Genomic DNA, 144,179 nt, shown 5'->3' on the forward strand with positions numbered 1-144,179 from the left:
AGAAACTCTGCAAGCCAGAAGGGAGTGGCAGGAAATACATAAAGTGATGAAGGAGAAAAACCTACAACCAAGATTACTCTATCCAGCAAGGATCTCATTCAGATTTGACAGAGAAATTAAAATCTTTACAGACAAGCAAAAGCTAAGAGAATTCAGAACCACCAAACCAGCTTTACAACAAATGCTAAAGGAACTTCTCTAGGCAAGAAACACAAGAGAAGGAAAAGATCTACAATAATAAACCCCAAACAATTAAGAAAATGGGAATAGGAACATACATATTGATAATTACCTTAAATGTAAATGGATTAAATGCTCCAACCAAAAGACAGACTGGCTAAATGGATACAAAACAAGACCCATATATATGCTGTCTACAACAAACCCACCTCAGACCTAGGAACACATACAGACTGAAAGTGATGGGATGGAAAAAGATATTCCATGCAAGTGGAAATCAAAAGAAAGCTGGAGTAGTAATTCTCATATCAGAGAAAATAGACGTTTATACAGAGACTATTACAAGAGACAAAGAAGGATACTACATAGTGATGAAGGGATCAATCCAAGAAGATATAACAATTGTAAATATTTATGCACCCAACATAGGGTTGCCTCAATACATGAGGCAAATACTAACAGCCATAAAAGGGGAAATCGACAGTAACACATTCATAGCAGGGGACTTTAACACCCCACTTTCACCAATGTACAGATCATCCAAAATGAAAATAAATAAAGAAACACAAGCTTTAAATGATACATTAAACAAGATGGGCTTAATTGATCTTTATAGGACATTCCATCCAAAAACAAAAGAATATAAATTCTTCTCAAGTGATCATGGAACATTCTCCAGGATAGAACATATCCTGGGTCACAAATCAAGCCTTGGTAAATTTAAGAAAATTGAAATTGTGTCAAGTACCTTTTCTGACCACAACACCATGAGACTAGATATCAATTACAGGAAGAAATATGTAAAATATTCAAACACATGGAGGCTAAACAATACACTACTTAATAACCAAGAGATCACTGCAGAAATCAAAGAGGAAATCAAAAAATACCTAGAAACAAATGACAATGGAAACACGATGACCCAAAACCTATGGGATGCAGCAAAAGCAGTTCTAAGAGGGAAGTTTATAGCAATACAATCCTACCTTAAGAAACAAGAAACACCTCAAAAAAACAACCTAACCTTACACCTAAAGCAATTAGAGAAAGAAGAACAAAAACCCCCAAAGTTAGCAGAAGCAAAGAAATCATAAAGATCAGATGAGAAATACATGAAAAAGAAAACAAAAGCAAAGATCAATAAAACTAAAAGCTGGTTCTTTGAGAAGATAAATAAAATTGATAAACCATTAGCCAGACTCATCAAGAAAAAAAGGGAGAAGACTCAAATCAATAGAATGAGAAATAAAAAAGGGGAAGTAACAATTGACAGTGCAGAAATACAAAGGATCATGAGAGATTACTACAAGCAACTCTATGCCAAAAAAAATGGACAGCTGGGAAGAAATGGACAAATTCTTAGAAAAGCACAACCTTCCGAGACTGAACCAGGAAGAAACAGAAAATATGAACAGACCAATCACAAGCACTGAAATTGAAACTGTGATTAAAAATCTTCCAACAAACAAAAGCCCAGGACCAGATGACTTCACAGGCGAGTTCTATCAAACATTTAGGGAAGAGCTAACACCTATCCTTCTCAAACTCTTCCAAAATATAGCCAAGGGAGGAATGCTCCAAAACTCATTTGAAGTGGGCACTGTCACCCTGATAACAAAACCAGACAAAGATGTCACAAAGAAAGAAAACTACAGGCCAATATCACTGCGGAACATAGATGCAAAAATCCTCAGCAAAATACTAGCAAACAGAATCCAACAACACATTAAAAGGATCATACACCATGATCAAGTAAGTGGGCTTTATCCCAGGAATGCAAGGATTCTTCCATATATGCAAATCAATCAATGTGATACACCATATTAACAAATTGAAGGAGAAAAAACATATGATAATCTCAATAGATGCAGAAACAGCTTTCAACAAAATTCAACACCAATTTATGGTAAAAACCCTCCACAAAGTAGGCAAAGAGGGAACTTTCTGCAACAGTATAAAGGCCGTATATGACAAGCCCACAGCCAACATCATCCTCAATGGTGAAAAACTAAAACCATTCCCCCTAAGATCAGGAACAAGACATGGTTGCCCATTCTCACCACTATTATTTAACATAGTTTTGGAAGTTTTAGAAACAGCAATAGCAGAAGAAAACAAATCGGAAACAAATCGGAAAAGAAGGAGTAAAGCTGTCACTGTTTGCAGATGACATGATACTATACATAGAGAATCCTAAAGAGGCTACCAGAAAACTACTAGAACTAATCAATGAATTTGGTAAAGTAGCAGGATTCAAAATTAATGCACAGAAATCTCTTGCATTCCTATACACTAATGATGAAAAAACTGAAATGAAATTAAGAAAACACTCCCAGTAACCACTGCAGCAAAAAGAATAAAATATCTAGGAAAAAATCTACCTAAGGAGACAAAAGATCTGTATGCATAAAACTATAAGACACTCATGAAAGAAATTAAAGATGATACAAATAGATGGAGAGATATACCATGTCCTTGGATTTTAAGAATCAACAGTATGAAAATGACTATACTACCCAAAGCAATCTACAGATTCAATGCAATCCCTACCAAACTACCACTGACATTTTTCCCAGAACTAGAACAAAAAAGTTCACAATTTGTATGGAAACACAAAGGACCCCAAATGCCAAAGCCATCTTGAGAAAGAAAAATGGAGCTGGAGGAATCAGGCTCCCTGACTTCAGACTATACTACAAAGTTACAGTAATCAAGATACTGTGGTACTGCCACAGAAACAGAAATATAGATCAATGGAACAGGACAGAAAGCCCAGTGATAAACCCATGCACATATGTTCAGCTTATCTTTGATAAAGGAGGCAGGAATATACAGTGGAGAAAAGACAGACTCTTCAATAAGTGGTGCTGGGAAAACTGGACAGCTACATGTAAAAGAATGAAATTAGAACACTCCCTAACACCATACCCAAAAATAAACTCAAAATGGATTACAGACATAAATATAAGGCCAGACACTATCAAACTCTTAGAGGAAAACATAGGCAGAACACTCTATGACATAAATCACAGCAAGATCCTTTTTGACCCACCTCCCAGAGAATGGAAATAAAAACAGAAATAAACAAATGGGACATAATGAAACTTAAAACCTTTTGCACAGCAAAGGAAACCATAAACAAGATGAAAAGACAACCCTCCGAATGGGAGATATTATTTGCAAATGAAGCAACTGACAAAGGATTAATCTCCAAAATTTACAAGCAGCTCATGCGACTCAATATCAAAAAAACAAACAACCCAATCCAAAACTGGGCAGAAGACCTAAAAAGACATTTCTCCAAAGAAGATATACAGATTTCCAGCAAACATATGAAAGAATGCTCAACATCATTAATCATTAGAGAAAGGCAAATCAAAACAACAATGAGATATCATCTCACACCAGTCAGAATGGCCATCATCAAAAAATCTAGAAACAATAAATGCTGGAGAGGATGTGGAGAAAAGGGAACCCTCTTGCACTGTTGGTGGGAATGTAAATTGATACAGCCACTGTGGAGAACAGTATGGAGGTTCCTTAAAAAACTACAAATAGAACTACCATATGACCCAGCAATCCCACTACTGGTCATATACCCTGAGAAAACCATAATTCAAAAAGAGTCATGTACCAAAATGTTCATTGCAGGTCTATTTCCAATAGCCTGGACATGATAGCAACCTAAGTGTCCATCATTGGATGAATGGATAAAGAAGATGTGGCACATATATACAATGGAATATTACTCAGCCATAAAAAGAAACAAAATTGAGTTATTTTTAGTGAGGTTAATGGACCTAGAGTCTGTCATACAGAGTGAAGTAAGTCAGAAAGAGAAAAACAAATACTGTATGCTAACACATATATATGGACTCTAAAAAACTAAAAGCAAAAAATGGTCATGAAGAACCAAGACGGGAATAAAGATGCAGACCCACTAGAGAATGGACTTGAGGACACGGGGAGGGGGAAGGTAAGCTGGAACAAAGTGAAACAGTGGCATGGACATATATACACTACCAAATGTAAAATAGATAGCTAGTGGGAAGCAGCTGCATAGCAAAGGGAGATGAGATCGGTGCTTTGTGACCACTTAGAGGGGTGGGATAGGGAGGTTGGTAGGGAGGGAGACGCAAGAGGGAAGAGATATGGAGATATATGTATATGTATAACTGATTCACTTTGTTATAAAGCAGAAACTAACACACCATTGTAAAGCAACTATACTCCAATAAAGATGTTTAAAAAAAAAAAAAAAAGAAAGAAAAGAAAAAAAAAATAAAAGTCCCAGGCTAAAAGTCAAACAGTGGTATTCACATGGATTCTCCCTTTCTTACAAAAATATATTCATTTGCATAGTTGCCATGAAGGGTAAACTAGCCTCCCAAAATAGTGTCCGGTAGTCGTGAGCTTGTGTCTCCCACTGGAGAGCCTGCTAGAGCTCTCCTCCTGCCCTTAGGTGGCAATTTTGATATTAAAGGCAGGTTGGAAGACCAGGCAAGAGCCATCCTCCATGTGGCCCAGTTCAGTCCCCGGCTCACCCAGGTATTGGTATGGTGTTATGTCTAAAGATCCAGAATGTCCAAGTCCTTCATTCCTCAAAGTGAGTTTACTAATGGTCCATATCTCATATTACCATTGGGTAGATGAAGTGGGATGACCCCTGTAAAGCACTCTGCCCAGGGCCTGGTATTCAGTAAGCACTCAATAAGCATTAGCTATCAGTGTTATCTTACCTAGCTCTCTGTAGTCCTTCAGGATTAAACCTGCCATCTGATTTTGGAGAGACCTCAAATATTAAATCAGATTTACTCAGCTGTCTTTCTTCATACAGACTTGGTACACACAGCCCAGTGGCACCTGCATCTTTGACACCTGCCATTTGGAGTGATTCTCCTCAGTGAAAAATGCTTACTTTTCATACCATCTGAGCCTGTTACTTGCCACAGAGTGTGGGAGTTGGACAGCTTCCACAATCATAGACTGGGGAGGCTTCCTGGCCCCTGAGAAATGGAAATGACCTCCTCTATGAGAAGCAAAGAAAATTCAGTGCCCACTCGAGGTGCATTTACAGGATTAGAGAGATGTGATTCATCGAGGCTGTCTTGTAGTTAGTGATGTAAATGCAGATAAACACTATAATTGAAGAGAAAGAGTACTGTTTTTCTTTTCTGCAATATTACAGGACTGAGGTCACGAAGGGCTGAAACTATATTCAGAGGGATGGGAACCAGGTCCAGAAAACTGTCTTAATTCATCCAGATAACCAAAAGTAACTCATTTGAAGTTAGGGAGATCATTATCTTTATACATAATTATCCCTTTTTCTCAGTATGTGTAGAAAATGGGGACCCACTATTCCTGAACAGAAGCTAATTGTCTCTTCTAAGACATTAAAATATGTGTGGGTGTAGATGTGTGGTGTGTACAATCCCTCACTCTCTCCCCATCTGTGAGCTTGAGGTGAGGAGACAGGAATGGAGGGAGTTGTTTCTCTTGAGTCCTGCCCTTCCTATGGGGCATCCATGGCACAGCACGTAAGGGGGTCACACCTACCAGCTTGTCATTTGCTGGTTGGAAACCCTTGGTATAAAGCCACATACTTTTAGAGCTGAAACCTCTTTATGAATTCAGTTTTGATTTCCTTCCATTTCCTGCCAGGTACTTTCATATATATCTGAGATTCCTAAACTGGGATATGCTTATCCCTGGGTTATGCCACCTGAGTCAGGAGACTCTTGAAGCCTCTGGATCTCTAGAAAGATTCCCCATGTCTAGCCAATAAGATTCTGTTAGCACATGGCAGTATGAGCACACCTAAAAGCTTCACTTTTGTTGGTTTTGTTTGCTTTTGCACTGAAATTAATCCAAGAGCCATTGGTTTAGTCTTAACAGTAGAGCCGTTAAGCAAGGTGAGGGCCAGGAACTGTTAGCTGCCATTGTATGGAGAGTAAAGTGTGTAGTGTCACCACCTCCAGCCCAGAACCCTCACAGAATAAGGCTTAACATGAAAACAGGGAAAATCTCTTGTACTTAGGAACCTAGAAAGTATATTTTTCTGAGTAAAAGAGACTAGTATGATTTGAATCTGGTGTTTCTTCCTCCTTTCATTCTTTTGTATACAAGTTGTTTACAGAACAAAGAAGCAGCTGGTGAAAACTTCTGTCTTGGAATTGGTAAAACGATGTGTTGGGTTTCATTATGCCCCATGTGTATCTAAAACAGTAGTCTGAACCCTGAATGCTAGCTGCCTAGATGACACCCCCACATGGATGTTTAATAAGCCCCTGAGACTCAACTTGCCCAAGGTAGAACTCTTGGTTACCACACATCCCAAAAATGGATCTCCCATCTACCTGGTTGTTCAAGAAAGGTTCCAAGAGTTATCTTCAATTCTTCGCTTTCTGTCTCCCCATGCCAGTCTGTCAGCATTCCTTTTGACATTACTTCTAAAATGTGTCCCTAATTCACCGACTTCTCCCCATCACTGTTGTTACCTCCCTGTCCAATCACCATCATATCTTATCTGCACAATTGCCCTGGTCTTCTAACCCATCTCCTTGCTCCCTTATGATCTATTTTCTATAAAGCAGCAAGAATCACCTTTAAAAAAGTCATTCTCCTGTTTAAAGTCATTCATTGGTTTTCCATAGCAGTTAGAATAAATTTTTACATCTTTATCCTGGCTTACAAAGCCCTTTGGGCATGGCCTCTACTACCTCTCTGACCTCGGCCCTTACCACTCTCCCCCAACACAGTTCTCTGGACTCTCTGACTTTCTTTTCTGTGAGTAAAGCCATCCATCTACTTTAGGGCCCCCTCCCAACAAGGAATGGGCTTTCCTCATCTTCCCATGGCTGGATCCTTCTAATATTTAGACCAAACTGTTCTGATGCATATTATCCCTCATAGAGGCCATTCCCGACCACCTGACAGTATTGAGCCCCTGCCCTCCAAACCCAGGCACCATTTATCACATAACCCTCTTTTATCCTACTTGAATTACCTGGATAGTATTTAGAGCTGTCACCACCACCAGAGCCTAAGGCCAAATATAAGACCCATGAGAGCAGTAGTCTCATCTGTTTTTTCACCATTGTGTCACCAAAACCACAGAGGAGGCGCTCAATAGTGGTGCTGCATGAACAACTGTTTCTTCATATGCTGTGTAATCTCAGCTTGGAAATCAATGGATTGTTTCTGCCTGCTCTGTTTTTACAGCCAACTGGACATTATAAGGCCTTTGGTGTTCTGGATGATTTCCCACCGGATCTACTTGCAGATGTCTCTATGGCCTTCAACTATAGAAAAGAGTGGGACGAATTTGTTAAAGGTGAGTGACACCTACAATTTTTAAAATCAGTTATAGAGTAGAATCTATTGGCATTTACTCTAGCCAATAGAAAGCAATAGGCTTAATTTCTACAGTGTTACATTTCATTTTAAATTTTGGCTTAAATATCTGGAGTTTTGGGCTGAAATGTGACTTGCTCCTTGCATATTCTTAGATTTACTCGCCAGTTTGCTCTGAGGGCTACTTAGCTCTTACTGTAAATTCATTGTCATCGCATGCACCTGGGTGGCCATGGAAGTCTTCTTGGAGGAGGTGGTGTCCAAACTTTGTTTTAGAAGTTGAATCAGAATTTTACAGACTTGACACATGTGGGGAGGTGAGAGGGTGAGGCGGTGAGTGGTATAAGGACATTCCAGACCCAGGGAACAATATGACTAAAGTGTGGAAGGCATGAAACAACATGGAATGTTAAAAAACTGTGATCAGGGGCTTCCCTGGTGGTGCAGGGTTGAGAGTCCGCCTGCCCATGCAGGGGACACGGGTTCGTGCCCCGGTCTGGGATGATCCCACATGCTGCAGAGTGGCTAGGCCTGTAAGCCGTGGCCACTGAGCCTGCGCATCCGGAGCCTGTGCTCCGCAACGGGAGAGGCCACAACAGTGAGAGGCCCGCATACCGCAAAAAAAAAAAAAAAAAAAAAAAAAGAAACAAAAAACTGTGATCAGTTTGGTGCTGTTGAGTTGCTGGGGTAGCAGAATCTGGAACTAGAGTGGGAGGAGGGTCCAGAGCCCCAAGGGCCTAGGCTAGCCACTCAGCTACACTTAGATTTTCCCTAGAAGTGATGGAGCGTTATGAGAGGCATTAGATAGGGGCTCTTCCTGCCACTTAGAGTGGGGAGTGGCCTCTGCCATCCCAGTCACAGCGAGATAGATACGCAGCAGCTAGCCCAGGGGCACAGAAACCCTGACAGACCCTTGCTGCGGTCGGGACTCTTGGTTGCAAGTAACCAAGCACTAACAAATGCCAGTGTAAGAAAAGGAAAAAGTGTTTTTGGTTCATGACACTGAAAATCCATGGGTGTCTGGCTTCCAGGACAGCTGCATCCAATACTTCATTTCCAGCTTGACTCTTGTTTTCTTCTGTGTTGACCTCATTCTCAGGCAGATTCTTGTGTCATGGCAGAGATGCCATGCAGGCTTACATTCTAACGATGTACATAACCCCAGAGGAATAGGAACTTTCCTACTGATGCAGCCAGAGTCCTAAGGTTGGCTTTCGTAGCCTCAACATGGATCATATATTTACTTCCTGGGGATGCTTATCATGGTTTTGGGTCACTTAGTGTTTTCAAATACCCTTCCTATCTAGAGGGAATTGTGATGCCACCTATTCAAGGGAGAAGCCAGACATTCTCTGTCCACCTCCCTAGCAGCCAGGTTCAGATTCTCTGTCCACCTCCCTAGCAGCCAGGTTCAGTCGTGTGCTACAGACATTGGCAGAGTCTCTGATGTGTGGTACTTGGCATCAGCAGTCCACACTCTGGAGTACAGTCCAGAGACAGCGGTAGTTTGGCTTCTCTGGAGCCATCCTGAGGTTCTAACCTAACTCTGGTCCTCCTAGATCTTCTGCAAGCTACCTGAGAGCCTTTACTAAACCACTTTTTGGGCTAAACTTGCTAGAGTGGCAAGCCAAGAGTGTCTACAACTGCCTTCCCTAAACTAATCACTGTGGCCATGTCTGGCTCAATTTCCCAGCCCTGAAATTAATGCTGAGTCAGTCCTGCATAAACCACATAGTGGAGAAGTAGGTGAAGGGTGATGCCTTGGAGAAGAATGAGATGCTGGTCCAAGAAGGGGAGAGTCAAAGCTGAGCAGGAGAAAGCAACAGATGTCCACTCCTTCCCTTCCTTTCAAGGGCATCTTCAGCCTCTTGTACCAATGGGCTGGCAAGCTCTTTACCCCGTGGTCTGCTTCTAATAGACTTTTTTTTCAAAAGCTAAATTAATTAACACATTTCCACAGCCAACATCTCCTTAAGGGACTCTCTTGGTTACTTCAGCAGCCTTAGCTTGGCTCCTTCCCTAAATGGTTAGTTATAAGCTTCCCACACAGCTTGGGGGGCAGAGGCTGCGCACTTCTTAGAATTTCTTTGCTATCACCCTTTGAGAGCTAATGCTATTTGCATTCAATAGGATGGTGGATATTAAGGAGATTTGGTCCCTATAGCTGTGATATAATGTAACATGGGAGAAAGGCAAGAAACTTAGGGTTAGCATGGTTAAGCCACTTTCTAGCTGTTTAGGAAGGACACTGCCTTCTCTGGAACATTTTTTTCCCAACTGAACACACTAGGCTGGGTGGCTCAGTCTCAGGACACCTGTAATATATAGAGAAGTCTAAAGAGGGGCATAAGGACGCAACAATAGTAATATATAGAGGAGAAGTCTAAAGAGGGGCATAAGGACACAACAGTAAAACTATTGGTACTCTAGTGACATCTGGTGGTTTCTCTGATTTTTAAACCTGAAAATTTATTTTTTAATGCCTAATTTTATTTCACTGCAGTTTACTTGAGAGTGTTGTTTGTGCTATATGATGAACAACTTTTGTTGGGTTCTTTTATTTTTACTGTGTTTTTATATCTGCTAGACACTGTCCCTGGGCCACAAGTTTTCAGTGGTAATGAATCTGACTTTTTCTAGAATTCTGTGCCTTATAAGTCAGTGGTTTATCATTCTCTATGAGATCATCATATCAAAGCTTCTTGTTAATTGAAGCCACATAGGTTTCCAGATGCAGTAACTTCTTTTGTTCTCCTTAGAACTTTATGAAAGAGAATGCAGCAGAGAGACAGTGGTCTACTGGGAAGTGGAGAGCCCTTCTCCCAAGTTCAACAGAGATGTATCCTTTCCAGAGAGGCACCATTACTCAGCTTTCAAAGTGTTTCTGTGCCCTGTGACCGTCACCCAATGGTGGTATGTCCAGCAGGTGTGGACAATATCGTCTTTGACTCTTGCAGAGGCATCTGCTAACAGCTGTTGCTTCCTGTGTGGCTTTCAGAGACCTCAGAGTGTGATTTCCACGTGCAGCATCTGTAATTGTGGTCATGCGAAGGCAGATAATACCTTCCTGAGAAGTTTTCTAGGGATTGAAATTGTTGGGACACAGAATTGGGGACCTGAAAGCAACTTTTCATAAAGAGTATTCAATACACTCTCTCAATCTATAGTGGAGGAAGTAGGAACCCAGAGATGCAATGTGACAGAGGCTCACACTCAGGTGGTCAGCAGCAGACTGGGGGCTGGGACACAGGCTCCACATTTCCAGCTCCCTCCACCTTCCCTCCTCCTCAAATATTGGATCTGGACACTGTGTGTATGTTTCTTCCCCTCAGTTTCCTTGATTACGATATGAAGCAGTTGAATGGATGTAAGGAGTCTTAGCTGACACTCCAAGGCTCTATGAGGCCCCCTTAGGGCCAGCCTGGGGATGTTTGATGGACATTTGCTGGGGGGGCAGATGGGGTAGAATATAGGCGGGGACAGGTGAGATTTCCACTCCACTGTTCTCTTCAATCTTAGCGTCTGAATGTTCTACACACTGAATTTCCATAAAGGATCCTTTTAACAAAGGGTCTGTGGAATTAAAAAAGAAAAGCTTGGAAACCACTGAACTGGATGATCACCGGAATCTTTTCTAGCTCTAATATTCTGTAAGCCTGTATGTTCCTAAATAATTGTTCTTTAGATAGAGAAGGGGCATGGGGGTGGTTTGTGGGTATTACTTCTGTGTGTTTTGTGTGTATGTGTCTGCCCTGGCCCAGCTAGATTACAGACTCCATAAGGGATTATTTTTGGCCAAGTTCCCACAGACTGCTAGATACAGGTGGTAGGTAATTCAAGATTGTGGTAGATTTTATGTGGTTTTCTCTCCTCCTTCCAACAACTGTGCAGGGTAGGAGCCATCATCCCCATCAGTCAGGGAAGGAAACTGAGGCAAAGGGAAGTTCAGAGCCCTGCTCAGGTTCTCCTCAGGTTCTCACCACTAGTGGGCGGCAGAGGGAGGCCTGGGCCCAGGTCCAGCTGTGACCAGAGTAGGTGATATGGACCAGGGCAACACCCCTCTCTGACCTCACAGGGACACTCCTGGGGGGTGTTCTCAGTGGACACTTGGGTCTGCTCGAAGTCTATGTCATTGGCTTTCCAATGCCACACAATCCCATAATGAGTTTCTTAGTCTTTGTATGTACACACGTGTCACATACATGCGCAGTAGACTAGCTGCAGTGCCTGGGGGAGGGGCAGCCCACCGTGGGTGCTGTAGCGGCTCCGCGCTGGCCTGGGGCTGTGGTCGCGGCTATTGTAGTAAGTGTAACTGTGTTAAACTTAGAGTGAGTTTTTGGATTATTTTAGGCTTTAATTCCTTCTACTGTGAAATCTAAAATTCTGCCACTGAAAAGTTTAATGAACACATTAAAGAGTTGAGCCCTGTACAGCCGTGAAAGTCTCACCAGGTTTTGGAGCCTGATCTGAGTTCAAATTCAGGTTACATCACTTCAGCTGGGTTATGGGATCTTTGGCAAGTTTCTTTACTTCTCAGAGCCTCAATTTTGTCATCTGTAAGATGGAGATACTTAATGGAGGATTCACAGGGACTTTCTCAGGATCAATACTGATGCTGCATGTTAAACACATGAAGTATGTACATGGTAAGGGCTCGGTAAGTGGTGACTCCTGTCATTTCTCAGGATCAAATTATCTTCCCTATAATAGTACCATAGACATAGTGGTCATTCTGTGAGTATTTATTGAGATGAAATGGCTTTGTTATTCTTGGTGACCCAGAACAAGTGAGGATCTCTGCCTACTAAATATTCAGGTATTCATGTGTCTTCCTGTGATCTCCAGGTGTAAGTAACCTTGCCTGACCATCCTCTGTGCATAGAGGTCAGTGACTGGGGCTTAGGGGGAGGACAGAGAGAAATGGCCCCATTGGGGCAGTGTGACGCCCCCTTCCCTGGGTAAGGACTGAGTCTCAGAAGAGTTGAGTAACTTACCCAGGATCACACAGCTGATAAGTTACCAATCCTCTGAAATCTCATTGCCATCTTGGAGAAAGGAGAAGTGGGTTCCCCACATAATTAAAGCAGCAAGGAACCATTCACAGTTGGGTAACACATGCTCTCAAAAGAGAACACCAGGTGGGAGGAGCCACAGTTTTGCAGAGCAAGTAGGCAGACAGGGCAGGAAGTGAAGTAACAGTGCAAGGGAGCAAATGCCAAGTGGAGGAACAGAATCATTTCCCTTTGCTTCTGGCTTGTGGGCTTTCCTTCTGCCCATCTGAAATGCTGGCCTCAATGTCATGCCTTGACTGGCGGTGTGGTACGTTTATGTGCATCAGTGGCAGAAGCTGGACTTTAAGGGTAGAAGATCCATGTGATCCTGGCCCAGAGCACCTCCATGCCGCAGTTTTCAGAGAAGTTGTGTGTGATCCAGGTGAGGCAGTTCAAACAGAGGCTGGCGATCCAGAGCAATGGCAAGAGGGGAAGCAAAGGTAAAAAGGGGGCACGTGTTGGCGCACCAGCCAGGACCACCCATGTGAAGGCCAGGCTGACTGCAAGACACATAAAATGCAGGATGCTTTATTCCCTGGGGTCAGGGACTGGGCATGGGTGCAAAAAAGCAAGGGAGACTCAATTCACCCCAGAAACTTGGCTACAATGCAAGGTGGATGTTTAAATCTGATCAATTCATTCTTTACCGACTCTTGCATTGTTCAGATGAAATCAGAACATCCAAGTGAACTAGAAGGTTTAGAAGCTCACTTCAGTCTGGTCCTGTCCATGCACACACTGGCCAAGGCGGGGCAGGAGGGCTGGTGGGACCATCTCTGAGGAGGCAGCTCCTGCTCAGCAAAAACCCAGGGACTCAGAACCTGCCTGCCTTGAGTTCCAGCCTCTGGAGAGAGGCTGGGAGGGGTCCATGTGGCCACCTGCTGGACTGGAATCAGTGTGGCCTTAAGGCTGCAGCAAAATCTGAACTTAGTGGTGATGTGTGTTAGATCTGCCACCTTGGGCATGTCACCCCACTCTTCTGAGTCTCCATTTTATCATTTATAAACTGGGGTTCAATTTTATCAGCTCCTCAGGACTGAGATGATTAATGAGAGAAATAATTAAATGAGAGATATATCCAAGTGTCTAGTACTTGTCAGGCATTTAATAAATAGCAGTAGAATGTTCTTTGGCTGTTTTCCAAAATGTTTACATGTAAGTCTCCCATAAGGCAAGGCAGAGGGGCGAGTTCACTTGAATTCCGTGTTACCTCCCTCCTTACTTTCTGGGCCTGGATATAAAGATGGAAGGTTTGCAGTGTTTGTACTGTATCTTTCTAATATTTTTCTTCCTTCTGAATTGTCCTTCTTTTCCCTCTCTAGTTTTCATGTATTACCTTGATAACCTGGATTGCCCAGTTCCGAACTGGCTCTTTAAGTGGGCTGCCAAGGTGAGATCCCAGGAGGCAGGAGGGGAAGTGTGTTTGACCAATGTTGACTTAATCTGTGGGGCTGTCAGCCTGAAGAGATGCACTGTCTTAGCCTTCATGATGCTATTTTATGAAGCTACTCTGTTGAGTGACTATGGTTAGGACTGGGATTGCCAATACCCAGCACAGAGGCTGGGACAAAAGACAAATAATCTTTAGGAGGAATGCCAGCCCCTCCTTGCTTTGCCCAAAGACTCTACCAGGATCACTCTCTGGAACCTCCAGAGCAGTGGTACTCAGATCACTAGGGACTGCCTAGGACCTGGAATCATGGTGACCATTCCTTCTGCTTTCTAAGGTCCTACTTACTGGCTGGAAGGCTCACCAATTCCCTGGGAGAGTGGAAAAGCACATAGGCTTTGAGTCAAACATCATATATTGAATCCTGGCCCTGCTTCTAACTGGGTAATCTAGGGAAGCCATCAATTTTTTCCCTTTTAAAAATAGAGATGGATATTCTCACCCTGTAGAGAAGGAGTAAATAGAACTATGTTTGGGGAAAGTCTTGGGCAATGTTCAACACTGATTAAAGGATGACATATCCTGCCCCTTGCTCCCAGTCCTTACCATTTTCTAAATCTGTAAAGCAAGTCCTTTCTCTCATTTCTTTGGAAGAATCCCACAGCCCAAGCCAATCTCATTTCCTGTTTTTAATTTTTTCTTTTCCAAAAATGGTGTCTTAAAAATATCTTAGATTTTTACTAGCAAAAGCCAAAATATACAGCAAGGTCTTATAACAGTGGCCCCTACCATCCAGCCTTACCTGTGCCCTGCATCTTACCTTTTGTCACTATCTATAGCAACATTCTATTGAAATCTTGTCAGGGGCCCTATTGTCATATGTATTATTCCCAAAGCCATCTTCCTTTACCTTTGCCACATCCCAAAGAATCAGGAGTAATCACTGTGAGGACATAGAAGTGACAGTCTTCTTTCCGTGGCAGAAAGGAGTTCCTACCTACTTGAAAAACATGGTGAATACCTGTGATAACTATCCCAGGAGATCCTAAGAGAGAAAATTGGGAGCTCTGTGTCCATGGAGTGATGTCTCTGGAAGTGCCACAACTACTGATGCTCAGCCTGCCTTTCCCTTTTCAGTCCTCAGAGGTCTGCTTCACACTCTCCATCACCTTATCCCCAAGCATGTTTGCCTGACTCCTGCCTTCCTTTCCCACTCTCCCCACCCCAGGACCCACTGCCTTCTTCCAATGTTGAATGTGGCTCAAAATAGGGAAACTTTGCTTGTTTATTTTTTTAAAAGGGAGTCCTCAGTAGGGAAAAAAGTCATTTCATTGTGCCATTCTTGGGGGGTCATGTGTGGAGGACTGGCAACACCACCTAAGACTGACTGATCCCAGCAAGCTGGCTCCTTCCCACATGTGAGTTCTTGTAACCCAGGAGGGTGAGTCCCTGCTGAAGTTGCTTTGCCTTCAGAGCTGACTCTCAGTGCACCCAGACTTGGAAGACTCATGTCCATTTGCCTTATGCTTTGCTGACTCGATTTGCATGATTTGAGATGATAATCAACTGTCTCTCCCCATTCCTATTTGTGGAGGATCATGAGTTGTTTTGATATGAAACTATTTTGAAAAACATTGCAGGCCTGACCAAGCACACAGTGTGATAACATTTTTTTCTCATTATCCATGTCTGGGTTTTTCTCTTTCCTATATGCCCCTGGGGAAGTCTGTCCGTACCCCACTAGCTCAGCATTTTACTGGACACTGAGGCATCAAGACTGCTCTGGCAGTTACCAGAAGCAAATAAAATATTACTTTTTATTCAAAAGATAATAACTGAGTTTTACTTCAGTAACAGGTATGCGTGTATTTTTTTTTACTTGTTTAGTTCTCTCCTGTTAGAATCTTTGTCTACATAGGGTCTGGCAGTCATCATGGGCTTGTTCTAGGTTCTCCATGTTCAAATTATTGCTAATCATTCCTGGCTATTCTTACTCTAAAAAATGATTCAAGGAGGAAAATTGTTCACCAGTAGTCACCTCAGCTGACATGTTGATGCCTGTGCTCTCCTGTGGCTGCTTTGCTCCCACCAGCACCTGAGGTGGCCAAGTTTGGTGAGAGGCAGAGATGGGATTCAGCCCTAAACAGTGGAATCTCAAGGTCTTACTCATGGACGTGAACATAAAAAGGAATCTCAGGCTCACTTACATGCAAGGCCAGGTGTAGAGTAGTCGCAGGTAGAGAATGGTACAGGTGCTTAACTTGACATTAGGAATCAGCTCTGTTCTTCTTCAAGTTATCTTTGATATTAGGCTGTGTTTGATTGCAGGATGGCTGCTAAGAGAAGAAAGTAGGCCTGCATCTTCCCAGGTTCATGCCAAGTCAAAAAAAGGCAGCATTTCTTTCCAGTTGATCCCAAACTATCCCATGGTTCCCTCAAAACCATGTGGCAATCCCTGCCCCAGTCATTGTGATCACATGTATAGAATTATGCAAAAAAGTGAATACTTCATAAATTTATCATTAAAATATCACTATCAGTAATATAGCTGGAATTTTAGGTAAACTAAATCTAAATGTCTCATGTAATAAAGGTCATGTTGACATTTTATGTATGGAGTCATTGAAACACAAGCACTAGGATTACAGTCTTTGAGCAAAGAACCAACATAAAATAATGTCATGCAAACCATACCTTTAAACACTGTTTGATAATCTGCTAAGAACACTGAGAATAATAAGAATTCTGAGTTTTTAGCTAAGGCAGTTTACAAAGTCACGTAGCTTGCTATAATTAGTAGAGTTAAGACCCTTTCACATTCACGCTTGCTAATTTGGAGAAAATAGTCCTACATAGCATTGATATATGAGATTACCTGGGAAACTGAGAACCCATGAGTCAATAGTAAGTGTCAGAGGCCCAAAAAACATAGAACTGTTACTTTGGAGGTTGTGCTGAATTCTTCAAGGTCTGCCTCTCCACAGGGGCTGAAAGTATCATTGGAATTTGAAAGGTATAAATATATTCTCATTATTCTAGCACTTTGTTTCACTTATTTCCCCATGTCTGTCTCTCTGAATAGACAATAAAATCTTTGTGGATAGAAACCCTTCTTTCACTTTTATTACTGCCCCCTAAGGGAATGTATCTTAGGCACTCAAATGGTAACTAAATGAGTGCCTTTAATGATTTGGAGAAGATTGACCAAATGACACACACCCAGAAGACTCAACCCATCCAAATATAGAGGTTTGAATTCATTACATTAAATATTACTTTAATGTTTAATAACTTAATTCAATCCAAATTATTTCGCCAAGTCATTTTAGGGGTTCAAGATTCCTCAGGTTCCCATTGGTCTTTCCATGAGAGCACCAGGTCCTTTATTTGTTAAGGGGTGGCTTTGCTGGTGTGGCTATGGGTTATACTTCCCTGTTATGGAAATGGCACTGTCTGGACTGAGTTCCACTGTGATTAGTCAGGATTTCAGGATTTTCATGATGAAAGCAGTATTATTGTTAGTGCTAAATTTTTTCCACAGGCAAATTATTCACGCTGCATAACAGTTCAAAGTTAATGACCACCTTGGAACTGAGGAATTCCAGCAGAGGGTCACTTCCTTGAAAATGTTCCTATTTCACAATGAGGGTCCTGGCCTGGCTCCCTGGCTGAGATTCCTCACCCAGAATCCCCACCTCTACTGCCTGCCCTTCAATCCTCCTGCTTCCCAGCTGGGTTTGAAAGAGAAAGAAAGCAGGCAGAGCCCATTTGGTTCTCATGTTTCTGGTAGCACCACCCAGTCGGCTGAGAGAATTATCTTTAAAAGTTTTAAGATGTGTGTTCACTTCACAGATATTTCTTAATGGTCTGGTGTCCATCTGACAAGGGGACAGGCATGGCAGTTCCTGGGATGAGTGAGACAGACTTGGTGTTCGCTCTCATGGAGCTCATCCAGTGAAGAAGACACAATGGACAAGCTGTTGAAAGGTGATGAGTTGTGAGAAAGGGCAAGTAGAGGGGGCTAGAATCTAAACCTGGGGGCACTAACCAAATTTGAGGGATCAGGGGAGTGCATGTTGGATTTAGCTGGATGAAGGTTGGAGAAGAAAACTTCCGCATGGAAGCAACCATTTCCACAAAACGCCTCAGGCAGGAGAACCAGTCACATCTGAAGAACTACCAAAGGCCAGTAGGTCTGAGCAATGAAAATGAAGGAAGGCATCTCACATGTGGCTGAAGAAGGAGGCAGTGAGGCCGTGGGAGACCCTGAGAACTATGGCAAGGATTTTGAACTTCATACCCAGAAAACCAGTAAGCTTTGAAGGATTTTAGGCTGAACAGTGAGCTGGTAAGACATATTCATTCCTAACAGCAGCTCATTTCCCCCATGGTTCTTCACCATCTCTAACATCCCTCCAACATGGCATGGGGGTGCTCTCCAAGGTGCTCTAAGCCTTGTCACTTTGAATCCTCCTCACTCTGAGGCAGCGCTCTGAGTATCCCACACCCAAACCTAGTTTCCAAAGTGGAGCATCAGCCTCTGAAGTTTGACCAGAGACAAAGGGGAGCAGGGAACACCCATGGACACAACTTCTGATGCTCCTGGCCCACACTATTGTCAACATGCCCTTCAGTGTGACTGCATCATGCACCCTGTCAGAGCAGAGCCACTGCAGGAGCCAGAAGTGGCAGAGAGAAAGGAAGGGCATACAAAATGTAAGCAGGTCTGCCTCCCCAAAGTTTATGTTTCTACACTCCTCCCCAACTACAAGGAAGAATATATATATATATATATATATATATATATATATTTTGTTTTTCTTGAGAACACAGAAGCACATTGTGTTCTGAGGTTCTCAGAGTTTAGAACCAACAAAATAAGAGGGCTTCATAAAATTATTTATATTGCTAATCTATTTATATGTATTTTTGTGTATGTCTGCTTGGATACATATGATATATGCCCCATTTCATAAGATATAATAATGGAACAACAACTAGGCAGCATGTTATGTGAGTAACTTTGAAAGTTCTCTACATGATGTGCCAGGCTCAATGCTAGGCAGTGGAGTTCATAAAAGTGAACAAATTTTTCCCTTAGGGAATTAGCAGACTACAGAGGACATGGAATATGTGCCCAGTTTATAATGAGAGAATGAGATTACCACCTTTTATATGGAAAATATATAATATTTTAAGAGTCTGTGGCTAACTGCCCTTAAAAATAAGACCACAGGCCCCAGATGGAGTCACTTATGCTAAGCCCCACATCCAAAGCAAGACAGACTTACATACAGTTTCAGCTCTCCCAGAAATGGAATCTCAAACCAGTCAATCAGGAATTGTCTGATCAGCACTAGTTAATCTTCCTGATAGACCCCTGCCCTCTTCTAAAGGAAAGTAACTTTGCAATAACCAACCTACTTTTTTAAAATATAACTTTCTATTCTTGCTCCCTTCTGCCTATAAAGCTCTCTCATTTTGTACAGCTCCCTGAAGCTCCTTTCTATCTGACAGGTTGTGTGCTGCATGATTCAAATTGATTTTTAATATGTCTCCGTTTATCTTTTAACAGTTCTGGTGTCAGAAAAAGGAGCTGAAGGAGGCCCTTGAAGACCCCCTGGAGCAAAAGGAACCAGACTGTTCTTTGACACTTCTCAATCTTGAGGAGAACAGGTGCTGGTCAAGAGAAGGAATAATCGTTTGATCATAAACTTGGCAGACAAGCTGTTTTAGTGGGACTTGGATTCAAGCCCCACCCCTGTTTCAACCTTCCTCAAATCTTTCAGGGAACAACAGGCCAACTGCTGTGGCTACTTCCTGCTGAAACGGGGCATAATCCTGCCTCAGTTTGGAGAATGGACACCAAATTGAAAATATTCTTGACTTCCAGGTCCTGGGATCTTGTATGATCAGGATCTCAGTCCCTTGATCTGCCATTTTGGTGCAACAGGCCCAATAAGAAGTAGGAGGAATGACAACCTGAACGTTAATGGACAAAATAGATCTCATTACCATATGAATTCAAGAGAATAAGCCTGAAACCCAGTCTGGATCTATCACTTCAAGGAGACTTTTAGCCGGGTATCCAGTTGTCTAATTTTATCTAAGTAGGTCTAAACTTCTGATGTGGTATTACACGTAACAGGAACTATTGGCCACTACACATATATCTCTCTTTTTCTGCTAATCTAAAGCAATTATATTGTCTAAAATTTAATAGTTACAAGGGGAGACCTTGAAGCCATAAAGTTGCAGCTTCCACCTGCCAGCAGAAACTACCTTGAGAATGGTTAGTGGCATCCTGAATCTGTCACAGCTCAGAAAACTCTAAGTTCCCAGCAATATAGGAACATGTCTAAAATCACATCTGGGACTTCCCTGGCTGTCCAATGGTTAGGACTCTGCACTTCCACTGCAGGGGGCATGGGTTCGATCCTTGGTTAGGGAACTAAGATGCCACATGCCGTGTGGCGCTGCCAAAAATTTTTTTAAATAATTAATTAATTTAAAAATAACACTGGAACCAGCTCAACCACACCCAGGCCCCAGACACACTGAAATCCTGAGATAAGAAATGTTATTTTTAGCCAATAAGTTCTGGCGTAATTTGGTACAGCGTTAGGTGACTAATCCTCTACCTCACTTTACTCAGGTCTCTGCTCAAATGTCTCCCGTTTCACCTCCAAAACTAAGCAAATCAACAAAAGTGATCACACATTATTCTCTATCCCCTTACCCCCATCGGCATTATTCCTTACGGAAATTATCACTACTTACTTATATATTATGTATTTATTTATTAGCTAGCTTCCCTACTAGAATGAAAATTGAATGGAAACGATGTCTGTCATTTTGCTGGTAAATAATATGAATATATATTCGCCCTGATGGTGCTTAGGTCTATTTGACAAATACTTATTTTAGGGCTACTATATACCAGGTCCAGTGACCATAGGTTATTTCTTCCTGTTCCCTGGTGTCTGGGCTGTTTAATTTTAGTCTCTTGGCTAATTATTGTTTTTCCTTGTTATCGCTGTTAAATTGCTCTGTTTTGATAATGCACCTTTCTGTGCCTTTAACTGAGTATTTAAGTAAAATACAAACATTTTGTCAAGGCTAGAGCTTGTATGTGCTCGCTTGAAGTCCCATGATGGATGATCATAATTATTTGAAAATTTCTTACTTCACACTGTACTGAAATCTAACTTCCTATTACTTTCATCTATTGACCTTTCCTTTCCTTTCAGAAATAATAAAGAACATATCTATTCTGTTCCACAAACCTGGTTCTAATTATTGTACTAATATTAACTCTATTTCTTTGGGTATAAGGTCTGTTTATTGAATTTATTGTCTCTTTTTTATGCTATAGACTTTTCTTGGATGTTTGGTATTTCCTCATTTGGTGCTCACCTTTGCAATTGAGATTCCAATTCAACTTTCTGCTTCCTTAGAGGAGGTGTGGGAGCTACTCCTGAGGCTCACTGTTCCCCAGTTTCCACTGAGAGTGGGAGGGCCCATAGTGCCATTATCCAGGCAAAAAACATTCAAGGTGGGAAAAGTCACATGAATCAAGGTATCAAAAGAAAATGTCACATTCCTTTATTTTTCCCAAGAAGTTTTTACCATTTTGACCCCTTGTGTGAGTTCGAATGACAAATTCCAGGTCCTGCCAAGTGACTACAAGGTATTTCTCAGTCCCTCTCTTTATCCTCCCTCCTGTCCCTTCAGTGAAGTCCCTGGAGGGTAAACACTTTTATTAGTAATCTTACCACTAAAAACTGTGAAAAACCAATGTTTTCTGCCCTTTGGTTTTCAATCTTAATGACTCCTTACCCCACACAGACCACTCCTTGTGCTATACACTTTGCAGGTGAAACCAAAGCCTTGATTCAACTGTAGTCAAAGAAAAGGAATTCTACACAATTCCACACACGTACATACACTAACCCTCCACTTTCCACCAGCAATTGAAACTTAAAACTTAATGATCATGACATGAGATGTTTCTAAAGAGCTATCCCCTTTGTTTTCAATTTTATTAAAGGCACAAATGTGCAGTTGCGCTTAATGGTGTTTACTTGGAAGTGTGCATGTTTACCCTTGAAAACATATTATGCATCTTCTACCTTACAAATGGGCATTGTAATTTCATGTACTCTGACTGCTTACTTAAATTTAGGTCTGCACTCAAATGAGAAAATGCTTGAGTATCAGTCATCTTTGAATCCAAGGGACTTATTCATAGAGCATGTGGGGCTCTATTCATTAATGATTTATGTCTTTGCATAGAAGGGAGTGGGGGCTGTGTGTGTGTGTTGTTCAGGGAACCATTGACCGCCTCTCCTGAGTAATTTATACAAGATCAATATTTATCAAATTGAGTCAAGAATTGTGCCATAACTCTCTGAAAGCCAAATACTTCATTTCAGTTCCTTCATCCATGGAAAGGAGCACAACAGATTGAAATGTTAGTTTAAAAACTACTTAGTAGTTTCTCAATTGGTTCCTGTTGCTTAAGGTGCAGTGTGATGCTTTGCTTGAGAAGACAGATTTCTGTTATGTATGTGGCTCAATGAATAACACATAGTAGATATTCAAAAATGTATTTGTTGAATAAATGAGTAAAGAGAAATAAGCAAACACTGTTGACACTGTTCCTAAAGAAAAAAGAGGGTTGCCTATTGAATTTACTATTTTAACATACATTGATTGAGCCCCTGCTAGGCATTTTGTGTTGAGTGAGGACACAGTTGTTAAAGGGGATGCTCTCCCAGACATATGTATAACTAATAAAAAAACATAATAATGAAAAGTGCTATGTTCACTATTAAAGATTTTAAAAGTGTTCTGGAGATCCATAGAAACGATCAACTAATTCTGCTCAGAGAAATTTAGGAAAGAATAAGACTATAGGAGTTAAACAGGCTTGTAATGAATAGGGAAGATAATTTTAGGAAAAAATTATGGCATGAACAAAAGAAACATAAATTATTCCTTTATGACCCACCTCCTAGAGAAATGGAAATAAAAACAAACAAACAAAAAAAAACAAATGAGACCTAATGAAACTCGAAAGCTTTTGCACAACAAAGGAAACCATAAACAAGACCAAAAGACAACCCTCAGAATGGGAGAAAATATTTGCAGATGAAGCAACTGACAAAGGTTTAATCTCCAAAATTTACAAGCAGCTCATGCAGCTCAATATCAAAAAAACAAACAACACAATCCAAAAATGGGCAGAAGACCTAAATAGACATTTCTACAAAAAAGATATACAGATTGCCAACAAACACATGCAAGAATGCTCAACATCATTAATCATTAGAGAAATGCAAATGAAAACTACAATGAGATATCATCTCTCACCAGTCAGAATGACCATCATCAAAAAATCTACCAACAATAAATGCTGGAGAGGGTGTGGAGAAAAGGGAACCCTCTTGCACTGTTGGTGGGAATGTAAATGGATACAGCCGCTATGGAGAACAGTATGGAGGATCCTTAAAAAACTAAAAATAGAACTACCATACGACCCAGCAATCCCACTGCTGGGCATATACCCTGAGAAAACCATAATTCAAAAAGAGTCATGTACCAAAATGTTCATTGCAGGTCTATTTACAATAGCCAGGACATGGAAGCAACCTAAATGTCCATTGACAGATGACTGGATAAAGAAGATGTGGCACATATATACAATGGAATATTACTCAGCCATAAAAAGAAGTGAAAGTGAGTTATTTGTAGTGAGGTGGATGGACCTAGAGTCTGTCATGCAGAGTGAAGTAAGTCAGAAAAAGAAAAACAAATACCATATGCTAACACTTATATATGGAATCTAAATCAAACAAACAAAAAAATGGTCATGAAGAACCTAGGGGCAAGATGGGAATAAAGACACAGACTTACTAGAGAATGGACCTGAGGATACAGGGAGGGGGAAGGGTAAGCTGGGACAAAGTGAGAGAGTGGCATGTACGTATATACACTAGCAAACGTAAAATAGATAGCTAGTATGAAGCAGCCACATAGCACAGGGAGATCAGCTCAGTGCTTCATGACCACCTAGAAGGGTGGGATAGGGAGGGTGGGAGGGAGGGAGACGTAAGAGGGAAGAGATATGGGGACACATGTATATGTATAACTGATTCACTTTGTTATAAAGCAGAAACTAACACACCATTGTAAAGCAATTATACTCCAATAAAGATGTTAAAAAAAAGAAACATAAATGACCTCCAGATTACAGAAATGGGATGTGTTTCCATGAAAGTGTAGAATACTTGTGTCAGTAACAAGTAAGTCTGAACTTTTCCATTAGAATTGGATTGTAAATGACTTTATACACACAAACAGTGAGCTGTTACCTTCTTTTATAAGCAAGAGGAGACCCTCATTGATTTTTTAAACATGGAAGTGGCATGATCAGTTCTCCCTTAGTGATGTATCTCTGGTGGCACTAGCTATACTAGCTACATACCATCTGTATGTATGAGAAAGATAGAAAGATGATGACAAATGAGACTCCACTCTCTTATCAAGTCTACTAGTGTCTGTATGGAATGCTGCTTTGAGAAGGACTTCAGAACTGTACCTGGACTCAGCAGGAACATATCCAATAATAAGGAAGTGATGCTTGTCATTAATGTAAGAAGAGAAATAAGAGAGAGCGGCAGCAGGCACGACTTAAGCTTTTGCCATCCCTGAATTAGCAGGATGTTGGGAAAGCCTAGGTGGAAATCAAAATCCTAACTTAGGGCAATCTCAGTGTGTACGTGGTAGGTGAGGGGATCATATTTAAATATTTTATACTATATATACTAAATATGTTAAATATGCTATTATATCATATATCATATATACTCCTGCATATAGAGGACTTGATGAAACATGTGAGGCTTAATATAAAAGAATAGAGAATGACTTTATAAAGTTTGTAGTTTAAGATAAGATCCTGGGGAAACAACGATCATTAATTAAGACAGGAAATAGAAGAAGAAAGATACGTTGAGAGAATAAGGAGGTAGAAAGGAAGATGATGATTTCATTATTGGCCATATTGAGTTCTAGGAGCACAGAAGATATCCAGAGAGAGGTATTCCATGAAGTATTTGAAGTCTGGGGTTGAAGCCCTGACGAATGTTCTGGGATGGGTTTATAAACTTGAGATTCATCAGAATGTGGGCAGCATTTCATGCCTTGTATGTATAGTACCACTCAAGGAGAAAAGCTGAGGAACACCAACATTTAAATAATGGTCAGAAGAAAATGAAGATCCATGTGGATGATTTAAAACATCCACAAGAATATTTACAATTTGAAAAATGTGAAATTGTCTCTCAACCTGTTATTATCACACACATATAGAAAAACAGAAAGGATTTCCATTTCTGGCCATGATAGACTAGCTTTTTTCCACCAGCCATTCTTCAGGGAATAACTGGAAAAGGTAGATTAAATTTTTAAAAATCTGCTTGAAAGCATGGGAGAACTACAGAGAAAGTGGTGACTTAGGGGGGAAAAATCCAGGGAGAAGTACAGGTAGATGAACCTGATATTAAAGGTTTTCATATTCCCTGGTGTTCCAGTAGTTAAGACTCCCAGCTTCCACTGCAGGGGGCATGGGTTCCATCCCTGATTGGGGAACTAAGATTCCACATGCCCATGGCACAGCCACAGAAAAAAAAATTAAAAATAAAAAAAACTTTATATTTCCTCTTGAGGTTTTTGCTTATTTATAAGTCAAGGCAAAGAAATTGAGAAGCTAAGCAGAGCTTAGGAAGTCTTAAGGCATCTGAGAAGCTAAATCTGGAATTTAGAACATGTCAAGGAAAAAATGCTTGGTAAATGCCACAGATTTTCAGTTCGTACCAAAGCCAGGACTAGGATGAAGCAAATTTGGTGTGTATTGTGCAAAATTTTAGGAGGCACCCACTTATTAAATCATGGGCTTTACTTGCCTCATTTGGCTCACGCTACTCCTGACTCTTTTAGGACACTTGAAGAGTTATCTACAAACAGTAAAATAAATCTGGAACTAGATCATCCTTCACAAATTCCAGCTTTAAAATAGATCAATCCAGAATTGTATTGTGACCTACCTCTACTATAGATAGAAGCAAAATTTTATCCTCTCTGGAGTAAAAGCATATCATCCAGAAACTCATATTATCACTACATCTTTTTCTGACAAAATACCTTTCAAAATAATTTACCAGCTATGCAAGGATATAAGACTTAATGACTGAAAAAGAAGAATAAAATCAGATAAGAGTAGAAGGTCTGTATGATATTCAGATCTTCTATTTATAAGACTTAGACTTTTTTTTTAAATGGGGGTTTGTATGTTCAAAATATTAGATGAGATGAAAAATTTTAGCTGAGAACTAGAATATATTTTTAAAAATCAAATAAAATCATGGAAATTAAAAAATAAAACTGAAATTAAGGACTCAATATAGGAACATAACAACAGATTACACACAAGTAAGAGGAGAATTAAAGAATGTGAAAATATACAGAATCACTGAGATAACAGAAGAATGGGAAATACTGAATAGTCTAAGAAAGATATGGAACAAGAAGAAAACATCTAAAATACATGTAAGTGTGATACAATAAGGATGAAAAGAGATGGTAAGGCAGAGGCAATAGTTAAAGAGATAGTGGTGGAAAATCTTTTAAAATTGCTGAAGGACATCAAGCTATAGATTCGAAAAGTGTTACACACAGGAAAATAATACAAATAAAACCACATTTTAATTCATCACAGTATTAACTGATGAAATAAAATAAAGTATTAAAAGCTGTCAAAGGGAAAAAAGAAATACTTAACTGAAATTATGGAAGCCAGAGATAACTGATAGTCATTTTCAAAATATTATAAGAATAAAAATAAAAACCTGCCAATCTAGAACTTTGTACACTGAAAAATATTCTTCATAAATTTGTTATATTAAAAGCATTTTCAAAAGCACAATCCTAGGGAGTTCATCAAACTCATAGTAGATAGAATATTAAAAGGATATATTTGCATAGAGGTAAAATGATTGCAGATTAACAAAGGAAAATGCAGAAAAGAATGAACAGCAACAGAAAGATTAAATTTGTGTTTAAATTTCAGTGACTGTTGACTGGATAAAACAATAATAACAATGCCACATGGGATTTAAAATACGTGTATAATTAAAATAAATTATAAAACTAGCACAAAAGAGAGCAGGAGGTAAACTGTTTTAATTTTTTTGCATTGTCTTAAAGTGATAAAATGTTATATTTATATTAGACTAATAAATCAGGTATTCATGTTTTATTATAAAGGAAACACATTAAAGAATTTCTTAAAGAATGTATAATTAATAAGATAATAGATGGTAGAATTGGAATAATAATGAGTGAAATGAAAAAATACATAGATAATTAGTTAATCACAGGTATGTGTATAATCACTTGAAATATACATGGATTAAATATTCAAACTAATACATAAAGATTTTCAGAGTAGAAAAATAAAAACTAACAATATGCTGCTTACAAGAAACACAGTTTAAATATAGAAAGGTTGAAAATAAAAACCTAGATAAAGAGAGATGGCAAGGAATATCATACAAAATAGACCTTAAGGCAAAATCGCTAATTTTGATTTTTAAAAAACATTTCGTAGTGATAAAGGGGTCAATCCACCAGAAAGATAGCACAATCATAAATTTTCATGCACCCAGTAATATCACTTCAAAATTTATAATGAAAAAATTGACAGAAATAGAAGGAGACCTGGCATCATAGTGGGAAACTTTAATATACCTCTTTCAGGACGTGTAAAACAAGCAGACAGGGGCTCCCTGGTGGCGCAGTGGTTGAGAGTCCGCCTGCCGATGCAGGGGACGCAGGTTCGTGCCCTGGTCTGGGAGGATCCCACATGCCGCGGAGCGGCTGGGCCCGTGAGCCATGGCCACTGAGCCTGCGCGTCCGGAGCCTGTGCTGCGCAACGGGAGAGGCCACAGCAGTGAGAGGCCCGCGTACCGCAAAAAAAAAAACAAAAAAAAATCAAGCAGACATGTTCAAGAATAATATAGGTCTGCGCTCTACAATCAGGAAATTTGTGTTCTTTTGGTACCAGATTTGACTGTGTTTGATTTTGTTTTTGAGACAGGATAAGTCCAGGTGCATTTGTTGTTTCGTTCTCTCTCGGTGATTTTACAGAAATCTCTTTGGTCTTATTGGAGAGTAATACATCTGGAAGAATGAAAACATTTTTATTCTCCTCTAAATAAAGGCAAGCAGGCTACAGTGTTTCTAGGCAAGGGGTTCTCCTTTTCATTCTAGAAGGATAAATAAGAAACCAAGTGCTTGGATTCTTTTTCAAAGTGCCATTAACTTCTTTAAAATGGACCACTGAGTCCTATTATTAAAAATAGAAGCACAAAGAGAGATTTTGCATTCAGAAAGCCAAGTGAGAAAGGAGAAATAAGAGACTGGAACTCAAACATCTGGATACCTGGATGCCATACCTGAGAGGGGACCCCCTAAGGCGAGTGCAGATGTAGCATACCAGGAGAAGGATATTATCACAGGATTATGCTGGAGCTACTGGTTCATTCTGGCTCCCAAGAGCCTTTTGTGTGCATCTCTTCCCAACTCTAAGTTCAGTAACATCGCATTAGTAGGTTAAAATCACCTGTGTTAGGATTATTCACACCACAGAAATTGGCAAATGTTACAAATCAGGACTTTTTTGAGGGAAGCTATTTTATAGATACCACTATACCACTACCTGAGGAATACTGTCTGATGCCCAGGGACTACACAGGATCAGGAAAAAAACTCCATCCTCTCAGTCACATGACTGTTTGCCAAGGTAGATTGCCTATTGGAGACACAACCCACTGGGGAACCTGACTCCATTACTGGAATTCAGCCACTATTTTATTCAGTCATTGTGTAATTGTAAACATCATTCTACCTGTGCCCACAGTGGACCCCAATCTATTATTCTGTTCTGCAATAAGGTAGGAAGCAACACCCAACCCTATGGAGATAACTCCCTTTAGTACTTGAAAATTCTCTCATGTCTCAGGAGGATCACTGTACACCTACTGAGGGCAGTGGGGAATAAGAAAGCAAGGCTCCTACCTAAGCCTGAGGATGGACAGGAACCTGTGAAGATACTCTGAGGTTTATTTTTTTGTTTGTTTTTTGATGGGTGGGCAAATTCTTTAGAGCAGCCTCTTTCACACTTTTTTTTAAAGATTTTTTTTTTGATGTGGACCGTTTTAAAAGTCTTTACTGAATTTGTTACAATATTGCTACTGTTTTATGTTTTGGTTTTTTGACCATGAGGTATGCAGGATCTTAGTACCCTGACCAGGGATCGAACCCGCATTGCCTGCATTGGAAGGTGAAGTCTTAACCACTGGCCCTCCAGGGAAGTCCCAATACTCTAATATTGGGTTAAGTTTTGGATGGCAGTGTTAATATTCCGCTACAACGTTTTTGTTTGTAGAAATAATATAAATAATATAAATATATATATTTATATAAATAATATGAATAGTCCCTTCCATTTTGTATATTTTAAGGAACATGAAAATATTTTCATCTTCATCATAAAAAAATAGGTTTGTGGAAGAGACAGGGATTCCCAAGTTGAGTCCCAGAAGTAGTGACATTTGCAGAACGTATATTCTTACGTTCCATACAGGTCAGGGATGAATGTTACTCTGTTAATGACTCAGGAGGCATTTGGTACACTTTTCCCTGTGTTTAAAATTAAATTTACATACATGTATAGGAAAACAAGGTATATCAGAACATGTGAAGAACAGCCATGAGGGGGAGAGTGATTTTGATGATGGTAGTCTTTCATTCTTTTCCAGAAATTCCCTTTGATGTTCGAGTTAGGCCATAATGGAGTCTACAACAATGAGCTGTGAACAATAGTCAAAGCTTTAGGGCAATAAAATCATGCTGATGGGTTATGATGATTTTTTTAATCACCAGTATCATCATCACCATGACTGTTACTTGGAAACCACTAGGTTTACAGTAGCTGTGTTCATGAAGGGCTGAGCTTTCACATGTTCATAGAACTAATACAACTCAGAGATTTCTACTGGAAGAAACTAGTTATCAGCATTCTGGGGTGTCCTAGTCTCTCTATTCTTTTCTCACTTGGAGCCTGGAAGGACTGACATAAGTATCAGAACTGTATCTACAATTTTGGTTGAAGATGGGCTCTCTTCTTTTCCTTCCCATCTCCTCTGGACACAAAGAAAATCCTTGGATACTTATGACTTTTATCCCTATTTGTAAGTTTAAGAAAACCCTGTCTTGTATAAGATAGTAAATCTCCTCCTGCTACCCCATCCACGTTGATAAAATGCACTGTAGGAGATTGAACTAAGCTTCTGCATGAAGCCAGTGATTAACTGAGCAATAAGTATACAGCTGAACTTTATAAAGACAAATATTATGGCCTGGTGAGATTGGTGAAATGTCTTTGTTTTTTCACTTGAAATCATCTTTCAGCATTCTCAGGAGTTAAGACCCTGGAAGAGATGATTTTCAAGAAATTTGTGAAATGTACAATTACCTTAAATTCAATTTATTCCATTTAAAAATATATTTTTCAACTCATAGTAAAATAAATGTCAACACTTTTAAGCTATTTATAACTATTTTTTTTGGCAAGAATCATTCTCATATCCATTATCTTATTGCAAACTCTTAAAATGCTAATAGTAAATAAAGTAGATATTAGTGATAATGATACATACATTGTTGGTTAGAGTAATGGATTTATAATGATGATCCTGATAATGCTTCCTGGGTTCTAGGTTTTGTGATAGTTTCTTGACATATACTACATTATTTAATCCTTCCAACAACCTTACGAGGTGGAGAACTACAACTTAGACATGATCATGTCAGTTTTGTTTTTTCTTTTCTTGATGTGATTTATCACATTGATTGACTTGGATATGTTGGACCATTCTTGTGACACTTGATCCAATCCAGCTTGGTCGTGGTGTATGAACTTTTTAATGTATTGTTTGATTCAGTTTCCTAATATTTTGTTGAGAATTTCTGCATCTATATTCATCAAAGATATTGGCCTGTCATTTTCTTTTATGATAGTGTCTTTGTCTGGTTTTGGTATCAGGGTGATAGTGGCTTCATAGAATGTCTTTGGGAGTGTTCCCTCATCTTCAGTCTTTTGAAAGAGTTTGAGAAGAATTGGTATAAGTTCTTCTTTGTATGTTTGGTAGAATTCCCAAGTGAAGCCATCTAGTCCTGGACTTTCATTTGTAGGGATTATTATTATTATTACTTTTTTATTACAGATCCTATTTCACTTCTAGTGATCTGTCTATTCAAATTATCTCTTTATGCTTGATTCAGTTTTGGTGGGGTGTATGCTTCTAGAAACTTGTCCATTTCTTCTAGGTTGTCCAATTTGTTGGCATATAATTTTTCATAGTATTGTTTTATGGTTTTTATCTTTCTGCAGTATTGGTTATTATTCCTCTTCTCTTGTTTCTTATTTTGTTTATTTGGGTCCTCTCTCTCTTCTTCCTGGTGAGCCTGGTCAGATCTTTGTCAATATTTTTACCCCTTCAAAGAGCAAGCTCTTGGTTTTATTAATTTTTCTATTGTTTTAAAATCTCTATTTTATTAATTTCCTCTCTAATCCTTATTATTTCTTTCCTTCTGCTGACTTTAGGTTTTGTTTGTCGTTTTTTTTCTAATTCTTTTAGGTGTTAGGTTAGGTTGTTTATTTGAGATTTTTCTTGATTTTTGAGGAAGGCCTGTGTCTCCATGAACTTCCCTCTAAGAACTGCTTTTTTGCATCCCATAGATTTTGTATGTTTTCATTGTCATCTGTTTCAAAGTATTTTCTTAATTTCCTCTCTAATTTCATCACTGACCCATTGGTATTTTAGCAGCATGTTGTTTAGTCTCCATGTAATCATTTTTTTCTCATTTCTCTTTCAGTTGTTGATTTCTAGTTTCATGTCCTTGTGGTCAGAAAAGATGCTTAAAATAATTTTTATACTCTAAAATTTGTTGAGGCTTGTTTTGTATCCTAGTATGTGGTCAATCTTAGAGAATGTTCCATGTGTACTTCAAAAGAATGTGTATTCTGTTTTTTCTTGTTTTTTTGTATTTTTTGGATATAATATCCTGAAAATATCAACTAAACCTAACTGTTCTATTGCTTCATTTAGGATCTCTTTTGCCTTATTGATTTTCTTTCTGGAAGATCTGTCTGTTGATGTCAGTGTGGTGTTAAAATCTCTTACTATTATTGTATTCCCACCAATGTCTCCCTTTATGTCTCTTAGTATTTGTTTTACGTATTTGGGTGCTCCTATATTGGGTGCATATATGTTAACAAGTGTAATATCCTATTCTTGTATTGATCCTTTTCTCATTATATAGTCCTCTTCTTTATCTTTCTTTATGGACTTTGTTTTAAAGTTTATTTTGTCTGATATGAGTATTGCTACCCCCACTTTCTTGTCATTTGCATTTGCATGAAATATCTTTTTCCATCCCCTTTCAATCTATGGATGTCCTTCACCCTAACGTGAGTCTCTTGTAGAAGGCATATTGTAGGCTCTTGGTTTATTATCCAATCTGTCACTCTATGTCTTTTCATTGGAGCATTTAATCCACTGACATTTAAAGTAATTATCGACAGATACGTATTTATTGCCATTTTAAAGCTTGCTTTCCAGTTGATTTTGTATTTCTTCTTTGTTACTTTCTTTTTCTTTTTGTTTTTCCTTTTGTGGTTTTCTTTTGTATTATGCTGTGTTCTTTTCTTTTTGTTTCTTGTGAATCTATTGTATGTTTTTGATTTGTAGTTACCCTTTTTCCAAGCATATTAACTCCTTACTATATCTACTTGTTTTTGACTGATGGTCATATAGGTTCAAACACATTCTAAAAAAAAAAAATCTACATTTTCTTACTCTCCTCCCCCATACTTTATGATTTTGATGTCCTCTTTTACATCTTCATGTTTATCACTTTGCTATTCATGTGATTATCACTGCTTTCATGGAATTTTTTTTATTTTTAAAAAATCTGTGTACTGGCATATCTAAATGATTTAATTTCCAATTTTGATTTTCTCTTTCCTATAGATTCTTATTTCTTTTCTACTTAGAGAAGACCCTTTAATCTTTCTTTTAGGATAGATTTAGTATTGCTGTATTTTTTAGTTTTTGCTTGTCTGAAAAATTCTTTATCTCTCTTTTTAATCTAAATGATAATCTTGCTAGGTAAAGTATCCTAGCTTGCAGGTTTTTCCCTTTCAAGTATTTGAATATATCTTGCCACTCCCTTCTGACCTGCAACGTTTCTGTAGAGAAATTAGCTGAGAGCCTTATGGGGGTTCCCTTGTAATTAACCCTTTCTTTTTTTTCTCTTGCTGCCTTTAGAATCCTCTCTTTATCGTAACTTTTGACATTTTAATTATAATATGTCTTGGTGTAGGTCTGTTTGGGTTCTTGTTTGGGACTCTCTGTGAATCCTGTACCTGGATGTCTATTTCCTTTTATAGGTTTGGTAAACTTTCAGCCATAATTTTTTCAATTACACTTTCTATCCCCTTTTCTCTTTCTTCTCCTTCTGGGGTCTCTATTATGTATAGGTTGGCACACTTAATATTATCCCACAGGTTTCTTACGTTGCTTTCCTTTTCTTTCCATTTGGCCTTCTGTCTGCTGTTCTGATCAGGTGATGTCCATTATTCTAACTTCTAGATCCCTTATTCATTCTTCTGCATTATTCAATTTGCTATTTATTGGCTTCAGCTCAGTTTTCATACTGGCAAGTGAGTTTTCTAATTTTAATTGGCTCCACTTTATAGTTTCTAGTTACTTTTTATAGTAATTTGCATTTTTATCAGTAGCCTTTCTTAATTCCTTCAGTATTTACATTACTTCCTTTTTGAACTCAGTGTCTATTAGACTGAAGAGGTCTGTTTCATTGTTTGTTCTTTCAGGGGAATTCTATTGATCTTTTAATTGGGAGTGGTTACTCCGCTTCTTCATTTTACTTATATTTTTCTTACTTCATGTGTTTAGGAGAAACAGTTGTCTACTGTGGACTTGGAGGGCTATTTTTATGTGGGGACATCCCTGTCTAGCCTGTGTGAGTATAATATTTTTGGTGCGAGGACTGATTTTAGTATGGATGCCTGCCACATCTTTCCTCATGATTCTGGTCATTATTCCTTTGATGGGGATGTGACTGGTGTTGTGGTGACCAAAGACTGCACTGGATATTGAGCCGGGTCTCCTCTTTGCTCTGTGGTTGTCACAGCCCTGTCTGGGGCAGGATCTTCTCCTCAGTTGTTGGAGTAGAAGCCCCCAGATCTGTTTCTGAGCTGCGTTGTGAGTTAGGTTGTATTGGAGCACTCCCACTGGGAGAGGAGCCACCGAATATTCCTCTGCCAGAGTTGTCTACAGGAGAGTGAGCTCTGTGCTGTGACCTGTCGCTCACTGCGGGGGCTCACAAAGTACACTATTGTTGGCATCACAGTCGGCCCTGCCTCAACTGTGGGAATGCAGGCAAACAGCTCTGGTGTCCCTCAGGTGCTGCGCTAACAAAGCCACCAGCACAGATCAGCCAGCGCAGATCCACTGAAGTCAGGTACCAGGACCACAATAGTCATGGACCTTCACCTGCTGTGGGAACTATGGAAAGAGCCCAGGCTCTGTCCCATCCTCCATATGTGCATGCCCACACAGCCCACGGCTGCTAAGGCTGGACCCATCCCAGCCATGGGAGCACTTGTAGTCCACTCTGATGTCCCACAGGCACTGAGTTTACAAAGTCAGCAGCAGATTGCACAACCATGGGGAAAGGGCTCAGATTTCATTCCTGTTTCCGAAGTGGCATGGCCCCTGGGGATCAGCTCTATTTTCAGCCCCACCTCAGCATGTGAGCAGCGTGCTGGTTCTTGTGCACTCCCAGATATTGTGAAGTCATGCTGGGCCAGCTGAGAGCACACTGAGAAAGAGGCTGCTATGGCAGGCCCTGCCCCTCTGTTCACACCCTCTTTAATGATGGCACTTTACTTCTCTGGCAGGCCCAGGCTACTTCTGCTTCCCATCCCCACCCCTACCCACCACCTAGCTGCAGTCGCACCACACTCCAGCCCCTTCAAGCTGTCTCCTCACGGCCAACCCCAGTCCTCTCTCCAGATCTGTCCTACAGAGCCTGAGTTTCAGCACTCAGCCTCCATGTGTACCAGCAGACATTCATCTCAGCCTGAGGAGTGCTGGGCTGTGGCACGGACAGTCTGTGCAGGCCCCTCTCTGTTCTGCCTGCCACAAAACATCTGCTGCACTCTTCTCCAAGCCTCTGAAGCTCTCTTTCCATCTTGGCTGATCTCCCAGCTGGTGAGGGGGCTTCCCAGGGTGCAGGTGTATTTTCTCTTTCACAGCTCCCTCCCAGAGTCACAGGTTCTATCCCAATTCCCCCTGCTTTTTTTTCTTTTGTCCTACCCAGTTATGTGGAGATCTTACCTGCAAATTTGGGTGTCTGAGATATTCTGCCAACGTTCAGTAAGTATTCTGTGAGAATTGTTCCACATGTAGGTGTATTTGTGACATATTTGTGGAAGGAGGTGAGCTTCACATCCTCCTTTTCTGCCATCTTTATTGGAGCCCCCTTTAATGAACTTTTATTACCGCTACTGTCTTGATCACAGGAGTGAATTAGACCTATTCATTGTCCTTAAAACATGAGAGGGCCTAGGACAGCTTACCCCCATCTTGCTCATGAGACTTGTAGGGGCTCCCTGTGGATGTGATGTTGAAAAAGTGTTCTACTGGCCTGGATCAAACTTCTGGGATGCTTCCCCAAGAGTCAACTAAAGGAAACCATACTCTGGAGGGAAACTGGGATCAAAAACTTAAAGATGGAACTATGTGTTGATCTCATGGGGCAACTAGGACAAAATGATAGATATGCCAGGAGAACTGGTGGCCAAGAGGTTAGGAGAATGAAAACAAGTTCTGATTCATGAAGCAGAGGAAACCACGTGGCTTAAGCAAACACTGAAAATCTTGTGTGTGTGTGTGTGTGTAGTTGCAAAAAATTGGTCAGAATTCATCAGGGCAGCCTGGACATTTTTACCAAGTTATTCACCTTTCTTTCCCTCCTATGCTTTACTACAGTTTTTAAATTTCCTGCAAGGGTTGGTTCTAATTATTTTCTTCTGCAGAGAATTATTCCCAGCCACGCAGACTATAGGAAACTTGCTCAATTGTCATGTATTTTAAACAGCTCTGTATCTTCATTTCATTTGTTATGTACAAAGTCTTTTCTCCGAAAAGAATATAAAATTATTAAAGTAGAGGTAAGAATGTGATGCTTTTTGAAAGCCCCAAAGGCCTTAGTACAATAATCATTTTCATTATAGCAAAACACATTTCATTACATGTGCCATGCTCTCCTCAAGCACTTTTCACACATCTCATTTGGTCATGATAACAACAACCTATGTAGTATTTCCTATTATCTTCCTATTTTATGCACGAGGAAACTGAGTCCTAGAGTGTTTAAGTGATACTCCCAGGGTCTCCTTGATTAAAACACTGAGATGTTAACCCCTGATATCTCCCCAGGCCCAGAACAATTTTTCCTAAATGCTTTTGCCTTGCTTAGGTGTCAAGGAAGTAGATGTTAAGTGCAATCTGAATACAGCACCTGGATGGAGAATGTTGCTTGTCTGATGATTCACACTTTTAAATAAAATAATAAAAATCCTTATCTGGACAACTTCACTGCCCCAATCAAGCTGGGATGTGGCCACCGCAGTTCTAAAACATACTTGGATGATACTCCAGCTTGAATAGCATAATTTACACATTCTTTGGGAAGTTCTGCATGGTGGCCTTGTGATCACAGTCCTTGTTCCACACCTGCCAAAAGCTGGCTCCTGCTTTGGCTCCCTGTCCTGCTGCTCTTTGCTGGAAGGAGCATAGTGGACGGTGGGGTGACTTCTTCTTTAGTTGCAAATCTGAGCTAAAAAGAGACAAGCTGTGTGGGTGGCCCAAATCTATGTCCTGATTTAACCATTATTTACTGAGCACTTGGTATATATCAAGCATTTCTCTGCATCTTGGTACAGTGGATCTTCCCAGGGACCCAATGAGGTGAGCATTGCTATCCATGTTTTACAGATGGGTCAGTAGATTCAGATGTGCTAAGTACTTCTCAAAGTCATTCAGCTACTAGAACAGAAGGGATCTGATTCCAGGTTCCCTGCTCTTGTTGTCATATCAAAATGCTTCTAGCCCACTTTGTGATGATTAAAGTGAAGAATGGAGGGGAAATATAATAAAATTGGTGATCAAAATAACAAATATCACTACTAACATTTTTGAGTTCTCACCATGTTCTGGGCACTATGGGAACACGTTACAAGCATCATTTCATTTCATCCTCACTACATCCATGTGAAGTAGGCATCAGTACTTCCTTCGTGTTACAAAGGAGGGAAAAGATGCTCAGAGATGTTAAGTCATTAGTCCAAGATAACAAATGATAGCACCAAGATATGAGCCCAGGCATTTTGTCAGTATAGCTTGTTATAACAGCTATACATAAACATACAATGTGTCCATTCTGGATTCGATTCAGAACCCTGCCCTGGATCTTCAGGGTGAGAACCAAGAGGAAGGGGGAGACAGGCCTTTGAAAAATAGGTCCGACTGCCAACATTGCCAACAGAACTCAACCAATCCAAGTCACAATTCTCAACCTTTACCTCCATGTTCTAACACTGACTTAGGAAAACTGCCAGCAGACTCCGGGGCAGACGATGGATCTACTGAGATGCAGATTCACCTAGCGTAGAGGTCAGGATGCCCAGGCCAGTTACCTGTGTCAGAAAGACCATCTTATCCCATCTGATTGTGAGTCAGCTGGAGTGGAATTGTGGGTGCCTTGTCAAGCCTTTGAAAATACACCACCCTGTCACTGAGATATGAGAAGGACCCTTAGGTTAGTAGCGTTATGACACCACTTCTGGAAGAGAATCACTCACGTGTCTCTGCAGCCATGGGGGTTGTCACTCCCCCTGGTGAAGGCAGTGGAACCTCTTTGCAGAGTGATTGAGAACAGAGTCATTCCCGGCAAGGGAGAAAGGGAAAAAGAAAAGGAAAGTCAGATTGAAGATTAATGTTATATCTAGTTATTAATATAGCAAAGCTAAAAGGAGCAAGGCTGTTTTGTGTCAGTGCATTATTTGTTACACACTTTCCTTTTCCTCTTCATTAAAAAAAGACATAAGTTAAACAATATCATAACAACATTAGAAGAAATTAAAAAAATATTCACATTCTGCTTTAGTTCTTTATGATCCTTGTTAGTCTTTGCTCATATATTGTCCACTTTTACATGACTGTGATTATAGGCTACAGTCAGTGTTTTTCTTAAAAACAGTTGTCCCATATTCTTAAAAACAGTTCTTATCAGAAGATAACTTAATGTGTGGATTACCCAGGCCTATTACTTTTTCCTGTCTTCTCTTCATTAATATCTTTGATATCTGTATCTCCATTCTATTTTTTTTTTTCCTGTGGTACGCGGGTCTCTCACTGTTGTGGCCTCTCCCGTTGCGGAGCACAGGCTCCAGACGCGCAGGCTCAGAGGCCATGGCTCACGGGCCCAGCCGCTCTGTGGCATGTGGGATCCTCCCGGACCGGGTCACAAACCTGTGTCCTCTGCATCGGCAGGCAGACTCTCAACAACTGCGCCACCAGGGAAGCCCTGTATCTCCATTCTAGAGTGTAAGCTTAGTCATATCCATCCCAGAGGGTGCAGAAGGCCTGAAAATCCAGGGAAATGTAAATTTGGCTATTATGTCATGTATTCATGATTCCCATTAAAAATAAGATAGCTGTTAGAAAGGAGAAGGGAGAAGGGAAAAAAGGGTCAAAACAGGTTTTTAAGATGTACTTTCATTTTAGTTATTTTCAAGTTAGGGAAACCAAAGGTGAAGAAACTCACCAACAAGCTGAGGAGCAGCTCTGCACTCTGCAGCCTTGGAAGTGGCCCAGCAGCTACTCCCAGGGGAGGGCACCTCTGGCTGCACCAGCAGACATGCCAAGGCTAGCCAAGGGGAGGGAAAGAAATGCCTCACATACCTTTGTCTGTGTTTAGTCACTGACTCAGGAAGTATGTCTGTGTCACTCAGCTGGTAGCATCATTGCCTTTGTCTGAGAGGCCAAGGGTTCAGGTCCCACCCCAGAATCTTGGCAGCTTCCCAAAGGCAATGCTTGTCTTGTCATGGAAGGTGGATGGAGGCACGCACCGGAAAAGGAAGCTCTTTCTCCTTGGTTCTTCCAGGGAAATGGGAATCAGAGGAGCAAGAGTGACAACACATCACATTAGTTTGACCCACAAATTCCAAAGAACTCCAGTATGAGATTCGCACAACTATAACCCAGTTGCAGGCACTTCCAAGAGGAGAGGAAATATTGGGTTCCCTGCCCCACCATCTCCTTAACTCAACACTCAGCTCAGCCTTTCTTCCAACCACAAGATTGTAGAGACAAGAATAGCACAAAATGGTGGCAGGTCCTCATTGCCAGAGTGAAGAAGCAGAGGTCCATATGTACAGACGACACCAAACCTGGAACTCAGGGTCATATTCATGCAGAATAAACTCTTGATGAACTTTTTCTTTAAAATGCTTATGCACAGCACTGCTTGACAGTTTAATATTATTTATGAAAACAACTTATCATATTTCAATCAGTTTAAAAATTTTAAAGTATCACATTTGAAGTTATTTGGAATTATTTCTATTAAGTATAACTGTTACTTTTGCTTTTGACTAAATGCTGGAAATTCAGGGAAAAAACACAAAATGATGGCAGAGAGGGGGTATGGAGAAGGTGAAGATGGTGATGGATTTTCTTAAACAAAATAAACCCACTCCAATAAAATAATAATCTCTTAATCATGCAATAAAATTTCTTCTTTTGCCTGAAGTTTTTATGGCAGCCTGCAGAGCCTGAAATATAGTTTGTATTGTTTGTGTACAGGGTACTATTTAGACTTATAAATTGTGATAAGTATAGTTCTTGTTGATTAATTTTTTGGGCAGTCCTGATTCCAGAGCCCTTTGCCCAAGAGATTGGGAGGCTGAGTAGGAGTGGGGATGGTGGTCTTATGGAGAAATTTTCTTTGAAATAGAGAAGTCACTGTAAGAGGAGACACCTCTCAGCTGAAGGAATGTCACCCTCCCTTCTTTCCCCCTTTAAACAGACACTGTACTTTCAACCAGCTGTCCAGGAGGTAGCAGTTACTTTGGGACCCCACCAGGATGTTCAAGTCTGGTGTTTCTGCTCCCTGGACACCTTTCTCCATCTTCCCATGGGTTTCATTTCTAGTCAATTATTAGAAGCTCTCTTCCTGCTCCTGTAAGTCCATCTATCCCACCCTCCCAGGCCTAAACATGTGCCAAGAGAGAGGGTGACAGCTCCAGATGAAAGGAAAGCCCAAAGCCAGAAGGAAGCTGTGCTGTGTGGTACCTGATTTTAGTCCTTCCTGTTTCCATCTGAAAGTATTAACATGTTTCCTCTCTTTGTGAGGGCAAGGTTTTGTGGTTTTCAAAGAAGCTTTACTGAGGTATAATTCATATACCATACAATTTTCCCACTTAAATTGTACAGTTCAAGGGCTTTTAGTGTATCCACAGAGTTGTGCAACTCTCACCACAATTAATTTTAGAATATTTTATTACTCCCCAGAGAAACCCAACAGTCTTTAAGCCAGTACTCCCCAATCCCCCCATTCTCCCTGCTCTAGGAAACCACTAAGCTAAATTTTGTTATCTATGGACATTTAATAGAAATGGAATCATTGATCTGTTAAAGCATCCCACTATTCTTCCACAGAGCCTGGCAAAATACATTTAACCTGGTAGGTATTTGAGTAAGGTTCAATTAGTTACCTGTGTTGGGTATATTAGATTACCTAGTGTTAGGATTAATATAACTAATGGTGTGGGAAACTAGATAGTCTTAGATGAAAAGCCTCAAATGCCATTACTCAGAGTGTGCTAATGGTCTGGATATTACCAGAATGGAAGGACAACCTATGGTTCATAGCTCCCCTAGGTAAGCTCCCACAGACATGGCCCCTTGTGCTCTCTGCATACTCACCTTTAACAGGGATGCCGTAAGTCCAGGAATCAATTCCTTAGAAGACTGGCTTTCTCTCATGAGCTGGCACACCACTCTGCCTGTTAATAGGCAATAGCACTAAAGACCATATAATTTTTTCCCAACATGCTGTTATTCTTTCCCAAACATTAGCTTCGAAGCAGAACGTTTGCTAAATGTTGTCTTTATTTCCAAAACTTGGGATAAAGATCATATGCAACTAATGGCTGAAGAGACAATTGGCCACTTTACATTTTCAGCCTCAAATGAACTCCCCTGCTTGAGTAAATTTCCCATCTTATAGAATGTGAAAATTTCAAGAAGGATGGAGCTTACACATCATAGTATGGTCTGTTAGATAAATGACCAGGAGTAATCTTTCTTAAAACCACATTTTTGTAGACAGAGGTATCAGAAAACCCAGAAAAAAAATACCCGGTGGTTCAGCATTCATGCTTAAATGAAGGTAACATTTGTACCTTCAGCCCAAGATGTGCCAGGGCTTGGAGGGAAATTGGTGAGGACTAATACCAAGGGTCTTTTGGGGCTATTAAGCATTGGCTTCCTGGGTCTGACCTCCAGCATTCTCTTTGAGGAAAAAGCAAAAGGTGACTGCATTAAAGCTTTGTTCTCAGAGTTGTGATGAAGAGTCCAGAAAGCTCCTCTCTTGCAGCTGGCTTCTTTTCACTGAGCTGTCATTGAGTCAGAAGTAAAATGATCATTTTTGTTTAATAGCTGAAGACATAAACAGCTTGCACTTTTCAATCCAAACGTGGTCTCTGGCACTGACTCTGGATCCCTGGGTGTTGAGAAGTATCTAAGTAGGCTGAGTGCTCTTGCCCTGCATTTAAAGTGAGACCCTTGGTTCCTTCCTTTGGATCATCATCTTTCCTGAGATCTGCCTCATCTTGACCTGGTGACTCTGAGTTGTATTTTGTAGAGTAGAAAGGAGGTTTTACTCTTTTAAGCTTATATTTTTCACAAGCTTGAGCCCTTTGTTTTAGGATTCAGTTTCTTCACAGTGGAAGGAAACATGAAACTGTCCCAGCCCTTCATCTACTTGGGTATAGGTGTAGTTTATATATCCTACCAGAGAGGAACTCATCCTGAAGATTAAATTAGTAAATCAAGAAGTATTGGGTTAGGAATTATCCTGAGTCCTAGGAGACAGGGGAGAACTAACCATGACCACTGCCTTCAAGGTGCTTATGATTTATTGGTGATTGGTTGTAGGGGAGAAGGAGGAGAACATAAATGTGGTGAGCATTATGACATAGGTAGGTATGGGTTATGATGGAACACAGTCTGGAGTGGGTCAGAAAGATTTTCCAGGAGAAGTGATTCCTTTATTGGGTCTGAACTAGGAATAGGATTTAACCAGGCATCTAGAAGTTGGCAGTTGAGTAGAAGACAGGCAGAGATATAAGCCTATAAAAAAGCATAACAATAGAGATAGCCTAGCATGGTTCAGTATGACTTGGGTTGGTAGGTGTGTGTTTTTTGGAAGAGGGGCTGGATAAGTTGACAAAGGTCAGAGAAATAGAAACCTTGTATTTGAAATGAGACATAGGAATTTCCTAGCTCTTCATGGCTCTTGCATCATGGCAACTGATGTCTTGAATTCCATATTGGATTCTAATTTCAACTTTATGCATATCCCTCTCTTTTTCCCTAAACAGACAGATCTGTAACCAAATCTGCCACTTACTATGTATGTAACCTCAGACAAATTAGACGCGTGAAGCCTCTGTTTTCTCTTCTGAAAAATGGGAAACTGGAAAAAACATTGTGGGGTTATTGTGAGTATTACTAGGATAAAAAAAGCACCAGGCCTGGCATTAAAAAGTTTTCATAAAATATTGGTGGAATCAAACTGGGCATATGAGTGAAAAGGAAACTCTACCACCTGGAAAACAGCTTTTAGCTTTCCAAACACAGTAGCTGTCAAAGCAGCCTAGGACACCTGGAAAGAGGTAGAGACAGGATCTGAACCTTGGAGAAAAGTGACAGGAAGCCGAGGACCCAGGACCAGGAGACAATAGGCCAGAAAAGTCAAGTGGAGGGATGCAGCTTGTGCCAGAACAACAAGGTCACCACTCAGTCAGGAGTGCAGACAGGAGGGAGGGGGTGGCAGATACTTGCTCTAGGGCACTTCAGGGAATGGATGCACAGCAGCCCATGGCTTCCTCTTTCCTGATGTAGTCCTGATGTCCTGCCTAGACTCTGGAAAGAAATCAAAAAGGGGGGAAATAGAGAAATAAAGGGGGAAGAAGAGGAAAGAAAGGAAAAAATAGAATACCTGCATTTTTATATAATAACAACCAAATTCTTTCATGATAAATACACAACACACTAGGAATGGAAATGCACTTCCTCAATCTGTTAAAGACCATCCATGAACAGCCAACAGCTAACCTCATTCTTAATGATGAAACGTTCTTTCCCCCTAAGATCTAGAACAAGACAAGGTGGTCTGCTCTTACCATTTTTAATCAAAAATTGCACTGGAGGTTCTGACCAGGGCAATTAGGCAAGAAAAAGAAATAAAAGACATCCAGATTGGAAAGAAAGAAGTAAAATTATCTCTGTTTGCAGATTACAGGAACTTGTATATAGAAAAACATTCGTGAAAAAGGGTAAAAAAGAAGATTCAGAGATTCTGATTTCAAAACTTACTAAAAATATACATTAATCAGGACAGTGCAGTATTGGCATGAGGATAATCATAGATCAATTGATCAGAACTGAGAGTCAGAAATAAACTTTCACAGTTAAGATCAATTGACTTTCCACAGAAAGTGACAAAAATTCCAATGAGGAAAGTATAATCGTTTCGACAAACGGTGGGACAATTGGATATCCACGTACAAAAGAAGGAAGTTGGACTCCTACCTCACATCACATACAAAAATTAACTCAAAATGTATCAAAGACCTAAATATAAGTGCTAAAGCCATAAGATACTTAGAAGAAAATCGGGGGTGGGGTGGGACATCTTCATGACACTGGTTTTCACAATGATTTTTTAAATATGACAACAAAAATACAGGCAACAAAAAAATGGTAAATTGGGCTTCATCAAAATAAATTTTCTGCTTCAAAAGATATCATCAAGAAAGTGAAAACAACCCATAGAATGAGAGAAAAGTTTTTCAAATTATATATATATATAATATATATATAATTAGATGAAGTACTAATATATGTTACAACATGGTTGAACCTTGAAAATATTATGTCAAGTGAAAGAAGTCAGTCACAAAAGACCACATATTACATCATTCCATTTATATGAAATGTCCAGAATAGACAAATCCATAGAGACAAAAATTAGATTAGTGGTCACCTAGGATTAAGAGGTAATGGGGAGTGACTGCTATTGACTATGGAGTTTCCTTTGGGGTGATAAAATGCCCTAAAATAGATTGTGGTAATGGTTGAACAACTCTTTGAATATACCAAAGGCCACTGAAGTGTTCACGTTAAGCACATAAATTTTATGCTATGTGAATTATCTCAATAAAGTTGTTATAAAAAATAACAATAACGATACGCATAGCGGTCATTAACTGAGGGCTATCCAAATGCCAGGCACTGTGCTAAGCTCTATAATCTTACCTAAGTCTCACTATAAATATGTCAGGAGAGTTTTATTATATTTATTTACAAAGAAAAAACATAAGTTCAGAGACATTAATGAACTTGCCCAAGGTCACAAAACTAGTAAGTACCATAATAGTTAGGAGTTAGGACTCTGACCCATTTTTGTCTCACTCTGAGTGCCAGGGGCTTATTAAAAGGTCTTGGGTGGATCTTGTGAACCTTCTTGTGCTCCAAGTCCAGTGTTTACAATATGACCAACTACCAAAGAGCAGGAGTTAGTGAAACCTCTGCTTCCCAACTTCCCCACCAGGGAACTGTGGTGAGGTGTTGGGTCCCAGTTGCTGCTGGATACGGGATGGAGAGGACTCTGTGCTCAGTTAGCTGTGTTCTCTGGCTTTCTTAGGACACATTTGTTGTAGAGACTCCCTTAACTCCCCCTCAGATGTGTCACAGCTGTAATTCTGGAAGTGAGACTCCCAACCCCCAGCATCTGATTTTACAGATTATGTCTTGTGTTTAAAACTGAGTTCTGTTCCTTTTAGATCTGTCTGCTTCCTAGTTCCAAGAAATAAAACATGAGAAGGAAGGTGTTAGGCTCATGAAGACAAAGGCTTCAAATAGCTCTCACCAAGGAAAATCTGGGTGAGTTTCAGGGCAATGACTCTGAAGAAGATGGATTATATCTTCTGTTTGGGCTCAGCAATGAAGGGGAAGAGGGGGACCCGAGCCAAATGTGATTGAGATCTTGTCAAATTCCCAATGTTGGAAAACGTTTCAGGATGTTTGACTGAGCTTGACAAAATCAGCACCTGACTGTTCCCCTTCTTCCTTAGACAAAGGTGACCGAAAAACTTGCAATGATCCAAGTCCAAAAGAAGCCACAGGCATGATCACCCTTCTGTGGGAAATGGCACAATGGCACCCTCTGTCAATGGAAATTGCAATGGGGGTGTTAATTATGAACACGGTTATGATAACAGAGTTTTTGAGAAAGAGAGTGAAAATCAACTGAAGTAACAAAATTTAAGTCCCAAAGGGAAGCAATGTATTCTTTTACTCTCTTCTCTGTGATCAAGAGCAGAGGCCGGAAGGGGAATTGTCTTTCCATGACTATCCCCAATCTCTTACTCTGTGGATTGTAGAGTGTTCCCAGGAATTTTTGTGGCTTCATCTCATCCTTTGATTTTTTCCATTGGATTCTTTAGAATCAGAGCAGAAAAAAAATGGGATGCTTAGGATCAGAGAGCCATCCTCTAGTTGTCAGTAAACCCAAACTCTCCATGATAGGTTGAGTGGAAGGAAGGGGAGGGCAAGGATGATGTCATGGGAACAGCTGAGACCTTATTGAAACACTGAAACATGTGTAAGGCTGTCCATAGGCAGATATTAGTTTCAAATTGGTTTCTCTCATTTATTCGCAGTGTTTACTGAGTGTTCACTATGATCTATGCATTAGAAAAACAGCAGTAAATAAAACAGGCAAAATCCCCTGTCCTCCTGGAGTTTGCATTCAAATGGATATAAAACTATTGGCATTTGGGAGATACAATATTAAAGTACTAAAGTTTTTAAAAGTCAGTTGCTGAGTTGGTCAATGAAGGTTAAAACATAACTATTTCTCCTTTAAGAAGCTCTAATCCCCTGTCAGACTTTTTACCCTGTACTAAAAACAATTATTTTCTTTCGCTGATAAATTTTAACATTGACTTCCACTGTTACCCTGAATGGAATACATTGTCTTTACCATTAACATAACGTCTTATGCCCAAAGTTAAATTTTCAAAGAAGAGGAAGCAACCAGATGCATCCTTTAAAATGTTTTTCCCCCAAATAACTAAAACATACAGATTGGGAAGTGCTTACATCAATACGGAGCTAAAGCTTCCTCCATGGATATCTCCTTCCTTCTCCTTGTCTTCTCATCATCAGAAATTTTATGTTCACTGAGAAAGTAAGATTTGAAAGTAAAGATATAAAATAGAATCTTATGAGAGAAGTGACCAGCAGTCTTGTATTTTTGCTTCAAGGCAAAAGAATTGTTCCCAGTCTCTCCCTCCTTCCACTTCAGCATATCAATGTCATATATGAATTCTTCGTGGTAGGAAATGTTGTTTTTAGTGGATTCTAGTCCAGACAATTATCAAAAGAGCTGTTGTATGGTAATCACTGTGGACATGTTAGTAGGTCCAACTTTTTCAATGTTGCATTAGCCCCGGCCTTGCTTTCATTGCTTCTAAGTCCCCAGCTGCTCACAGATGGTTCTGCTGATTCTCCCCAGCTAGAGCCTCAGCCCCCTCACCTCCTGCAGATGGTGATGAATAATGCAGCATGACTCCCATTCCAGGTTGGTATTATATTATCCTAGACCCAAGATTCTTGACCCCGGATGACTGAGGGGCTCCCACACTGCTTGCCACTAATTAGATCTGAGATCTACTACCAGGATTGGTTGCCAGGAGAGATGGGAAAGACTTGGTTGTCACTCACTTCTTCTACCTTCTTCCCCTACATTCACCCAATCCAAAGACTAGAGCTGCAGCCTTGATGCCCTGTCCTTTGTCCAATCAGTTTACTTGCCTAGTTCACTAGTCCAGATTCTAGCTATAGTGACCCAGTTCCTGACCTGGATATTTTTGCTTTGAACAAGACCTTGTAGATTATGTCCACCTGATCTGTTAGACTCTCAGTGTCCACCAGTCTAATTCTAACTCCATTGACTGGATGAAAGTTTTTGGTACAGACATTTCCAAAGTGAATATGGAGACAGGTACAGCCCGAGCAGCACTGAACATGACTTGACTTCTCGCACCTTTAGATCTATCCCTTGTCTCACCTCAGTGTGCATGTCTCAGGCTAACTGCTGCCCCATTCCCAGCCCACCTGACAATACTGTAGACATCAGTGCAAAGTTTCTAAGGCCCAAATATCAAGCAGTGGTAATTTATTATTGGAACTACCTCATGGTAAGGAGGGAAGTTTTTGGTGCCAACATTTTTTAGCTGTTACATATTCTGTAGGTCACTTGGTTCCTGATCATAGAAATAGACAGACCTGGGTTTCATATTTATCCCAGTTCCCTGAAGGAGGTCAAGACTTTGGAAGCTGAGCATCCTGCAAGTTCTCTGGGACTAATTCAAGACCCCATGAAACTCTCTCATGGAACATCCTGGGATCCACAGCTCCAGATTCTTTGGTGTTCCTAGAGCATGGCATAGATTTCAATCGTCATCAGTTCTTTTTAATGTTTCCACATTTTTCTTTCACCCCGGCTCTAATAGTTCATTAACAAAACCTGACTATGGATGTACAAATGAATTTGCAAATGGGAAAGAGGAATTTGGGAGAGAAAGTGAAAGTGAAGTTAAGAAGAAGCTTGTCTAGAAAACCAGATGGCTATTAACTTAGGAAAGTTGGCTATATTCGCAGCAAATGTGTAAATATCTTTTTGTGTCTTTTTTTTTCTTATTTAAGAAAAAGAGCAGTTGGGCCAAGTATGTGACTTGTTAAGTACAGATGACACTAGATACTTATCTTTTCATCCATGTCCAAACAGGATTGAAAGTCTCTTAATTTGAGCTCTGAGAGCCCAGTGAGAAGCATTTTGCCCATAGCTTGAATAGTGGCCATTGCCTTCTTTTAAAAATTCTATGTTCATCCAAGTCAAATGCAAAATAAAGATGGGACAGACCTAGGGTTTTTTCTATTTTGTGTTGAATAAATGTTTGCTTGACATAGAGAAGCAAAGGGAAAAAAAAGCTGAAGTAGTTTGACAAGTTCATAGAGAAGTAACTTTTGGATGTTACTGTCATCTAGTGATGATTTAATACCTAGCTTCCAGGGGAAGTGAAGAGTCACCTTTTTGCTACACTTATAGCCTATCATCACTTTGCAGCCTCTGGAATGGAAGTGACATCTGGGCAAGCTTCTAAATACCTGGTGAAAAAGTCTATTCTTTACAACTGTGGGCACAATGCATGGCCTCATATTAAATCCTAAACCTCTCTGTCTATAATATTTCTGCTTTTGTTTTTAAAACTTCATTGGAACAGAAAAAATGGGCTTCTTTTTAAATATCCACATTCTCTAACACATGGTCACATGTTGCCAGAAACCAAGTTCTATATCACCTCTTCCTCTGTCTGTCCACAGACTTGTCTCTTCAAAGGAGCATCACTAAACCTCTGTCTAATTCCAGGCACATCCCTCCTCTCCTTATTCACTCACATGGTACCTGGGGTGGGGGCAAGGAGGGGAGAAGAACATACTCTAATTGCTTGCCTACCTTGTACTAGGTGCTTTATTGTCATGGTGGCCCTCACTTAAACCCCATATGGTGGGATCATTTCAGTGTTTAAGATGAGGAAACTGAGGTTCACAAAGGTTAGGCAACTGGCCAGAGGTCACACAGGTAAATGCAGTGGCAGAGGTGGAGTTTGAACCCAGCACATCTGGTCTCATAACCCTGGGAGCTTTTGTGTCTTGGGAAGCACACTGAATTTGGCTCCCAGTAAGATTAATTTGTGCATCGGGAACTGAGGTAACAGGGCAGAGAGGCATCCACTTAACTGGAATCGTATATGGTTCTGATGGTAACTTCCTGAATGCCTGGCTTCCTGACTGTGGCTGGGTTCCCTTAGTGAGCTGGTTCTCTGCTGTGGTTCTGAAAATTTAAGGAATAGAACAGAAATATTGCTACCTCTACCTAAACTTATCAGTTGTTTATATATTGCCACTTTTGCTTCTCTGTTTATAATTTACACAATTTTTAACAACGATTTGAGTTTAAATTGCAGGTATCATGCTACTTCATTCCTAAGTTGAATGATATATGCTATATTGCATGCATTACATATATATGTAATATATTTATATATGACATGCACAAACTCATATACACATATTTTAATCATTTAAAAGTTTATTACTTAGTAATTCATTGATGGATATATCACAATTTGTTTTATCAATTTGCACATTGAAGAACATTAGGTTGTTTCCAGTTTGGGGCTTTTACAAATTAAGATGCTATGAACAAACCCACAGTCAATATAATACTCAATGGTGAAAAGCTGAAAGTCTTCCTGCTAAAATCTGGAAGAAGACAAGGATGCCCACTAACACCACTTCTATTCAACATAGTATTGGAAGCCTTAGCCACAGCAATCAGACAAAACAAAGAAATAAAAGGTATTTAAGTTGGTAGGGAAGAGATAAAAATATCATTACAAGCAGATGTCATGGTACTATATACAGAAAACTATAACAACTTCACAGAAAAACTACTAGAAATGATAAATGAGTTCAGCAAGGTAGCAGGATACAAGATTAACATACAGAAATTGGTTGAATTTCTTTACACTAATAATGAAGTATCAAAAGGGAATGTAAACAAACAATACATTTAAAATCATTTCAAAAAAATACTTAGGAATAAACCTCACTACGGAGGTGAAAGACATATACTGAGAACTACAAAACATTAATAAAGAAACTGAAGAAGATTCAAAGAAATGGAAAGATATCCCATGCTCTTGGATTGGAAGAATTAATATTGTTAAAATGGTCATATTATCCAAAGCAATATACAGATTTAATGTTATCTCTATCAAATTACCCATGACATTTTTCACAGAACTAGAAAAAATAATCCTAAAATTTATATGGAACCATAAAAGACCCAATATTGCCAAAGCAATCCTGAGGGAAAAGAAGAGAGCAGGAGGCATAACCCTCCCAAACTTCAGATAATACTACAAAGTTACAGTAATCAAAACAGCATGACACTGGCACAAAAACAGACACACTGGCACAAAAACAGACACACACACATCAATGGAACAGAATAGAGAGCCCAGAAATAAACCTTCACATGTATGGACAATTAATTTCTGACAAAAGAGGCAAGAATATACAATGGGAAAAAGACAGTCTCTTCAGCAAGTGGCCTTGGGAAAGTTGGACAGCCGCATGTAAATCAATGAAGTTATAACACACCCTCACACCATACGCAAGAATATACTCAAAATGGCGTAGAGACTTAAATATAAGACAAGACACCATAAAACTCCTAGAAGAGAACATAGGCAAAACATTCTCTGACATAAATCATTTTCTTAGGTCAGTCTCCCAAAGCAATAGAAATAAAAGCAAAAATAAAGAAATAGGATCTAATTAAATTTATAAGCTTTTGCACAGCAAAGGAAATAACAAACAAAATAAAAAGGCAACCTATGGATGGGGAGAAAATATTTTCAAGTGATTCGACCAACAAGGGCTTAATTTCCAAAATATACAAACAGCCCCTATGATTCAATAACAAAAATACCAACAACCCAATCGAAAAACGCATAGAAGACCTAAATAGACATTTCTCCAAAGAAGACATACAGATGGCCAATAGGCACATGAAAAGATGCTCATCATTACTAATTAGTAGAGAAATGCAAATCAAAACAACAATGAGGTACCATCTCACCCCAGTCAGAATGGCCATCATTAAAAAGTCTACAAATAATAGATGCTGGAGAGGGTGTGGAGAAAAGGGAACTCTCCTGCACTGTTGGTGGCAATGTAAATTGGTGCAACCACTATGGAAAACTGTATGGAGGTTCCTCAAAAAACTAAAAATAGAGTTTCCATATGATCCAACAATCCCACTCCTGGGCATATACCCAGACAAAACTTAATTCAAAAAGATACATGCACCCCTATGTTCATAGCAGCGCTATTTACAATAGCCAAGACATGGAAGCAACCTAAATGTCCATTGACAGAGGAGTGGATAAAGAAGTTGTGGTATAGATATACAATGGAATACTACTCAGCCATAAAAAGAATGAAATAATGCCATATGCAGCAACATGGATGGACTTAGAGATTGTCATACTAAGTGAAGTAAGCCAGAAAAAGAAAGACAAATACCATATGATATAATTTATATGTGGAATCTAAAATACAACATAAATGAACAAATCTATGAAACAAAAACAGACTCACTGATACAGAGACAGATTTGTGGTTGCCAAGGGGGGGGGATGGGTGGAGCAGGGAAGAATTGGGAGTCTGGGATTAACAGATGCAAACTATTATAAAAAGGATGGATAAACAACAAGGTCCTACTGTATAGCCCAGGGAAATATATTCAATAACCTGTGATAAACAATAATGGAAAAGAATATGAAAAAGAATACGTATGTATAACTGAATCACTTTGCTGTACAGCAGAAATTAAATAGAACATATTTCAATAAAAAATTTTAGAAAGATACTATGAACATTTGTGTATATACAGAAAATGCTGGGTTGTTTTTTCTTTCTTGTGTAAATAGCTAGGAATGGAATGGCTAGATTGTATGGTAGATGGAAGTTTAACTTTTTAAGAAATTGTCACAGTTTCCTGAAGTGTTTGTAACATTTTCATTCCTACCAGCAATGCATGAGAGTTCTGTCTCTTCCACATCCTTGCCAAAACTTGCTCTTAACAATCAATTTAATTTTTACCAATTTCAGAGCATACCATATCCCATTGTGATCTTAATTTATGTTACCTTAATGACTAAAGATATTGAGTATATTTTCACGTTCTTATTTACCACCAGTATATAGCCTTTGGTGAAATTTCTGTTTAAACCTTTTTCTCATTTTTATTAGTTTCTTTGTTTTATTATTGAGATTTGAGAATCCATTCCATTAAAATTTTTTTTATTCAAACAGTAAGTCACAAAAATTATAATCATCCGCATCAGTTCACTCAGTCCCGTGTAATTAATTTTCTTTTCATCTTGATCTTTGTTAACCCTTTTATGAATTCATCAGTCTTCCATTAGAGTTCTGAAAGTGCTTATTCATTCAGTTCAACAGTATAGTCAGTTACCAGAAACCTGTACTTGTCAGAGTCTTTTCCATGAATTCCTTGAAGATGAAACACTTTTATAGGAACATTTTTGCTGAAGCATCAGAGTACACCCAGAACTGTCTGTAAATGACAAAAGACTTAAAAATGACCATGGTTAAAGATTTGATGAAAGTTCATAATAATGCAATTGACAAGGAAATTTAGTTATTACTGATATATACATTCTAAAGTAATAACTAGACTTATGACTTATAACATTATACCAGAACATATAAGATTTTTAGAAATTTCATATAATGTCTGAAACATTTATATTAACATATTTCTATACGAATAACCAAAAGAAAGCTTAGTATTAGTTTTTTTTATTGTTGTTGTTGTTTTATACAGCACGTTCTTATTAGTCATCAATTTTATATGCATCAGTGTATACATGTCAATCCCAATCGCCCAATTCAGGACACCACCATCCCCAACCCACCACGGTTTTCCCCCCTTGGTGTGCATATGTTTTTTCTCTACATCTGTGTCTCAACTTCTGCCCTGCAAACCAGTTCATCTGTACCATTTTTCTAGGTTCCACATACATGCTTAATATACGATATTTGTTTTTCTCTTTCTGACTGACTTCACTCTGTATGACAGTCTCTAGATCCATCCACGTCTCAACAAATGACTCAATTTTGTTCCTTTTTATGGCTGAGTAATATTCCATTGTATATATGTACCATATCTCCTTTATCCATTTGTCTGTCGATGGGCATTTAGGTTGCTTCCATGACCTGGCTATTGTAAATAGTGCTGCAATGAACATTGGGGTGCATGTGTCTTTTTTGAGTTATTGTTTTCTCTGGGTATATGCCCAGTAATGGGATTGCTAATCATATGGTAATTCTATTTTTAGGTTTTTAAGGAACCTCCATACTATTCTCCATAGTGGCTGTATCAATTTACATTCCCACCAACAGTGCAAGAGGGTTCTCTTTTCTCCACACCCTCTCCAGCATTTATTGTTTGTAGATTTTTTGATGATGGCCATTCTGGCTGGTGTGAGGTGATACCTTATTGTTGTTTTGATTTGTATTTCTCTAATAATTAGTGATGTGGAGCAGCTTTTCATGTGCTTCTGGGCCATCTGTATGTCTTCTTTGGAGAAATGTCTATTTAGGTCTTCTGGCCATTTTTGGATTGGGTTGTCTGTTTCTTCAATATTGAGCTGTATGAGCTGTTTATATATATTGGAGATTAATCCTTTGTCTGTTGATTTGTTTGCAAATATTTTCTCCCATTCTGAGGGTGGTCTTTTCCTCTTGTTTATGGTTTCCTTTGCTGTGCAAAAGCTTTGAAGTTTCATTAGGTCCCATTTGTTTATTTTTGTTTTTATTTCCATTACTCTAGGAGGTGGATCAAAAAAGATCTTGCTGTGATTTATGTCAAAGAGTGTTCTTCCTATGTTTTCCTCTAAGAGTTTTACAGTGTCTGGTCTTACATTTAGGTCTCTAACCCATTTTGAGTTTATTTTTCTGTATGGTGTTAGGGAGTGTTCTAATTTCATTCTTTTACATGTAGCTGTCCAGTTTTCCCAGCACAACTTCTTGAAGAGACTGCCTTGTCTCCATTGTATATCTTTGTGTCCTTTGTCATAGATTAGTTGACCCTGGGCTTTCTGCCTTGTTCCATTGACCTGTGTTTCTGTTTTTGTGCCAGTACCATATTGTCTTGATTACTTTAGCTTTGTAGTATAGTCTGAAGTAAGGCAGTCTGATTCCTCCAGCTCCGTTTTTTTCCCTCAAGACTGCTTTAGCTACTCAGGGTCTTTTGTGTCGCCATACAAATTTTAAGATGATTATTTCTGGTTCTGTGAAAAATGCCATTGGTAATTTGATAGGGATTGCATTGAATCTATAGATTGCTTTGGGTAGTATAGTCATTTTCACAATATTCATTCTTCCTATCCAAGAACATGGTATATCTCTCCATCTGTTGGTATCATCTTTAATTTCTTTCATCAGTGTCTTATAGTTTTCTCCATACAGGTCTTTTGTCTCCCTAGGTAGGTTTATTCCTAGGTATTTTATTCTTTTTGTTGCAATGGTAAATTGGAGTGTTTCCATAATTTCTGTTTCAGATTTTTCATCATTAGTGGATAGGAATGCAAGAGATTTCTGTTCGTTAATTTTATACCCTGCAACCTCACCGAATTCATGGGTTAGCTCTAGTAGTTTTCTGGTGGCATCTTTAGGGTTCTCTATGTATAGTATCAGGTCATCTGTAAACAGTGACAGTTTTACTTCTTCTTTTCTGATTTGTATTCCTTTTATTTCTTTTTCTTCTATGATTGCCGTGGCTAGGACTTCCAAAACTATGTTGAATGATAGTGGTGAGAGTGGACATCCTTGTCTTGTTCCTGATCTTAGAGGAAATGCTTTCAGTTTTTCACCATTGAGAATGATGTTTGCTGTGGGTTTGTCATATATGGCCTTTATTATGTTGAGGTAGGATTGCTCTATTTCTGGAGAGTTTTTATCATAAATCGTTGTTGAATTTTGTTGAAAGCTTTCTCTGCATCTATTGAGATAATCATATGGTTTTTATTTTTCAATTTGTTAATATGGTGTATCACATTGATTGATTTGCATATGTTGAAGAATCCTTACATCCCTGGGATAAATCCCACTTGATCATGGTGTATGATGCACTTAATGTACTGTTGGATTCTGTTTGCTAGTATTTTGTTGAGGATTTTTGCATCTATATTCATCAGTGATATTGGTCTGTAATTTTCTTTTTTTTGTAGTATCTTTGTCTGGTTTTGGTATCAGGGTGAGAGTGGCCTCATAGAATGAGTTTGGGAGTGTTCCTTCCTCTGCAATTTTTTGGAAGAGTTTGAGAAGGATGGATTTTAGCTCTTCTCTAAATGTTTGATAGAATTCACCTGTGAAGCCATCTGGTCCTGGAATTTTCTTTGTTGGACGGATTTTTAATCATGGTTTCAATTTCATTACTTGTGATTGGTCTGTTCATATTTTCTATTTCTTCCTGGTTCAGTCTTGGAAGGATATACCTTTATAAGAATTTTTCCATTTCTTCCAGGTTGTCCATTTCATTGGCATAGAGTTGCTTGTAGTAGTCTCTTAGGATGCTTTGTATTTCTGCAGTGTCTCTTGTAACCTCTCCTTTTTCATTTCTAATTTTATTGATTTGAGTCCTCTCCCTCTTTTCTTGATGAGCCTGGCTAATGGTTTATCAATTTTGTTTATCTTCTCAAAGAACCAGATTTTAGTTTTATTGATCTTTGGTATTGGTTTCTTTGTTTCTATTTCATTTATTTCTGCTCTGATCTTTATGATTTTTTCCATCTGCTAACTTTGGGGTTCGTTTATTCTTCTTTCTGTAGTTACTTTAGGTGTAAAGTTAGATTGTTTACTTGAGTATTTTCTTGTTTCTTGAGGTAGTCTTGTATAGCTATAAACTTCCCTCTTAGAACTGCCTTTGCTACATCCCATAGGTTTTGGGTTGCCGTTTTTCATTGTCATTTTTCTCTAGGTATTTTTTTATTTCCTTTTTGATTTCTTCAGTGATCTCTTGGTTATTTAGTAACGTATTGTTTAGCCTCCATGTGTTTGTGTTTTTTACATTTTTTTCCCTGTAATTCGTGTCTAATCTCATAGTGTTTTGGACAGAAAAGATGCTTGACATGATTTCAATTTTCTTAAATTTATTGAAGTTTGATCTGTGACCCAAGATGTGATCTATCCTGGAGAATGATCCGTTCCCACTTGAGAAGAAAGTGTATCTGCTGTTTTTGGATGGAATGTCCTATAAATATCAATTAAATCTATCTGGTCTATTGTGTCATTTAAAGCTTCATTTCCTTTTTTAGTTTCATTTTGGATGATCTTTCCACTGGTGTAAGTGAGATGTTAAAGTACCCTACTATTATTGTGTTACTGTCAATTTCCTCTTTTATAGCTGTTAACAATTGCCTTATGTATTGAGGTGCTCCTATGTTGGGTGCATATATATTTATAATTGTTATATGTTCTTCTTGGATTGATCCCTTGATCATTATGTACTGTCCTTCCTTGTCTCTTGTAACATTCCTTATTTTAAAGTCTATTTTATCTGATATGAGCATAGCCACTCCAGCTTTCTTCTGAATTACATTTGCATGGAATATCTTTTCCCATTCCCTCACTTTCAGTCTGTATGTGTCCCTAGGTCTGAAGTGGGTCTCTTGTAGACAGCATATATATGGGTCTTGTTTTTGTATCTGTTCAGCAAGCCTGTGTCCTTTGTTTGGAGCATTTAATCCATTCACGTTTAAGGTAATTATCCATATGTATGTTCCTATGATCATTTTATTAATTGTTTTGGGTTTGTTTTTGTAGGTTCTTTTCTTCTCTTGTGTTTCCCACTTAGAGAAGTTCCTTTAGCATTTGTTGTACAGCTGATTTGGTGGTGCTGAATTCTCTTAGCTTTTGCTTGTCTGTAAAGCTTTTGATTTCTCCATCGAATCTGAATGAGATCCTTGCCGGGTAGTGTAATCTTGGTTGTAGGTTCTCCCCTTTCATCACTTTAAGTATATCATGCCACTCCCTTCTGGCTTGTAGAGTTTCTGCTGAGAAATCAACTGTTAACCTTATGGGAGTTCCCTTGTATGTTATTTGTCATTTTCCCCTTGCTACTTTCAATAATTTTTCTTTGTCTTTAATTTTTGCCAATTTGATTACTAGGTGTCTCAGTGTGTTTCTCCTTGGGTTTATCCTGTCTGGGACTCACTGCGCTTCCTGGACTTTGGTGGCTATTTCCTTTCCCATGTTAGGGAAATTTTCGACTATAATCTCTTCAAATATTTTCTGTGGTCCTTTCTCTCTCTCTTCTCCTTCCAGGACCCCTATAATGCGAATATTGTTGCGTTTAATGTTGTCCCAGAGTTCTCTTAGGCTGTCTTCATTTGTTTTCATTCTTTTTCCTTTAGTCTGTTCCACAGCAGTGAGTTCCACCATTCTGTCTTCCAGTTCACTTAACTGTTCTTCTGCCTCAGTTACTCTGCTATTGATTCCTTCTAGTGTAGTTTTCATTTCAGTTATTATATTGTTCATCTCTGTTTGTTTGTTCTTTAATTCTTCTAGGTCTTTGTTAAACATTTCTTTCATCTTCTCGATCTTTGCCTCCATTCCTTTTCCGATGTCCTGGATCATCTTCACTATCATTATTCTGAATTGTTTTTCTGGAAAGTTGCCTATCTCCACTTCATTTAGTTGTTTTTCTGGGGTTTTATCTTGTTCCTTCATCTGGTACATAGCTCTCTGCCACTTCATCTTGTCTATCTTTCTGTGAATGTGGGTTTTTTTCCACAGGCTGCAGGATTGTAGTTCTTGCTTCTGCTGTCTTCCCTCTGGTGGATGAGGCTATCTAAGAGGCTTGATGGGAGGGACTGGTGGTGGGTAGAGCTGGGTGTTGCTCTGGTGGCCACAGCTGACTAAAACTTGAATCCACTTGACTGTTGATGGGTGAGGCTGGGCTCCCTCCCTGTTGGTTGTTTGGCCTGAGGCAACCCAACACTGGAGCCTACATGGGCTCTTTGGTGAGGCTAATGACAGACTCTGGGAAGGCTCACACCAAGGAGTTCTTCCCAGAATTTCTGCTGCCAGTGTCCTTGTCCCCACAGTGGGCCACAGCCCCTCTCCCCACCCCGCCTCTGCAGAAGACCTTTCAACACTAGCAGGTACGTCTGGTTCAGTTTCCCCTGGGGTCACTGCTCCTTCCCCTGGGTCCCGATGCGCACACTACTTTGTGTGTGCCCTCCAAGAGGGGAGTCTCTGTTTCTCCCAGTCCTGTCGAACTCCTGCAATCAATTCCCACTAGGCTTCAAAGTCTGATTCTCTAGTAATTCCTCCTCCTGTTGCCAGACCCCCAGGTTGGGAAGTCTGACGTGGTGCTCAGAACCGTCACTCCAGTGGGTGGACTTCTGTGATATAAGTGTTCTCCAGTCTGTGAGTCACCAACCCACCAGTTATGGGATTTGATTATGCTGTGATTGCACCCTTCCTACCATCTCATTGTGGCTTCTCCTTTGTCTTTGGATGTGGGGTATCTTTCTTGGTGAGTTCCAGTGTCTTCCCGTCGATGATTGTCCAGCAGCTAGTTGTGATTCTGGTCTCCATTAAATTTTAATATGCATGGGACACTAAATCAATATCTCTTAAATACCTTCGACAGGTAATTTGCCCTCCCCTGTTTTAGTTTATTGCTATTTAGAATTTTACTTGCACTTTGTTTCTGTACATGCATTTAACTATTTCTTCCCCACCCATCCACTTTGCCTCCTAACCTCTCTGTTCTCTTCTGTGGAACTCCAGTCAGAAATGTTTTACTTTTTCAATGTGTCTTTCATGTCTCTTAATTAATCATTCATGTTTTCTATTTCTCTATTTTTCAGTGTTGCTTTCTGGGGAATTTCCTCATAACCATCTTCTTATTCCTCTCTTGAACTATGGCAGGGCAACTATTTTACCTCCTCTTTTAAGCTTTTAATTGTAGTGACTGTTACAGTTTTCATTGTAGAAGATGGTTTTGTTCTTTTTGTAAATTTTAAAATTCATTTATCTTTTTCTTCCACTTCTAGACCTTCTTTTACCTCTTATATTATCACAAATACACATTGAATAATTACACTCATATTGGTCTGCTATCTGTGGTTCTTTGGTTCTGATAATCCTGTTTGCACATCTGCTATCTCTCTGACATGGTGAGTTGTTTCCTCAAGTCTTTGTAACTTCCTTTTTGTACATGCACCTTCTGTGGGTATTGTTTTTCCTTGGATAATTGCATGTGTCATAGCTGCAAAACTGTCACTGGTTTTGATTCTGACAGGGTCCCAGGGGTTTCAATTGTCCTTTGTGTTAATTTATCTCCTTGTGGCTCCCATTCAGTTGCAGGTAATGTAAATTTAATTTCACTCTCTGGCATAGTGTTGGGGTGTGTTTTCTTACAGTTGCCTTTTTGTTTCTTTCTACCTAAGGCTTCGGAAAAGCATGAGGTTCCTTGAGGGTTCCATGGTCTACAGTCTGGGGATTTTCTGGTTTCATTGGAATGGAAGGGACAGCTCTTAGAGGACCCAGGCTCCATGAAGAAGTCTCTGGTCCAGATTCCCACCAGCTATTGTCCAGTACCACATCTTTAGTCCACGTGTGAGTATTAGAACCTTAATCTCAGCCCTAAGAGCTTTCATCTGTTGTGATTTTAAGAAGCCCCCCAAATACCTTACTTGTCTCTTCACCACCTGCGATGTTGCTAGAAGTTCCTCTAAAGAGTATTTTTCACAAAGGAAACAGGCTGGCCTATTATAATAGACAAGTCCTGAAAGAGAACAGGTCTTTCTAGGCCCCTTTCCAACCATTTTCCCGACTTTTGCCCCCAAATAAAAATTATTTCCTATATGATTCTTTTCTTCATTAGCTGTAATAAAATAAACATGGTTATAAATCTCACCATACCCAAAAATATACACATTTACCTTCTGAGTTTGGTACACTTTTAAATGCATGTAATAAACACAATTTAAATTTATTGCCTTACGTCTTATATCTTGTATGATGCCATATATACTCCAATGCTTGTCTTCCTTAATCACTTGCTATAAAGTGATAAAGCAGCAGCTTCATCAAAGCACACCTTTAAAATGGGATTCCTTGACAATATTTGAAAATACTTCTTAGCCAATGTTTTTTGAGGCAATTGCTTTTTTTCCTCAATATATTTTGTTTTATTTATTTATTTATTTATTTTTTAAGCTTGTCAACCAGGTCATTCTTTCTTTTTTTTTTTTTTAACATCTTTATTGGAGTATAATTGCTTTACAATGGTGTGTTAGTTTCTGCTTTATAACAAAGTGAATCAGCTGTACATATACATATTATCACCATATCTCTTCCCTCTTGCATCTCCTACCCTCCCAACACCCCTATTCCACCTCTCTAGGTGGTCAAAAAGCACTGAGCTGATCTCCATGCTATATGGCTGCTTCCCACTAGCTATATATTTTACGTTTGGTAGTGTATATATGTCCATGCCACTGTTTCACTTTGTCTCAGCTTACCCTTCTCCCTCCCCGTGTCCTCAAGTCCATTCTCTAGTAGGTCTGCCTCTTTATTCCCGCCTTGCCCCTAGATTCTTCGTGACGATTTTTGTTTTTAGTTTTTTAGATTCCATATATATGTGTTAGCATATGGTATTTGTTTTGCTCTTTCTGACTTACTTCACTCTGTATGACAGTCTCTAAGTCCATCCACCTCAATACAAAAAACTCAGTTTTGTTTCCTTTTATGACTGAGTAATATTCCACTGTATATATGTGCCACATCTGCTTTATCAATTCGTCTGCCGGTGGGCACTTCAGTTGCTTCCATGTCCTGGCTATTGTAAACAGAGATGCAATGAACATTGTGGTACATGACTCTTTTTTTTCTTTTCATTTATTTTTTTAAACATCTTTATTAGAGTATAATTGCTTTACAATGGTGTGTTAGCTTCTGCTTTATAACAAAGTGAATCAGCTATAAATATACATATATTCCCATATCTCCTCCATCTTAAATCTTCCTCCCACCCTCCCTATCCCACCCCTCTAGATGGTCAAAAAGCACCGAGCTGATCTCCCTGTGCTATGTGGCTGATTCACACTAGCTATCTATTTTACATTTGGTAGTATATCGAACTCCATGCCACTCTCTCGCTTTATCACAGCTTACCCTTCCCCCTCTGCATATCCTCAAGTCCATTCTCTAGTAGATCGTTGTCTTTATTCCCATCTTACCCCTAGGTTCTTCATGACCTTTTTTTTTCTTAGATTCCATACATATGTGTTAGCATACAGTATTTGTTTTTCCCTTTCTGACTTACTTAACTCTGTATCACAGATTCTAGGTCTCCCACCTCACTACAAATAACTCAATTTTGTTTCTTTTTATGGCTGAGTAATATTCCATTATATATATGTGCCACATCTTCTTTATCCATTCATCTGTTGATGGACACTTTGGTTGTTTCCATGTCCTGGCTATTGTAAACAGAGCAGCAGTGAACATTTTGGTACATGACTCATTTTGAATTATGGTTTTCTCAGGGTATATGCCCAGTAGTGGGATTGCTGGATTGTATGGTAGTTCTATTTGTGGTTTTTTAAGGAACCTCCATACTGTTTTCCATAGTGGCTGTATCAATTTGCATTCCCACCAACAGTGCAAGAGTGTTCCCTTTTCTCCACACCCTCTCCAGCATTTATTGTTTCTAGATTTTTTGATGATGGCCATTGTGACCGGTGTGAGATGATATCTCATTGTAGTTTTGATTTGCATTTCTCTAATGATTAATGATGTTGAGCATTCCGTCATGCATTTGTTGGCAATCTGTATATCTTCTTTGGATAAATGTCTATTTAGGTCTTCTGCTCATTTTTGGATTGGGCTGTTTGTTTTTTTGATATTGAGCTACATAAGCTGCTTGTAAATTTTGGAGATTAATCCTTTGTCAGTTGATTCATTTGCAAATATTTTCTCCCATTCTGAGGATTGTCTTTTCATCTTGTTTAAGGTTGCAGTAATAAATGGGAGTGTTTCCTTAATTTCAATTTCAGATTTTTCATCATTAGTGTATAGGAATGCAAGAGAGTTCTGTGCCTTAATTTTCTATCCTGCCACTTTACCAAATTCATTGATTAGCTCTAGGAGTTTTCTGGTAGCACCTTTAGGATTCTGTATGTATAGTCATGTCATCTGCAAACAGTAACAGCTTTACTTCTTCTTTTCTGATTTGGAGTCCTTTTCTTTCTTTTTCTTCTCTGATTACCATGGCTAAAACTTCCAAAACAATGTTGAATAATCGTAGTGAGTGTGGGCGACCTTGTCTTGTTTCTGATCTTAGTGGAAATGGTTTCAGTTTTTCATCATTGAGGATGATGTTGGCTGAGGGTTTGTCCTATATGTCCTTTATATGTAGAGGTAAGTTCTCCCTATGCCTACTATCTGGAGGGTTTTTATCATAAATGGGTGTTGCATTTTGTTGAAAGCTTTTTCTGCATCTATTGAGATGATCATATGGTCTTTATTCTTCAATTTGTTATTATGGTGAATCACATTGATTGATTTGTGTATATTGAAGAGTCCTTGCATTCCTGGGATAAACTCCACTTGATCATGGTTTATGATCCTTTTAATGTGCTATTGGTTTCTGTTTACTAGTATTTTGTTAAGAATTTTTGCATCTATGTTCATCAGTGATATTGGCCTGTAGTTTTCTTTCTTTGTGACATCTTTGTCTGGTTTTGGTATAAGGGTGATGGTGGCCTCGTACAATCAGTTTGGGAGTGTTCCTCCCTCTGCCATATTTTGTAAGAGTTTGAGAAGGATAGGTGTTAGCTCTTCTGTAAATGTTTGATAGAATTTGCCTGTGAAGCCATCTGGTCATTTGCTTTTGTTTATTAGAAGATTTTTAGTCAGAGTTTCAATTGCAGTGCCTGTGATTGGTCTGTTTATATTTTCTATATCTTCCTGGTTCAGTCTCGGAAGGCTGTGCTTTTCTAAGAATTTGTCCATTTCTTCCAGGTTGTCCATTTTATTGGCATAGAGTTACTTGTAGTAATCTCTCATGATCCTTTGTATTTCTGCAGTGTCAGTTGTTACTTCTCCTTTTTCATTTATAATTCTATTGATGTGAGACCTCTCCCTTTTTTTATTGATGAGTCTGGCTAATGGTTTATGAATTTTGTTTATCTTCTCAAAGAATCAGCTTATAGTTTTATTGGTCTTTGCTATTGTTTCCTTCATTTCTTTTTCATTTATTTCTGATCTGATCTTTATGATTTGTTTCCTTCTGCTATATTTGGGCGTCTTTTGTTCTTCTTTCTCTAATTGCTTTAGGAGTAAAGGTTAGGCTGTTTATTTGAGATGTTTCTTGTTTCTTGAGGTAGGATTGTATTGCTATAAACTTCCCTCTTAAACTGCTTTTCTGCATCCCATAGGTTTTGGGTCGTCGTGTTTTCATTGTCATATGTTTCAAGGTATTTTTTGATTTCCTCTTTGATTTCATCAGTGATCGTTTGGTTATTAAGTAATGTATTGTTTAGCCTCCATGTGTTTGTATTTTTTACAGATTTTTTCCGGTAATTGATATCTAGTCTCATAGCATTGTGGCCGGCAAAGATACTTGATACAATTTCAATTTCCTTAAATTTACCAAGGCTTGATTTGTGACCCAAGATATGATCTATCCTGGAGAATGTTCCATGAGCACTTGAGAAGAAAGTGTATTCTGTTGTGTTTGGATGGTATGTCTTATAAAGATCACTTAAGTTAATCTTGTTTAATGTATCATTTAAAGCTTGTGTTTCCTTATTTATTTTCATTTTGGATGATCTGTCCTTTGGTGAAAGTGGGGTGATAAAGTTCCCTACTATGATTGTGTTACAGTCGTTTTCCCCTTTTATATCTGTTAGTACTTGCCTTATGTATTGAGGTACTCCTGCACTGGGTGCATAAATATTTCCAATTGTTACATCTTCTTCTTGGTGATCCTTTGATCATTATGTAGTGTTCTTCTTTGTCTCTTGTAATAGTCTTTGTTTTCAATTCTATTTTGTCTGATATGAGTATAGCTACTCCAGCTTTCTTCTGACTTACATTTGCATGGAATATCTTTTTCCATCCCCTCACTTTCAGTCCATATGTGCCCCTAGGTCTGAAGTGGGTCTCTTGTAGACAGCATATATACGGGTCTTGTTTTTTTTATCCATCAGCCAGTCTATGTCTTTTGGTTGGAGCTTTTAATCCATTTACAATTAAGGTAGTTATCGATATGTATGTTCCTATTACCATTTTCTTAATTGTTTTGGGTTTGTTATTGTAGGCCTTTTCCTTCTCTTGTGTTTCCTGCATAGAGAAGTTCCTTTAGTATTTGTTGTAATGCTGGTTTGGTGGTGCTTTATTCTCTTAGGTTTTGCTTTTCTGTAAAGGTTTTAATTTCTCCGTCAACTCTGAATGAGATACTTTCTGGGTAGAGTAATCTTGGTTGTAGCTTTTTCCCTTTCATCACTTTACATATGTCCTGCTGCTCCCTTCTGGCTTGCAGAGTTTCTGCTGAAAGATCAGCTGTTAACCTTATGGGGATTCCCTGGTACGTTTTATGTTTTTTTTCCCTTGCTGTTTTTAATAATTTTTCTATGTACTTAATTTTTGATAGTTTGATTAATATGTGTCTTGGTATGCCTCTCATTGGATTTATCTTCTATGGGACTCTCTGTGCTTCCTAGACTTGATTAACTATTTCCTTTCCATATTAGGGAAGTTTTCCACTATATTCTCTTCAAATATTTTCTCAGTCCCTTTCTTTTTCTCTTCTTCTTCTGGGACCCCTATAATTCGCATGTCAGTGCTTTTAACATTGTTCCAGATGTCTCTGAGAGTGTTCTCAATTCTTTTCATTCTTTTTTCTTTATTCTGCTCTGCAGTAGCTATTTCCACTATTTTATCTTGCAGGTCACTTATCCGTTCTTCTGTCTCAGTTATTCTGCTATTCCTTCTAGTGAATTTTTAATTTCATTTTTTGTGTTGTTCATCATTGTTTGTTTGCTCTTTATTTCTTCTAGGTCCTTGTTAAATGTTTCTTGTATTTTCTCCATTGTATTTCCAAGATTTTGGATCATCTTTACTCTCATTATTCTGTATTCTTTTCCAGGTAGACTGCCTATTTCCTCTTCATTTTTTTCGTCTGGTTGTTTCTTTTTCCTTTCTCCTTCATCTGCTGTGTGCTTCTTTGTCTTCTCATTTTGCTTAACTTAACTTCATCCCAAACTGTGATTGGAGTCTCTCTTTTGGAGGCTGCAGGTTTGTAGTTCCTGTTGTTTTTGGTGTCTGCTCCCAGTGGCTAAGGTTGGTTTAGTTGGTTGTGTAGGCTTCCTGGTGGAAGGGGCTAGTGCCTCTGTTCTGGTGGATGGGGCTGTATCTTGTCTTTCTGGTTGAAGGTCCTCATCTGGTGGTGTGTTTTGGGGTGTCTCTGACCTTATGATTTTAGGCATCCTCTCTGCTAATGGGTGGTGTTTTGTTCCCGTGTTGCTAGTTGTTTGTCATAGGGTGTCCAGCACCATAGCTTTCTGGCCATTGAGTGGAGCTGGGACTTGGCGTTGAGATGGAGATCTCTGGGAGATTTTCGCCATTTGATATATTATGTGGAGCTGGGAGGTCTCTGCAGGGGCAATGTCCTGAACTCAGCTGTCCCACCTCAGAGGCACAGGCTTGATGCTCGGCCAGAGCACCAAGACCCTGTCATCCACACATCTCAAAATAAAAGGGAGAAAAAAGAAAGAAAGAAAGAAAGAAAGAAAAGAAAATAAGGTTATTAAAATAATTAAAAATAATTATTAAAAAGAAAAAAATTTAAAAAGTAATAAAAGGGAAGAAAGGATGAAGAGAGCAACCAAACTAAAAAACAAATTCACCAATGAAAATAAGTGCTCAAAACTATACAAAAAAAAACCCAAAAAACAAAAAAAAACATGGACAGACAGAACCCTAGGACAGATGGTAAAAGCAAAGCTGTACAGACAAAATAACACACAGATGCATACACATACACACTCACAAAAAGAGAAAAGGGAAAAAAGTATTGTTGCTCCCAAAGTCCACTGCCTCAATTTGCAATGATTCGTTGTGTATTCAGGTATTCCACAGATGGAGGGTACATCAAGTTGATTGTGGAGATTTAATCCGCTGCTCCTGAGGCTGCTGGGAGAGCTTTCCTTTTCTCTTCTTTGTTCTCACAGCTCTCGGGGTTCAGCTTTGGATCTGGCCCCGCATCTGCATGTAGGTCGCCTGTGGGCATCTGTTCTTTCCTCAGACAGGACAGGGTTAAAGGAGCAGCTGATTCGGGGGCTCTGGCTCACTCAGGCCGGGGGAAGGGAGGGGTAAGTATGTGGGGCGAGCCTGCGGCGGCAGAGGCTGGCGTGACATTGCACCAGCCTGAGGCGCACCATGCCTTCTCCTGAGGAAGTTGTCCCTGTATCACGGGACCCTGGCAGTGGTGGGCTGCACAGGCTCCCGGGAGGAGCGGTGTGGATAGTGACCTGTGCTTGCACACAGGCTTCTTGGTGGCCGCAGCAGCAGTCTTAGCATCTCATGCCCATCTCTGGGGTCCGCGCTGACAGCCGCGGCTCGTGTCCGTCTCTGGATCTCTTTTAAGGCTCTCTTAATCCCCTCTCCTTGCGTACCAGGAAACAAAAGAGGCAAGAAAAAGTCTCTTGCCTCTTTGGCAGCTCCAGACTTTTCCCCGGACTCCCTTCCATCTAGCTGTGGCGCACTAGCCCCCTTTAGGCTGTGTTCATGCCGCCAACCCCAGTCCTCTCCCTGGGATCCGAGCGAAGCCCAAGCCTCAGCTCCCAGCCGCCCCCGTCCCGGCGGGTGAGCATACAAGCCTCTCGGGCTGGTGAGTGCTGATTGGCACCGATCCTCAGTGTGGGAATCTCTCCGCTTTGCCCTCTGCACCCCTGTTGCTGCGCTCTCCTCCGTGGCTCCAAAGCTTCCCCCCTCCGCCTCCCGCAGTCTCCGCCCATGAAGGGGCTTCTAGTGTGTGGAAAACTTTCCTCCTTCACAGCTCCCTCCCACTGGTGCAGGTCCCGTCCCTATTCTTTTGTCTCTGTTTTTTCTTTTGCCCTACCCAGGTACGTGGGGGAGCTTCTTGTCTTTTGGGAGGTCTGAGGTCTTCTGCCAGCATTCAGAAGGTGTTCTGCAGGAGCTGTTCCACATGTAGATGTATTTCTGATGTATTTGTGGGGAGGAAAGTGAACTCCGTGTCTTACTCTTCTGCCATCTTGAAGTTCCTCCATGCAATTGCTTTTTTAAGCAATTTAATTTTAGTTTAAATACATTTTTATAAGTAAGAGACAACATAAAATGCATTATAAAACTGTAGTCTCTAATCCCTTGTGCATTTAGTGTAGGGAACTACCCCATCCCTCCTCCTAGACTTATAAAACAGAACAGAATCAGCCTTGATTTGAATACAGCAGTAACTTATCTATGCTGCCAAGCCTGATCATTTTCCTTTCTTGGAAACTGGCATAAAGGCAGTTTGCCATCAACTTCAAAGCTTTCTTCCAAGTATAGAAGGAGAAATATTTTGATATAGTAATGTAAAACAAGTGGACATTTTAATGAACATTTACTCTGATAAGCACTGTGCAAACATGTTCTATGTCTATTTTTTGTAATCACCTCCTCAATGTTAAACTTTTGCACAATTTTTACCGTATTTTACAAATTAGAAATTATAGGTTGTCAGAATTTACTGGCACCCATGAGGTGTTACACTGATTGATGTTTAAACTGTCTACTCAAATGTAAGTACAATCTGGTAGTAAGAAAAATAGTAATACTCCATGGACTTGAGGGAGCAAAAAGATCTCTGAGTTGCAAAAGATCTAAATTATGCAAGCTGAGAAATCCTGGATGGACACCATGATACCTTTAGGTCATCTTTCACCATCCAGGTGGCAAATTACCATTATGGATTAGGTTTCTTAATTGTTTTTGTGCCACGGACCCCTTTGGCCTTCTGGGGAATCTCATGAATCCTTTCTCAGAAAAATGTTTTAAAGCACATAACAGAAAGAATGGAATCTTTTTCTAGCAGCTGATCCCTGAGATTTTCAAGCATTTTGGCTCTGTCTACTTCACTTCCCACTTCTACCAAACTGCTCAAATACCTTCCCTAATGTTCTTCAGAAAAGGTAGAGGAGACACGCAAGCAGGTTTGGAGAGTATGCTGTTGGGGAAGAGATGCTTTTGAGATGACATTGGTGTCTTCCTTTTCCCTTCTTTCTAGAAGCCTCCCCATTTCTAGCACCTCCATTTTTCCCCAGATCAAGCTCCGTGTTCCTCTGGTTTTACTTCTTTTCCATCCTCACTCATCTCTTGCTCAGCCCAGTCCACTTCTCTAGACCCACCCCTTGCTGCCTCCTAACACTAGCTCCTTCTCCCGGCTAAGCCCCGCCTTCTACCCTGTCTCTTTTTGGGTTCCTGTCAATCATGCTGGGCCACCCTCTCGCCCACATCCCTAACACACACCAAGCCTGTCCCCGGCCTCCCCTGCAGGCAGAAGAGCTGTGGCAAATGAAGGATGGCCTCTGCTTCCAGCCACTTCTCCGAAGAGCAGTTCAGGAACGTCTGCTGGGAGCTCCAGCCACCCGGGGAAGGTGGGGCCCGCTGGGAGCTGCTGGTGAAGAGCATGAGCATCAGCATCTACTGGCAGCTGAACCAAGTAGTAGTTGGCCCGCTAGAGGCATGAGGGGCGGCAGCGCGCCGGGGGTGGGCACCCGGGGGTTGGAGGTACGGCCCCTGGGGAGTTCCAGGCTGCAGCCAGGTCAGGACACCGTGAGTCTTCTGGAGCCAAAGAGGAGTGAGCACTGGGCTGGTGCCTCCAGCTGACTCTTCCGTGTGTCGTGGGGAGTATGGAGGTATCCAGAATTTTGTCTCAGGTCTGAGGCCCGACTGGACACGTGTTTTGTTAGAAGTTAATGGTAGAGTTAAAACGTGGGTGGGCTGATTCTTAGCCCCATGCACTTGCCTGCAAGGGACGTGGAGCCCCACTCCCGGGTGGATGCCGGTTCCTGTGTGTATGGCGGGGAGTATTTCAGGGTTGAGGCTAGTCATTTTAGTGACTTGCTTCCTTTGGCAGCTGTCCCCTTCCTTGTAAATTGGACTTAATAACTTTAGTCTGAAACTTCTGGGAGAAAGGTTAAGTAAAAGGGTAGGAGGAATGGTGTTGGCAGCGTGCCCAGAGGCCTTTGGAGCCAGGTAGCCAGCCAGGTGGAATGATGGCCAGTCATCAGTTACTCACCGTGCTAGTAGTGCCTGGCAAGTAGCCTTAGAAGTCACCTTCGTCAACGTTTCCTGACAGAGAACCAGAGGATTAGAGTGTTCGAGACGGGAGGAGCTCTGAATGTCTGTGAGTACCAGAGCCACTGGATACAACAGGATGAACATGAAGCTCAGTCTAGGGCAGGCAGAATTAATTTCCAAGTGTCATTTCAGCAGTTACCTCAGTGCAAACATGAACGTGTTTTCAGACAACATCCTTTTATCTTCTAACCATTTCATTTTCCACACCAGCCATGCCCAGGCATTTGCCAAGTGTTGTCAGTTCACTGCTCAGATGTATCTAATCTCTGGTCCCTTTCCCTTGCTTTGTTCCTCTTTAACCTTTGCCACTTTGGGTAGTACCTCTCACCTAGAATTGCAGTGACCTCCTAACTAGCTTCTTGGCTTTACACCCCTCTGATTCCTTCCATCCTATGCACTACAGTCCAATCAAGTACCGGAAAGAGAGGCTGCGACCTTATCAGTCCCCTTCCAGTGGCCCTGTTGATTGCACAATTAATAATAATAATAACTACTGTAATAGCTAATGCATTGCATGCTTTCCTAGGCTCCAGGCACTGGTTGAGTGCTTTGCAGGCATTGCCTTACTCAGTCCTCACATTAACCCTGATGTAAGGTATTGATTGTCACCTTTCTACCTGTATAGAAAGAATATGTAGAAAGGCTAAACTGATCGCTCAGGACTCACTCAGCTGTCTAGCTCCAGACCTTTGCTGTAAATACGTTCCTGCACTGACTGTGAAAGAGGGCCAAAGCTGCCAGGTGGGCTATGCATGTGGCACTAGTCTGACCCCAACTCACATTTCCAGCTCTACATCCCATGACTCACCCACACCCTCCTGTCCTCCAGGCAACCCCAGCCACTCCCCCCATACCCTCCACAGGCTGTGCTATTTTGCTTTTTAACCTTTTGTCCCACAGCTGCCTGAGCTAAGACAGTGAGTGACTTCATTTTGTGTATTGTTTCCATTGTGTATTGTTACGTAGCAGGGCCCACCTCCCTCATGTGCTGAGGATGTCAGTGGTATTCAGAATAGTTCCTATCTCTACTAATCATATTATGGTTAGTCATATTATGGATATGTCTTATTTCCACCTGTTTTGAGCATGAGGGCAGTCATGGTACATTGATGTTAGTTACAAGTCTTTCCAGAGAGCTTCCATAAGTTTGGAGGCTGTATGATTCCCATAGGTGTTGCGCTTGAGCCTCAGTAGCTAGGATGGAGGGCCGCTGCCCTGTGGCCACTTTGATCTCCATCTGTATTAAATGTCATGAGTCCCTGCTGGGTCAGGGTACAAGCCCTTTCTTTCCTAGAACCCTCAGTGCATATCCAGCATTAGTTGCTGTCTGACCCATTTTGCTAGAGCCTCATTTTCTTTCCAGGTTGACTCCCATCCTTTACTTTCCTCTTAGAAGAGAATTCCCTCTAATCTCCAGTTAGTAAATATTGTCATCTGAATACCACTCCACATCAAAATGGAATTAAGCTTGTCCCACACTCTGCCTAGACCTGCACTTATCTCCCTTAAAGGCTTTGCCATTTTCTCTCTTGTGAGCCAGTATGGTTTCATCCACCATGCATGTTGTTGCTATTATGTGCCTCTTCTTCCTCCTCCACCCACTTCCCTACCCATTTTACCTACGCATGTGCATATGGTCTTGGGTCCCCAGGTCCCTGGCTAGAGGTCAGACCAGAAGACCCTGGCCCCTCAGTCAGTCTTTACCTTGAGTACATACCTGACTATTGCCCAGGTGATTCCAGGTGAGGTTTTCCATTGCAGTTTTTGTCTTCTGGCTTTTTAAAATTCCTTCAGCTGGGTTATATAAAGTGGACTTGTTTGGGGCCCTTTAATGTTGGGAGACCAGCAGGGGGTCCTATTGATCCAAGCAACTTTTGATAGTGCTGCATTAACCTTTACTTCAATCCCATAAATAGTCACTTCATTCATCTTATTTCTTAATAACCATCTAAAGATCTGCTGAAATGAGTCCCTTGATTCTCCGTGTCTCTCCCAATTTCTTGTTAATGTAAGACCCACAGGGGAAGCTGAGACAGGTAATCTGATAAGACTTCTTGGATTGCTCAGTTTTGCTACAGTAAAGTTATACGTGGTACACATGCAAAAGGGACCCTCTTCTTCAAAGTTTTTGCTAAATTTTTGCTGGGTAAGAGGCATATTCAATGGATGAATACCCTGATCATGAAGCCACTCCAACATGGCTTGCATACAAATCATATTAGCTGCTTCGTCAGGGGTATACCACTTGGAATTTATAGGATAGGAAGAATCAGACAGTCCCCCTTCTCAGACTTCACAGTGGCTTGTATCCAGTTGAGCCAGGCTGGCTGTTCCCTAGGGAGTAATCTGCTATGAGTTTGGATCATGTATAGCCATCTATGATTGGCCAAGAAGACACAGGAAGCTGTCATCATAATCTAAATTATGCTGTAAGAAAGTTACTATTAAGTGTTTTGAAAAGACTGAACTAGTGTAGAAGCACTTGAATGAGTTTTCAATGTAACAAATATCTATATGTGCTTTATATTTCAAAAAAAAACAGATTGTGGCTTCTTTTTAGTAGAACCAAATAATTGTGAATCTTGTTCTTGGAAAAATGGCTATTTTTCACATACAATATTCTGATTTTTTTCATTTTTCTCTTTTTCTATTAAATCACACAATTTTAGAGTTAGAAAATCTTCTGTCCAATAGCCTCACCTGTTCTTTTCACTTTTTTCCTACTTTCTTTGCCTACTTTGTGTCTTTGTTCTCACCTCTTTTTTCTTCCCATGTTATAATGGTAATATCTTTACACAGTGCGTTAATATACAAAATTCTGTTACACATAATTAGTTTTCATTTATCCCTCTCAACAAATCTGGAAGATAGTAAGACACAGGCTTATCTTTCTATTTTACACATGGCAGTAAGACCCAGCATTGTTAAGTGAGTCACACAAGGCCTCATAACTAGGAACTAGACATGGGCCAGTCTATTTTGATGAACTCAGTACCAAATATACTGCTTGCTTCAATTCAGAATGACATTCTCTTTTTGAAAACTAAGCAAAACTAGTGCAGAGCTGCCATGTGCTATCCTATGTGGTATCCTGGGAAGGGCAGGGGTTTTGGAGGCAGATAGACTTGGGTTAAAATTTCTGCTCTGCCCAACTATCATTCATGTATTCATTTTAGAGATATTAATCGAATGCTTTCCACTTGGTACTGCCCTGGCAGGCACTGGGCATAAGCAGGGAGCAGGAAGTTGGAGCTACTGGTTCAAAGAGCTTCTTGAACAGTGAACCATATTCACTGATGAGAATAAACCAGCAGTGTGTAATGAAATGGGGGTGGAAAATGTTACAAAAAAGTAAAGAGGTATAAAGGGATAGAGAGATGGTATGGCAGGGGGGTATCCAGGGGTGTTGTGATATGTTTTAGATAACGGAAATCTGGAAAGCCCCACTGCCCAGAGGTAATATTTGAGTGGAGATAGAAGTGAAATGAGAGATTGCATCCTGCAAATATCTGGAGGAGAAATGGACCAGAGAGTGTTTGCTTCTCAAGGCTCAAGCATATTAGAATTGCTTGGGGAGCTCTAAGGACATCCCCAAGCCCTATCGTAGAGTTCCAGATATAATTGAGCTGGGGTAGGCCTGGGTGGTCCTTTTGAAAAGTTCCCCTTGCACATAGAGGTTGATTATTCTGTCTTCTCTACTTCTGTGTATATTTGAAATGCTGGTGCTCCTGCAGGGCCTGTTAAAATGCACACTAAGACCTCACTCCCAGTTTTGATTCAGTGGGTCTGGGTTGAGAGTTGGCATTTTACTTCTTTTCTCATTCTCCTTCCAATCCTTCCCTCTCCCCTTCCTCCTCCTCCTTAGCTTCTTGTTCTTGTTCTTGATCTTTGTGTTCTTCTTTTTCTTCAGACAAGGAAACTGAGGTTTAAAGAAGTTCTGAGAAATATCTGGGAAAGGTAAATCTGTGGACACAGGAAGTAGCTTGTCTGGGATTGGGAATGGGAACAGGGATTCACTGCAACTGAACAAGAGGTTTCTTTGGGGGTTACACAAATGTGTAACTTGTAGAAGGTTGCATAACTCCATAAATTTACTAATAATCATTGAATTGTACACTTAAAATGAGTGAATTTTATGGCACTTAAATGATACTTCAATAGAGCTGTTATTTTTTTTAAAAAAAGATGTTATGAAACTCACCCAAGGTCACACAACTAATGAACTTGACTTAGTTGCAGCAGAGCTTGGACTCGAAGCCATTAATGTGACAGTAGAGCTCAAGGTCTATGATACAGCTTCCAAATTGTCACTGACCTCTCCAAACATATCATTAGATAAGTAATAAGCCATCAGAGTGCACATAGCTATAGTCATGGTAATGATATAGTTTATCATCCTAACCAGAACACTTTTGAGTGAAAGGGGTATTGTAAAGTGTTTCGCCAGGAAAAGTGTAAACCCTGTGATGGGTATATTGGAGCATAGATCACCCTAGCTATAGCTCACAACCAGACACAATTTAATTTATTAGGTGCTTCGAAATCCTCTCATTGGATCCCTGTACAAATTTGGCAAAACAAGAGTTATGTTCAGTTTATAGATGGAGAAGCTGAGACTCAGCAAGGGCCTTAGGTTCCTGAATCCTAAAATCACAGAGCAGTTAAGCATCAAAACTATACTTTAGACCAGGGATTGCTGAATCTGTCATGCTGGCTATTTTTGAACAGTCCACAAGCTAAGAATGGTTTTTACATTTTAAGTTGTTGTATAAGTACCTACATAATAGCCTCCATTTTGCCTTTTAGCCCTTAAAGTCCAAAATATTTTCTTTTTGGCTTTTTATAGAAAAAATATTTGGGGAATCCTGCTTTACACCATTGCCACCACCACTTCCAAAACATGCAACCCAGGAAAGTTCTGAATTATTACAGAGTCATATTGCAGTTCCACATGTAAGAGAGAAATCCTTGTGTCATAAGCTCCAAATATATTATATTTTGAATAACATGAGCGTTTACCATTTAAGCTCAGACCACCTTTCAAAGTAAATCTGCCGATCTTGAATGCACTATACAGGATAAGTACCAAAAAATTTTAATCTTAAATATATCATACTCAAGCTCAAATAAACCAAAGAGAAAGAGAAAATCTTGAAAGAAGCTGGGGGAGGGGTGCGGGAACCACTTTACCTATAGAGAAATACAAATGAGAATTACAGCAGACATCCCACCAGAAACCACCCTGAAAAAAGAGAGTGGAGTGAAATATATTATGTTTTGAAAGAGATAAAACCACCGACCCAGAATTCTATATCCAATGAAGCTGTCCTTCAAAAGTGAAGAAGAAATAAAAACTTTTTCAGACAAATAAAAGCTGAGGCAATTCATCAGCAGCAGACCTGCTCTGGAAGAAATGTTAAAGGGGAAGAAAAAATGGTATAGGTCAGGAAATCAGATCTACATAACATAAAAAGTGCCTCTTTTATTGTCTCAAAGCTTTTGCAAGGCATGAACTTTGTCTTATTCACCAGCTATTACCAGGGCTTAGCAAAATGCAGGCACGCAGTAAGTCCTGAAAGATTGCTTGAATAGGTACATGAACCAACATTTTGGAGGTTTTTCTCACTAGGGTATATTCAAATAACCCAAAGGTAGCTATGGAAAGCTACCATTAGCTTGCCATTTCTAAACTAAATGGCAAGATATGGTAGCTATGTACAGCTCTAAGCTTTTTTTGTGTCTTACAAACATACTAAAAGTCCCAGGCTAAAATCCAAAGGTTCATATTCACATGTATTCTCCTTTTCTTACAAAAATATAGTCATTTGTGGGGCTTCCCTGGTGGCGCAGTGCTTGAGAGTCCGCCTGCCGATGCAGGGTTCACGGGTCCGTGCCCCGGTCCGGGAAGATCCCACATGCCGTGGAGCGGCTGGGCCCGTGAGCCATGGTCGCTGAGCCTGTGCGTCTGGAGCCTGTGCTCTGCAACGGGAGAGGTCACAGCAGTGAGAGGCCCGCGTACTGCAAAAAACAAACAAACAAACAAAACAAACAAACAAACAAAAATATATATATTCATTTGCATAGTTTCCATGAAGGGTAAAATAGCCTCCCAAAATAGTGTCCGGGAGTGGTGAGCTTGTGTCTCCCACTGGAGAGCCTGCTAGAGCTCTCCTCCTGCCCTTAGGTGGCAATTTTGATATTAAAGGCAGGTTGGAAGACCAGGCAAGAGCCATCCTCCATGTGGCCCAGTTCAGTCCCCGGCTCACCCAGGTATCGGTATGGTGTTATGTCTAAAGATCCAGAATGTCCAATTCCTTCCTACAAAGTCTCCTTTCCTCTCAAGGGTTCCCAAAGGGTTCCCGGTGGGTGAGGCTGCTCTAGAGTCTTGGGCAGGTTTCCTGGTGGGAGGGGCTGGTGTCTGTCCACTATTGCATGGAGCTGGATCTAGGCCCTCTGGTGGGCTGGGCCATGTCTGTAGGCATGTCTGTAGGCATGTGTCTGTAGGCATCTGTGACCTCTTTAGTCCCTAGGCAGCCTGTTTGCTGATGGGTATGGCTGTGTCCCCACCCATTTAGTTGTTTAGCCAGAGGCATCCAAGCACTGGAGCCTACAGGCTGTTGGGTGGGCCCAGATATTTGTGCTAATGATTTAATATGTCAGCTGCCAGGAGTGTTCATGTGGCTGAATATTCCCCACTATGTCTGTCACCAGAATCTCTGTCCCTAGGGTGAGCCACAGCTGCCCCTCACCTCTCCAGAGGACTCTCCCAAACAGGCAGGTAGGTCTGGCCCAGGCTCCAAAAAAATTACTGCTTTTTCCCTAGGTCTGGTGCCTGTGAGATTTTCTGTGGTCCTTTAAGAGTGAAATCTCTATTTCCCCCAGACCTGTGGGGATCCTGCAACTAAGCCCTACTGGCCTTCAAAGCCAAATGCTTTGGGGGTTCATTCTCTCAGTTCCAGAACCCCAGACTGGGGAGTCTGACATGGGGCTCAGAACTATCACTCCTGTGGGCGAACCTCTGCAATGTAATTATTCTCCAGTTTGTGTGTTGCCCACACAGGGAGTATGGGATTTGATTATATCGTAAGTCTTCCCCTCCCACCTGTCTCACTGTGGCTCCGTCTTTATGTATTTAGTTGTAGAAGGTCTTCTGGGGTAGGTTCCAGTCTTTTTCATTAGTGGTTGTTCTGCAAATAGTTGTGCTTTTGGTGTGCTCATAAGGGAAGGTGAGCTCAGGGTCTCTCTACTCTGCCATCTTGGCCACTCTCTGGTACTTTCTATAATAGAGTGTATGTAATTTCAGATATTTCTGTGCAAAATTCAATATACTTTAATTTATTGTCTATTAATAGTGCCCATTATCTCTTACTTCTCTTCCTTGACAATGCATTTTTATAATGTTTATGTATGTCTGTACAATTTTAATGAATTTACACATAATCATATTTCCTTGTAAATGTTCCTAAGTTTTATCAGCACTATTTTGTGACTACTCTTCTACTTTAGGGTAATGTCAAATAAAAAGCAAACCTGAACTTACTAAGGAGAGACTTTTGTTTAAAAGGATTCTTGCCCGGGGTTGGGGGTTATTGTAATAGGGAGAATACTTTGACCATAGGATCTGTGAGTCTCAGGAGTGAAACAGAAAGGACTTTCTTTTATAGAGAGGATTCAGCAAGGCTAGAAACCATGTGTGGGGAAGTGAGATGCAGGTGGCCTGACTGGAGAATAGAACGAGAATATCTTACCCTGAGGCCATTCTGTTCTCAGGAGGGGCTGAATACTGGCTCAGGCTGAGGCTGGGCCAAAGTTTAGGGGCTTGGAGGAAGGAGTGATGCTTAACCAGTGTGGTTAACAAGCATTTTGCTCTAATTGATCAGCAGCGGAGTAAGCAGTTTAGCCAATCCTTTATGAGGCAATGAAAGGGAATTTAGAGATACTGTTTCTGGATTTGTGATATATGAACAAGGGGTATGTGTGTGAGTCTCATCTAAGTCATAGGAGGAAAGGCAGTTCTTCTATTGTAAGCTGTTTTTGGAACACAAAGGGTGTGGGAGTTTCTTAACCTCTACTGTTTTCCAGGATCACAAGATTCAAGTAAAATTCATTGCCAGTAAGAACCACTTATAAAAATTAGGGTTATTATTAGCTTCAAGTAAGAGAAAACTGGATTAACAATGACTTAAATGAAGAGGGGTTTATTTTTCTCACCTAACAAGTAGTACAGAGGTCAGCAGTTGCTGACATTGGTTTAGATGATCAACAATGCCAGTAAAACTTTGTCTTTTTAATCTGCCTTCTCATGTTTTTTTTTTTTCTCTTAGGCACAAAATAGCTGGTGCACCTCCAGGTATCATATCCATATTCAAAACAGGAAGGAGGTGTCATATTGTCACCTCTACCTGCCTAAGAGACCAGGAAAGTTATTAACCATGCACATGGCTGTAGGCATTCTCTTAGCAAGAAAGAGAGTATATCCTATAACAAATCTTCTGTGTCTTCCAGGAATTGTAATGACTGATATGATATTGAATAAGTCTTTTACTATCTGAAGTGTAGGAAGTTAAATAGCCCATAAATCAAGCATTAGAAAAGTAGGCAGTGTGTTTTACTTTAGATAAAGAAATTGAGCCATTCTTAAAAGTGGTTTTCTGGAGGAGCTTCAGGAAAAGCCAATGACCTCTTGAGTAAACTTGTTTGGAGTCATTTATTGAAATGTGAGTACACTTGGACACATAAATGCAGCAAATGTTACATGGGGATTATATCTCTAATTTGAAAGAGACTTATATATCAATAATAAAAACATTGCCCAAATAAAACTAAGATTTATGCTTTTTCCTATTAAATTGTACAAACAATAGTAGCCAGTCCTGGTGAGATGCTTCTTTGCTACTAGTAACAGTATAAAGTGGTAAAAAAACTTTCTTAAAAGTTTATAAAAAGTATAAAGAGGGTTTTCCCTGGTGGCACAGTGGTTGAGAGTCCGCCTGCCGATGCAGGGGACACGGGTTCATGCCCCAGTCCGGGAAGATCCCACATGCCACGGAGCGGCTGGGCCCATGAGCCATGGCCGCGGAGCCTGTGCGTCCGGAGCCTGTGCTCCGCAACGGGAGAGACCACAGCAGTGAGAGGCCCGCGTACTGCAAAAAAAAAAAAAAAAAAAACTAAAAAGAGCCTTAAAGTGTTAATGTCCATTACCCTAAAATTTATCTCTAATAAAGCTTCCAGCTTTTCTAATGAAAAAATTATACATATGGACCAAGTTGTCTTTATGGAATAATTGTTCCAGCAATATTTATAATTGTAAAAATATATGGAAATAGGAATGACTTACAAGAATAATTTAATTGTTCTCGCCATAACTTCAAAATAATATTGTTGAATATAATAAGAACACAAGCTATTTATACCAAATTAATCACATTTTGTAACATGTAAAAGTATTTATTTACTTAAAAGAAATATGTCAAATGTTGCCATTAGGTATTTGTGGATTGTGGGGTTACATGCCATTTTAATTTAATTTACTTTATTATTTTTAGCATTTTCTAATTTTCCTAAATGAATATTAAGTATTTTTGTAATTACAAAAATTCACGTTAATTTTTGAAATTTTTGAAAGACATAATAATAATGTAAGTTTGTTTGCTGAGAGCATCTTAAATGATGGGTGAAACCATGCCTTGATCCAAGAATTTCAGCCCTTGAAAAGAACATTTTATTGATAGACTAGGAAAGGTGTCACTGAACATTTTGTTTCTCTGGAGTTCTGGCATTTCTCAGTTCTGCCACGAAGGGAGTGTTTAAAGGAAGTTGTCACAATAGTTCATTCTTCAGTATTCACATAAATCACATCATTCTATTTTCTCTTCTAGAGAACTTTCTGTTTTACTTTCTGTGATATGTACATAACTGTGGTCTCTAAGGGCTACAACTACATTCAGGAGGAAGGGAACCAGGTCCAGGAACCAGTTTGTCCTAATTCATGCATTTAACCAAAGCTAACTCATGTGAAGTTGGGGAGAACGTTATCTCAATACATAATTATCCCTTATGCTCAGTATGTGTGGAAAATGGGGACCCACTATTCCTGAACAGAAGCTAATTGTCTCTCCAAGCTGATTAAATCATGTGTGGGTTTAGGTGTGTGGTGTGTATAAACTCTCAGTCTCTTCCCATTTGTGAGCTTGAGGAGAGGGGCAGGAGGGGAAGGAGATGCTTCTCTTGAGTCCTGCCCTTTGTAGGGGGCATTCATGGCACAGCATGTAAGGGTGTCAGACCTACCAGTTTGTCATTTGCTGGTTGGAAACCCTTGGTATAAAGCCACATACTTTTAGAGCTGAAACATCCTTATGAATTCAATTTCAATTTTACCTTCCATTTCCTGCCAGGTACTTCCACATACATCTGAGATTCCTAAACTGAGATGTGCTTATCCCTGCATTATGCCACCTGAGTCAGGAGACCCTTGAAACCTCAGGATCTCTAGAAAGATTCCCCATGTTTACCCCTTGACTTCAAGTAAGTCCCTGGAGCAGTGTTTAAGAAGATGGGTCCATTTGTGTTCAATTTGCAAAAAACTTTGTGTTAGCACCTGGAAGTATGAATCCATCTAAAAGCGTAATTTTTATTCCTTTCTGTTTGTTTGTTTTTGCAATTAAATTAATCTAAAATCCATTGGTTTAGTCTTAACAAAGGACCTTTCAGTCAAGGTGAGGCTCATGAATTGTACAGAGGGTAAACAGTATAGTGCAGCCGACTGCAGCCCAGAACTCTCACAGATGAGGATACAGATTAACAGAAAAACAAGGGAAATCTGTTGTACTTAGAAATCTAGACATGGTTTTTTACTGAATAAAAGGGACTAACTAGTATGATTTAAAAATCCAAAACTTGGGTGGTGAACTTTGGGAGAAACTGTAGATTTGGGGTTTGCTGTATGAGACTGACTAGTTTCTGATTTTTATGTTTAACTTACTATACTTTTTAGCACATGTTATCATTGGTGGATTTGTTTATTCGTTTGGTTGCTCTCTTCTTTTTTTATTTTAATAACTTTTATTTTATTTTATTCTTATTTTCTTTCTTTATTTTCTCCCTTTTCTTCTGAGCTGTGTGGCTAACAGGGTCTTGGAGCTATGGTGGGATGTCAGGCCTGAGCCTCTGAAGTTGGAGAGCCGAGTTCAGGACAGTGGGCCATGAGAGACCTCCCAGCCCCACATAATACCAATCAGCAAGAGCTCTCCCAGATACCTCAGTCTCAATGCTAAGACCCAGCTGCACTCAACGACTAGCAAGTTCCAGTGCTGGACACCCTATGCCAAAAAACTAGTAAGACAGGAATACAACCCCACGCATTAGCAGACAGGCTGCCTAAAATCATAATAAGTTCACAGACACCAAAAAACACACCACCAGACGTGCCCTGCCCACCAGAAAGATAATATCTAGCCTCATCCACCAGAACACACACCAGTCCCCTCTGCCAGGAAGCCTAGACAACCCATTGAACCAACCTTACCCACTGTGGGGCAGAGACCAAAAAAACCAAGAACTACGAACATGCAGCCTGCAAAAAGGAGACCACAAACACAGTAAGTTAAGAAAAATGAGAAGACAGAGAAATACTCAGCAGATGAAGGAGCAAAGTAAAAACCGACCAGAACAAACAAATGAAGAGGAAATAGGCAGTCTACCTGAGAAACAATTCATAGTAATGATACTAAGGATGATCCAAAATCTTGGAAAGAGAATGGAGAAAATACAAGAAACATTTAACAAGGACCTAGAACTAAAGAGAAAACAAATGATGAATAACACAATAATGAAATGTAAAATTCTCTAGAAGGAATCAATAGCAGAATAACTGAGGCAGAATAATGGATAAGTGACCAAGAAGATAAAATTGTGGAAATAATTACCGCAGGGCAGAATACAGAAAAAAGAATGAAAAGAATTGAGGACAGTCTCAGAGACTTCTGGGACAACATTAAACACAACAACATTTGAATAATAGGGGTCTCAGAAGAAGAAGAGAAAAAGAAATGGATTGAGAAAATATTTGAAGAGTTTATAGTTGAAAATTCCCTAACATGGGAAAGGAAATAGTCAATCAACTCCAGAAAGGTCAGAGAGTTCCATACAGGATAAATCCAAGGAGAAACACAAGAAGACACATATTAATCAAACTATCAAAAATTAAATAATAAAAAAAATATTAAAAGCACCAAGGGAAAAGCAACAAATAACATACAATGGAATACCCATAACGTTAACAGCTGATCTTTCAGCAGAAACTCTGCAAGCCAGAAGGGAGTGGCAGGACACATTTAAAGTGATGAAAGGGAAAAACCTACAAGCAAGATTACTGTACCTAGTAAGGATCTCACTGAGATTTGACAGAGAAATTCAAACCTTTACAGACAAGCCAAAGCTAAGAGAATTCAGCACCACCAAACAAGCTTTACAACAAATGCTAAAGGAAATTCTCTAGGCAGGTAACACAAGAAAAGGAGAAGACCTCTAAAAACAAACCCAAAACAATTAAGAAAATGGTGATAGGAACATACATATCTATAACTACCTTAATTGTAAATGGATTAAGTGCTCCAACCAAAAAACATAGACTGGCTGAATGGATACAAAAACAAGACCCGTATATATGCTGTTTAAAAGAGACCCATTTCAGACCTAGGGACACATACAGACTGAAAGTGAGGGAATGGACAAAGATATTCCATGCAAATGGAAATCAGAGGAAAGCTGGAGTAGCAATTCTCATATGAGACAAAATAGACTTTAAAATAAAGACTATTACAAGAGACAAAGAAGGACACTATATAATGACAAAGGATCAATCCAAGAAGAAGTTATAACAATTGTAAATATATATCCACCCAACTAGGAGCACCTCAGTACATAACACAAATGCTAACAGCCATAAAATGGGATATTGACAGTAACAAAATCATAGTAGGGACTTTAACACCCATTTTCACCAATGGAAGATCATCTAAAATGAAAATAAATAAGGAAACACAAGCTTTAAATGACACATTAAACAAGATGGACTTAAGTGATTGTTATAGGACATTCCATCCCAAAGCAACAGAATACACTTTCTTCTCAAGTGCTCATGAAACATTCTCCAGGATAGACCATATCTTAGGTCACAAATCAAGTCTTGGTAAACTTAAGAAAACTGAAATCATATCATTTATCTCTTCTAACTACAATGCTATGAGACTAGATAACAATTACAGGAAATTAATGTAAAAAATACAAACACCTTGAGGCGAAACAATACTCTCCTAAATAACAAAGAGATCACTGAAGAAATCAAAGAGTAAATAAAAAAAATACCTAGAAATATATGACAATGAAAACACGGTGACCCAAAACCTATGGAATGCAGTAAAACCAGTTCTAAGAGGGAAGCTTATAGCAATACAGTCCTACCACAAGAACAAGAAACATCTCAAATAAACAACCTAACATTACTCCTAAAGCAATTAGGGAAAGAAGAAGAACAACAACAAAAAAAACAAAGTTAGCAGAAGGAAAGAAATCATAAAGATCAGAGCAGAAATAAATGAGAAAGAAATGAAGGAAACAATAGTGAAGATCAACAAAACTAAAAGCTGGTTCTTTGAGAAGATAATCAAAATTGATGAACCACTAGCTAGACTCATCAAGAAGAAAAGGGAGAAGACTCAAATCAATAGAATTAGAAATGAAAAAGTAGAAGTAACAATTGACACTGCAGAAATGCAAAGGATCATGAGAGATTACTACAAGCAACTCTATGCCAATAAAATGGACAACCTGGAAGAAATGGACAAACTCTTAGAAAGCACAACCTTCCAAGACTGAACTAGGAAGAAATAGAAAATATAAACAGACTAATTACAAACACTGAAATTGAAACTGTGATTAAAATTCTTCCAACAAACAAAAGCCCAGGACCAGATGGCTTCACAGGTGAATTCTATCAAACATTTAGAGAAGAGCTAACACCTATCATTCTCAAACTCTTCCAAAGTATAGCAGAGGGAGGAACACTCCCAAACTGATTCTATGAGGCCACAATCACCCTGATACCAAAACCAGACAAAGATGTCACAAAAAAAGAAAACTACAAGTCAATATCACTGATGAACATAGATGCAAAAATCCTCAACAAAATACTAGCAAACAGAATCCAATAGCACATTAAAAGAATCATACACCATGATCAAGTGGGGTTTATTCCAGGAATGCAAGGATTCTTCAATATACGCAAATCAATCAATGTGATACATCTTATTAAAAAATTGAAGGAGAAAAACCATATCATCATCTCAATAGATGCAGAAAAAGCTTTCCACAAAATTCAACACCCATTTATGACAAAAACCCACCAAAAAGTAGGCATAGAGGGGACTTACCTCAACAAAATAAAGTCAACATGTGACAAATAAAGGCCATATATGACACAGCCAACATGGTTCTCAATGGTGAAAAACTGAAACCATTTCCACTAAGATCAGGAACAAAAACAAGGTTGCCCACTCTCACTAGTATTATTCAACATAGTTTTGGAAGTTTTAGCCACAGGAATCAGAGAAGAAAAACAAATAAAAGAATTCAAATCATAAAAGAAGTAAAACAATCACTGTTTGCAGATGACATGATACTATACATAAAGAATCCTAAAGATGCTACCAGAAAACTACTAGAGCTAATCAATGAATCTGGTAAATTAGCAGGATACAAAATTAATGCACAGAAATCTCTTACATTTGTATACACTAATGATGAAGAATCTGAACGTAAAATTAAGGAAACACTCCCATTTACCACTGTAACAAAAAGAATAAAATACCTAGGAATAAACTTACCTAAGGAGACAAAAGATCTGTATGCAGAAAATGATAAGACACTGATGAGAGAAATTAAAGATGATATAAACATATGGAGAGATATACCATGTTCTTAGATTGGAAGAATCAACATTATGAAAATGACTATTCTACCCAAAGCATTCTACAGATTCAATGCAATCCCTATCAAACTACCAAGGGCATTTTTTTACAAAACTAGAAGAAAAAATCTTAAAAATTGTATGGAGACAGAAAAGACCCCGAATAGCCAAAGCAGTCTTGAGGGGAAAAAAATGGAGCCGGAGGAATCAGACTCCCTGACTTCAGACTATACTACAAAGCTACAGTAATCAACACAGTATGGTACTGGCACAAAAACAGAAATATAGATCAATGGAACAGGATAGAAAGGACAGAGATAATCCCACACACATATGGTCACCTTATCTTTGATGAAGGAGGCAAGAATATACAATGGAGAAAAGACAGCCTCTTCAATAAGTGGTTCTGGGAAAACTGGACAGCTACATGTAAAAGAATGGAATTAGAACACTCCCTAACACCATACACAAAACTAAACTCAAAATGGATTAAAGACCTGAATGTAAAGCCAGACACTATCAATCCCTTAGAAGAAAACATAGGCAGAACACACTGTGAAATAAATCACAGCAAGGTCCTTTTTGACCCACCTCCTAGAGAAATGGAAATAAAAACAAAAATAAACAAATGGTACCTAATGAGTTTTAAAAGCTTTTGCACAGCAAAGGAAACCATTAACAAGACAAAAAGACAACCCTCAGAAATGGAGAAAATATTTGTAAATGAAGCAACTGACAAAGGATTAATCTCCAAACCATACAAGTGACTCATGTAACTCAATATCAAAAAACAAACAACCCAATCCAGAAATAGGCAGAAGACCTAAATAGATATATCTCCAAAGAAGATATACAGATAGCCAACAAACACATGAAAGTATGAACAACATCTCTAATCATTAAACAAATGCAAATCAAAACTACAATGAGGTATCACCTCACACTGGTCAGAATGGCCATAATCAGAAAATCTACAAACAGCAAGTGCTTGACAGGGTGTGGAGAAAAGGGAACGCTCTTACAATGTTGGTGGGAATGTTAATTGATACAGCCCACTATGGAGAACAGTATGGAAGTTTCTTAAAACACTAAAAATAGAACTACCATATGACCCAGCAATCACACTGCTGAGCAATTACCCTGAGAAAACCATAATTCAAAAAGAGTCATGTACCACAACGTTCATTGCAGCACTATTTACAATAGCCAGGACATGGGAGCAACCCAGGTGTCCATCAACAGATGAATGGATAAAGAAGACGTGACACATATATACAATGGAATATTACTCAGACATAAAATGGAATAGAACTGAGTTATTTGTAGTGAGGTGGAGGGACCTAGAGACTGTGATACACAGTGATGTAAATCAGAAAGAGAGAAACAAATACCATATGCTAACACATATATATGGATTCAAAAAAAATGGTTCTGGAGAAGCTAGGGGCAGGACAGGAATAAAGATGTAGATGTAGAGAATGGACTTGAGGATACAGGGAGGGGGAAGTGTAAGCTGTGACAAAGTGAGAGAGTGGCATGGACATATATAAACTATCAAAGTTAAAATAGATAGCTAGTGGGAAGCAGCCGCATACCACAGGGAGATCAGCTTGGTGCTTTGTGACCACCTAGAGGAGTGGGATAGGGAGGGTGGGAGGGAGACACAAGGAGGGGTTATGGGGATATATGTATACATATAGCTGATTCACTTTGTTATACATCAGAAACTAACACAACACTGTAAAGCAATTATATTCCAATAAAGATGTTAAAAAATAAAAAGCAGGGAGTTGAGGAAGATGGCAGACGAGTAAGACACGGACATCACCTTCCTCCCCACAGATACATCAGAAATAACATCTACATGTGGAACTGCTCCTATAGAACACCCACTGAACGCTGGCAGAAGACCTCAGACCTCCAAAAGGCAAGAAACTCCCCACGTACCTGCGTAGGGCAAAAGAAAAAAGAAAAAACGTAGACAAAAGAATAGAGAAGGGACCAGCACCAGTGGGAGGGAGCTGTGAAAGAGAAAAGGTTTCCACACATTAGGAAGCCCCTTCGTAGACGGAGACTGCGGGTGGTGGAGGGGGGAAGCTTTGGAGCCACGGAGGACAGCACAACAACAGGGGTGTGGAGGGCAAAGCGGAGAGATTCCCGCACAGAGGATCGGTGCGGACCAGCACTCACCAGCCCGAGAGGATTGTCTGCTCACACGCCGGGGTGGACGTGTTCTGGGAGCTGAGGCTTGGGCTTCGGTTGGATCCAGGGACAGCACTGGGTTTGGCTGCGCGAACACAGCCTGAAGGGGTTAGTGCACCACGGCTAGCCGGGAGGGAGTCCGGGAAAATGTCTGCACCTCCCTAAGAGGCAAAAGACTTTTTCTTCCCTGTTTGTTTCCTGGTGCGTGAAGAGAGGGGATTAAGAGCACTGCTTAAAGGAGCTCCAGAGACGGGTGCGAGCCGCGGCTAACAGCGCAGACCCCGGAGATGGGCATGAGATGCTAAGGCTGCTGTTGCAACCATCAAGAAGACTGTGTGCAAGCACAGGTCACTATCCACACCTCCACCCGGGAGTCTGTGCAGCCCGCCACTCCTGGTGTCCCATGATCCAGGGACAACTTCCTCGGAAGAACACACGGCAGTCCTCAGGCTGCTGCAATGTTGTGCCGGTCTCTGCCGACGCAGGCTCGCCCGGCATCCGTACCCTTCCCTCCCCCAGGCCTGAGTGAGCCAGAGCCGCCGAATCAGCTGCTCCGTTAACCCAGTCCTGTCTGAGCGAAGAACAGATGACCTCCGGTGGCCTACACACAGAGGCGGGGCCAAATCCAAAGTTGAACCCCGGGAGCTGTGCGAACAAAAAAGAGAAAGGGAAACCTGTCCCAGCAGCCTCAGGAGCAGCAGATTAAATCTCCACAGTCAACTTGATGTACTCTACATCTGTGGAATACCTGAGTAGACAAGGAATCATCCCAAATTGAGGAGGTGGACTTTGGGAGCAAGATAGATTATTTTTTCCCCTTTTCCTCTTTTTGTGAGTGTGTATGTATATGCTAGTGTGTGAGATTTTGTCTGTATAATTTTGCTTTCTCCATTTGTCTGAGGGTTCTGTCCATACGTTTTTGTTGTTGTTGTTGTTGTTGTTGGATTTTTTGTTTTATTTTGTTGTTTTACTTTAAAAATATTTTTTCTCAATAATTATTCATTATTTTTTATTTAATAACTTTGTTTTATTTCACCTTTGTTTTATTTTATCATCTTTCTTTCTTTCTCCCTTCCTTCCTTCCTACCTTTCTTTCTTTCTTTCTTTCTTTCTTTCTTTCTTTCTTTCTTTTTTTTCCTTTTACTCTGTGACGTGTGGATGAAAGGCTCTTAGTGCTCCAGCCAGGAGTAACTGCTGTGCCTCTGAGGTGTGAGAGCCAAGTTCAGGCTACTGGTCCACAAGAAACCTCCAAGCTCCATGTAATATCAAACCATGAAAATCACCCAGAGAGCTCCATCTCAACAGCAAGACCCAGCTTCACTCAACGACCATCAAGCTACAGTGCCAGACACCCTATGTCAAACAACTAGCAAGACAGGAACACAAACCCACCCATTAGCAGAGAGGCTGCCTAACATCATAATAAGGCCACAAACACCCCCAAACACACCACCAGACGTGGACCTGCCCACCAGAAAGACGAGATCCAGCCTCATCCACCAGAACACAGGCACTAGTCTCCTCGACCAGGAAGCCTACACAACCCATTGAACCAACCTTAGCCACTGGGGACAGATGCCAAAGACAGCGGGAACTACGAACCTACAGCCTGCAAAAAGGAAACCCCAAACAAAGGAAGATAAGCAAAATGAGAAGACAGAAAAACATTCAGCAGATGAAGGAGCAAGGTAAAAACCCACCAGACCTAACGAAGAGAAAATAGGCAGTCTACCTGAAAAATAATTCAGAATGATGATAGTAAAGATGATTCAAAATTTTGGAAATAGAATAGAGAAAATGCAAGAAACATTTAACAAGGACATAGAAGAACTAAAGAGGAAACAAGCAACAATGAACACCACAATAAATGAAATTAAATATACTCTAGAAGGGATGAATAGCAGAATAACTGAGGCAGAAGAACAGATAAGTGACCTGGAAGATAAAATAGTGGAAATAACTACTGCAGAGCAGAATAAAGAGAAAAGAATGAAAAGTACTGAGGACAGTCTCAGAGACCTCTGGAAAAACATTAAACTCACCAACATTCGAAATATAGGAGTCCCAGAAGAAGAAGAGAAAAAGAAAGGGACTAAGAAAATATTTGAAGAGATTATAGTTGAAAACTTCCCTAATATAGGAAAGGAAATAGTTAATCAAGTCCAGGAAGCACAGAGAGTCCCATACAGGATAAATCCAAGGAGAAATACGCCAAGACACATATTAATCAAACTGTCAAAAATTAAATGCAAAGAAAACATATTAAAAGCAGCAAGGAAAAAACAGCAAATAACACATAAGGGAATCCCCATAAGATTAACAGCTGATCTTTCAGCAGAAACTCGGAAAGCCAGAAGGGAGTGGCAGGAAATATTTAAAGTGTTGAAGGAGAAAAGGCTACAAAGAAGATTACTCTACACAGCAAGGATCTCATTCAGATTTCATGGATAAATTAAAACCTTTACAGACAAGCAAAAGCTGAGAGAGTTCAGCACCACCAAACCAGCTTCACAACAAATGCTAAAGGAACCTCTCTAGGCAAGAAACATAAGAGAAGGAAAAGACCTACAATAACAAACACAAAACAATTAAGAAAATGGGAAGAGGAACATACATATTGATAATTACCTTAAATGTAAATGGATTAAATGCTCCCACCAAAAGACACAGACTGGCTGAATGGATACAAAAACAAGACCCATATATATGCTCTCTACAAGAGACCCACTTCAGACCTAGGGACACATATGGACTGAAAGTGAGGGGATGGAAAAAGATATTCCATGCAAATGGAAAACAAAAGAAAGCAGGAGTAGCAGTTCTCATATAAGACAAAATAGACTTTACAATCAAGACTATTACAAGAGATAAAGAAGGACACTACATAATGATCAAGGATCAATCCAAAAAGAAGATATAACAATTGTAAATATTTATGCACCCAGCATAGGAGCATCTCAGTACATAAGGCAAATACCAACAGCCATAAGAGGGGAAATTGACAGTAATACAATCATAGTAGGGGACATTTACACCCCAATTTAACCAAAAGACAGATCATCTAACGTCAAAATAAATAAGGAAACACAAGCTTTAAATGATACATTAAACAAGATGGACTTAATTGATATTTAAAGGACATTCCATCCAAAAACAACAGAATACATAGTTTTCTCAAGTACTGATGGAACATTCTCCCAGGTAGATCATATCTTGGGTCACAAATCAAGCCTTGGTAAACTTAAGAAAATTGAAATCGTATCAAGTATCTTTTCCGACCACAACGCTATGAGACTAGATATCAATTACAGGAAAAGATCTGTAAAAAATACAAACACATGGAGGCTAAACAATACACTACTTAATAACCAAGTGATCACAGAAGAAAACATAGAGGAAATCAGAAAATACCTAGAAACAAATGACAATGGAGACATGATGACCCAAAACCTATGGGATGCAGCAAAAGCAGTTCTAAGAGGCAAGTTTACAGCAATACAGTATAACCTTAAGAAACAGGAAACATCTCAAATAAACAACCTAACTTTGCACATAAAGCAATTAGAGAAAGAAGAACAAAAATCCCCAAAGTGAGCAGAAGGAAAGAAATCATAAAGATCAGATCAGAAATAAATGAATAAGAAATGAAGGAATCAATAACACTAAAAGCTGGTTCTTTGAGAAGATAAACAAAATTGATAAACCCTTAGCCAGACTCACAAAGAAAAAAAGGTAGAAGACTCAAATCAATAGAATTAGAAATGAAGAAGGAGAAGTAACAATTGACAGTGCAGAAATACAAAGGATCATGAGACATTACAACAAGCAACTATATGCCAATAAAATGGAGCACCTGGAAGAAATGCACAAATTCTTAGAAATGCACAACCTGCAGAGACTGAACAATGAGGAAACAGAAAAATATGAAGAGACCAATCACAAGCACTGAAATTGAAACAGTGATTAAAAATCTTCCATCAAACAGAAGCCCAGGACCAGATGGCTTCACAGGCGAATTCTATCAAACATTTAGAGAAGAGCTAACACCTATACTTCTCAAATTCTCCCAAAATATAGCAGAGGGAGCAACACTCCCAAACTGATTCTACGAGGCCACCATCATCCTGATACCAAAACCAGAAAAAGATGTCACAAAGAAAGAAAACTACAGGCTAATATCACTGATGAACATAGATGCAAAAATCCTCAACAAAATACTAACAAACAGAATCCAACAGCACATTAAAAGGATCATACACCATGATCAAGTGGGGTTTATTCCAGGATTGCTCGGATTCTTCAATATATGCAAATCAATTAACGTGATACACCATATTACTAAATTGAAGGAGAAAAACTATATGATCATCTCAATAGACGCAGAGAAATCTCTTGACAAAGTTTAACACCTATTTATGATAAAATCCCTGCAGAAAGTAGGCATAGAGGGAACTATCCTCAACATAATAAAGGGCATATATGACAAACCACAGCCAACATCGTCCTCAATGTTGTAAAACTGAAACCATTTCCACTAAGATCAGGAACAAGGCAAGGTTGCCCACTCTCATCACTATTATTCAACATAGTTTTGGAAGTTTTAGCCACAGCAATCAGAGAAGAAAAAGAAATAAAAGGAATCCAAATCGGAAGAAGAAGTAAAGCTGTCACTGTTTGCAATGACATGATACTATACATCGAGAATCCTAAAGATGTTATCAGAAAGCTACTAGAGCTAATGAATGAATTTGGTCAAGTAGCAAGATACAAAATTAATGCACAGAAATCTCTTGCATTCCTATACACTAATGATGAAAAATCTGAAAGTGAAAATTAAAAAACACTCCCATTTACCATTGCAACAAAAAGAATGAAATATCTAGGAATAAACCTACCTAAGGAGACAAAACACCTTTATGAAGAAAATTATAAGACACTGATGAAAGAAATTAAAGATGTTACAAATAGATGGAGAGATATAACATGCTATCCATTGGAAGAATCAACAATGTGAAAATGACTCTACTATCCAAAGAAATCTACAGATTCAATGCAATCCCTAACAAACTACCACAGGCATTTTTCACAGAACTAGAACAAAAATTTTCAAAATTTGTATGGAAACACAAAAGACCCCAAATAGGCAAAGCAATCTTTAGAACAAAAAACACAGCTGGAGGAATCAGGCGCCCTGAATTCAGACTATAATACAAAGCCACAGTAATCAAGACAGAATGGTACTGGCACAAAATCAGAAATATAGATCAATGGAACAGGATAGACAACCCAGAGAAAAACCCACGAACATATGGTCAACTTATCTTTGATAAAGGAGGCAAGAATATACAGTGGAGAAAAGACAGCCTCTTCAATAAGTGGTGCTTGGAAAACTGGACAGGTACATGTAAAAGTATGAAGTTAGAACACTCCTTAACACCATACACAAAAATAAACTCAAAATGGATTAAAACCTAAATGTAAGGACAGACACTATGAAACACTTAGAGGAAAACATAGGCAGAACACTATGTAACATAAATCACAGCAAGATCCTTTTTGACCCACCTCCTAGAGAAATGGAAATAAAATCAAAAATAAAGAAATAGGATGTAATGAAACTTAAAAGTTTTTGCACAGCAAAGGAAACCATAACCAAGACCAAAAGACAAATCTCAGAATAGGAGAAAATATTTTCAAATGAAGCAACTGACAAAGAATTAATCTCCAAAGTTTACAAGCAGCTCATGCAGCTCAATGACAAATAAACAACGCAATCCAAAAATGGGCAGAAGAACTAAATAGACATTTCTCCAAAGAAGATATACAGATTGCCAACAAACACATGAAAGAATGCTCAACATCATTAATCATTAGAGAAAGGGAAATCAAAACCACAATGAGGCATCATCTCACACTGGTCAGAATGGCCATCATCAAAAAAATCTAGAAACACTAAATTCTGGAGAGCGTGTGGAGAAAAGGGAACACTCTTGCACTGCTGGTGGGAATGTAAATTGATACAACCACTATGGAGAACCGTATGGAGGTTCCTTAAAAAACCACAAATAGAACTACCATAAGACCCAGCAATCCCACTACTGGGCATATACCCTGGAAAAAACATAATTCAAAAAGAGTCATATACCAAAATGTTCATTACAGCTCTATTTACAATAGCCAGGAGATGGAAGCAACCTAAGTGTCCATCATCAGATGAATGGATAAAGAAGATGTGGCTCATATATACAATAGAATATTACTCAGCCATAAAAAGAAAGGAAATTGAGTTCTTTGTAATGAGGTGGATGGACCTAGAGTCTGTCATACAGAGTGAAGTAAGTTAGAAAGAGAAAAGCAAACACCATATGCTAACACATATATATGAAATCTAAGAAAAAAAAAAAGTCATGAAGAACCTAGGGGTAAGACAGTAATAAAGACACAGACCTACTAGAGAATGGACTTGAGGGTATGGGGAGGGGGAAATGTAAGCTGTGACAAAGTGAGAGAGTGGCATGGACACATATACACTAGCAAACGTAAAATAACTAGTGGGCAGCAGCCGCATAGCACAGGGAGATCAGCTCGGTGCTTTGTGACCACCTAGAGGGGTGGGATAGGGAGGGTGGGAGGGATGGAGACGCAAGAAAGAAGAGATATGGGAACATATGTATATTTAAAACTGATTCACTTTGCTATAAAGCAGAAACTAACACACCATTGTAAAGCAATTATACTCCAATAAAGATGTTAAAAAAAATCCGATGTTCAAATTTGGAAAAAAAAAAAGAAAAAGAAAAGAAATCTAAAAGTGGAATAAGGACACAATAGTAAAACTAATCATACTCTACTGACATCTGGTGGTTACACTGATTTTGAAACCTTAAAATTTATTTATGAATGACTAATTTTGTTTCACTTTACTCTATCTGAGAATGTTGTTTGTGGTATATGATGAACGAGCTTTGTTGGGTTTATTAATTTATACTGTGTTTTTTGTTTTGTTTGTTTTTCGTTTTTTTTTTATGTAGTAATTTTTATAAGTTTATAAACTACAGCAGCTAATAGACACTTTTTTATTTTTATTTTTTTTTCTTTTTTAACATGTTTATTGGAGTATAATTGCTTTACAATGGTGTGTTAGTTTCTGCTTTACAACAAAATGAATCAATTTTATATATACATATATTCCCATATCTCTTCCCTCTTGCATCTCCCTCCCTCCCACCCTCCCTATCCCACCCCTCCAGGTGGTCACAAAGCACCGAGCTGACCTCCCTGTGCTATGCGGCTGCTTCCCACTAGCTATCTACCTTACGTTTGGTAGTGTATATATGTCCATGCCTCTCTCTAGCTTTGTCACAGCTTACCATTCCCCCTCCCCTTATGCTCAAGTCCATTCTCTAGTACATCTGTTTCTTTATTCCTGTTTTACCCTAGGTTCTTCATGACATTTTTTTTAATTCCATATATATGTGTTAGCATATGGAATTTGTCTCTCTCTTTCTAACTTACTTCATTCTGTATGACAGACTCTAGGTCTATTCACCTCATTACAAATAGCTCAGTTTCGTTCCTTTTTATGGCTGAGTAATATTCCATTGTATATATGTGCCACATCTTCTTTATCCAGTCATCCGATGATGGACACTTAGGTTGCTCCCATCTCTGGGCTATTGTAAATAGAGCTGCAATGAACATTTTGGTACATGAGTCTTCTTGAATTATGGTTTTCTCAGGGTATATGCCCAGTAGCGGGATTGCTGGGTCATATGGTAGTTCTATTTTTAGCTTTTTAAGGAACCTCCATACTGTTCTCCACAGTGGCTGTATCAATTTACATTCCCACCAACAGTGCAAGAGGTGTTTCCCTTTTCTCCACACCCTCTCCAGCATTTATTGTTTCTATTTATTTTGATGATGGCCATTCTGACTGGTGTGAGATGATATCTAATTGTAGTTTTGATTTGCATTTCTCTAATGATTACTGATGTTGAGCATTCTTTCATGTGTTTGTTGACAGTCTGTATATCTTCTTTGTAGAAATGTCTATTTAGGTCTTCTGCCCATTTTTGGATTGCGCTGTTCATTTTTTTGTTATTAAGCTGCATGAACTGCTTATAAATTTTGGAGATTAATCCTTTGTCAGTTGCTTCATTTGAAAATATTTTCTCCCATTCTGAGGCTTGTCTTTTGGTCTTGGTTATGGTTTCCTTTGCAGTGCAAAAGCTTTGAAGTTTCATTAGGTCCCATTTGTTTATTTTTGTTTTTATTTCCATTTCTCTAGGAGGTGGGTCAAAAAGGATCTTGCTGTGATTTATGTCATAGAGTGTCCTGCCTATGTTTTCCTCTAAGAGCTTGATAGTTTCTGGCCTTACATTTAGGTCTTTAATCCATTTTGAGCTTACTTTTCTGTATGGTGTTAGGGAGTGATCTAATCTCATACTTTTACATGTACCTGTCCAGTTTTCACAGCACTATTATAGAAGAGGCTGTCCTTTGTCCACTGTACATTTCTGCCTCCTTTATCAAAGATAAGGTGGCCATTTGTGAGTGGGTTTATCTGTGGGCTTTCTATCCTGTTCCATTGATCTGTCTTTCTGTTTTTGTGCCAGTACCATTCTGTCTTGATTACTGTAGCTTTGTAGTATAGTCTGAAGTCAGGGAGCCTGATTCCTCCAGCTGTGTTTTTCATTCTCAAGATTGCTTTGTCTATTTGGGGTCTTTTGTGTTTCCATACAAATTGTGAAATTCTTTGTTCCAGTTGTGAAAAATGCAAGCGGTAGTTTGATAGGGATTGCATTGAATCTGTAGATTGCTTTGGGTAGTAGAGTCATTTTCACAATGTTGATTCTTCCAATCCAAGGACATGGTATATCTCTCCATCTATTTGTAACATCTTTAATTTCTTTCATCAGTGTCTTAAAATTTTCTGCATACAGGTCTTTTGTCTCCTTAGGTAGGTTTATTCCTAGATATTTTATTCTTTTTGTTGCATTGGTAAATGGGAGTGTTTTCTTGATTTCACTTTCAGAGTTTTCATCATTAGTTTATGGGAATGCCAGATATTTCTGTGCATTAATTTTGTATCCTGCTACTTTACCAAATTCATTGATTAGCTCTAGTTGTTTACTGGTAGAATCTTTAAGATTCTCTATGTACAGTATCATGTCATCTGCAAATAGTGACAGCTTTACTTCTGCTTTTCTGATTTGGATTCTTTTTATTTCTTTTTCTTCTCTGATTGCTGTGGCTAAAACTTCCAAATCTATGTTGAATAAGAGTGGTGAGAGTGGGCAACCTTGCCTTGTTCCTGATCTTAGTGGAAATGCTTTCAGTTTTTCACCATTGAGGACGATGTTGGCTGTGGGTTTGTCATATATGGCCTTTATTATGTTGAGGAAGTTCCCTCTATGCCTACTTTCTGCAGGGTTTTTATCATAAATGGGTGTTGAGTTTTGTCGGAAGCTTTCTGTGCATCTATTGAGAGGATAATATGGTTTTTCTCCTTCAATTTGTTAATATGGTGTATCATGTTGATAGATTTGCGTGTATTGAAGAATCCTTGCATTCCTGGAATAAATCCCACTTGATCATGGTGTATGATCCGTTTAATGTGTTGTTGGATTCTGTTTGCTAGTATTTTGTTGAGGATTTTTGCATCTATGTTCATCAGTGATATTGGTCTGTAGTTTTCTTTCTTTGTGACATCCCTGTCTGGTTTTCGTCTCAGGGTGATGGTGGCCTTGTAGAATGAGCTGGGGAGTGTTCCTCCCTCTGCTATATTTTGGAAGGGTTTGAGAAGGATAGGTGTTACGTCTTCTCTAAATGTTTGATAGAATTCGCCTGTGAAGCATTCTGGTCCTGGGCTTTTTTTGGTTGGAAGACTTTTAATCACAGTTTCAATTTCAGTGCTTGTTATTGGTCTGTTCATATTTTCTATTTCTTCCTGATTCAGTCTTGGCAGGTTGTGCCTTTTTAATAATTTGTCCATTTCTTCCAGGTTGTCCATTTTATTGTCATAGAGTTACCTGTAGTAATCTCTCATGATCTTTTGTATTTCTGCAGTGTCAGTTGTTACTTCTCCTTTTTCATTTCTAATTCTCTTGATTTGAGTCTTCTCCCTTTTTTCTTGATGAGTCTGGCTAATGGTTTATCAATTTTGTTTATCTTCTCAAAGAACCAACCTTTAGTATTATTGATCTTTGCTATAGTTTCCTTCATTTCTTTTTCATTTATTTCTGATCTGATTTTTATGATTTCTTTCCTTCTGCTAACTTTAGGGTTTTTTTGTTTTTCTTTCTCTAATTGCTTTAGGTGCAAGGTTAGGTTGTTTATTCGAGAGGTTTCCTGTTTCTTAAGGTAGGATTGTATTGCTATAAACTTCCCTCTTAGAACTGCTTTTACTGCATCCCATAGATTTTGGGTCATCATGTCTCCATTGTCATTTTTTTCTAGGTATTTTTGTATTTCTTCTTTGATTTCTTCAGTGATCACTTCGTTATTAAGAAGTGTATTGTTTAGCCTCCATGTGTTTGTATTTTTTACAGATCTCTTCCTGTAATTGATATCTAGTCTCATAGCGTTGTGGTCGGAAAAGATACCTGATACAATTTCAATTTTCTTAAATTTACCAAGGCTTGATTTGTGACCCAAGATATGATCTATCCTGGAGAATGTTCCATGAGCACTTGAGAAAACTATGTATTCTGTTGATTTTGGATGGAATGTCCTATAAATATCAATTAAGTCTATCTTTTTTAATGTATCATTTAAAGCTTGTGTTTCCTTATTTATTTTCATTTTGGATGATCTGTCCATTGGTGAAAGTGGGGTGTTAAAGTCCCCTACTATGAGTGTGTTACTGTTGATTTCCCCTTTTATGGCTGTTAGTATTTGCCTTATGTATTGAGGTGCTCCTATGTTGGGTGCATAAATATTTACAATTGTTATATCTTCTTCTTGGATTGGTCCCTTGATCATTATGTAGTGTCCTTCTTTGTCTCTTCTAATAGTCTTTATTTTAAAGTCTATTTTGTCTGATATGAGAATTTCTTCTTCAGCTTTCTTTTGATTTCCATTTGCATGAAATATCTTTTTCCATCCCCTTACTTTCAGTCTGTATGTGTCTCTAGGTCTGAAGTGGGTCTCTTGTAGAGAGCATATATATGGGTCTTGTTTTTGTATCCATTCAGCCAATCTGTGTATTTTGGTGGGAGCATTTAGTCCATTTACATTTAAGTTAATTATCGATATGTATGTTCCTATTCCCATTTTCTTAATTGTTTTGGGTTCGTTATTGTAGGTTTTTTCCTTCTCTTGCGTTTCTTGCCTAGAGAAGTTCCTTTAGCAGTTGTTGTAGAGCTAATTTGGTGGTGCTGAACTCTCTCAGCTTTTGCTTGTCTGTAAAGGTTTTAATTTCTCCATCAAGTCTGAATGAGATCCTTGCTGGTAGAGTATTCTTGGTTGCAGGTTTTTCTCTTTCATCACTTTATTTTTTTATTTTTATTTTTTTAAACATCTTTATTGGGGTATAATTGCTTTACAATTGTGTGTTAGTTTCTGCTTTATAATAAAGTGAATCAGTTATACATATACATATGTTCCCATATGTCTTCCCTCTTGTGTCTCCCTCCCTCCCACTCTCCCTATCCCACCCCTCCAGGCTGTCACAAAGCACCGAGCTAATATCCCTGTGCCTTGCGGCTGCTTCCCCCTAGCTATCTACCTTACTACGTTTGTTAGTGTGTATATGTCCATGACTCTCTCTCGCCCTGTCAAAGCTCACCCTTCCCCCTCCCCATATCCTCAAGTCCGTTCTCCAGTAGGTCTGCGTCTTTATTCCTGTCTTACCCCTAGGTTCTTCATGACATTTTTTTTCCCCTTAAATTCCATATATATGCGTTAGCATACGGTATTTGTCTTTTTCTTTCTGACTTACTTCACTCTGTATGACAGACTCTAGGTCTATCCATCTCATTACAAATAGCTCAATTTCATTTCTTTTTAAGGCTGAGTAATATTCCATTGTATATATGTGCCACATCTTCTTTATCCATTCATCCGATGATGGGCGCTTAGGTTGTTTCCATCTCCGGGCTATTGTAAATAGAGCTGCAATGAACATTTTGGTACATGACTCTTTTTGAATTATGGTTTTCTCAGGGTATATGCCCAGTAGTGGGATTGCTGGGTCATATGGTAATTCTATTTGTAGTTTTTTAAGGAACCTCCATACTGTTCTCCATAGTGGCTGAACCAATTCACATTCCCACCAGCAGTGCAAGAGTGTTCCCTTTTCTCCACACCCTCTCCAGCATTTATTGTTTCTAGATTTTTTGATGATGGCCATTCTGACTGGTGTGAGATGATATCTCATTGTAGTTTTGATTTGCATTTCTCTAATGATGAATGATGTTGAGCATTCTTTCATGTGTTTGTTGGCATTCTGTATATCTTCTTTGGAGAAATGTCTATTTAGGTCTTCTGCCCATTTTTGGATTGGGTTGTTTGTTTTTTTGTTATTGAGCTGCATGAGCTGCTTGTAAATTTTGGAGATTAATCCTTTGTCAGTTGCTTCATTTGCAAATATTTTCTCCCATTGTGAGGGTTGTCTTTTGGTCTTGATTATGGTTTCCTTTGCTGTGCAAAAGCTTTGAAGTTTCATTAGGTCCCATTTGTTTATTTTTGTTTTTATTTCCATTACTCTAGGAGGTGGGTCAGAAAGGATCTTGCTGTGATTTATGTCATAGAGTGTTCTGCCTATGTTTTCCTCTAAGAGTTTGATAGTTTCTGGCCTTACATTTAGGTCTTTAATCCATTTTGAGCTTATTTTTGTGTATGGTGTTAGGGAGTGATCTAATCTCATACTTTTACATGTACCTGTCCAGTTTTCCCAGCACCACTTATTGAAGAGGCTGTCCTTTCTCCACTGTACATTCCTGCCACCTTTATCAAAGATAAGGTGTCCATATGTGCGTGGGTTTATCGCTGGGCTTTCTATCCTGTTCCATTGATCTATATTTCTGTTTTTGTGCCAGTACCATACTGTCTTGATTACTGTAGCTTTGTAGTATAGTCTGAAGTCAGGGAGCCTGATTCCTCCAGCTCCTTTTCTCGTTCTCAAGATTGCTTTGGCTATTCGGGGTCTTTTGTGTTTCCATACAAATTGTGAAATTTTTTGTTCTAGTTCTGTGAAAAATGCCAGTGGTAGTTTGATAGGGATTGCATTGAATCTGTAGATTGCTTTGGGTAGTAGAGTCATTTTCACAATGTTGATTCTTCCCATCCAAGAACATGGTATATCTCTCCATCTATTTGTATCATCTTTAATTTCTTTTATCAGTGTCTTATAATTTTCTGCATACAGGTCTTTCGTCTCCTTAGGTAGGTTTATTCCTAGATATTTTATTCTTTTTGTTGCAATGGTAAATGGAAGTGTTTTCTTGATTTCACTTTCAGATTTTTCATCATTAGTATATAGGAATGCCAGAGATTTCTGTGCATTAACTTTGTATCCTGCTACTTTACCAAATTCATTGATTAGCTCTAGTAGTTTTCTGGTAGCATCTTTAGGATTCTCTATGTATAGTATCATGTCATCTGCAAACAGTGACAGCTTTACTTCTTCTTTTCCGATTTGGATTCCTTTTATTTCCTTTTCTTCTCTGATTGCTGTGGCTAAAACTTCCAAAACTATGTTGAATAAGAGTGGTGAGAGTGGGCAACCTTGTCTTGTTCCTGATCTTAGTGGAAATGCTTTCAGTTTTTCACCATTGAGGATGATGTTTGCTGTGGGCTTGTCATATATGGCCTTTATTATGTTGAGGAAAGTTCCCTCTATGCCTATTTTCTGCAGGGTTTTTAGCATAAATGGGTGTTGAATTTTGTCGAAAGCTTTCTCTGCATCTATTGAGATGATCATATGGTTTTTCTCCTTCAATTTGTTAATATGGTTTATCACATTGATAGATTTGCGTATATTGAAGAATCCTTGCATTCCTGGAATAAACCCCACTTGATCATGGTGTATGATCCTTTTAATGTGCTGTTGGATTCTGTTTGCTAGTATTTTGTTGAGGATTTTTGCATCTATGTTCATCAGTGATATTGGCCTGTAGTTTTCTTTCTTTGTGACATCCTTGTCTGGTTTTGGTATCAAGGTGATGGTGGCCTCGTAGAAGGAATTTGGGAGTGTTCCTCCCTCTGCTATATTTTGGAAGAGTTTGAGAAGGATAGGTGTTAGCTCTTCTCTAAACGTTTGATAGAATTCACCTGTGAAGCCATCTGGTCCTGGGCTTTTGTTTGTTGGAAGATTTTTAATGACAGTTTCAATTTCAGTGCTTGTGATTGGTCTGTTAATATTTTCTATTTCTTCCTGATTCAGTCTTGGCAGGTTGTGCATTTCTAAGAATTTGTCCATTTCTTCCAGATTGTCCATTTTATTGGCATAGAGTTGCTTGTAGTAATCTCTTATGATTTTTTTTATTTCTGCAGTGTCAGTTGTTACTTCTCCTTTTTCATTTCTAATTCTATTGATTTGAGTCTTCTCCCTTTTTTTCTTGATGAGTCTGGCTAGTGGTTTATCTATTTTGTTTATCTTCTCAAAGAACCAGCTTTTAGTTTTATTGATCTTTGCTATCGTTTCCTTCATTTCTTTTTCATTTATTTCTGATCTGATTTTTATGATTTCTTTCCTTCTGCTAGCTTTGGGGTTTTTTTGTTCTTCTTTCTCTAATTGCTTGAGGTGCAAGGTTAGGTTGTTTATTCGAGATGTTTCCTGCTTCTTAAGGTGGGCTTGTATTGCTATAAACTTCCCCCTTAGAACTGCTTTTGCTGCATCCCATAGGTTTTGGGTCGTTGTGTCTCCATTGTCATTTGTTTCTAGGTATTTTTTTATTTCCTCTTTGATTTCTTCAGTGATCACTTCATTATTAAGTAGTGTATTGTTTAGCTTCCATGTGTTTGTATTTTTTACAGGTCTTTTCCTGTAATTGATATCTAGTCTCATGGCGTTGTGGTCAGAAAAGATACTTGATACAATTTCAATTTTCTTAAATTTACCAAGGCTTGATTTGTGACCCAAGATATGATCTATCCTGGAGAATGTTCCATGAGCACTTGAGAAAAATGTGTATTCTGTTGTTTTTGGATGGAGTGTCCTATAAATATCAATTAAGTCCATCTTGTTTAATGTATCATTTAAAGCTTGTGTTTCCTTATTTATTTTCATTTTGGATGATCTGTCCATGGGTGAAAGTGGGGTGTTAAAGTCCCCTACTATGAATGTGTTACTGTCAATCTCCCCTTTTATGGCTGTTAGTATTTGCCTTATGTATTGAGGTGCTCCTATGTTGGGTGCATAAATATTTACAATTGTTATATCTTCTTCTTGAATCGATCCCTTGATCATTATGTAGTGTCCTTCTTTGTCTCTTGTAATAGTCCTTATTTTAAAGTCTATTTTGTCTGATATGAGAATTGCTACTCCAGCTTTCTTTTGGTTTCCATTTGCATGGAATATCTTTTTCCATCCCCTTATTTTCAGTCTGTATGTGTCTCTAGGTCTGAAGTGGGTCTCTTGTAGACAGCATATATAAGGGTCTTGTTTTTGTATCCATTCAGCCAATCTGTGTCTTTTGGTGGGAGCATTTAGTCCATTTACATTTAAGGTAATTATCGATATGTATGTTCCTATTCCCATTTTCTATATTGTTTTGGGTTCGTTATTATAGGTCTTTTCCTTCTCTTGTGTTCCTTGTCTAGAGAAGTTCCTTTAGCATTTGCTGTAAAGCTGGTTTGGTGGTGCTAAACTCTCTCAGCTTTTGCTTGTCTGTAAAGGTTTTAATTTCTCCATCAAATCTGAATGAGATCCTTGCTGGGTAAAGTAGCCTTGGTTGCAGGTTTTTCTCCTTCATCACTTTCAGTATGTCCTGCCACTCCCTTCTGGCTTGTAGGGTTTCTGCTGAGAGATCAGCTGTTAACCTTATGGGGATTCCCTTGTGTGTTATTTGCTGTTTTTCCCTTGCTGCTTTTAATATGCTTTCTTTGTATTTAATTTTTGACAGTTTGATTAATATGTGTCTTGGCGTATTTCTCCTTGTATTTATCCTGTATGGGACTCTCTGTGCTTCCTGGACTTGATTAACTATTTCCTTTCCCATATTAGGGAAGTTTTCAACTATAATCTCTTCAAATATTTTCTCAGTCCCTTTCTTTTTCTCTTCTTCTTCTGGAACCCCTATAATTCGAATGTTGGTGCGTTCAATGTTGTCCCAGAGGTCTCTGAGACTGTCCTCAGTTCTTTTCATTCTTTTTTCTTTATTCTGCTCTGCAGTAGTTATTTCCACTGTTTTATCTTCCAGGTCACTTATCCGTTCTTCTGCCTCAGTTATTCTGCTCTTGATCCCATCTAGAGTACTTTTAATTTCATTTATTGCATTGTTCATCATTGCTTGTTTCACCTTTATTTCTTCTAGGTCCTTGTTAACTGCTTCTTGCATTTTGTCCATTCTACTTCCAAGATTTCGGATCATCCTTACTATCATTATTCTGAATTCTTTTTCAGGTAGACTGCCTATTTCCTCTTCATTTGTTAGGTCTGGTGCATTTTTATCTTGCTCCTTCATCTGCTGTGTGTTTTTCTGTCTTCTCATTTTGCTTATCTTACTGTGTTTGGGGTCTCCTTTTTGCAGGCTGCACGTTCGTAGTTCCCGTTGTTTTTGATGTCTGTCTCCAGTGGCTAAGGTTGTTTCAGTGGGTTGTGTAGGCTTCCTGGTGGAGGGGACTAGTGCCTGTGTTGTGGTGGATGAGGCTGGATCTTGTCTCTCTAGTGGGCAGGTTCACGTCTGGTGGTGTGTTTTGGGGTGTCTGTGGCCTTATTATGATTTTAGGCAGCCTCTCTGCTAATGGGTGGGGTTGTGTTCCTGTTTTGCTAGTTGTTTGGCATAGGTTGTCTAGCACTGTGGCTTGCTGGTCGTTGAGTGAAGCTGGGTGCTGGTGTTAAGATGGAGGTCACTGGGAGATTTCCACCGTTTAATATTATGTGGAGCTGGGAGGTCTCTTGTTGACCAGTGTCCTGAAGTTGGCTCTCCTACCTCAGAGGCAGAGCCCTGACTCCTGGCTGGAGCACCAAGAGCCTTTCATCCACACGGCTCAGAATAAAAGGGAGAAAAAGTAGAGAGAATTAGTAGATGTATGAGGAAAGAAAGAAGGAAAGGAGGAAAGGAAGGAAGGAAGAAAGAAGCAAAGAAGGAAAGAAAGGAGGGAGGGAGGGAGGGAGGAAGGAAGGAAGGAGGGAAAGAAGGAAAAAAGACAGAAAGAAAGAAGATACAGTAAAAATAAAATAAAGTATAATATATTTATTGAATTAAAAAATATTTAGAAAAAAAAAAAAAAAGAGGGACGGATAGAACCTTAGGACAAATGTTGGAAGCAAAGCTATAGAGAGAAAATCTTATACAGAAGCATACACATACACCTTCACAAAAAGAGGTAAAGGGGGAAAAATCATAAATCTTGCTCTCAGAGACCACCTCCTCAATTTGGGGTGATTCGTTGTCTAAAGGAGGGAAGGACGGAAAGAAAGAAAGAAAGAAAGAAGGAACGACGGTAAAGTATAATAAAGTTATTACAATTAAAATTATTGAGAAAAAAAATTTTTTTTTTTAAAAACCATGGACGGATAGAGCCCTAGGACAAATGGTGGAAGCAAGAGTATACAGACAAGATCTCACACATAAGCATACACGTACACATTCACAAAAAGAGGAAAAGGGAAAAAAATCATAGATCTCGCTCCTAAATTCCACCTCTTCAATTTGGGATCATTCCTTGTCTATTCAGGTATTCCACAGATGCAGGGTATATCAAGTTGATTGTGGAGCTTTAATCCGCTGCTTCTGAGGCTGCTGGGAGAGATTTCCCTTTCTCTTCTTTGTTCTCACAGCTCACAGGAGCTCAGCTTTGGATTTGGCCCTGCCTCTGCGTGTAGGTCGCTGGAGGGCGTCTGTTTTTTGCTCAGACAGGAAAGGGTTAAAGGGGCCGCTAATTCGGGGGCTCAGGCTCACTCAGGCCGGGGGTGAGGGGGGGGAAGGAGGGGCACTGCGTGTGGGGCGGGCCTGTGGCGTCAGAGGCGGCGTGACGTTGCGGCAGAGGCCGGCGTGACGTTGCACCAGCCTGAGGCCCGCCGTGCGTTCTCCCGGGGAAGTTGTCCCTGGTTCCCGGGAACCTGGCAGTGGCGGGCTGCACAGGCTCCGCGGAAGAGGGGTGTGGAGAGTGACCTGCGCCCGCACACAGGCCCCTTGGTGGCGACAGCAGCAGCCCTAGCGTCTCCCGCCCGTCTCTGGGGTCCGCGCTTTTAGCCGCGGCTCGCGCCCGTCTCTGGGGTTCGCGCTTTTAGCCGCGGCTCGCGCCCGTCTCTGGGGTTCCTTTAAGCAGCGCTCTTAAACCCCTCTCCTCGCGCACCAGGAAACAAAGAGGGAAGAAAAAGTCTCTTGCCTCTTCGGCAGGTGCAGGCTTTTCCCCGAACTCCCTCCCGGCTAGTCGTGGTGCACTAACCCCTTCAGGCTATGTTCAAGCCGCCAACCCCAGTCCTCTCCCTGCGCTCCGTCCAAAACCGAAACCCGAGCTTCAGCTCGCAGCCCCGCCCGCCCGGGCGGGTGAGCAGACAAGCCTCTCGGGCTGGTGAGTGCCGGTCGGCACCGATCCTCTGTGCGGGAATCTCCCCGCTTTGCCCTCCGCACCCGTCGCTGTGCACTACTCCTCGGTCCCGAAGCCCCCCCCTCCGCCTCCCGCAGTCTCCGCCCGCGGAGGGGCTTCCTAGTGTGTGGAAACTTTTCCTCCTTCACAGCTCCCTCCCACTGGCGCAGGTGCCGTCCTTATTCTTTTGTCTCTGTTTTTTCTTTTTTTCTTTTGCCCTACCCAGGTACGTGGGGAGTTTCTTGCCTTTTGGGAGGTCTGAGGTCTTCTGCCAGCCTTCAGTAGGTGTTCTGTAGGAGTTGTTCCACGTGTAGATGTATTTCTGGTGTATCCGTGGGGAGGAAGGCGATCTCCGCGTCTTACTCTTCCGCCATCTTCAAGGTCCCCCCTCTTTCATCACTTTAAATATGTCCTGCCTGTCCCTTGTGGCTTGCAGAATTTCTGCTGAAAGATCAGCTGTTAACCTTATGGAGATTCCCTTGTGTGTTATTTGTTGTTTTTCCCTTGATGCTTTTCATATGTTTTCTTTGTATTTAATTTTTGACAGTTTAATTAGTATGTGTCTTGGTGTTTTTCTCCTTGGTTTTATCCTGTATGGGACTCTCTGTGCTTCCTGGGCTTGATTAACTATTTCCTTTCCTATATTAGGGAAGTTTTCAACTATAATCTCTTTAAATATTTTCTCCGTTCCTTTCTTTTCTTCTTCTTCTTCTGGAACCCCTATAATTCGAATGTTGGTGCGTTTAATGTTTTTCCAGAGGTCTCTGAGACTGTCCTCATTTCTTTTCATTATTTTTTCTTTATTCTGCTCTGCAGTAGTTATTTCCACTACTTTATCTTCCAGGTCACTTAAACATTCTTCTATCTCAGTTATTCAGCTATTTATCCCATCTAGAGTATTTTTCATTTCATTTATTGTGTTGTTCATCATTGTTTGTTTCATCTTTAGTTCTTCTAGGTCCTTGTTAAATGTTTCTTGCATTTTGTCTATTCTATTTCAAAGATTTTGGATCATCTTTACTACCATCATTCTAAATTATTTTTCAGGTATACTGCCTATTTCCTCTTCATTTGTTAGGTCTGGTGGGTTTTTATCTTGCTCCTTCAACTGCTGTGTGTTTTTCTGTTTTCTCATTTTGCTTATCTTACTGTGTTTGGGGTCTCCTTTTTGCAGGCTGCAGGTTCGTAGTTTCTGTTGTTTTTGGTGTCTGTCCCCAGTGGCTAAAGTTGGTTCAGTGGGTTGTGTAGGCTTCCTGGTGGAGGGGACTAGTGCCTGTGTTCTGGTGGATGAGGCTGTATCTTGTCTTTCTGGGGGGCAGGTCCATGTCTGGTGGTGAGTTTTGGGCTGTCTGTGGACTTATTATGATTTGGGGCAGCCTCTCTGCTAATGGGTGGGGTTGTGTTCCTGTATTGCTAGTTGTTTGGCATAGGATGTCCAGCCGTGTAGCTTGCTGGTTGTTGAGTGAAGCTGGGGGCTGGTGTTGAGATGGAGATCTCTGGGATATTTTCGCCATTTGATATTATGTAGACCTGGGAGGTCTCTTGTGGACCAGTGTCCTGAAGTTGGCTGTCTCACCTCAGAGGCACAGCACTAACTCCTGGCTGTAGCACCAAGAGTCTGTCATCCACACAGCTCAGAAGAAAAGGGAGAAAAAGTAGAAATAAAGAATTAGTAGAAGTAGAAAGAAAGAAAGAAAGAAAGGAGGGAGAGTGGGAGGGAGGAAGGAAAGAAGGAAGGAAGGAGGGAAGGAAGGAAAAAAAGAAAGAAGATAAAGTAAAATAAAATAAAGTAATATAAAATATAATAAAGTTATTAAAATAAAAAATAATTATTAAGAGAAAAAAACAAAAATTGGACAGATTTTTCTCACTGGGACAAATGGTGGAAGCACAGCTATACAGACAAAATCTCACACAGAAGAATACACATACACACTCACAAAAAGAGGAAAAGGGGAAAAAATCATAAATCTTGCTCTCAAAGTCCACCTCCTCAATTTGGATTGATTCATTATCTAAAGGAGGGAAGGAAGGAAAGGAAGAACGAAGATAAAGTAAAATAAAATAAAGTTATTAAAATAAAAAGTAATTATTAAGAAAAACATTAAAAAAACAAAAATAAAACGGATGGATAGAACCCTCGGACAAATGGTGGAAGCAAAGCTATACAGACAAAATCTCACACAGAAGCATACACATACACACTCACAAAAAGAGGAAAAGGGGAAAAAGTTATAAATATTGCTCTCAAAGTCCACCTCCTTAATTTGGGATGATTCGTTGTCTCTTCAGGTATTCCACAGATGCAGGGTACATTAAGTTGATTGTGGAGCTTTAATCTGCTGCTTCTGAGGCTGCTGGGAGAGATTTCCCTTTCTCTTCTTTGTTCTCACAGCTCCCAGGGGCTCAGCTTTGGATTTGGCCCCGCCTCTGCATGTAGGTCGCTGGAGGGCGTCTGTTCTTCGCTCAGACAGGACGGGGTTAAAGGAACAGCTGATTCGAGGGCTCTGGCTCACTCAGGCCAGGGGGAGGGAGGGGTACGGAGTGCTGGGCGAGCCTGCGGCAGCAGAGGCCAACGTGACATTGCACCATCCTGAGGCATGCTGTGCGTTCTCCTGGGGGAGTCATCCCTGGATCACAGGACCCTGGCAGTGGCAGGCTGCACAGGCTCCCTGGAAGAGGGTTGTGGATAGTGACCTGTGCTCGCACACAGGCTTCTTGGTGGCGGCAGCAGCAGCAGCCTTTGCATCTCATGCCTGTCTCTGGGGTCCGCGCTCCCGCCCGTCTCTGGAGCTCCTTTAAGCAGCGTTCTTAATCCCCTCTCCTCACGCACCAGGAAACAAACAGGGAAGAAAACGTCTCTCGCCTCTTCTGCAGGTCCAGACATTTCCCCGGACTCCCTCCCGGCCAGCCGTGGCGCACTAACCCCCTGCAGGCTGTGTTCACGCCAGCAACCCCAGTCCTCTCCCTGGGCTCCGACCGAAGCCCAAGCCTCAGCTCCCAGTCCCGCCCGCCCCGGCAGGGGAGCAAACAACCCTCTCGGGCTGGTGAGTGCCGGTCGGCACCGATCCTCTGTGAGGGAATGTCTCCACTTTGCCCCCCGCATCCCTGTTGCTGTGCTCTCCTCTGCGGCTCCGAAGCTTTCCCCCTCCGCCCCCCACAGTCTCCGCCCACGAAGGGGCTCCTAGTGTGTGGAAACCTTTCCTCCTTCACAGCTCCCTCCCACTGGTGCAGGTCCTGCCCCTATTCTTTTGTCTCTGTTTATTATTTTTTCTTTTGCCCTACCCAGGTAGGTGGGGAATTTCTTGCCTTTTGGGAGGTCTGACATCTTCTGCCAGCATTCAGTAGGTGTTCTGTAGGAGTTGTTCCACGTGTAGATGTATTTCTGATGTATCTGTGGGGAGGAAGGTGATCTCCACTTCTTACTCTTCCGCCATCTTCCCGGAAGTCGCTCTTTACTGTGTTTTTATATCTACTAGACACTGTCCCTGGGCACAAGTTTTCAGTGGTAATGAATCTGTCTTTTTCTAGAATTCTGTGCCTTGTAAGTTATTGGTTAATCATTCCTATAAGGTTTTCATATCAAAGCTTCTTGTTAACTGAAGCCAAAGAGGCTTCCAGATGCAATAACTTCTTTTGTGTTTTGTTATAACTCTGTGAAGAAGAATGCAACAGAGAGGTAGTGATCTACTGGAAGATGAAGTGCCCTTCTCTCAAGTTCAACAGAGATGTATCCTTTCCAAAGATGCACCATTACTCAGCTTCCTAAGTGTTTACATGGCCTGTGGCCGTCACCCAGTGGTGGTATGTCCACCTGGTGTGGAAAACATTATCTTTAATTCTTGCAGAAGCATCTGCTAAAGCTATTCCCTCTTATGTGTCTTTCAGAGACCTCAGATGTGATTTCTGGGCCTGACCACTGGAGCATCTGTATTTGTGGTCCCAGGAGTGCAGCTCATACTTTCCTGAGAAATTTTCTAGGGCTTGAAATTGTTGGGCCACAGAATTGGGGACCTGCAAAAACTTTTGATAAATAGTATTCAATACACTCCCTCTATCTTTAGAGGAGGAAGTAGGGACCCAGGGAGGTAATGTGACAGAAGCACTTGAATGGAATGTGAGGAGTTTTAACTGACACTTCAAGGTTCTAAGAAGCCTGGCTTAGGACTGACCCAGGAGGGTTTGATGGACATTTGCTGGGTGGGAGGATGGGGTAGAATTTAGGCAGGCACAGGTGAGATTTCAACTCCACTGTTCTCTTCAATCATCACAGCAGAGTGTTTCACACACTCAATTCTATAAAGGATCCTTTTAACAAAGGGACTCGGAGATTTAAAAATAAGTGTTTGGAAACCATTGAACTGCATGATCACTAGGATCTTTTCTAGCTCTAACATTCTGTAAGTCTGTATGTTCCTAAATAATTATTCTCTAGAAAGACAGGGAGCATGGGGGTTTGTGGGTATTGTTTGTGTGTGTTTTGTGTCTGTCTACCAACTAGATTATAAACTACATAAGGGTTTATTTCTGGCACAATTCCCACAGACTGCTAGTTAGTTTGTATACAGGTGGTAGGAATTCAACAAATTGTAGTTACTTAATCCTTTAGATTTTATGTAGTTTTCTCTCCTTCTGCCAACAACTGTGCAGGGTAGGAGCCATCATCCCCATCAGACAGGGAAGGAAACTGAGGCAAAGGGAAGTTCAGAACCGGCTCAGGTTCTCATCGGTTCTCACCACTAGTGGGCGGTATAGGCAGGTGTGGGTCCAGGTCCAGCTGTGTCCAGAGAAGGTGATCTGGATCAAGGCAACCACACCAATCTGACCTCACGGGGACACTGCTGGCAGTTGTTCTCAGGAGTGGACACTTGGGACTCCTTGAAGTTCTATTTCATTGGCTTTCCTATGCCATACAATCCGATAATGACTATCTTTGTCTTTGTATTGTATATACACATATGTCTCTCCTATAAGGGCTATTCAATTTTTGAGAACAGAGAACAGTGTAGAGGAAAAGAACATTAGCTTTGGAGGGAAAGATTCCAGACTGAGTGTGAGCTCATTTCCTGGTTTGCTGTGTGAACTTGGAAAAGGCCCTTCACTTCTCTGGGCCTAAGTGAACTGGTAGTTCTCCAGTCATAGGCTGTGTGGCACGCTGGCCCTTCCAACCCTGCAAAGACCTCTGCCACATTGTAATCAACACATCAAGTTAATTTTTCCACAGTGGAGTATCAGGTGATGTCTATCACATAAGCTGAGCGAGTTGTGGGACAATATGTGCTGCGAGGAAAATATAAAAAGCTTGGGAGAGAGGAAATCCAGAGCCAAAGCAACATCCTTTCTTCCCTAAAACATTTAAGAACTTTACTTACCAGTACCTAGAGAGTGGGGGCAATAGACCATCCTGCAGGGTGCCTGGGGGAGGGGCAGCCCACCGTGGGCGCTGTAGAGACTCTGAGGTGGCCTGGGGCTGTGGTCATGGCTGTTGCGGTAAGTGAAATTATATTACACTTAGAGTGATTTTGGGGGGGATTGTTTTAGCTTTTAATTCCTTCTCCTGTGAAATCTAAAATTCTGCCATGGGAAGGTCTAATGAACACATTGAAGAACTGAGCCCTGTGCAGCTGTGTATGTCTTACCAGGTTTTGGAGTCAGATCTGGCTTCAAATTCAGGCTCCATCACTTCAGCTGGACTATGGGATCTTAAGGAAGTCTCTTTATTTCTCTGATCCTCAATTTTGTCATCTGTAAGATGGGGATATTTATTTTGAACTCACAGGGACTTTCTCAGGATCCAAACTGATGCTAAATGTAAAGCACATGATGTATGTCCATGGTAAGGGCTCAGTTAGTGGTGACTCCTGTAGTTCCTTAGGATTGAATTAGGTTCCCTGTGATAGTGCCATAGCCATAGCGCTTTTTCTGTGAGTATTTATTGAGTTGAAATGGCTTTGTTATTCCTGGTAAACCAGAGCCAGCAAGGGCATCTGCCTACTAAATATTTGAATATTCATGTGTCTTCTTATGATCTCCAGGTGTAAATAACCTTGCCTGACCATCCTCTGTGCATAGAGGTCAGTGATTTGGGCTTAGCAGGAGGACAGAGAGAAATGGCCCCATTGTTTACTGAGCACTTATTCTGCTCCAGTCTCTCTCCACTGTCCCCACCAAGTCTGCCTGCGGGGCAGTGTTACCCTCTTTTCTTGCATAGGGAAACCAATCTCAGAAAAGGTGAGTAACCAACCCAGGATCACACAGCTGATAAGTGACCAATCCTTTGAGATCTCATTGACTTCTTGGAGAAAGAAGTAGGTTCCCCACAAATTAAAAGCAGCAAGGAATCACTCACAGGTGGGTAATGCACCCTCTTAAATGAGAACACCAGGTGAGAGGAGCCACAGTTTTGCGGGGCAGGTCGGCAGACAGGGCAGGAAGTGAAGTAACAATGCAAGGGAGCAAATGCTAAGTGGAGGAACAGTATCATCTACCTTTACTTCTGGCTTGTGGGCTTTCCTTCTGCTCATCTGAAATGCTGGCTGTGATGTCATGCCTTGACTGGAGGTGTAGTATGTCTACATGCAGCAGCACCGAGAGATGGAGTTTAATGGGCAGAAGGTCCATGTGATCCTGGCCCAGAGCACCTCTATGCCACAGTTTCCAGAGAAGTCAGGTGTGCTCTGGGTAAGGCAGTTCAAGCAGAGGCTGGCAATGGCAGGTACCAGAGCAAAAGTAAAAAGAGGGCACGTGTTGCGTCCCTGGCCAGGACCACCCAACTAAAGGTCTTGTAAAATGCATGATGCTTATTCCCATGGGTGCAAAAGAGTGAGACTCAATTTACCCCCAGAATCTTGGCTACAATGCAAGGTGGATTTTTAAATCTTATCAATTCATTCTCTGTTGACTCTTGCATTGTACAGATGAAATCAGAACATCCAAGTGAACTAGAAGGTTTAGAAACTCACTTCAGGCTAGTCCTGTCTATGTACACATGAGCTGGGGGTAGGAAGGAGGTCTGGCAGGACTGTCTTTGAGGATGCAGCTCCTCCTCAGCAAAAACCCAGGGACTCAGGACCTGCCTGCCTTGAGTTCCTTCTTCAGGAGAGAGGCTGGGAGGGGTCGATGCGACCACCTGCTGGACTGGAATGGGTGTGGCCTTGAGGCTGTGGCAAAATCTGAACTGTAGTTGTGACGTGTGTTAGATCTGCCACATTGGGCTTGTCATCCCAATCTTCTGAGTCTCCATTTTATTATTTTGTAAACTGGGGTTTAATTTTATCAACTCCTTGGGATTAAGATAATTAAATGAGACTATATCCATGTGTCTACTCGTTGCCAGGTGTTTAATAAATAGCAGCAGAATGTGACTTGGCTGTTTTTCAAAATGTCTACATGTAAGTCTCTCATAAGGCAAGGCAGAGGGGAGAATCCACTTGAATTCCATGTTATCTCTCTCCTTACTATCTGGGCCTGAATATAAAGTTGGAAGTTTTGCAAGGTTTACTGCTGTATCTTTAATATGTCTCCTCCTTCTAAATTGTCATCTTTTCCCTCTCTAGTTTTCATGTATTACTTCGATAGCCTGGATTGCCCAGTTCCAAACTGGCTCTTTAAGTGGGCTGCCAAGGTGAGATCCCAGGAGGCAGGAGGGGAAGCGTGTTTGACAAATGTTGACTTAGCCCGTGGGGCTGTCAGCCTGAAGAGATGCACTGTCTCAGCCCTCATGATGCTCTTTTAAGAAGCAGCTCTGTTGAGTGACTATGGTTAGTACTGGGGTTGCCAATACCCAGCACAGAGGCTGGGACAAAAGACAAAGAATCTTTACCTGGAATGCCAGCTCCTCCCTGCTCTTCCCCTGAGATGCCACCAAGATCACTCTTTAGAACCTCTGGACAATAGCCTGTTCCTTGTAGGAACGATGGTGCCTGTGGACCCTGTATCTGCTTATGGAGGAGTTAGACAGGCCAACCTGGCTCGGGAGACAATCAGACATGTCCAAGCCTGGGAAAGGCAGTTTTTTACGGTTATTTATTTATTTATTTTTCTGTAAGGAGAGAGAACTGCAGTGGTACTCAGATCACTAGGGACTGCCTAGGACCTGGAATCATGGTGACCATTCCATCTGCTTTGTAAGGTCCTACTTACTGGCTGGAAGGCTCACCAATTCCCTGGGAGAGTGAAAAAGCACATAGGCTTTGAGTCAAACATCATATATTGAATCCTGGCCCTGCTTCTAACTGGGTAATCTAGGGAAGCCATCAATTTCTTCCCTTTTAAAAACAGAGATGGATATTCTCACCCTGTAGAGAAGGAGTAAATAGAACAATGTTTGGGGAAAGTCTTGGGCAATATTCAACACTGATTAAAGGATGGTGGATCCTGCCCCTTGCCCCCAGTCCTTACCATTTTCTAAATCTGTAAAGCAAGTCCTTTCTCTCATTTCTTTGGAAGAATCCCACAGCCCAAGCCAATCTCATTTCCTGTTTTTAATTTTTTCTTTTCAAAAAATGATGTCTCAGAAATACCTTAGCTTTTTTTTAGCAAAAGTCAAAATATACAGCAAGGTCTTATAACACTGGCCCCTGACATCCAGCCTTACCTGTGCCCTGTGTCTTCCATTTTGTCATCATCTGTGGCAACAGTCTATGGGTATCTGTTTAGGGGCCTTATTGTCATATGTATTACTCCCAAAGCCATCTTCCTTTACTTTTGCCACATCCCAAAGAATCAGGAGTAATCGCTGTGAGGACATAGAAGTGACAGTCTTCTTTCCTTTGCAGAAAGGAGTTCCTACCTACTTGAAACGCATGGTGAATGCCTGTCATAACTATCCCAGGAGATGCTAAGAGAGAGAATTGGGAGCTCTGTGTCCATGGAATGATGTCCCTGGAAGTGCCACAACTACTGATGCTCAGCCTGCCTGTCACTTTTTCATCTTCAGAGGCCTGCACACTCTCCAGAATGTTGTCCCCGATTCCTTTCCCACTCTCCCCACCCCGGGACTGGCGGCTGAATGTGGGTCAGATTAGGGAAAACTTTGCTTGTTTCTAAAAAGGGAAGTCCTCAGTAGGGAACATAGCCATTCCATTGTGCTGTTCTAGGGGGATGGTAGGTAGCCGAATGACAACACCACCTCAGAGGGACTAATCCTGACAAGTTGGCTCCTTCCCACATGTGATTCCTTGCAATCCAGGGGGGTGGTTTCCTGCTGAAGTTGCATTGCCTTCAGAGCTGACTCTCAGTGCACCAAGACTGGACAACACGTGCTGATGTCCATTTGCCTTATGCTTCACTGACTTGATTTGGCTGGAATTGAGATGATAATCCACTGTCTCTCCCCATTCCTACTTGGGGAGGATCACAAGCTGTTTTGATTTCAAACCATTCTGAAAAACATTGCAGACCTGACTAAGTGTATAGTGTGATAACAGTTTTTTCTCATCACCCATGTCTGGGTTTCTCTCTTTCCCATATGCCCCTGGGGAAGGCTGTCCGTACCTCACTAGCTCTGCATTTTACTAGACACTGAGGCATCAAGACTGCTCTGGCAGTTAGCAGAAGACAACTTTCTTTGCACACAACATTGAGTTAAAGATTCTTTATATGCAATAACTAAATTTCCTTTATCGAATGATGGTGATGTTGAAAGGATAAGAGTTCACAGCCAGGGAAATATTAATTAGTGGTGTGGTTGACACTACACCTTTTTCTCAGGAATTCCACTGAAGTTATCTGGCTCTTTGACCACAAAAAGACTTCCAGTTTCCTACTTATCTCCTGAATTTTAGAGGGAAAGATATTCTGTGGCCAAAGACACAGCCTTATGATCTCAGGGGAAAATTTTAACCACTCTGTGTGATGGTACGGAACTTTGATTAATGGGCATAAAAATTCAGTATGTAAAGCCAGAAGCAGGGGATTTATTAAAATGGGATACCTCAGGCTGTGTGTTTTTTCTATGAAAGGAAAGTGTATTGAATACAGATAAATAAATACAGAGTGAGTTATTCTTGTGCTGTCTGCAGTTTCCTTCCTACCTTGTTCCTTCTGTGAGAATGAATCAGTTAGGTCTCTTTGGTTTGCAAGTCACACCCAACTTAACTCATGGACTTCAACATAAAAAGGAATTTTAGGCTCACTTACATGCAAGGCCAAGTGTATAGTGGTCTCGGGTAGGGGTTGATATGGGCCTCAAACTGACGTTAGGAATCAGCTTTGCTCTTCTTCAACTTATCTATGATGTTGAGCTGTGTTTGGAGGCAGGATGGCTGCTAACAAGAGAAAAATAGGCCTATATCTTCCTAGGTTCATGCCGAGTCAAAAACAGACAGCATTTCTTTTCAGTTGATCCCAAATCACCCCATGACTCCCTCTAAACCATGTGCCTATCCCTACCCTAGTCATTGTGGTCATATGGATAGAATTATGCAAATAAACAAATACTTCATAAATTTATCATTATCAGTAATGTAGTTGGAATTTTATTTCAGGTAAATTAAATCTACATGTCTCACGTAATAGAGGTCAAGTTGGTATTTTATGTAGAGTCACTGTAACACAAGCACTAGGATTAGAGTTTTTGAGCAAAGAATCAAAATGAAGTGGTCTGATGCAAACCATATCTTTCACAGTGTTTGATAATTTGCTAGCAATGCTGAGAATACTAAGAATACTGAGTTTCTAGGTAAGGCAGTTTAAAAAAGTCACCCAGCTTGCTATAATTAGTAGAGTTAAGACCCTTTTGCATTCATGCTTGCTAATGTGGAGAAGACAGTCCTATACAGTGTTGATACAGGTTACCTGCGAAACTGAGAACCCATGAGTCAATAGTAAATGCCAGAGGCCCAAAAAACATAGAACTGGTGCTCTGGTGGTTGCACTGGATTCTTCAAGGTCTACCTCTCTGCAGGGGCTGAAAGTATCATTTGGAATTTAAAAGGTATAAATATATTATCATTTTTCTAGCACTTAGTTTCACTTATTTTCCCATGTCTGTCTCTCTGAATAGACAATAAGATCTTTGTGGATAGAAACCCTTATTTCACTTTGATTACTGCTCCCTAAGGAAGTGTATCTTAGGCACTCAAATGGTAACTAAATGTGTGACTTTAATGATTTGGAGAAGCTTGACCAAATGACACACACCCAGAAGGCTCAACCCATCCAGATATAGAGGTTTGATTTCACTATATTAAATATTACTTTAATGTTTAATAATTTAATTTAATCCAAATTATTTCCTCAAGTCATCACTTTAGGGCTCCAGATTCCTCGGGTTCCCATTCGTCTTTCCATGAGAGCACCAGGTCCTTTATTTGTTAAGGCGTGGCTTTGCTGGTGTGGCTATGGGTTATACTTTAATGTTATGGAAATGGCACAATCTGGACTGAGTCCAGCTGAGATAAGTCAAGATTTCAGGATTTTCATGATGAAAGTAGCATTACTGTTAGTGCTAAATTTTTTCCCCAGGCAAATTATTCACGCTGCATAACAGTTCAAAGTTAATGACCACCTTGGAACTGAGGGATTCCAGCAGAGGGTCACGTCCTTGAAAATGTTCCTATTTCTCAGGGAGGGTCCTGGCTTGGCTCCCTGGCTGAGATTCCTCACCCAGAATCCCCACCTCTACTGTCTGCCCTTCAATCCTCCTGCTTCCCAGCTGGGTTTGAAAGAGAGAGAAAGCAGGCAGAGCCCATTTGGTTCTCATGTTTTTGGTAGCACCGCCCAGTCGGCTCAGAAAATTATCTTTAAAAGCTTTAAGATGTGTGTTCACTTCACAGATATTTCTCAATGGTCTGGTGTCCATCTGGCAAGGGGACAGGCATGGCAGTTCCTGGGATGAGTGGGACAGGCTTGGGGTCTGCACTCAAGGAGCTTATGATTCAGTGAAGAAGACACAGTGGACAAACTGTTGAAAAGGTGATGAGTTGTGAGAATAGGCAAGTAAAGGGGGCTAGAGTCTAAACCTGGGGGCACTAACCAAGTCTGAGGGATCATGGGAGTGCATGTTGGAGTTGGCTGGATGAAGGTTGGAGAAGAAAACTTCCACATGGAAGAAACCATTTCCATAAAACCCCTCAGGCAGGAGAACCAGTCACATCTGAAGAACTACCAAAGGCCAGTAGGTCTGAGCAATGAAAATGAAGGAAGGCATCTAACATGTGGCTGAAGAAGGAGGCAGTGAGGCCGTGGGAGACCCTGAGAGCTATGGCAAGGATTTTGAACTTCATATCCAGAACACCAGTAAACTTTGAAGGATTTTAGGCTGAGCAGTGACCTGGTAAGCCACATCCATTCCTAACTGCAGCTCATTTTCCCCCATGGCTCTTCACCATCTCTAACATTCCTCCAACATGGCATGGGGGTGCTCTCCAAGATGCTCTAAGACTTGTCATTTTGAATCCTTCCCACTCTGAGGCAGCACTCTGAGTAGCCCACATCCAAACCTAGTTTCTAAGGTGGAGCATCAGCCTCTGAAGTTTAACCAGAAAGCAGGGAACATCCATGCACATGACCCCTGACACACCTGGCCCATGCTATTGTCAACATGCCCTGCTGTGTGAGTGCATCAAACACCCTGTCAGAGCAGAGCTACTGCAGGAGTCAGAAGTGGTAGAGAAAAAAGAAGGTCATATAAAATATAAGTACGTCTGCCTTCCCCAAAGTTTCTTTCTCTAAACTACTCCCTAACTACAAGGAATAACACACACACACACACACACACACACACACACACACACACACACATATACAAATACACATATATGTATATGTATACATATATATATTTATACACATATGTGTGTGTGTGTGTATATATATATGTATATATAGGCTTGAGAACACAGAAGCACATTGTTTGTTGAGGTTCTCAGAGTCTAGAACCAAGAAAATAAGAGGGCTTCATAAAAATTATTTATATAGCTAATCTATTTATATGTATTTTTGTGTGTGTCTGCTTGGACACGTATAATAAGTGCTCCATTTCATAAGATATAATAATGGAACAACAACTAGGCAGCATGTTATGTGAGTGACTTTGCAAGTTCTCTACATGATGTGCCAGGTTCAGTGCTAGGCAATGGAGTTCACAAAGGTGAACAAATTCTTCCCTTAGGGAATTAGCAGACTACAGAGGACATGGAATATGTGCACAGTTTATGATAATGAGAGAATGAGATCACCACCTTATGTAAGGAAAATATATAACATTTTAAGAGTCAGTGGCTAACCACTCCTAAAAACAAGACAACAGGCCCCAAACGGAGTCACTTATAGTAAGTCTCATCTCCCAAACCAAGGCTTACATACAGTTTTGGCTCTCCCAGAAATGGTATCTCAAACCATTTAATCAGGAATTGCCTGATCAGCACTAGTTAATCTTCCTGATAGATCCCTGCCCTCTTCTAGCTCGGTGCTTTTTGACCACCTATAGGGGTGGGATAGGGAGGGTGGGAGGGAGACACAAGAGGGAGGAGATATGGGGATATATGTATATGTGTAGCTGATTCACTTTGTTATAAAGCAGAAACTAACACACCACTGTAAAGCAATTGGACTCCAATAAAGATGTTAAAAATAAATAAATAAATAAAGGAAAGTAACCTTACAATAACCAACCTGCTTTTTCTTAATATAACTTCCTGTTCTTACTCCCTTCTGCCTATAAAGGTCTCTCATTTGGTACAGCTCCCTGAAGCTCCTTTGTATCTGATAGGTTGTGTGCTGCTTGATTCAAATTGATTTTTAATATGTCTCAGTTTATCTTTTAACAGTTCTAATGTCAGAAGAGGGAACCAAAGGAAGCCCTCAAAGACTCCCATTATCAAAAGCAGCCAGACTTGGGTACATGCTGAGCCCTTGAGCTTGCTTCTTTCTTGCTGCCTCTGGAGGTGGTGAGTAAGTTATGTATATTCCTTGAGGAGGAACCTGGACCCTGTCCTATGGCCACACTATGGTTTCTTGACTGCTTCTTCTTTGTTTCTGCATTCCCTCCCTTCCCTGATAAACAGCTGATTGAATTTGCCCTTTGGAACTCAGAGAAGGTCAAGGAGGCTGAATGACTCCTTCTTCCGACAAACAAGAAACAGGGGACACAGGAAAGATTTGTACCTGGGAGGGCCCCACAGGGCCCTGCTCAGTTTCAATCCCCTCTTTATCTTTGATACTCCTCAATCTTGAGGAAAATAGGTGTTGGTCAAGAAAAGGGATAATGGTTTGGATAGAAAGGTTAATCATAAACTTGGCAGAGGAGCTCAGTTTTAGTGGGACTCCTGTTTCAACCTTCCTCAAATCTTTCAGAGAACAGCAGGCCAACTGCTGCGGCTACTTCCCACTGAAATTGGGCATAGTCCTTCCCCAATTTGGAGAATGGACACCTCGAGTTCCAGGTCTTGGAATCTTTTATGATTAAAATCTCAATCCCTTGATCTGCTGTTCTGGTGCAAAAAAATGAATTTGAAGTAGAAGGTGTGACAATCCAAACGTTAATGGACAAAACAGGTTTCATTACCTTAGGAATTCAAGAGAATAAGCCTGAAACCCAGTCTAGTCCTGTCACTTCAAGGAGACTTGTAGCCAGGTATCCAGTTGTCTAATTTTATCTAAGTAGGTCTAAACTTCTGATGTAGTATTATACATAACAGGAGCTATTGGCCACTACACATATATCTCCTTTTTTTCTGTTAACATCTGATCTAAACCAATTTTATTGTCTAAAATTTAAATTACAAGAAGAGACCTTGAAGCCATAAGGTTGCAGCTTCCATCTGCCAGCAGAAACTGCCCTGAGATTGGCTGGTGGTATCCTGAATCTGACACAGCTCAGAAAACTCAAAGTTCTCAGCAATACAGGAACGTGTCTAAAATCACATCCACAATGGCCACCTTGTTTTACCTAAGATGTCTGAACCACAGTTACTCCATTTTGACTTTCAAATGCATTCCCCTTCTCAGTGGTCACAGCAGGTATACAATACATGTCCAAAAGGCCACAAAACAGGTTGCTCTGGTCAGTAAGTTTAAGTTAAACCATGTCTAAACCAGAATGACTTCCCCATACCTCAATATGTGCAGATTTTTTCATCATTTCCCATTTTGATTGCAAACACTTTGACAGCCCAAATCATCGGTCGCTTGAAGCCAGGGTGGCCATTGACTGCCTGCCCTGGGTCCAGATCATGTCCCTTGTTGCTAGACCTCCTTCGTATTTGCCTACTTACCCACGTTGGGGCAAAACTAATCAGATATTGTGAACAGGCTCAGAGGTATGTTAATGGGGAAACATTATATTGGCTATACATTTTAGCACTTTTACACAAGTATTGTACATGTGCTTTTAGCAGTAGATCTAAAGCAAGCAGTGATACCTCATGAGTAGTTACAGTCTGTGACAAGTTCACTAGATAATTTTCTTTTCTTCCTGAATGTCAGGGCAAAAGTGTGGCTTGTACAATAATTTTCATAAATACAGACCTCAATTAATAGAACTAGAATATAATATCTATTGAAACATATATTTTTTCTCTAAAATTACCCTTATCTCCACCAAACATAGCCAAATCAATTTGTTTGCAAAATAAGTTTGGTCAATTGACCATATAGGCTCCTCCAAACTGGCTGTGGTGGAATTCTTCAAGAGTCTCAAACTGAATTCCCAAAAGGCCTCTCAAGGCCAGGAAAGTCATGCCCGTGGTCTGCCATCATATTCTGCCTTGGTGGATTTCTCTCTTGTAGGTCCCCAAAATATTGAGACTCATGCACATGCCATGACAGTCTTTCCCATTCACCTGAAAATGTTGCTCAGAACCCAAGAGTCTTCAATTAATGGAAGGACCAGACAGAGAGAAAAAAAAAATGTTTCAGTTTTACTCATATGGGTGTAATTTACCACATTGTTGTGTCACAACAAACTAGAGGGGAAAAGCTTCCCCGTATCTGGAAAACACAAATCAAAACCGGTAATATTCCAGACAAAAACCATAAAATCATAACCATATTCACCAGTTGGCTCAGTAACATCTTTTTTGTTAACAGCTTTGTGAAGCCATCAGGTTTTCCATTAGGATTCTTTAGTTTCTTACCCAGTTCAGCAGTACAATCTGAAATTTATCAGAGATCTGTCCTTGTCAAAAAGTCTATGTATTTTCTTGAAGATGAAGCACTCTTACAAAAGCATCAGATACAACAGTAACTGTCTATAACGAACAAAAGACTTAAAAGCCACAGTTAAACAACTGATTACTATGTAATTGATCAAGAAACTTGGTTACAATAACCAGAATTATGACTGGTAAACTTTTATCAGGACACATCAAATTTTTAGGTATTCCATATTAATAACATTTACCCATATAATATAACCTGAAAAAGCTTATCACTCATTTGACAATGCTTCCCATGTAATTTAACACACCAAATAACAAAGGCCTCTTTTTTTCCCTCACTCTCAGAGATCACAAATGATTAGATTAAGGTTCCAGGTAGATTATTTACATCTCAAAGTCACAAGAAGAGAAATACTTATTCCTTCTAGAAAACTAGCTTCCTATAACTGCATATGCAAAAAACAGTTTTAGAGTGTCAAAAGAGTTCCACCTTGGCCATTTTCAGGGTTTTTTTTTTTAGTTTCTAAATAGTCAATTCAGTCATAGTTAATAGCTGTAATAGACAATAATACATAATATTCACTCACATTCACACGCCTCACTTTCAGAGGAAAAAGAATCAGCATTCACACTACCAGGACCCCTTAACAAAGGTCAAAACCAGGAAGAGAGAACAGGACATTCATGAACACACCCAAGATGAAAGCCAAACCAATTCCAAAGGCTCACTTTGATCCAATAGCAGAGCCATTAGGGGCCCTTGTCCTCCAGATCTCAAGGAGTACTGAGGCAAAACAGTATTACAATAAAAAATATCATTCCTTTATTCATGGGAGCATAGCTAAAGATCTCCCTGTTTTGCAAAAATACACCCTATGGGACTATAAGATGGAAAATAGATCTGATCACCCATACACAAATATCAAGCAAATAAGCTATGCAATGCAAAATGGTCTCTCAAGGTCATAGTTCCCTAGCCCCAGAAAGGGAAAATCTCAGCCAAGGCTCTGCCATGTATAAAGCCAATGCAATAGTGGTGTCCTCAGAGCTCAGAGACCAGAGATGTCTCAACCAGCCAGTGAGAGTACTGATACACAGACACATACAAACAACGAACGTGGCCCTGAAAGCAAAATGTCAGATGAGATGTAGCCCCCAAATTCCACTTCCACTCTCAAGCGGATGCCTCAAGACAAATTGGCCCAGCTCTTGAAAGAGAATGGGCCCAAACTGGCTGGCAATAAGCCCAGAGTCATTCACTCCTTAAAAGGGAAGTGATCTCAGATGCAGTGGCTTGAATTCCCAGTCTGTGCAAGCCAGAGTGGCTCATCCCAAGATGTTACACACAGAAACATAAACAACAAATAAGGTACAGTCACAAAGACAGAAAATCAGATAAGGTGTAGTCTAAAACTCCTAGTCCAACTCTCAGATGGAGGCTTCCAGAGTGTCCCAGATCTCGAAAGAGAAGGAACTCAGAGTGGTTCGCAATGTGCCCAGACTGGCTCACTCCTTGATAGGGAAGTGACACCAGATGGAGAGGGTAGAATTTTCCCATAGCAAATAATCCTAGTTAACTTTTACATCTCTCTGAGATGTCTCAGGTTTCCTCTGGAGCATCTCAAAGTTATCTGGAAGTCAAAAGAACTTCAGTTAGAATTTGATATTTGGGGAGTTTGTCCAAAATATCAAAAAGGGTGCAAAATACTTGGTCAAATAGGATCACAGGTCACTGTGAAACAATACTTATTCACTTAACCAAGGTGACAAAAGATTTCAAAAGCAATTACAGATCACTTAAAGGCAAGGAAACTCACACAATCTGTTACCAAAAGCAGCATTCCAAGAAAATTTTGCTCTCTTAACAAAGAGAAAGCAAATCCAGCCCTGCCCCTAGTCTATTCTTAACAAAATCCATTTATCTAATTAAATTTAATGCAATCTTAGAAAATCCTGATCATGCACGAAATTCTTTTCCCAGCATTCCCTTTTTACAAGCTCTCTACAACTTTCTGCATGCATATTATTTTATCTCTTATTTTCTTCTTCATTCAGAAACAATCCATTCTAGGACAAAATAGCCCTTCTTTTTCCAAGAAATTCATTTCTATTCTTCATACCTTCTTTTGCTGAAAACACACATCTTTTCTCTCATACTGAAAAGTTTGTCTTATTCATTCAGTAGCTTTCTTTACTTATATTATAATTTTAATGCTTAAAACCTTAATTTCTAGCAAAAACCAAGAAGCAAGTAATTGTGAGCTCTATGTCATACAAACATTTCCTGATTGGAAAATTTATGCTTTAGTCTTCCTGCCCTAATAATGCAAAGGTAGGTAAATTTAGACCCTCCCACCAATTAAAGTTCCAATATTTTATACCATGTGAAATGACCTGGACAGTCAATGAGCTCTTGACATTCAACTCAGTTTAGTTTCAAATTACCAAAATCTGGAGAGACACCCACAAAGCAGACATTCCCAGAACATACTCATTTCTAACGTTTCCATCAAAAACCTCTCTTATCTTACTTATATATATTTAAAGTTTCATCATGTTGAGATATGTTTCTTGCTGACAAATTCGCAGCAGATATAATATGTTCTTAGTTGACCTCTAGTAAACCTAGGTACAGAAGTACCATTTGGAAGCAGAGACACACAGAACCAGAATTTCCCATTTCACAAGACAGAAAGTTAATCACAAAACATGAGACACAAAACAGACACCTGTCACAAATAGTACCTGGTGTTCACAAATGATGAAACACAAATGGCTGTCACAAACCCACATGACCAGTCTGGCTCTTAAACAGATATACCCTTAAAACACAAACAGCTCTTAATGACACAGGCACATCAGAGCCAACTGGCCCAAATAGCACTCTGGCCCAAATAGTGTCTGGTGCTTACAAATGATCCTCAGTGGGGGATGCACATCAGAATCAAATGGCCACAAAGGAAAAGCTGCCCAGGTGCACTCTTATAGACAAACCTGGTCCTAGAGCTCGTAAGCTCGTATCAAATGCACGTTTCCATTTCCACCTACCGAAAACCAAAACAGCAGCTGGTATCGGGCAGGGAAGAGATGTGGAAAGTCCTTGAAATGATGGTTTCAGCAGCTGCTGGGACATTCCCTCAAGTTTCCCCTCTGAGGTAAGCTAGCCATGATTGTTCTAGAGCCTTGCTGCAGTCAGTGGCTCAAGTAGCCTGGAGGAGCCAGACCCAGCAAGAGCATAGCCCCATATTGGGCAACAAAATCTGTTACTAAACTCAAGTCTGACTGTTCACTGCTCAAAAGCAAATAAGTGCTGATTGTAAAAAAAAAGGTTGCTATATTCAGAAGGCTGGCAACCTGGAGAGATGATGGGCTTGTGTCCAAAAACCTAACTGCAAAGATTCTGCTTAACGATAAAATTTTTAAAGGGAACATTATTTGGGGAGGGGATCAGAGTCTTCATTATCTTCCACCATGTGCAGACTTTCTTCTGATGGGTTGGTGGTGTTCCAGGAATCTTGTGCTCAGCCTGAAGTTACCATCCTCCACCTGGGTGAGGGCCTTAGTTCTGGCAGAAGAACTCAAAAGTATTTTGTTGTGTATATCTCTTAAGGAAGAACCAGGAACCTGCCCCATGGCTGCACTACTGTTTCTTGACTATTCCTCCTTTGTTTTTGAATTCTCTCCCTTCCCTGATAAGCAATTGACTGAATCTGCCCTTTGGAATTCAGGGAAGGTCAGAGGAGGCTGATTGAAGCTTATTTCCTGAAAACCAGAAACAGGGGACACAGAAAGTTTTGGTACTCAGGAGGAGTCCATAGAGTCCTTCTCCATTTCACTCTCTTTCACAAATATTAGTAAAAAGCAATCTGAGTAGGTAAGCTTAAATTATTCCATCTGCCAGAAAAACAATGGACCAAACTGGTGTTCTATAAACGAATGAATTTTGCATTATCATATGTTTCATGAATAAAATTTTTAAGTGAAAGCTTTTAGATCTCAGTTTGCATCTGTATGTTTATATATGTCTATTTATGTATACTATAGATATGTGATTTATTCTGTACCTCCAAATGGTATTACCATAATTATTTCCTAAAGAGCTCTATTTAATTTACTGAAGACAAACAAGCATTATAAAAATCAAGTATACTCTTAGAAATATAGAAACTAACCCAAATATTTTCAAAGTTCTTGTGATCTAGGATAATTTTCAGTAAATAAATCTAGTTTAAATTTATTGGTTTAATTAAAACAGGTGTACCTTTAGAGTTGTCAGTATCAAATACTTTTATTGTACCTATGTTTACAAAAAGTCAAATAAGCTCTTGATATCTCAAATTGTAGAATTTGTCATCAAGAAAGATAAGATGATGGTTAGAACATAGCTTCATTTAAAAAAAAAGTAATATTCAAAAAAAAGGGTGATGGTGAGCTGTTTAATTCTTATGAAATTTTCATGAGTGATTTAAACATACATGTTAAGATGAAGGAAACTAAATAAATGTAAGATAAAAGTTTACAAATAAGAGTTGAAGAAGATGGTGGAAGAGTAAGATGCAGAGATCACCTTCCTCCCCACAGATACATCAGAAATACATCTACACATGGAACTCCTCCTATAGAACACCCACTGAAGGCTGGCAGAAGATCTCAGACTTTCCAAAAGGCAAGAAACTCCCCACATACCTGGGAAGGGCAAAAGAAAAAAGAAAAAACAGACAAAAGAATAGTAACGGGACCTGCACCAGTGGGAGGGAGCTGTGAAGGAGGAAAGGTGTCCACACACTAGAAGCCCCTTCGCGGGCAGAGACGGGGGGTGTGTAGGGGGGGAGGGTTCGGAGCCATGGAGGACAGCACAGCAACAGGGGTGCAGAGGGCAAAGCAGAGAGATTCCCGCACAGAGAATCAGTGCTGACCAACTCTCACAAGCCCGAGAGGCTTGTCTGCTCACCCGCCGGGGCGGGCAGGTGCTGGGAGCTGAGGCTTGGGCTTTGGTCGGATCACAGGGAGAGGACTGGAGTTGGCAGCGTGAACACAGTCTGAAGGGGATCGTGCACCACGGCTAGCCCGGAGGGAGTCTGGGAAATGTCTGGAGCTGCCGAAGAGACAAGAGACTTTTTCTTGCCTCTTTGTTTCCTGGTGCGCGAGGAGAGGGGATTAAGAGGGCTGGTTAAAGGAGCTCCAGAGACGGGCACGAGCCGCGGCTATCAGCATGGACCCCAGAGACGGGCATGAGACGCTAAAGCTGCTGCTGCCGCCACCAAGAAGCCTGTGTGTGAGCACAGGTCACTATCCACACATCCCTTCCGGGGAGGCTGTGCAGCCCGCCACTGCCAGGGTCCCATGATTCAGGGACAACATCCACGGGAGAACGCATGGCGTACCTCAAGCGGGTGCAACGTCACACTGGACTCTGCCTCCGCAGTCTCGCCCCACAATCCCTACCCCTCCCTCCCCCTGGCCTGAGCGAGCCAGAGCCCCCGAATCAGCTGCTCCTTTAACCCCGTCGTGTCTGAGCGAAGAACAGACGCCCTCAGGCGACCGACACGCAGAGGCGGGGCCAAATCCAAAGCTGAGCCCCACCCGAGAGCTGTGAGAACAAAGAAGAGAAAGGGAAATCTCTCCCAGCAGCTTCAGGAGCAGCGGATTAAATCCCCACAGTCAACTTGATGTACCCTGCACTTGTGGACTACCTGAATAGACAAAGAATCATCCCAAATTAAGGAGGTGGACTTTGGGAGCAAGATATATTATTTTTTCCCCTGTGCCTCTTTTTGAGAGTGTGTATGTGTATGTTTCTCTGTGAGATTTTGTCTGTATAGCTTTGCTTTCACCATTTGTCCTAGGGTTCTCACCATCCGTTTTTTTTTTTGTTTTGTTTGTTTGTTTTACTTTAAAAATCTTTTTTTCTTAATATATATTTTTTATTTTAACAACTTTATTTTATCTTTATTTATTTTATTTTATCCTCTTTCTTTCTTTCTACTTTTTCTCCCTTTTATTCTGAGCCATGTGGATGAAAGGCTCTTGGTGCTGCAGCCCAGTCAGGAGTCAGAGCTGTGCCTCTGAGGTGGGAGAGCCATCTTCAGGACACTGGTCCACAAGAGACCTCCCAGCTCCACGTAATATCAAATAGTGAAAATCTCCCAGAGATCTCCATCTCAATGCCAAGAACCAGCTTCACTCAACGACAAGCAAGCTACAGTGCTGGACACCCTATGTCAAACAACTAGCAAGACAGGAACACAACCCCACCCATTAGCAGAGAGGCTGCCTAAAATCTTAATAAGGTCACAGACACCCCAAAACAAACCACCAGACATGGAGCTGCCCACCAGAAAGACAAGATCCAGCCTCATCCACCAGAACACAGGAACTAGTCCCCTCCACCAGGAAGCCTACACAACCCACTGAACAAACTCTAGCCACTGCGGACAGACACCATAAACAATGGGAACTACGAACCTGCAGCCTGCAAAAGGAGACACCAAACAGAGTAAGATAAGCAAAACTAGAAGACAGAAAACCTCACAGCTGATGAAGGAGCAAGGTAAAAACAAACCAGACCTAACAAATGAAGAGGAAATAGGCAGTCTACCTGAAAAAGAATTCAGAATAATGATAGTAAAGATGATCCAAAATCTCGGAAATAGAATAGAGAAAATGTAAGAAACATTTAACAAGGACCTACAAGAACTAAAGAGGAAAGAAGCAATGATGAACAACACAACAAATGAAATTAAAAATACTGTAGAAGGGAACAATAGCAGAATAACTGAGGCAGAAGAACGGATGAGTGACCTGGAAGATAAAATAGTGGAAATAACTACTGCAGAGCAGAATAAAGAAAAAAGAATGAAAAGAACTGAAGACAGTCTCAGAGACGTCTGGGACAATACTAAATGCATCAACATTCGAATTATAGGGGTCCCAGAAGAAGAAGAGAAAAAGAAAGGACTGAGAGAATATTTGAAGAGATTATAGTTGAAAACTTCCCTAATATGGGAAAGGAAATAGTTAATCAAGTCCAGGAAGCACAGAGAGTCCCATACAGAATAAATCCAAGGAAAAACACACCAAGACACATATTAATCAAACTATCAAAGATTAAATACAAAGAAAACATATTAAAAGCAGCAAGGGAAAACAACAAATAACACACAAGGGAATCCCCATAAAGTTAACAGCTGCTCTTTCAGCAGAAACTCTGCAAGCCAGAAGGGAGTGGCAGGACATATTGAAAGTGATAAAGGAGAAGAAACTACAACTAAGATTACTCTACCCAGCAAGGATCTCATTCAGATTTGATGGAGAAATTGAAACCTTTACAGACAAGCCAAAGCTGAGAGTTCAAAACCACCAAACCAGCTTTACAACAAATTCTAAAGGAACTTCTCTAGGCAAGAAACACAAGAGAAGGAAAAGACCTACAATAACAAACCTAAAACAATTAAGAAAATGGGAATAGGAACATACATATCAATAATTACCTTAAATATAAATGGATTAAATGCTCCCACCAAAAGACACAGACTGGCTGAATGGATACAAACCAAGACCCATATACATGCTGTCTACAAGAGACCCACTTCAGACCTACGGACACATACAGACTGAGAGTAAGGGGATGGAAAAAGATATTCCATGCAAATGGAAATTAAAAGAAAGCTGGTGTAGCAATTCTAATATCCAACATAATAAACTTAAAAAAAAAGACTATTAAAAGAAACAAAGAAGGACACAACATAATGATCAAGGGATTGATCCAAGATGAAGATATAACAATTGTAAATATTTCTGCACCAGAATAGGAGCACATCAATACATAAGGCAAATATTAACAGCCATAAAATGAGAAATCGACAGTAATACAATCATAGTAGGGGACTTTAACACCTCACTTTCACCAATGGACAGATCATCCAATATGAAAATAAATAAGGAAACACGAGCTTTAAATGATACATTAAACAAGATGGACTTAATTGATATATATAAAGGATATTCTATCCAAAAACAACAGAATACACATTTTTCTCAAGTGCTCATGGAACATTCTCCAGGATACATCATATCTTGGGTCACAAATCAAGCCTTGGTAAATTTAAGAAAATTGAAATCGTATGAAATGACTTTTCCGAACACAACACTATGATACTACATATCAATTAAAGGAAAATAACTGTAAAAAATACAATCAGATGGAGGCTAAACAATACACTACTTAATAATGAAGTGATCATTGAAGAACTCAAAGAGGAAATCAAAAAATACCTAGAAACAAATGACAATGGAGACACGATGACCCAAATGCTATGGGATGCAGAAAAAGCAGTTCTAACAAGGAAGTTTATAGCAATACAATCCTACCTTAAGAAACAACAAAAATCTCAACTAAACAATCTAACCTTGCACCTAAAGCAATAAGAGAAAGAAGAACAAAAAACCCCCAAAGTTAGCAAAAGGAAATAAATCATAAAGATCAGATGAGAAAAAAATGAATAAGAAATGAAGGAAATGAGAGCAAAGATCAAAAAAACTAAAAGCTGGTTCTTTGAGAAGATAAACAAAATTGATAAACCATTAGCCAGACTCAACAAGAAAAATGGGAGAAGACTCAAATCAAGAGAATTAGAAATGAAAAAGGAGAAGTAACACCTGACACTGCAGAAACACAAAGGACCATGAGAGATAACTACAAGCAACACAATGCCAATAAAGTGGACAACCTGGAAGAAATGGACAAATTCTTAGAAATGCACAACCTGCTGAGATGGAACCAGGAAGAGATAGAAAACATGAAGAGACCAATTACAAGCACCGAAATTGAAACTGTGATTAAAAACCTTCCAACAAACAATAGCCCAGGACCAGATGGCTTCACAGGCGAATTCTATCAAACATTTAGAGAAGAGCTAACACCTATCCTTTTCAAACTCTTCCAAAGTATGTCAGAGGGAGGAACACTCCCAAACTCATTCTACAAGGCCACCATCACCCTGATAACAAAAACAAAGATGTCACAAAGAAAGAAAACTACAGGCCAATATCACTGATGAACATAGATGCAAAAATCCTCAACAAAATACTAGGAAACAGAAACCAATAGCACACTAGAAGGATCATACAACATGATCAAATGGGGTTTATTCCAGGAATGCAAGGATTCTTCAATATATGCAAATCAATCAACGTGATACACCATATTAAAAAATTGAAGGAGAAAAACCATATTATCATCTCAATAGATGCAGAGAAATCTTCCGAAAAAATTCAACACCCATTAATCATAAAAACCCTGCATAAAGTAGGCATAGAGGGAACTTTCCTCAACATAATAAAGGTCATATATAACAAGCCCACAGCCAACATCATCCGCAATGGTGAAAAACTGAAATCATTTCCACTAAGATGAGGAAGAAGACAAGGTTGCCCTCTCACCATGATTATTCAACACAGTTTTGGAAGTTTTAGCCACAGCAATCAGAGAAGAAAAAGAAATATAAGGAATCCAAATCAGAAAAGAAGATGTAAAGCTGTCACCGTTTGCAGATGACATGATACTCCACATAGAGAATCCTAAAGATGTTACCAGAGAGCTACTAGAGCTAATGAATGAATTTGGTCAAGTATGAGGATACAAAATTAATGCCCAGAAATCTCTGGCATTCCTATACAATAATGATGAAAAATCTGAAAGTGAAATCAAGAAGACACTTCCATTTACCATTGCAACAAAAAGAATAAAATATCTAGGAATAAACCTACCTAAGGAGACAAAAGACCTGTATGCAGAAAATTATAAGACACTGATGAAAGAAATTAAAGATGATACAAATACATGGAGAGATATACAATGTTCTTGGATTAGAAGAATTAACATTGTGAAAATGACTCTACTACCCAAAGCAATCTACAGATTCAATGCAATCCCTATCAAACTACCACTGACATTTGTCACAGAACTAGAACAAAAATTTCACAATTTGTAATGAAACACAAAAGACCCCGAATAGCCAAAGCAATCTTGAGAATGAAAAATGGAGCTGGAGAAATCAGGCTCCCTGACTTCAGACTATACTACAAAGCTACAGTAATCAAGACAGTATGGTACTGGCACAAAATCAAAAATATAGAAAAATGGAACAGAATAGAAAGCCCAGAGATAAACCTACGCACATATGGTCACCGTATCTTTGATAACAGAGGCAAGAATATACAGTGGAGAAAAGACAGCCTCTTCAATAAGTGGTGCTGGTAAAACTGGACAGGTACATGTAAAATATGAAATTAGAACCCTTCCTAACACCATATACAAAAATAAACACAAAATTGATTAAAGACCTAAATATAAGGCCACGCATTATCAAACTCTTAGAGGAAAACAGGCAGAACACTGTATGACATAAATCACGGCAAGATCCTTTTTGACCCACCTCCTAGAGAAATGGAAATAAAAACAAAAATAAACAAATGGGACCTAATGAAACTTAAAAGCTGTTGCACAGCAAAGGAAACCATAAACGAGACAAAAAGACAACCCTCAGAATGGGAGAAAATATTTGCAAATGAAGCAACAGACAAAGGATTAATCTCCAAAATTTACAAGCAGCTCATGCAACTCAATAACAAAAAAACAAACAACCCAATCCAAAAATGGGCAGAAGACCTAAATAGACATTTCCCCAAAGAAGATATACAGATTGGCAACAAACACATGAAAGAATGCTCAACATCATTAATCATTAGAGAAATGCAAATCAAAACTACAATGAGATATCATCTCACACCAGTCAGAATGGCCATCATCAAAAAATCTAGAAACAATAAATGCTGGAGAGAGTGTGGAGAAAAGGGAACACTCTTGCACTGCTGGTGGGAATGTAAATTGATACAGCCACTATGCAGAACAATATGGAAGTTCCTTAAAAAACTACAAATAGAACTACCATACGACCCAGCAATCCTGCTACTGGGCATATACCCTGAGAAAACTATAATTCAAAAAGACTCATGTATGAAAATGTTCATTGCAGCTCTATTTACAATAGCCAGGTGATGACAGCAACCTAGTGTCCATCATCGGATGTATGGATAAAGAAGATGTGGCACATATATACAATGGAATATTACTCCACCATAAAAAGAAACGAAATTGAGTTATTTGTAGTGAGGTGGATGGACCTAGAGTGTGTCATACAGAGTGAAGTAAGTATAACTGATTCACTTTGTTATAAAGCAGAAACTATTGGAGCATTGTAAAGCAATTATACTCCAATAAAGATGTTTAAAAAATCAGAAAAAAAGTTTATAAGTATAATTTTCAACAAGTTATGTTTTATGCTATGTCTACTTAAAAAGGGTCTCCAAAAACTTTCTGAGACTTCTCAGCCTACATAATCACGAGAGACAATTCCTTACTATAAATCTTGAATATGGACAGAAATTTGACAACACATGGGGAGGATTTCCTTTGAAACTTGGGGAGATAAAAGCAATAACTTGAGTCCAAGCACAGAGGTAGGGAGACAGGTAGGCAGAAAGATATTTGCAATTGGGGGTAATAACTAATAATGGTGAACATTTTTTGACCACTTTCTAAATGCCATGCACAGGCTGAGTACTTCACACACATTAGGTCATTTCATCCTCACCCTTGTATACGTATAAAGTCTCCAAGAGAGCATGGAATTTTATCTTGTTCCAAGGTATACACTCAATGTAGAAAACACACAAAGTACTCAAACTCTCTGCTGAAGGAATGAATGAATCAATGATGGAGCAGCAATCCTAAAGCTCCAGGATCTCAATTTGACCCTATGGCGGAAAGATGGGTACAAAAATTTACACTTAATCTTGTTTTCCACCTAATTAGCACCAGAAGAGTGAACACTGAGAACAAATAAATTTTTAGACATTTTAAAAGCTGGAATTGTTTTGTCTTTCAGTTTTTTGTTGTTGCTGTTTTGCCTAATGTTATAGTATAAAATTAAAAAAACATTTTTTTTTTTGCCTTTCCATTCTGATTCAATGCCTTTGGAGGACTTATACAGATGGTCTAGAAGTTGATACACTAGAAAGGTATCATTGATGTAACTGGAGGAGGGGAGAGTGGCAGGAGGAAAAGCAGGAGAAGAAGAGAAGAGCTTTTCATTTGTAGGCCAGGATCCTGGAAGTTAAGAAAACCTGATCCCCCCAGAGACAGATATGGAGGTTGGTGGGGGTGAAGATAGCACCCCAAACCCATTTTCTCTTATCTATTTTATTTGATTCCTCTATAGTGGTTCATAAACTGAGAAAAAAGCCAACAGAAACCAAGGAGGACAAAAAGCGTACTTAGAGCTCAGTGAAGGACACACAGCAACTTTTGTTCTATGTCAAACAGCTTAGGAAGGGCTGGGTCTGTTTCTAAGTGGTCATGGATTCTGTCTACCAATGAATGTGGAGTTTCACTGTCCCAGGGACAGTAAATAATACTTGTCATTAGAAGCCTTCTTTTAAGCCAGTGTCGAATAACTGCTGGATTGCTGAAAGTGTCCAAGTAGGAGCTCTCCTTCCACTACACTGCTTGGCTCCTGTCCCCTTCCAGCTCTTCAAGCTCTTGTAAACAGCATTCATTTTCCATCACAAGCGAGGATATGTGACTGTGTAGCCAATGTGCTGGGTCCCTGGAGAGGGCCTGCCAGGGAGGCAGTTTCCTCACATCTCATTTTAGTTTGTTACTTGCTGGCGGGGTTGAATAATTGCTGAAGCTCCATGTCTTCCCATCCTATTCTGCTCCACTAACTTATGAAACACCCAGCAACACGACGGAAGACTAACAGATCAACCAGATGTTTCCTGAGCAAAGACAGCACACACAGCATCTCGTGAGAGGGGAGGGCTGGCGGGCACTCACCCCCTCTGACATCACTGGGCGAGGTAGCCTGTGGGAGAATTTCAAAGCAGAGCAGCTTGGCCAGGGAAGACCTCAGCTGGCAGCTCTGTGCTGGGATTAACTGACCCAGATAACTAGGGAGAAGGAATCAGCAACTTAAGGTGTGTTTATTCTCCAGGAGGAATTAGACCCTGTACTCACTGACTATCCATGGGCGCTAGGAGACCCTCCCCCATGGCTCCCCATGTCCAGTCAGGATCAAGTTCACCATGTTGCTTCTCATTCCAACTCCTTGTTTTCCTGACTTTGCCTGAGGTTGATGTGGGACAAGCTCAATTGTTTGCAAAGAACAACAATGAAATAGTAATAATTATTAATAATAAATCAACTAATCCTTCTTCCCCAGAAAAACATAGGGGAGCTCAAATCCTACAAAATGTCTAATGTCAAATTATCACCCTATATCACCCTGTCAGATTCAGGGTGTTAAGAACCAGTAAGGTAACAATTTTTTAATATAAGGAACATAGTTGTGGAATGGCCAGCTTTCCCCTAGAAAGGTCACTAAAAGTAACTCAAAACAAACAAATTAAAAAATGGCATGCGTATACCATTTGCTATCACTGTGATCTCATAAAACAAAGGTTGATTTAATATCCTGGACTCCAATCCCTCCAAGGAATTTTCTTCACACTCATAATCAAATCCAAATTACCGAGACCTAAAAAGTGCCACATGATCTAGGATCTGACCCCTGCCTACTTTATAAGCTCCACGTCCTCCTCTTTTTATTCCTCTCCAGCCTTTTCTCTGTCCCTCAACCAAGCCCTGGTCTTTGCATTCGCTGTTCCCAACACCTGCAGTGCTCTTCCCCAGATCTGTGGACAGCGGCCTCCTGTGGTGGGCAGCTTTCTTACCTGACTCCCAGGGACCTACCTCCTGGGATTCATGTCTGTGTGATCCCCTCCCTTGTGTGTGAGCTGGGCCTAGTGACTTGCCTCTAAAGAACAGACAAGAAAAGACCTGCTGTAAAGAAGAGCAAAAGCAATGGGATGTCATCCAGAGATTAGGTTATGAAAGACTGTGACATCCTTCTTGCTCACTCTCTCTCTGTGGCTCTTCTCACTTGCTCTGATGAAGCGAGTTGCCATTTGTGAGCTGCTCTCTGCAGAGACTGATGTGACAAAGAACAGAGGGTGGTCACTTGACCAGTAGCCAGTCAGGAGCTGAGACCCTCCATCCAACAGGTTGGGAGGAACTGAGTCCTGCCAACAATCTCCTGAGTGAGACTGCAGAGGATCCTTCCCTGTCCTCTCCGGCTTTGCAAGGACTGCAGTCCCAGAGGTCACCTTGACTGCAGCCTTGTGAGAGACGCTGAGCCAGACACCGGGACCAACTCAGCCACACCTAGGGCCCAGACACACTGAAGCCCTGAGATAAGAAGGGTTGTTTTTAGCCCATAAGTTCTGGCATAATTTGGTACAGCAATAGGTGACTAACCCTCCACTTCACTTCACTCAGGTCTCTGCTCAAATGTTTCCCTGTTTTGGAGTCTCTCACCTCCCAAACCTACAAAACCAACAAAACTCATCACACATTATCCTTTATCCCCTTACCCATCTGCATTTTTCCGTAAGGAAATTATCGCACTTATATTTATATTATATACTTATATATTAGCTGGCTTCCCTACTAGAATGAAAACCCAATGAACACCATGTCTGTCATTTTCCTGGTAAATAAAATGAATATATATTTGCCTTGATGGTGCTTAGGTTCCTTTGTCAAATACTTATTTTAGGGCTACTATATACCAAGTCCAGTGACCATAGGTTATTTATTCCTGTTCCATGTCACATAATAGAAAGAACACTCACAGTGAAGATGGACCAGGACTCAAACTCAGAGCCAGCACCTGCTGGCTCTGTGCCACCTGACAAGTCTCTGAGCTGCCATTTTTCTCATCCCTAAAATAGGGTAATATTCACACCCTAAGTTGTTTTGAAAAGTAAATAAAATTAGGTACATAATCTCTTAGTGTATTTAAGATGCATCTCCCCTTCTTTCACCACTTTTCCCACTCAGCCATCTTGCACATAACAATTATCTCCTTCGTTACAAGTCTGAATTAAGTGATTAATACCCATTCATGTTTTTTCCTTTTCTTACCTTTTGAAAAATAAAACTCTTAGAAATTCAAATCTATAATGTATTATTAGATGCTTTTGTCTAACAACTATGGTGTTAGAAGATGTGAGTCCATCCATCACCTTCAAGTTTCTTTTTGTTCAGGTATGGGATTGATGTTAAGAAAATGCCATTCATATCCTGACCAGGTGGTCTGAAATTGCTGCTACTTTGTAAATGTCTTATTGCCAGTGGCTGTTTGATTTAGCATGTTTATGATATTGTCTGTGTGTCCTGATTCCTCTGTCTACAGTGCTATCTTCCTGCTTCGAACCTGCCAAGCACCTGCACTTCTTCAGAACAAGTTCAATGCTAAATCCTCCAGCAAAACTTCCTAAACCCCTTCTTCCATCTTTTACTTATGATGTTTCTACTGAATTGTGTCATATCTCAAAACACCTTAAATTATTTACTACTAGATGGTAAGCACCATGCTGCCAGAAGAAAGCACTCTTCTTTCTTTCTATTACCAGCTTATGGGACTAGGAACAGCCAGTAGGCACTTGTTAGAGATAATTCATGGAAGGCTGTATGGAAAAAATGACTAGAGTTCATGGTCCTTGGGCATCAGGCTTCATCCTCTAAGAAATGAGAGAGAGAGCCAGGTGCCTTAAGAAACCAATTTGAGCACTAAAATGCTATGATTCTTAGCCTTTGTATTATGGTACTCAAATGCAGTATATCTTTTTTATTTAATGCCAGAGCTTTCTGTATATTCAGAAGTTTCTTGATTTTTAAGCAACCAGCATTCGGATGCTTATAAAACCCCTCTCTCTGACCCTTTGCCTGCCATTGCACCAAGGATATGGCTGAGTTGATGTATCTACCTTCTTTGCCTCTTAAAGCTTATTCATCCTCTCGGTTTCAGTTGAAAATATCATTTCCTACAGAAGAAGTCTCCTGATTCTCCTATTATAGCACTTACTATACTGTTTGGCAATTGTCTGATTATATGTGTGTTCTCTTCACTTACTTGTAAGATGCATACAGAAGATGACATCTTTCTTGTTTATTGTTTTATCCCTAAAGCTTAGCACAGTGCCTGACACATAGTAGTTGTTCCTGAATCTACTGAATGAATTAATGAATGTAGGAGTCCCTGCTCTCAAGGGGATTGAAATGTTATAGGATACACAAATAAGCACAAAAATAACCAACCAGTATATGCATGCCTATCATTTATGCTTCCCAGGAATCTGTGGAGTTAGCATTCTTTCTCCTATTTTGATGAAAGGAAAATTTAGGCTTAGAAGTTATATTACTTCCCAGGATGACTCTACAACTATAAAGTGGCAGAATTGGATTTGAAACATTGCAGCAATATGCAGCAAGTATTAAAAATTGGTACAAAAATCTACTGCTTTTCAGCAATGGGAGAATTCATTTCTACATAAGATAACATTTAAGTTTGAATTTGAAAGACAAATCAGCTTTTTTAAAAAGAATTATTTTCAGTTACAAAAACATAAACTAACAACCCTATGTGTTATAATAAATTCAACTAATACAGACATATTTAATGCAAGAAGTGAAAGTTCACCCCACTCTTGCTTTAATTACATTTGCAAGACATAACCATCATAAACCATATCCGTGTATATATACATATGCTTGTTTTGTTTTATTTGTTTTAAAAGGAATCACACTATAAATATTGTTCTGCAGTCCTAGCCCCTGCCATTTTAAACTTCAATAATTCTGCAATAATTCTCTTGTATATACATCTCTGAGTTTCATTAAAGATCTTCTGTCCATTAATTCCTAAAAATAGGATTTCTTATGTCATGGATTGTATGCCTTTTAAATTGTATATGAAACTGACAAAAATGCACAGAATGTGAAAAGTTGGAATTGGGGGGCAAAAACTATTCAAGGTGGGGAAAGTCACATAAATAAAGGTACTGAGAAGCATAAGTCACATTCCTTTATTTCTCCCAAGAAATTTCAGCATTTTGGTCCTTTGTGTGAGCTCGAATGACAAATTCCAGCTCCTTCCAAGTGACCACAAGCTATTTGTTAGTCTCTCTATCTCTTCCTCCTGTCCCTTCAATGATGAATTCCCCAGAGGTTAAACACTCTCATTAGTAATCTTACCACTAGAATCCCTGAAAACCAATGTTTGCTGCCCTTTGTTTTTTTTTATTTTAATGACTCCTCACCACACACAGACTCTTCATTGTGCCATTCACAACTTTCCAAATGAAACCAAAGACTTTATTCAACTGTAGTCAAAGAAAAGTAATTCTGCACAATTCCAGACACATGCACACACTAACACTACACTTTCCAGCAGCAACGAAAACTTAAAATTGAATGATCATGACATGAGATGTTTCTAAAGATCTGTCACCTTGCCTTCAGTTTTTTTAAGGCACAAATGTGCAGTCGCATTTAATCGTGTTTATTTGGAAGCGTGCATGTTTACCCTTGGAAACCTATTATACATCTCTCACCCTACAGTGAACAAAAGGGCATTGTAACTTCATGTAGTCTGACTGCTTGCTTAAATTTAGCAAATTCTGCACTCAAATGAGAAAAATGCTCGATTATCAGTCATCTTGGAATCCAAGGGACTTATTCATAGAGCATGTGGAGCTCTATTCATAAACAATTTATGTCATTGCATAAAAGGGAGTAGGGACTGTGTGTGTGTGTGTGTGTGTTGCTCAAAGAACCATCAACGGCCTCTCCTGAGTAATTTATACAAGATCAATATTTATCGAAGTGAGCCAAGAATTGTGCCATACTTATCGAGAGCCAAATACTTCATTTACAGTTCCTTCACCCACAGAAGGGAGAGCAACAGATTGAAATGTTTGCGTAAAAGCTACTCAAAGTGGTTCTCACTTTGTTCCTGTTGCTTTAGATACAGTGTGATGCTTTGGTTGAAACTGCAGATTTATTTCATGGATGATGCTTATGACTAACACAGAGTAGGTATTCAAAAATGTATTTGTTGAATAAATGACTAAAGAAAAATAAGCAAACATTGTTGGCACTGTTCTCATGGAAAAAAGAGGGTTGCCCACTGAAATTACTCTTTTAACATATCTTAATGGAGCCCCTGCTAGGCATTTTGCATTGAATGCGGACACCGTTGTTAATGGGAATGTTCTCCCAGACAAATGTGTAAATAATTAAAAACGTAATAACGAAAACTGCTATGTTCTCTATTAAAGATTTTAGAAAAGTGTTCTGGAGATCCAGAGGAAGGGTCAACTAATTCTGCCTAGAGAAGTTTAGGAAAGAATAAGAGTTAAACGGGAGTTAAACAGGTTTGTAGTGAATAAGGAAGATAATTTTAGAGTGATGTTATGGCATGAACAAAGGAAATATAAAAGATCTTCAGATTACAGAAATGGGATAGATGTGTTGCCGTGAAAGATTAGAGTACTTGTGTCAGTAATACAATAAGTAAATCTGAAATTTTACATTAGAATTGAATTGTAAATGGCCCTATACACTCAACCAGTGAGGTGTTACCTTCTTTTGTAAGCAAGAGGAGACTCCCATAGATTTTTAAACATGCAAGTGGCATAATCAGATTTCCTGTAGTGATATATCTCTGGTGACAAATCTATACTATCTACATACCATCTGGTGGAGAAGGATAGAGAGGAGAGGACAACTGGGATTCCACTTGCTTCTCAAGTCTACTAGTGTCTCTATGGAATGCTGCTTTGAGAAGGACTACAGAACTGCCTTTGGACTCAGCAGGAAAGTCTCCATTAATGTAAAGAAGTGATGCTTGTTATTAGTGTAAGAAGAGAAAGAAGAGAAAGTGGCAGCAGGCATAACCTAAGCATTTGCCATCTGTGAACTAGCAGGATGTTGGGAAAGTCTAGGTGAGAAATCATAAGTCCTAACTTATGGCAATCTCAATTTGTGAGTGAAGGGAGCATATTTAAATATTTTATACTATATATACTAAATATATTAAATATGCTCTTATAAAATATCATATGTTATTTTTACTACTGCATATAGAAGACTTGATGAATCATGTGAAGTTTAAGATAAAATAGAGGATGACTTTATAAATTTGTAGTTTAAGATCAGATGCTGGGGAAAGCAGCCATCATTAATTAAGAAAGAGAATAGAAGCAGAAAAATAAGTTGAGAGTGGAGAAGATGAAAATTTTTAGCTGAGAACTAGAATATATTTAAAAATCAAATAAAACCATGGAACTGAAAAAATAAAACTGAAATTAAGAAATCAACATAGGAACTTAGCAACAGATTAAACACAAGTAAAAGGAGAATTAAAAAATGTGAAAACATACAGGTAGAGTCACTGAAATAACAGAATAATGGAAAATACCAAATAGTCAAGAAAGATATGGAAGAAGATGATAAAATATAAAATATGTGCATTGTGATACCATAAGAGTGAGAAAATATGGTAAGGCGGAAGCAATATTTGAAAAGGTAGTGGTGAAAAACTTCTAAACTTGGTGAAGGACATCAAGCTATAGATTAAAGAAGTGTTACAAACAGGAAAAAATACAAATAAAACCACAGTACAATTTAATTCATCACAGTATAAACTGATGAAACAAGATAAAATATTAAAAGCTGTCAAAGGAAAAAAAGAAATACTTTAGCTTAAAAGAAAAAAAAAACCCTAAGACTTACAGGTGACTTCTCATCAGAAATTATGGAAGCCAGTGAAAATTGATTGGCATTTAAAAAAATATTATAGGAAAAAACCTGCTAATTGAGAACTCTACACACTGAAAAATATTCTTCAAAGATTTGACATATTAAAAGCACTTTCAAGAACTATAATCTTAGGGAATTCATCAAACTCATAGTAGATAGACCATTTAAAGGATATCTTTGCATAGAGGTGAAATGATTGCAGATTTAAAAAGGAAAATGCAGAAAACAATGAATAGCAACAAAAAAAGATTATATTTGTGTTTAAATCTCAATAAATAGGGCTTCCCTGGTGGCGCAGTGGTTGAGAGTCCCCCTGCCGATGCAGGGGACACGGGTTCGTGCCTCGGTCCAGGAAGATCCCACATGCCACGGAGCAGCTGGGCCCGTGAGCCATGGCTGCTGAGCCTGTGCATCCAGAGCCTGTGCTCTGCAACAGGAGAGGCCACAACAGTGAGAGGCCTGCGTACCGCAAAATAAATAAATAAAATTAAATTAAATTAAATAAATCTCAATAAATATTGATGGGGTAAAAATAATAATAATACCATATTGGGTTTAAAATATCTGTAAAATTAAAATAAATTACAACACTAGCACAAAAGAGAGCAAGAGGTAGTTTTATTTTTTTACATTGATTAAAGTCATAAACATTTATATTTATATTAGACTTTAATAAATCAAGTATTCATGTTTTATGATTAATGATATACATGAAATAATTTGTTAAAGAATGTACAATAAACTAGGTAACAGAGGGTGGAATTGGAATAGTGATTAATGAATGGCATGAGTGAAATAGAATAATACAGATATTTATTTAATCCCAGATATGTCTACAATCACTTGAAATGCACATGGATTAAATATTCAAACTAATAAACAAAGATTTTATACAAAAAAAAATACAACTATGTGCTGCTTACAAGAAACACAGTTTAAATATAGAAAAGTTGAAAGTAAAAGCCTCGATAAAGAATGATGGCATAGCTATAGGAATATCATACAAACTAGACCTTAAGGCAAAATTATTAATAGGGATTTTTTTTCAAAGCATTTCACAGTGATAAATGGTCAATCCACCAGAAAGATAGCACAATCATAAATTTTCATGCACCTAACAATATCACTTCAAACTTTATAAAGAAAAAATTGAGAGAAGTAGAAATAGACAAACACAGCATTATAGTGGGAGGCTTTAATATACCTCTTTCAAGAGGTGAAAAACAAGCCAGACATGTTCACTAAGAATATAAATCTGCACTATACAATTAGGAAATTTGTATTCTTTTGGTACCAGATTTGCCTGTGTTTTGTTTTGTTTCTGAGAAAGCATATAATAAGTCCAGCAGTGTTTGGTGTATGTCTGTCTCTCTTTCTCTCTTTCTGTGTGTGTGTGTGTGTGTGTGTGTGATTTTAGAGAAATCTCTTTGGTCTCATTGGAGAGAGCAATACATCCTGAATAATGAAAATATTTTTATTCTCCTTCAAGTGAAAGGAAACAGGCTACAGTGTTTCTAGGGAAGGTGTTCTCCTTACCATTCTGGAAAGATAGACAAGAAGCAAAGGCCTAGTTTCTTTTTCAAAGGGCCATTATGTTCTTTAAAAGAGACCACTGAGTCCTATTAGAAAATAGAAGCACAATGAGAGCTTTTGCATTCAGAAAGGCAAATGGGAAAGAAGAACAAAGGGACCGGAACTCAAACATCTGGATACCTGGATGTCATACCTAAGAGGGACCCCCTTAGGAGAGTGCAGAGGTTGTACACCAGGATTATCACAGTATTATGCTGGAACTACTGGTTCATTCTGCCTCCCAAGAGCCTTTTGTGTGCATCTCTTCCCAACTCTAATTTCAGTAACATCACATTAGTAGGTTAAAATCACCTGTGGTAGAAATATTCACAACACAGAAATTGGCAAATGCTACACATCAGGACTTTTTTGAGGGAAGCTATTTTATAGACATTTACCAGTATACCACTGCTTGAGGACTACTGTCTAATGCCCAGGGACTACACAGGACCAGGAAAAGAACTCCATCCTCTTGGTCACATGACTGTTTGCCAAGGTAGATTGCCTATTGGAGACACAACCCACTGGGGAACCTGACTTCATTACTGGAATTCAGCCACTATTTTATTCAGTCATTGTGTAATTGGAAACGTCATTCTACCTGTGCCCACAGTAGACCCCAATCTATTATTCTGTTCTGCAGTAGGGTAGGAAACAACACCCTACCCTATGGAGATAACTCTCTTTAGTTCTTAAAAATTCTCTCATGTCTCAAGGGGATCTCTGTACACCTAATGAGGGCAGTGGGGATTAAGAAAGCAAGGCTCCTACCTAAACCAGAGAACTGGACAGGAACCTGTGAAGATATTCTGACTTTTGGATGGGAGTATGCATATCACTGCTACAGTGTTTGTTTTTGTGGAAGTAATATAAAGAGTCCTTTGCATTTCATATATTTTAAGGAAAAGGAGAATATTTTCATCTTCATCATAAAAAATAGATTTGTGGAAGAGACAGGGATTCCCCAGTTGAGTCCTAAGAAGAGGTGACTTTCTATATTCCAAAGTTGCACACAGGTCATAGATGAATGTTACTCTGTTAATAACTCAGGAGGCATTTGGTACACTTTTCCCTGTGTGAAAATGAAATTTACATACATGTATAGGAAAACAAGGTATATCAGAACATGTGAAGAACAGCCATGAGGGGATTTTGATCGTGGAAGTCTCTTCTTCATTTCAAGAACTTTCCTTTGATGAAGGAGTTAGGCCATAATGGAGTCTACAAAAATGAGCTGTGAACAATAGTTTAATCCTTAGGGCAATAAAATCATACTGATGAGTTATGGTGATTTTTTTATCATCAGCATCATCACCATG

The 144,179-nt window shown here is 39.8% G+C and overlaps 1 protein-coding gene across 1 annotated transcript; it reads left to right on the top strand.

Annotated features, from left to right (window-relative positions):
* Window positions 1–68,739: 68,739 nt before the first annotated feature.
* On the top strand, window positions 68,740–114,702 carry LOC149746736 (phosphatidylcholine transfer protein-like). Its single transcript, XM_089901819.1, has 6 exons — window positions 68,740–68,952; window positions 76,320–76,371; window positions 109,122–109,189; window positions 112,027–112,223; window positions 112,939–113,083; window positions 114,237–114,702. The coding sequence occupies exons 1-6, from the start codon at window positions 68,812–68,814 to the stop codon at window positions 114,300–114,302; spliced, it is 669 nt and encodes a 222-aa protein (XP_089757945.1). The 5' UTR covers window positions 68,740–68,811; the 3' UTR covers window positions 114,303–114,702.
* Window positions 114,703–144,179: the final 29,477 nt, after the last annotated feature.

Source organism: Delphinapterus leucas, chromosome 19 (assembly GCF_059928025.1).
Source record: "Delphinapterus leucas isolate spDelLeu-1000000601 "Yukka" chromosome 19, BTC_Dleu_Yukka2, whole genome shotgun sequence".
Classification (NCBI taxonomy): Eukaryota; Metazoa; Chordata; class Mammalia; order Artiodactyla; family Monodontidae; genus Delphinapterus; species Delphinapterus leucas.

What these genes read in the sequence shown, in the direction of transcription:
- LOC149746736 (XM_089901819.1), top strand. Translation starts at nt 68,812, where the DNA reads ATGGCCTCTGCTTCCAGCCACTTCTCCGAAGAGCAGTTCAGGAACGTC. An exon ending in CTCTCAAGTTCAACAGAGAT is followed by an intron (nt 109,190 to 112,026) that starts GTATCCTTTCCA and finishes CTGGAGGTGTAG; the next exon opens with TATGTCTACATGCAGCAGCA. An exon ending in GTGTTGCGTCCCTGGCCAGG is followed by an intron (nt 112,224 to 112,938) that starts ACCACCCAACTA and finishes CTGAATATAAAG; the next exon opens with TTGGAAGTTTTGCAAGGTTT.